The sequence below is a fragment of the Phocoena sinus genome, chromosome 6 (genome assembly GCF_008692025.1).
Source record: "Phocoena sinus isolate mPhoSin1 chromosome 6, mPhoSin1.pri, whole genome shotgun sequence".
Lineage (NCBI taxonomy): Eukaryota > Metazoa > Chordata > Mammalia > Artiodactyla > Phocoenidae > Phocoena > Phocoena sinus.
This window is the reverse complement of record NC_045768.1, coordinates 88978113-89122291: the sequence shown is the minus strand read 5'-3', so window position 1 is coordinate 89122291 and position 144179 is coordinate 88978113. Positions and strand designations below refer to the sequence as shown.

Sequence of the window (144179 nt, the reverse complement as noted above, 5' to 3'; positions counted from 1 at the left end):
GTCTGTGACCTTATTATGATTTTAGACAGCCTCTCTGCTAATGAGTGGGGTTGTGTTCCTGTGTTGCTAGTTGTTAGGCATAGGGTGTCGAGCACTGTAGCTTGCTGATTGTTAAGTGGAGTTGGGTCTTAGTGTTGAAGTGGAAATCTCTGCGAGAGCTTTTGTCATTTGATATTATGTGGAGCAGGAAGTCTCTGGTGGGCCAATGTCCTGAACTCAGCTCTTCCATCTCAGAGGCACAAGCCTGACACCTGGCTTGAGCACCAAGACCCTGTCAGCCACACAGCTCAGAACAAAAGGGAGAAAAAAGAAAGAAGGAAAGAAATGAAATGAAATAAAAAGAAGTAAAGTTATTAAAATAAAAAAATTTTTAAATAAAAACATTTAAAAGTAATAAAAAGAAAAAAAGAAGAGAAAAACCAATCCAAAAAATCAAATCCACCAATGATAACAAGCTCTAAAAAGTATACTAAAAAAAAAAAAAAGAAAGAAAACCCAAAAACGGACAAAACCCTAGGACAAAGGGTAAAAGCAAAGCTATACAGACAAAATCACACAGAAGCATAAACATACTCACTGAGAAAAAGGAAAAAATATATATATCTATATATAAAAAGAAAAGGAAGAGAGCAACCAAATCAATAAAGAAAGCTACTAATGATAATAAAGTCTAAATACTAAACTAAGATAAACATAAAACCAGAAACCAGTTTGTCTCATACAGGAAACCCCAAGTCTACAGTTGCTCCCAAAGTACACCACCTCAATTTTGGAATGATTTGTTGTCTCTTCAGGTATTCCACAGATGCAGGGTACATCAAGTTGATTGTGGAGATTTAATCCGCTGCTCCTGAGGCTACTGGGAGAAATTTCCCTTTGTCTTCTTTGTTCGCACAGCTCCTGGGGTTCAGCTTTGGATTTGGCCCTCCCTCTGTATGTAGGTCACTGAGGGCGTCTGTTCTTGCCCAGACAGGACAGGGTTAAAGGAGCAGCTGATTAGGGGGCTATGGCTCACTCAGGCTTGGGGGGATGAGGGTTCGGAATGCAGGGCGAACCTGCAGCGGCAGAGGCCGGTGTGATGTTGCAACAGTGTGAGGCGTGCCATGTGTTCTCCCAGGGAAGTTGTCCCTGGTTCATGGGACCCTGGCAGTGGTGGGCTGCACAGGCTCTCGGGAGGGGAGGTGTGGATAGTGATCTGTGCTTGCACATGTTTCTTGGTGGTTGCAGCAGCAGCCTTAGCATTTCATGCCCGTTTCTGGTGTCCACTTTGATAGCCATGGCTCACACACATCTCTGGAGCTCGTTTAGGTGGTGCTCTGAATCCCCTCTCCTTGTGCAACCCGAAACAATGGTCTCTTGCCTCTTAGGTAGGTCCAGACTTTTTCCCAGACTCCCTCCAGGCTAGCTGTGGTGCCCTAGCCCCCTTCAGGCTGTGTTCACACAGCCAGCCTCAGTCCTCTCCCTGGGATCTGACCTCCGAAGCCTGAGCCTCAGCTCCCAGCCCCCACCCGTCCTGGCAGGCGAGTAGAGAAGCCTTTCGGGCTGGTGAGTGCTGGTCGGCACTGATCATCTGTGTGGGAATCTCTCTGCTTTGCCCTCTGCAGCCCTGTTGCTGCACTCTCCTCCATGGCTCCAAAGCTTCCCCCCACTCACCTCTGTCTCTGCAAGTGAAGGGGCTTCCTGTGTGTGGAAACTTTTCCTCCTTCACAGCTCCCTCTCTAAGGTGCAGGTCCTGTCCCTATTGTTTGTCTCTGTTTTTTTTTTACCTTACCCAGTACGTGAGGAGTTTCTTGCATTTTGGGAGGTCTGAGTTCTTCTGCCAGTGTTCAGTAGGTGTTCTGTAGGGGTTGTTCCACATGTAGATGTATTTCTGATGTATTTGTGGAGAGGAAGGTGATCTCCACGTCTTAGTCCTCTGCCATCTTGAAGGTCTCTCCCCCAATCTCTGGCTTTTGATTGAAGAGTTTAATCCACTTACAATTTAAAGTAATTACTAGTACTGAGGAACTTATTTCTGTCATTGTGTTATTTGTTTTCTATATGTTCTATAGCTTTTTCCCCCTCATTTCCTGCATTGCTGTCTTCTTTTGTGTTTACTTGAGTTTTTTGTAGTGAGAGGTTTAAATTCCTTCTCAATTTCCTTTTGTGTATGTTCCATAGCTATATTTTTTGTGGTTACCAGGAGAGGTTACACTTAACATCCTGAAGTTACAGTCTTCTAACTTGAATTTATAGAAGCTTAACTTCAATAACACACAAAATTCTGCTTCTTCACAGCACCATCACCATCCCTTTCAGTTGTCACAAAATTACATCTTTATATATTTTGTGCCCCCAAACCTAAACTAATAATTATTTTTAGTGTATTAGTCTCCTAAACTATGCAAAAAACTAGATTTGGAGTTCCAAACCAAAGTTATGTAATACTATCTTTTACATTAATAACAGTTTTTTTCCTTTAAATGTAGTAGTCTCTTAAATCATAAAGAAAACTAAAAGTATAGTTACAAACCATTGTTACAATAATACTAGTTTTTATAACTGTATGTGTATTTACCTTTACTGATATCTTTTTTTCTCCCTATGGCTTTGAGTTACTGTCTAGTGTCCTTTTGTTTCACCTTGCTGGATTTCCTTGAGCGTTTCTTGCAGGGCAGGTTCAATGGTCACAAACTCTCTCAGTTTTTGTTATCTGGGAATGTCTTGATTTCTCCCTCACTTTTGAAGGACAGTTTTGGCAGATATAGGATTCTTTGTTGACAGTTTTTTTTTTTCTTTAAGCACTCTGAATATAATGACTCACTATCTTCTGACCTCCAAAACTTTTGATGAGAAATTTGCAGATAATATCATTGAATAGCCCTTGTATGTTGATGATTCACTTCTCTCTTGATCCTCTCAGGATTTGCTTTTTCTTTGGCTTTTGAAAGTTTGATTTAATGTGCCTCATGGTCGGTCTCTTTGAGTTCATCTTACATGGAGTTTGTTCATCTTACATGTAGTTACAAACTCCTTGGATGTTTATATTCATGTCTTCAGCCAAATTTGAGGAGTTTTCAGCCATTATTTCTTCAAATATTCTCTCTGTCTCTTTCTCTCTCTCTCTCTCTTTCTCCTGGGGTTCCCACAATATATATGTTGGTGCTTTTGGTGGATGGTGTCCATAAGTATCTTAGGCTCTGTACTCTTCTTCAATCTTTTTTCTTTTGCTCCTCAGCCTTGATAATTTCCCCTGTCATATCTTCAAGTTCACTGATTTTTCTTCTGCCTGCTCAAATATGCCTTTGAGTCCTTCTAGTGTATTTTTCATTTCAGTTATTGTAGTTTCCAGCTTCAGAAATTCTTTTCGGTTTCTCTTCAGGTTTTATATCCCTTTAGTGATATTTTCAGTTTGTTAATATGTCATTTTCTTTACTTTATTCACATCTTCCTTTAGTTTTTTGACTATTCTTAAGACTGTTATTTTAAATTATTTGTCTTATATATTCCATTAAATCTTTTTCAGGACATATTGGGTTTAATTACTTTTTTTTCCTTTGAATGGGCCAACTTTTCTGTTTCTGTCTATGCCTTAAGATTTTCTATTCAACACTGGACATTTGAATCTAATAATGTCGTAACTCTGGAAATCAGATTCTCTTCTCCAGGGTTTGCTCTTTTTTGTTATTATTTTTTAAATTGTTGTAGTCTCTCTTTACTGATCAACAGCCTAAGGCATCTTCTTATGTGTTTTCTGACACTTTCATTGTGCATGCACAGTCACTTTCTAATTTTCCTCATATATGCAGTTGTTTTTTGAATAGTCTTTAATGTCTGGCTCCCAAAGGAGAAAAGCAAAAAATGAAAGGGAAAAAATGGATTCTGGCCCTTTAACTCTCCTGGAAGTCACTTAACCCTTAAGGGGGAGGGGCTTGCAACAATGTGGGGGAGGTGCATCAACAACGGTTGCTTGCCTTTTTGTCTGCATCTCTGTGCTCTGTAGTGATCAGAGCACAGATCCCCAATATCTGGGGGTCAGAATCTTATTTGCCCATGCTTGCTTACTCCCATAGGCTGTGTGCAAACTGCCCCAGGACCATGTGCACAGCTGTATGCCATGTGGCCAGTGGTGGGGGGGTAGGTAGCTGCTACTGTGCTGAGAGCTGAAATTGATGAAGTTGACTGCAATCTACCATTCAGGCCTTCCACTGGACTTTGCAAGCCTTCAACAGACTCCAGAGTTCCAAAGTAGTTACACTAGTTAGATTTTGCCAGTGCAATTATTGTCTAGGTGGGGAGAGAGATTTTTGGTGCTTCCTACTCCACCATCTTCCCAGAATCCTCTAGGAATAGAATCTCAAGGATGAATTTTTGGAATTGGTTCTGAAGTTTCTAGAATTGACTCTCTAAACTGATAAGATTTAAAGACACTGATGACTCTTTCTGTTAGTAAAGAGAGCATTGATAGCCCTTAGTGTGTTCTGGAAATAGAAATACATAAAATATCATCATTGGATATTTCTAATCAAACACTTATAAGAACCTAGGATCTGAGTGACAATGTATATACTACTTTTAAAGACTTTTGTCAAACTAATGAGTATAATGAAATTTGCTGGTGTAACTGAACAAGTGGGCAAGTTGCTGGCTGCACAATGGGAAGACAAAAAACCGAGGCAACAGTATTTTGAAGAAAGAAAAATGCTTTATTGCAGGTTGGCCAAGCAAGGAGACAGGAGGCAATGCTCAGATCTGTCTCCCTGGTCAGCTTTTGGGCAGGATATTTATCTTTGATGTAGGAAGCTGAAGGGGGAGGGGGTTCAGAAATGATTAGTGGAAAGTAAGTGTAAGTTTCAATGTACATTTCAAGAGTCCTCTGTGCAGGTGCAACAATGACCCTCTTTCATGCCTCTTCATGGGTTGCATTTGCACATGTATGTAACATGTAGTGGATTTTCAGCCTTTGATGTCTAAAGTTCACTATCAGTCATCTTAATCCCTTAATGCATCTGCATGCACTCTGCAAGATGCTCAGTGGAAGGGGCTATCAGCAACTTGTTTCTGTATCTGTGGTTTCCCTGGTACTCTACAAAACAAGCTTGGTGTTCTCAGTGTATCATTTTGTTTCCACCTTGTTTCTTTCTTATGGGCCTTGAACATGTAAGATAAAGGATATGGTTTCACTGGTTGCTCCCAATGTCATGGACAAAGTAAGGAAAGAAAAGGATGAACTCAGGGATTTGAATTCCCAGCTCAAGTGCCACATAAGTGATCAGAAAACTTCTATGCCTGTCCTGAAAGAGAATCTTATGTCCTGTAGCCACCAGGCTAAGATTGCTGAAAATCAAACTGAGAATCTTATTTTGCAAGACCTACAGGGCAAATTGAATTTCCATCTTTGCAGGATGTCTGTTGTTAAAGTAAGGGCATTGATTGGGAAGGAATGGAATCCTGAAAGTTGGAAAGGGGATGCATGGAAAGACTTTGAGGAAACACCTAAATTCTGATGAATCTTCTTTGCCAGTGGAAGCAGTTTCTCTACCCCAGTCTGAGATTAGCCCTGCCTTCCTTCAGGAAACGTTAACAGCCTCCCCTGGGGCAGTTGCCTTGCAAGACAATGCCAGTTCTCCTCAGAATCCACCCCCACCACTCTTCTTTGCTTCTAGACCTATGGTATTGGCTAGTTGATTGCCAGTTTCCTAGAAATAGATAGAAAGCCTACTAAATTTTTACTTGACTTTATAAGCAGAAAAGTTCTAAGTCAAGTGAACAAATGTCAAACTTGATTCATAAAACAGAGTCATAGCCCCTGAATCAATTCCCAGACTTAAGCCAGTTTACAATCCAGAACTCCTTGAATGAAGGGGAGGCTTGAGGAAGAACCCTGGTCTATTGCCAAAACTTTAATATGTTAATCATTCTCCCAGCCTTTCCCAAAGGGACCTATAGCCTATACCAAGGTTTATGTGCACTGGGGAAAATTGAATAATCAAACCTTTTGGGTACTACTGGACATTGTCTCTGAACTAACTCAGGAGACTCAAAATGTCACTGTGGTCCACCAGAGTAAGGGCTTATGGAGGTCACATGATGAATGAAGATTTAGCTCAGGTCCAGTGGGTACCAAAACCCATCCTCTGGTTATTTCCCCTGTTCTAGAATGCAAAATTGGAATAGATTTACTCAATAACTGGAAGAATTCTCACATTGATTCCCTGACCTATGGAATAAGGTCTACCATCATGGGAAAGACCAAGTAGAAGCCAATTACAACTGCCTCAACCTAGAAAAATAGTAAAGTAAAAGTAGCACTGTAAGCAAATACGGTAGGGGTCCCCAGAGAAAGAGAACAGGCATGGCTTTCTTGACATAAGGGAAGCCATTTTTGGCCTAAGACATTTTGTGACCTAAGCTTGACCACAATGCTTGCCCTTGAACAGGTCTCAGTAATTAATACTCTTAAAGGAACAAAAGAATGAAGGAACATTATGTTATCAGGCAAGAGAATAGCAATAGCAAAGATAATATATCAGTTGTAAAGACTCCCAGTTGTGTTTCGATGGTAAACTTAGCCTGAAGCACTCAAACACCAGATCAAATGGAACCGAAGGGATGATGATGTTGATTTGTTCTGACCCTCATGACTTCAATCAACTAAAGTTTGGACTCTGCCTACTGCCTAAGCCCCTTCATGAATATACATATACCCTCAGCTTAAAACTTCCCCAGTTTTGCTGTTCAGGAACACACCACTTTGGGAAAGATCCCTGGTGTTCTCCTTACTTGCTGCAAGTAATAAATCCTTCCTTCTCCTGATCTTCAGTTTGGTGTGTCTTTTGGCTTAACATCCACCAAGAAGTGAACCCAGTTTTAGGGTAACAGTGCTACATTCCTGGAGGGATTGGAGAGGTTAGTGCAGCCATGAAGGACTGGAAAGATGCAGGGGTGGTGCTTCACACAAAATCCCCATTCAAGTGGCAAAACCTTATAGCAGTGAGACAAGGTTCTCCAGGAAGCTGTATATGCTCTGAATCAGTAACCAATATATGGTGCTGTTTCTTCCATAGTCAGGATTCATAGGTCCAGTGGCAGCACTCACTATTACCCCTAGCGACCCACTGTTCCCACAACCTTATTCTCTGCCGGCTTAGACGTCTTTGTTCCAAAGGAATAAATGATTCCACCAGGAGACAGTGAAATTAAGACAGCCATTTGGGCATTTTGGACTCCTCATGCCTCTGAATCAAGAGACAAAGAAGGGAGTTACTATGCTGGCTGGCGTGATTGATTCTGACTGTCAAAAGAAATTGAACTGCTACTCCACAATGTAGGTAAGTGAGTATGTCTGGAATATAGGAGATTCCTTAGGGTCTCTTAGTATTGCCATGCCCTGTGATTAATGTCAATGGAAAACTACAACAACATCATCTAGGCAGCAGTACTACTGGCCAAACCTTCCAGGAATGAAGTTTTGGGTCACTCTACCAGGTAAAGAACCATGACCAGCTGAGGTGCTTGTGGAGAGGAAAGGGAATATGGAGTGGGTAGTGGAAGAAGGTAGTTATAAATACCAGTTGCAACCATGTGACCAGTTACAGAAACATAATTGACATGGTTATTTCTTCCTTATTTGTTATGAATATGTTGGTGTGGGGTGTGTGCGAAACAACTGATGGAGGTAAAAGGAGTAGTCTAATGCACAATTATTGTTGGATGCTTCACACCTATCTCTCAGCAATTGACATACAGAAAATCATCAACCAACAAGGCCTAATCATCATTTACAGAACATTCTATCCAACAGCTGAAGAATACATAAGGTAAGTCCCCTACATATGAACCTCCATGTTGTGAACTTTCAAAGATACAAACATGCATGCCATTAACGTTGGGTGTGAGTGAAATTGAAGCTTGCCCTCCATCTCCTATTGCTGATGATCCTTCTGTTCTACCATCTCCCACCTCCTTTCCATCCTCCAATCATTAAATCTTCTTGCTTTTTCACTTGATGCCAGCCCCTTTATGCCAGCTGTTGTTACTACTGTACTTTTAATCTTACTATACTGTAAGATTTTAAATGTTTTATTTTTTGTGTTTGTTTTTTATGTATTATTTATGTGAAAAGTATTATAAACCTATTACAGTACAGTAATATGTAGCCAGTTGTGTTAGTTGGGTACCTAGGCTAACTTTGTTGGACTTATGAATAAATTGGACTTACGAACGCACTCTCGGAATGGAACTCATTTATATGAAGGGGACTTACTGTACTTAAAAAAAGTACTCACAGAAATATACCAAGGTAGATAATATTCTAGCAAATTCAAAATAATTGAAATACAGAGTAAGTTTTCTGACTACAACTCAATCAAACTCTAAATCAATAACATAAAATAGATAATGTGAACATAGTCAAATTCTTGGAAATTTCTTTAAATACTTTCTAGTCAGACTGTCTTTGGGAATTTTAATACATGAATATGAAAAAGTTCTTTTGTTTTCTTACAGTTTCCTGAGACTGTTCTTTGCTTTAGTCTATTTTCTTCCCATTGCTCACATTGGGTATATTCTGTTGATCTGCCCTCTATTTCACTGATTCTATCCTCTTTTACCTCTACCAGTTCTATCACTTATTTCATAACAGCTTTATGGGGATATAATCCATATACCATATTGTATTAGTCAGGGTTCTCCAGAGAAACAGAATCAATAGGAGAGGAATCTATGTATGTATGTATCTACCTATCTATCAAGAGAGGGGGAAAGGGAGAGGGAAATAGAGAGGGAGGAGAGGGAGAGGCAGAGGGAGGGAGGGAGGGAGAGCTATTGAGATTTATCATGAGAAATTGGCTCATGCAATTATGGAAGCTGGAAAGTCCAAAATCTGCAGTGGGAGCCAGCAGGATTAAGACCCAGGAGAGCTGATGGTGCAGATGGAGACTCTAGCAAGCTCATTCAGTCAAACATTTTCTTGTGTGTGCATGTATTGGTTATTATATTTTTGTTATATAATTTTCATTTGCTTTTTAAAAATAAATTATCTCATAAGTTAGATTTTCTATTCTTTCTTTTTTTTCAAAAGACTTTGTACTTGCTTGTTAAAGCATTTTTATAATCTCTGCTTTAAAATTTTTGTCATAAATTCCATTATCTGATTCATTCTGGGGTTTGGTTATCTTGCCATTTTGGGTAATTGATATTAGATTAGAGACTCTGGATACTACCTTCTTTTACTTTTAGAAGTTGGAGTTTAGAATGAGGACCAGCTGAGTGTAGCTGTTCAGCTTCCCACTGGACCCCAGAAACACTACCCTGGTGAAAATGGACCACTTACATTGTGCCATTTCAATGGATAGGTAAAAGTTCAGCTCCCCCTTTTCGCTGCTGACACCTTTCTAGCCAAAGGGGGTCACCAACTCATATCTAATTTCCTCTGAGTGAAAGTGTTAGCTCAGCTCTTGGCTGGCACCACTGACACCTGGAGAAAGGGGGGCAAGCAAAGTGCTAGTTAGTCCCACCACCTACCTCCTTACTTTACTTCATTAATCCCAGGGTAAGGGAAACTCACCTTCCCACTTGGCCCCCTGGTCCAGGAGAGGAGTGAAGCAGAGTGATGAGCACCCTCCCCAGCACCACCTTGTTCTGCCTTAATAATGCCACCTAGGGTGATGGCTTCAGTTCCCAAGGGGTCTTCTTCATGGGAGGTTAGGGTGAGTGAATTGCTTACTAGCTGTGCTTCATTCTGCTTGTTCAATCTCATTGCTGGCAGGTAGGGGTGGAGGTTTAGCTCCCTCTTGGGCTCTGCTGACACCAGGTGGGGGTGGAGTAGAGTGGAATGCTCACTGGGTCAGAATTGCATTGTGTTGTTCAGTCTGGATGCTGGATATGGGTGTGGGCCTTGCTGATTGGGTAGAGGGTTGTTGCTGGTGGTGGTATTAGTGTAGTGTGACTAGCCTCATATTGCATCTTCTCATTAAGTTTTGTTACTGCCAGGTGGGAAGGAGGTTCAAATTGCTGTAGGACTCCACTGACACTACTCTAGGGGTAAGCGTAAGAAAGTGGGGAGAATTGGAGCATTAAGTGTTTCCACCTAGTGGAGGTTGGAAGATCAACTCTCCATCAGCCTACTGACACCATTTGGACTTGGAGGGCTACTTGCAGAGTGGGAGATAATAAGGTGGAAGATCAGCTCTCTGCTTGGCTCTATGAAACTATGGAGCAGGATGAGGTTTTTTTCACTGGTGTTTGGGTAGAGTAGGGTGGGTATTGAGGAAAATGTTATCTGGTGGTAACTAAATCTTTTCCTGGTCCTTTGGCTAGGGAGAACAAAATTTTCTTGCTCTTGGAGGGTTTTTTTATCCATGCCTGTTGGGCTGTTCCTGGTTGGAGGCTTCTTCAGCACCCTGTCCAGTATATACAAGAGGCAGCAGAAACATAGAGAATCCACTACTGTATGGATCCTCAAATCCCATGGCCCATTGACAGTCTTCCTTCTTCCTTCCACATTCAGATTCTGCCTATGCTTTTCTGTTGTGTTATGTCCAGAGTTTTTTAGTGGTAAGAGGAAGAACCTGGGAGGAAGGGGGCTAATTCTATTTTGGCTGGAATTCAAGAGGAGTTTTTCACTTATTTTATTAAATCATAAATGTACAATAGCTTCCTAACTCTACATATGTACTTAAATTTTTGTTGTTGTTGTTGTTGTTTGTTTTTTGTGGTACGTGGGCCTCTCACTGCTGTGACCTCTCCCATTGTGGAGCACAGGCTCCGGACGCACAGGCTCAGCGGCCATGGCTTATGGGTCCAGCTACTCCGCGGCATGTGGGATCTTCCCGGACCGGGGCACGAACCTGTGTCTCCTGCATCAGCAGGCGGACTCTCAACCACTGTGCCACCAGGGAAGCCCTGTACTTAAATTTTTAAAAAGGAAAACGTGATCCTGGCTAGTAGCTTTTCAATATTTTCAGAAAATTGTTTTAAAAGGTTTCACATGAAACCTAAAATTTACACATTTAACGCTACCAACGAAGGAATGTTTCTATACTCTTACAAAGGCCACTAGAAAGAAACAACAATTAGGGACTTCCCGAGTGGTCCAGTGGTAAAGAATCCACCTTCCAATGCAGGGGAGGCAGGTTTGATCCCTGGTTGGAAAACTAAGATCCCACATCCTGCAACTAAGACCATGCACCACATCTACAGAGCCTGTGTGCCACAACTACAGAGCCCACATGCTCTGGAGCCTGCACATCACAACCAGAGAGAGAAAACCCGCATGCCACAACTAGAGAGAAGCCCACGTGCCACAACTAAGACCTGAGGCAGAAAAAAAAAGAATTAAAAAGGTAAGAAACTATCTTAGGAGTGCTGAGAGACCTTCAGGAAGGTGGAGGAATAAGATGTGGAATAAGATGTATTCCTCCCCACAAATACATCAAAAATACATCTACATGTGGAACAACTCCTACGGAACACCTACTGAACGCTGGAAGAAGACTTCAGACTTCCCAAAAGGCAAGAAAATCCCCACGTACCTGAGTAGGGAAAAAGAAAAAAGAATAAACAGAGACAAAAGAATACGGATAGGACCTGCACCTCTGGGATGGAGTTGTGAAGGAGAAAAAGTTTCCATACACTATGGAGCCCCTTCACTGGCGGGGATGGGGGTTGGATGAGGGGGCGATGATTCAGAGCCATGGAGGAGAGTGCAGCAACAGGGGTGCAGTGGACAAAGCAGAGAGATTCCGGCACAGAGGATCGATGCTGACCAGCACTAACCAACCTGAGACACTTGTCTGCTCACCCGCTGGGGTGGGTGGGGGCTGGGAACTGAGGCTTGCACCTTAGAGGTCAGACCCCAAGGAGAGGACTAGATTGGCTGTGTGAAAACAGCCTGAAGGGGGCTAGCCAGGAGGGAGTCCAGAAAAAAGTCTGGACCTGCCAGAGAGGCAAGAGACCATTGTTTCGGGGTGCGTGAGGAGAGGGGATTTCTGTTTGGTGTGCCCACAGAAGACACAGCACTGCCTAAGTGAACTCCAGAGATGGGCATGATCCAGGGACAACTTCCCTGGGAAAACATACAGAGCACCTCAGGCTGTTGCAATGTCATGCCAGCCTCTGCCACTGCAGGCTCACCCTGAATTCCAATTATGACTACCATACCCCTCCCTCTCCCCGGCCTGAGTGAGCAAGAGAGCCCTAATCAGCTGCTGCTTTAACCCCCTCCTGTCTGGGTGGGGAAAAGATTCCTGAGGGCAGCCTACACGCAGAGGCAGGGCTAAAACCAATGCTGAACCCCAGGAGCTGTGCAAACAAAGAAGAGGAAGGGAAATTTCTTCCAGCAGCCTCAGGAGCAGCAGATTAAATCCCCACAATCAACTTGATAAATGCTGCATCTACGCAATACTTGAATAGAAAACGAATGCTCCCAAAATTGAGGTGGTGGACTTTGGAGCAACTGTAGACTTGGGGTTTGCTTTCTGCATCTGATTTGTTTTTGGTTTTATGTTTATTTTAGTTTAGTTTTTAGTGCTTGTTATCACTGGTGGGTTTGTTTATTGGTTTGGTTGCTCTCTTCCTTATTTATTTTAAAAATTATTATTATTATGTTTTCCCCTTTTTCTCTTTTTGTGAGTATGTATGTGTACGTTTCTTTGTGTGACTTTGTCTGTTTAGGTTTGCTTTTACCATTTGTCCTAGGGTTCTGTCTGGGTTTTTGTTTGTTTGTTTGTTTGTTTCTCTTTTTATGAGTGTGTGTGTGTTTCTTTGTGTGATTTTTGTCTGCTTAGTTTTGCTTTTACCATTTTGTTTGGGATTATATCTGTTCGTTATTTTCTTTCTTTCCTTCATTTTTCTGAGCTGTGTGGCTGGCAGGGTCATCTTGGTCCTCTGGCCAGGTGTCAGGCCTGAGCCTCTGAGGTAGGAGAGCCGAGTCCAGGACACTGGACCACCAGAGATCTCCTAGACCCATGTAATATCAACCAGTGAGAGCTCTCACAGAGATCTCTATCTCAACACTAAGACCCAGCTCCACCCAACAGCCAGCAAGCTCTAGTGCTGTATAGCCCATGCCAAACAACTAGCAACACAGGAACACAACTTCACCTATTATCAGAGAGGCTGCTGGAAGTCATACTAAGTTCACAGACACCCCAAAACACACCACCAGATGCAGCCTTAACCACCAGAAGGACAAGATTCAGCCCAACACATCAAAGCACAGGCACCAGTCCCCTCCACCAGGAAGCCTACACAAGCCAATGAACAAACCTCACTCACTGGGGTAGACACCAAAAAAAAAAAAAAAAAAAAAAGGGAACTACAAACTTACAGCCTGTGAAAAGGGGAACCAAACACAGCAAGTCAAACAAAATGAGAAGACAGAGAAATATGCAGCAGAGGAAGGAGAAAGGTAAAAACCCACCAGACCAAACAAATGAAGAGGAAATAAGCAGTCTACCTGAAAAAGAATTCACAGTAATGATAGTAAACATGATCCAAAATCACGGAAGTAGAATGGAGAAAACTATAAGAAATGTTTAACAAGAAGAACTAAAGAGCAAACAAACAATGATGAAAAACAGAATAAATGAAATTAAAAATTCTCTAGAAGGAATCAATAGCAGAATAACTGAGGCAGAAGAATGGATAAGTGACCTGGAAGGTAAAATAGTGAAAATAACTGCCACAGAGCAGAATAAAGAAAAAAGAATAAAAAGAATTGAGGACAGCCTCAGAGACGTCGGGGACAATATTATATGCACCAACATTTGAATTATAGGGGTCTCAGAAGAAGAAGAGAAAAAGGAAGGGACTGAGGAATTATTTGAAGAGATTATAGTTGAAAACTTTCCTAATATGGGAAGCGAAAGTTAATCAAGTCCAGGAAGCACAGAGAGTCCCATACAGGATAAATAAAAGGAGAAACACGACAAGACACATATTAATCAAACTATCAAAACTTAAACACAAAGAAAAAATATTACAAGCAGCAAGGGAAAAGCAACAAGAAACATACAAGGGAATCCCCATAAGGTTAACAGCTGATCTTTCAGCAGAAACTGCAAGCCAGAGGGAGTGGCAGGCCGTATTCAAAGTCATGAAAGGGAAAAACCTACAACCCAAATTACTCTACCCAGCAAGGATCTCATTCAGATTCGATGGAGAAGTTAAAATATTTACAGACAAGCAAATGTTAAGAGAATTCAGCACCAACAAACCAGCTTTACAACAAATGCTAAAGGAACTTCTCTAAGCAAGAAACACAAGAGAAGGAAAAGACGTACAAAAACAAAGCCAAAACAATTAAGAAAATGGTAATAGAACATACATATTGATAATTATCTTAAATGTAAATGGATTAAATGCTCCAATCAAAAGACACAGACTGGCTGAATGGATACAAAAACAAGACTTGTATATATGCTGTCTACAAGAGACCCGCTTCAGACCTATGGACACATACAGACTGGAAGTGACAGGATGGAAAAACATATTCCATGCAAATGGAAATCAGAAGAAAGATGGAGTAGCAATATTCATAACAGACAAAATAGACTTTAAAATAAAGACTATAACAAGAGAGGAAGATGGCAGAAGAATGAGACGTGGAGATCACCTTCCTTCCCAAAGATACATCAGAAATACATCTACACGTGGAACTGCTCCTATAGAACACCCACTGAACTCTGGCAGAAGACCTCAGACCTCCCAAAAGGCAAGAAACTCCTCACGTACCTGGGTAGGGCAAAGGGAAAAAGAAAAAACAGAGACAAAAGAATAGGGATGGGACCTGCACCAGTGGGTGGGAGCTGTGAAGGAGGAAAGGTTTCCACACACTAGGAATCACTTTCGTGGGCGGAGAATGTGGGTGACAGAGGGGGGATGTTTCGGAGCCGCAGAGGACAGCACAGCAACAGGGGCGTAGAGGGCAAATGAAGGGATTACTGCACGGAGGATCGGTGCTGACCTGCACTTACCAGCCCGAGAGGTTGTCTGCTCACCCGCTGGGGTGGGCAGGGGCTGGAAGCTGAGGCTTGGGCTTCGGTCGGAGCACAGGGAGAGGACTGGGGTTGGTGGCATGAACACAGCCTGAAGGGGTTAGTGCACCACAGCTAGCCAGCAGCGAGTCCGGAGAAAAGGCTGGACCTGCCGAAGAGACAAGAGAATTTTTCTTCCCTCTTTGTTCTTTGGTGCGTGAGGAGAGGGGACTAAGAGCGCTGTTTAAAGTAGCTCCAGAAATGGGCGTGAGCCGCGGCTATCAGCGCGGACCCCAAAGATGGGCATGAGACGCTAAGTCAGCTGCTGCCGCTACCAAGAAGCCTCTGTGCAAGCACAGGTCACTATCCTCACCTCCCCTAATGGGAGCCTGTGCAGCTCGCCACTGCCAGGGTCCCATAATCCAGGGACAACTTCCTTGGGAGAATGCAAGGCGTGCCTCAGGGTGCTGCAACATCACACAGGCCTCTGCCACCACAGGCTCGCCCCACATCCGTACCCCTCCTTCCCCCAGGCCTGAGAGAGCCAGAGCCCCCGAATCAGCTGCTTCTTTACCCCTGTCCTGTCTGAGCGAAGAACAGACGCCCTCAGGTGACCTACACGCAGAGGTGGGGCCAAATCCAAAGGTGAACACCGGGAGCTGTGCAAACAAAGAAGGGAAAGGGAAATCCCTTCCAGCAGCCTCAGAAGCAGCGGATTAAATCTCCACAATCAACTTGATGTACCATGCATCTGCAGAATACCTGAATAGACAACGAATCATCCCAAATTGATAAGGTAGACATTGGGAGCAAGATAAATATATTTTTTCCTCTTTTTGTGAGTCTGTATGTGTATGCTTCTGTGTGAGATTTTGTCTGTATAGCTTTGCTTTCACCATTTCTCCGAGGATGGAGTCCATCCTTTTTTTTTGTTTTTTTACTTTTTAAAAAAATTTTTTCTTAAAAATTATTTTTATTTTAAAAACTTTATTTTATTTTACTTTATTTTATTTCATTTTATACTTTCACTCTTTCTATTTTTTCTCCCTTTTATTCTGAGCTGTGTGGATGAAAGGCTCTTGGTGCTACAGCCAGGAGTCAGTGCTGTGCCTCTGAGGTGGGAGAGCCAACTTCAGGTCACTGGTCCACAAGAGACCTCCGAGCTCCACGTAATATCAAATGGTGAAAATCCGCAAGAGATCTCCATCTCAACACCAACACCCAGATTCACTCAATGACCAGCATGCTACAGTGTTGGACACCCTATGCCAAACAACTAGCAAGATGGGAACACAGCTCCATCCATTAGTAGAGAGGTTGCCTAAAATCATAATAAGGCCACAGACACCCCAAAACACACCAGCAGACGGGGACCTACCCACCAGAAAGACAAGATCAAGCCTCATCCATGAGAACACAGGCACTAGTCCCCTCCGCCAGGAAGCCTACACAACCCACTGAACCAACCTTAGCCACTGGGGACAGACACCAAAAACAATGGGAACTATGAACTGCAGCCTGTTAAAAGGAGACCACAAACACAGTAAGATAAGCAAAATGAGAAGACAGAAAAGCACACAGCAGATGCAGGAGCAAGGTAAAAACCCAGCAGACCTAACAAATGAAGAGGAAATAGGCAGTCTACCTGAAAAAGAATTCAGAATACTGATAGTAAAGATAATCCAAAATCTTGGAAATAGAATAGACAAAATGCAAGAAACATTTAACAAGGACCTAGAAGAACTAAAGAGGAAACAAGCAACGATGAACAACACAATAAATGAAATTAAAAATACTCTAGAAGGGATCAGTAGCAGAATAACTGAGCCTGAAGAACAGATAAGTGACCTGGAAGATAAAATAGTGGAAATAACTACTACAGAGCAGAATAAAGAAAAATGAATGAAAAGAACTGAGGACAGGCTCAGAGACCACTGGGACAACATTAAAAAGACTGACATTCGAATTATAGGAGTCCTAGAAGAGGAAGAGAAAAAAAAAGGGACTGAGACAATATTTTAAGAGATTATAGTTGAAAACTTCCCTAATATGGGAAAGGAAAGTTAATCAAGTCCAGGAAGCACAGAGAGTCCCATACATGATAAATCGAAGGAGAAACACACCAAGACACATATTAATCAAACTGTCAAAAATTAAATACAAAGAAAACATATTAAAAGCAGCAAAGGAAAAACAACAAATAACACTCAAAGGAATCCCCATAAGGTTAATATCTGATCCTTCAGCAGAAACTGCAAGCCAGAAAGGAGTGGAAGGACATATTTAAAGTGATGAAGGAGAAAAACCTACAACTAAGATTACTCTACCCAGCAAGGATCTCATTCAGATTTGATGGTGAAATTAAAACCTTCACAGACAAGCAAAACCTGAGAAAGTTCAGCACCACCAAACCAGCTTTACAAAAAATGCTAAAGGAACTTCTCTAGGCAAGAAACACAAGAGAAGGAAAAGACCTACAATAACAAACCCCAAACAATTAGAAAATGGGAATAGGAACATACATATGGATAATTACCTTAAATGTAAATGGATTAAAGGCTCCCACAAAAAGACACAGGTTGGCTGAATGGATACAAAAACAAGACCCGTATATATGCGGTCTACAACAGACCCACTTCAGACCTAGGGACATACAGACTGAAAGTGAGGGGATGGAAAAAGATATTCCATGAAAATGGAAAACAAAAGAAACCAGGAGTAGCAATTCTCATATAAGACAAAATAGACTTTAAAATAAAGACAATTACAAAACAAAGAAGGACACTACATAATGATCAAGTGATCTATCCACGAAGAAGATATAACAATTGTAAATATTTGTGCACCCAACATATGAGCAACTCAGTACATAAGGCAAATACTAACAGCCATAAAAGTGGAAATCGAGAGTAACACAATCATAGTATGGGACATTAACAAGCCACTTTCACCTATGGACAGATCATCCAAAATAAAAGTAAATAAGGAAACACAAGCTTCAAATGATACATTAAACAAGATGGACTTAATTGAAATGTATAGGACATTCCATGCAAAAACAACAGAATACACATTTTTCTCAAGTGTTCATGGAACATTCTCCAGGATAGATCATATCTTGGGTCACAAATCAAGCCCTGGTAAATTTAAGAAAATTGAAATGGTATAAAGTATCTTTTCCAACCACAACACTATGAGACTAGATAACAGCTACAGGAAAAAATCTGTAAAAAATACAAACACATGGAAGCTAAATAATACACTACTTAATAACCAAGTGATCAGTGAAGAAATCAAAGAGGAAATAAAAAAATACCTAGAAACAAATGACAATGGAGACACAATGAGCCAAAACCTATGGGATGCAGCAAAAGCAGTTCTAAGAGGGAAGTTTATAGCAATACAATCCTACCTTAAGGAACAGGAAACATCGCAAATAAACAACCTAACCTTGCACCTAAAGCAATTACAGAAAGAAAAACAAAAAAGCCCCAAAGTTGGCAGAAGGAAAGAAATAATAAAGATCAGATCAGAAATAAACAAAAAAGAAATGAAGGAAACAATAGCACTGATCAATAAAACTAAAAGCTGGTTCTTTTTTTTCTTTTTTTTTTTTTTTTTTTTTTAAACATCTTTATTGGGGTATAATTGCTTTACAATGGTGTGTTAGTTTCTGCTTTATAACAAAGTGAATCAGCTATACATATACATATGTTCCCATATGTCTTCCCTCTTGCGTCTCCCTCCCTCCCACTCTCCCCATCCCACCCTTCCAGGCTGTCACAAAGCACCAAGCTAATATCCCTGTGCCTTGCAGCTGCTTCCCCCCAGCTATCTACCTTACTACGTTTGTTAGTGTGTATATGTCCATGACTCTCTCTCGCCCTGTCAAAACTCACCCCTCCCCCTCCCCATACCCTCAAGTCCGTTCTCCAGTAGGTCTGCGTCTTTATTCCTATCTTACCCCTAGGTTCTTCATGACATTTTTTTCCCTTAAATTCCATATATATGTGTTAGCATACGGTATTTGTCTTTTTCTTTCTGACTTACTTCACTCTGTATGACAGACTCTAGGTCTATCCATCTCATTACAAATAGCTCAATTTCATTTCTTTTTAAGGCTGAGTAATATTCCATTGTGTATATGTGCCACATCTTCTTTATCCATTCATCCGATGATGGGCGCTTAGGTTGTTTCCATGTCCTGGTTATTGTAAATAGAGCTGCAATGAACATTTTGGTACATGACTCTTTTTGAATTTTGGTTTTCTCAGGGTATATGCCAAGTAGTGGGATTGCTGGGTCATATGGTAATTCTATTTGTAGTTTTTTAAGGAACCTCCATACTGTTCTCCACAGTGGCTGAACCAATTCACATTCCCACCAGCAGTGCAAGAGTGTCCCCTTTTCTCCACACCCTCTCCAGCATTTATTGTTTCTAGATTTTTTGATGATGGCCATTCTGACTGGTGTGAGATGATATCTCATTGTAGTTTTGATTTGCATTTCTCTAATGATTAATGATGTAAAAGCTGGTTCTTTGAGAAGATAAACAAAATAGATAAACCATTAGCCAGACTCATCAAGAAAAAAAGGGAGAAGATTCAAATCAATAGAATTGGAAATGAAAAAGGAGAAGTAACAACTGACACTGCAGAAATACAAAAGATCATGAGAGATTACTACAAGCAACACTGTGCCAATAAAATGGACAACCTGGAAGAAATGGACAAATTCTTAGATATGCACAACCTGCCAAGACTGAATCAGCAAGAAATAGAAAATATGAAAAGACCAATTACAAGCACTGAAATTGAAACTGTGATTAAAAATCTTCCAACAAACAGAAGCCCAGGACCAGATGGCTTCACAGGCGAATTCTATCAAACATTTAGAGAAGACCTAACACCTATCCTTCTCAAACTCTTCCAATATATACCAGAGGGAGGAACACTCCCACACTCATTTTACGAGGCCACCATCACCCTGATACCAAAACCAGACAAGGATGTCACAAAGAAAGAAAACTGCAGGCCAATATCACTGATGAACATAGATGCAAAAATCCTCAACAAAATACTAGCAAACAGAATCCAACAGCAGAGTAAAAGGATCATACACCATGATCAAGTGGGGTTTATTCCAGGAATGCAAGGATTCTTCAATATACACAAATCAATCAACGTGATATACCCTATTAACTAACTGAAGGAGAAAAACCGTATGATCATCTCAATAGATGCAGAGAAAGATTTCAACAAAATTCAACACCTATTTATGATAAAAACCCTGCAGAAAGTAGGCATAGAGGGAATTTTCCTCAACATAATAAAGGCCATATACGACAAACCCACAGCCAACATCGTCCTCAATGGTGAAAAACTGAAACCATTTCCACTAAGATCAGGAACAAGACAAGGTTGCCCACTCTCACCACTCCTATTCAACATAGTTTTGAAAGTTTTAGCCACAGCAATCAGAGAAGAAAAGGAAATTAAAAGAATCCAAATCAGAGAAGAAGAAGTAAACCTGTCACTGTTTGCAGATGACATGATACTATACATAGAGAATCCTAAAGATGCTACCAGAAAACTACTAGAGCTAATCAGTGAATTTGGTAAAGTAGCAGGATACAAAATTAATGCACAGAAATCTCTGACATTCCTATATACTAGTGATGAAAAATCTGAAAGTGAAATCAAGAAAACACTCCCATTTACCACTGCAACAAAAAGAATAAAATATCTAGGAATAAACCTACCTAAGGAGACAAAAGACCTGTATGCAGAGAATTATAAGACACTGATGAAAAAAATTAAAGATGATACAAATAGATGGAGAAATATACCATGTTCTTGGATTGGAAGAATCAACATTGTGAAAACGACTCTACTACCCAAACCAATCTACAGATTCAATGCAATCCCTATCAAACTACTACTGGCATTTTTCACAGAACTTGAACAAAAAATTTCACAATTTTTATGGAAACACAAAAGACCCCAAATAACCAAAGCAATCTTGAGAATGAAAAACGGAGCTGGAGGAATCAGGCTCCCTGACTTCAGACTATACTACAGAGCTACAGTAATCAAGACAGTATGGTACTGGCACAGAAACAGAAAGGTAGATCAATGGAACAGTAGAGAAAGCACAGAGATAAACCCACGCACATATGGTCATCTTATTTTTGATAAAGGAGTCAGGAACGTACAGTGGAGAAAGGACAGCCTCTTCAATAAGTGGTGCTGGGAGAACTGGACAGGTACATGTTAAAGTATGAGATTAGATTACTCCCTAACACCATACCAAAAAATAAGTTCAAAATGGATTAAAGACCTAAATGTAAGGCCAGAAACTATCAAACTCTTAGAGGAAAACATAGGCAGAACACACTATGACATAAATCACAGCAAGATCTTTTTTGACCCACCTCCTAGAGAAATGGAAATAAAAACAAAAATAAACAAATGGGACCTAATGAAACTTAAAAGCTTTTGCACAGCAAAGAAAACCATAAAAAAGACCAAAAGACAACCCTCAGAATGGGAGAAAATATTTGCAAATGAAGCTACTGACAAAGGATTAATTTCCATATTTTATAAGCAGCTCATGCAGCTCAATAACATAAAAATAAAGAACCCAATCCTTAATTGTGCAGAAGACCTAAATAGACATTTCTCCAAAGAAGATATACAGACTGCCAACAAACACATGAAAGAATGCTCAACATCATTAATCATTAGAGAAATGCAAATCAAAAGTACAATGAGATATCATCTCCCACCAGTCAGAATGGCCATCATCAAAAAATCTAGTAACAATAAATGCTGGAGAGGGTTTGGCCAACAGGGAACACTCTTGCACTGCTGGTGGGAATGTGAATTGGTACAGCCACTATGGAGAACAATATGGAGGTTCCTTTAAAAACTTCAAATAGAACTACCATATGACCCAGCAATCCCACAACTGGGCATATACCCTGAGAAAACCATAATTCAAGTATAGTCATGTACCAAAATGTTCATTGCAGGTCTATTTACAATTGTCCGGAGATGGAAACAACCTAAGTGTCCATCATTGGATGAATGGATAAAGAAGATGTGGCTCATATATACAATGGAATATTACTCAGCCATAAAAAGAAACGAAATTGAGCTATTTGTAATGAGGTGGATGGACCTAGAGTGTGTCATACAGAATGAAGTATGTCAGAAAGAGAAAGACAAATACCGTATGCTAACACATATATATGGAATTTAGGGGACAAAATGTCATGAAGAACCTAGGGGTAAGACAGGAATAAAGACACAGACTTACTAGAGAATGGACTTGAGGATATGAGGAGGGGGAAGGGTAAGCTGTGACAAAGCGAGAGAGTGGCATGGACATATACACTATCAAACGTAAAATAGGTAGCTAGTGGGAAGCAGCCGCATAGCACAGGGAGATTAGCTCGGTGCTTTGTGACCACCTAGAGGAGTGGGATAGGGACGATGGCAGGGAGGGAGACGCAAGAGGTAAGAGATATGGGAACATATGTATATGTATAACTGATTCACTTTGTTATAAAGCAGAAACTAACACACCATTGTAAAGCAATTATACTCCAATAAAGATGTTAAAAAAAAAAAAAGCTAAAAACAGAACTACCCTATGACCCAGCAATCCCACTACCGGGCACATACCCTGAGAAAACTGTAATTCAAAAAGAGACATGTACCACAATGTTCATTGCAGCACTATTTAGAATAGCCAGGACATGGAAGCAGCCTAAGTGTCCATCGACAGATGAATGCATAAAGAAGATGTGGCGCATATACACAATGGAATATTACTCAGGTATAAAAAAGAAATGAAATTGAGTTATTTGTGAGAGGTGGATGGACCTAGAGTCTGTCATACAGAGTGAAGGATGCCAGAAAGAGAAAAACAAATATTGTATGCTAACACATATATATGGAGTCCAGAAAAAAAAATTGCTCGAATGAATTTACGGCCAGAACCAGAATAATAACACAGACATAGATAATGGACTTGAGGACACAGGGTGGGAAGGGTATGCTGGGACAAAATGAGAGAGTAGCACTGATATATATACACTACCAAATGTAAAACAGGTAGCTAGTGGGAAGCTGTTGCACAGCACAGGGAGTCCAGCTTAGTGCTTTGTTAGTAGAGGGGTGGGATAGGGAGGGTGGGAGGGAGGCGCAAGAGGGAGGGGATATGGGGATATATATATATATATACATACAGCTGATTCACTTTTTTATACACCAGAAACTAACCCAACATTGTAAAACAAGTATACTCCCATAAATATGTTTTAAAAAAACAAAAAGAAACTATCTCAAAGGCATTTTTTTACAGTCCTTCCTTTAGAGTAAGGTAATGCTATTAAATAATCCAGTCCATCCACAAACAGCTCCCCGTATCTGCTGTAGTGTCTTCTACCATATCATTCTATATTTATGCATGTGTGAGATAATAAGTGTTCTAAACATTCTTAGTTTGATAACCTGAACCTGTTGTTACTTCTGGGCTCTTGTCCTCTCCAAGTTACACAGTAAAGCCCAGGGCAAATGGGAAGAAGTTCAGTGTTGGTTCCTGCCTCATATCCCTTACTGTGCCACTGCCTCTTGGACCATAGTTTCCTCCACCGTAAGTTTCTCTTATGTTCCTACTGCCACCAAAATTTCCAGTCTTCATTGGACCATAGATATAAGGTTGCTAATTATAATTTCTAAAAACATTCTAATTTCTACTTCCATAAATTTTTCCTGCATAGTTGTCGTAATCACCTCTGTAGCCTCCCCACTACTCGCCTCCGGCTGCCAGATCCAGGTTCTCCACTATTATATCTTCATCTTCCTCCTTCATAACTTGTGCTACCTCTAAAATTGCCACCTCCAGATCTTCCTCCATACCCATTATAGCTATCCCCAAATCCATGTCCTCTTCCATATCCATCAGATCCTACTCTACACTTGCCTCATGATCCTGGTCCCAAAATTCACTGCCTCTGCACGAATCCCTCAAAGTCTCCTCTGACACTCCTAGAACTTTGGACTTCTTGTGTTTCTTGTCTAGATAAAGCCTTTCTTACATCTCACCACCGATGGTATGGTATTGCTGCAGTACAGTTTAATCCACATGATCATGGTTATCAAAAGTAGTAAACCCAGAACTTCCCTTGTGGTCAAGTGGTTAAGACTCTGCCCTTTCAAAGTGGGGGATGTGGGTTCAATCCCTGATGAGGGATCCCATGTGCTGCACAGCACAGCCAAAAAAAAAAGTAATAAACCCAATGCTTCTTTTCTTTCTAGACTGCCAATGCCTCCTTTCTTTCCACACTGCCTATCAGTAATTATCTCAAATGACATCAACTTTTCCATAGTCCTTGCAGTAATCTCTAAGCTGATGTTCTTTGGTATCTTCTTTAGTTCCACCAACAAACAGCTTTTCAGTTACATGAGTGCCAGGTTGTCCAGATTCCTCTCTGGCTATGGCACATTTTGGCTCAATCACTCTTCCATCAATTGAATGAGATTTTGCAGCCATGGCAGCATCAACCTTATCTATGGATGGAAAAGTTACAAAACCAAATACTCTTTTTAGTTTTGCTTTCAGGATCTCTCATTACCAGAGTCTGTAAGTTTTCCCCATGGCTCATAGTATCTCCTCAAGCTTTCTTCTGTGGTTTCAAAGCTTAAGCCACCAATAATGTTTATAGAAATGTCCCTTTTCTCTCTCAATAGCAGACTCAGTCACTTCAGCTGGATTTCAGCCCAGACAGATGAGAGAGATATCCACCAATGAGCATGAGCCTACTTGTCCTGACACTGTTCTCTTGAGGCATTCTTTTCTTGATGGTCTCTGCTTCAGTGTAATGCATGCAGAGACCTTCCGTACCACAAGATGGTTTTCAAAATCATTTATATTTCATGTTAGATCTCTGATTTCTCTTTTTATATTTGTTTTGTGAGCTAGCTTAATTTCCCCAAATAACTATTTTTTCTCAAACTTTCCAAACTGAAGCTTTCCATCTTTCTCAATTTTCCTCCCTCTCTCCCTTCCATTTTATTGACTTTCCCTTTAGTTCCTTTCAGCTGACTTGCATTACTGTCACACTGATTATTATAGTTTTATATTAAAATGCTAATAATAGAGCAAACTGAGTTTTATTATTTATCACCATTTTTTGATATCATCAATATAGTCATCCAGATATATATTAGAATTACTTTGTGGTGTTGAAATATACGCAAATGCTATTTTAAGTGAATTTTATTAAATTTACTGCTCATTTTATGGGAAATCTTGAATCTAGTTTGTTCAAAATTTTTTTATATAATATGTATATTTCTGCATACACGATTCATATAAAAATGGAAGTGACTTTTAAGATTTCTGAAACATATTTGACATACTTCTCCCCTAAATTTAACATAAAGATTCTCTCAATCAGGCATTTAGGTCTAATTTTGTCCCTGTCATTGAGGCAAAATTCTTGTGAGAATTCTTTACTCCACACCAAGTGAATTATGAAGATTTCCACTGTCTGGCAGGAGCAGGCACTATTCCTGGCCCTATGTGAGCTCACGGTATTTCTCTCTAATCTTTTTCAGTTTCTTTCTTGGGGGGTTGCACATGTGCACATTGGTTGGCACTCAACTGACACTTGAGGAAGAGGACCCTCCACTTGGATGTTCCTTCTCTGTCCTGTGGCCTGAAATTTCTCTCCATCCAGTGATGTTCAAAGTCTCATCTGGTTTCTTACCTCTTTCTCAGGGTTCATTGCTCTTCATTGTCTTATGTCCGATGTCTTCAAACCGGTCATTTCATATATTTTGTTTTTTTAAAGTTGATTTAGGCAAGAGGTTAAATCTGGTTCTCATTACTTCATTTTGAGTAAATAGGAAGTAATTTGAAAACACTTCCGTCAAATTCCTAGAAAAAGAGTATGTCTGCTTATTAATACGTTTTTAATATAATTTTTTTTTTATTTTGGCTGCGTTGAGTCTTCGTTGCTACATGCAGGCTTTCTCTAGTTGTGGCAAGCAGGAGATACTCTGCTGTGCATGGGCTTCTCATTGTGGTGGAGAATGGGCTCTAGGCACACGGGCTTCAGTAGCTGTGGCACGTGGGCTCAGTAGTTGTGGCACACGGGCCCTAGAGCACAGGTTCACTAGTTGTGGCACAGAGGTTTAGTTGCTCTGTGGCATGTGGTATCTTCCCAGACCAGCGTTTGAACCTGTGTCCCCTGCACTGGCAGACAGATTCTTAACCACTGCACCACCAGGGAAGCCCTGTTTATTAATACTTTGAAATGTTTCTAAGCTTCCTATTCTGTTACATCTAATCAGCGATTTTTGTATTAGTAAAATAATTTTAATTTTACTTATTGTAGCTTTAAATGTCTTCATGCTTAGTTTTTCATTTTTTCTTCTGATTATTGATATTATTTTTAATAAACTTCAGAATTTTTCCTCTTTGAAAAAGAAAAATAGGGCTTCCCTGGTGGCGCAGTGGTTGAGAGTCCGCCTGCCGATGCAGGGGACACGGGTTCGTGCCCCGGTCCGGGAAGATCCCACGTGCCGCGGAGCGGCTGGGTCCGTGAGCCATGGCCGCTGGGTCTGTGCGTCTGGAGCCTGTGCTCTGCAACGGGAGAGGCCACAACAGTGAGAGGCCCGCGTACCGCAAAAAAAAAAAAAAAAAAAAAAGAAAGAAAAATGCCAGGACCTTTGGCATATTTTAGAAGTTCATTCATTACGCGCTGTTATTTAAATATAAAATCACTAGGGTGAATCTGCAGTATGGAGGACAAGTACACACCCAGGTGACTAAAAACTAAGAGGACCCCACAAGTTAAATAAGAAAGATTTTAGTGCTCACCTGAACCACCTGAACCACCCTTCTAATGCACCTGAAAGTCACTTTACTAGACTTTACTTATCTAATTTTCCACAATTTCTCCCAGAGCCCAAGTGGCTGTAATTATGGATCTTGAGCGCGGGTTCCAACGGAGCAGAAGGGAGGCGTACTGGAGCTCAACAACTGGGTCCAGTGGGGAAATGTGCCCGCGCCCCCGGCGCATTGTGGGTAATGTAGTCCCGTGCCCACCGGTGATCTGGCGAGTACGGTCTTGAGCTTCGGAGCCCTCTGGGCATTTTGGGTATTGTAGTCCCGCCCAGAGGTATTGTGGGTATCGCACTTCCGCTTCGCGCTGTCGTATTTCTGGACATTGTGACCATCTTTTAAAGCTCGTGGTGAGCAAGGCCGCCCGTGGCCACTGACTCCCGGGGATAGAGGGTTGGGAAAACTTGGCGAGGGCAGGCGGGGTTGGTCTGCCCTGTCCGCGGGTTCCTTGAGGTTTGATTGTTTTCCGGACGGGGTCGGACGCAGTCCGCCTAGTAGGGGTTGTGGGCTGGGTCTCGGGTCTCGTGCTGTCCGGCGGTGCTGGGGAGCCAGCGTCCTGTCCCGGAGGGGTCTGGACTGGTGCAGGTGATTTGGAGGACATAAGTACCCCTCGCCCGGAGCGCGCGGCTCGGGCATTCTTCCTGGGTCTTAATTGGGGAGCGCGGCTCGGGCATCCTTCCTGGGTCTTAATTGGGGAGCGCGGCTGGGTGGTGCCAGCCATGGTGATGGAGGCGCCGCTTGGCCTCGATGTCCCGGATTTTGGGGGAAGGACTGGCCTGGGGCAAACACCCAGACTTGCCTTGATTGGGGTGGGGAGGACGACTTGGGTCAGCGGCATCGGGGCCCGCAGGCTCCTGGGGGAGTTGGAAGGCCCTGGTGGGAGTCAGACATCCCCGGGTTTGCGTGGGGCGTCCTTGTGCCCAGATCTACGACTCCAGAAGTTGTCTGGCTCCTGCGGCGCTGGGGCTGTTCCAGGAGCTTGGGGTGGAGCAAGTGGAGTGCAGCCCATGGGGCAGGGAACTTTCCTCAACCCCCAGGGGGCTGGTGGCTGACTCCCTGAATTACTGGGGATGGAAGAGAGGAGTGGGTGGTAAGACGTCCAGACTTAAGTTTTATTTTAAATTTTGCATTATGAAAACGTTGTAAGTATACAAAGAAGTAGCCGTGAGGTCTCCTGGATTCATCGCTCAGATTCACCACTTACGAATGAGAGCCCTATCTTTCTCTTCCAAATCTGCAACCTCAAGTGTGCATCTCTTTGGGCATTGCCTTTCCCTCGGGGCCTATCCCAGGCCTGCTGTGGGAGCCCCGCTCTCCATAGGGAGAGTTCAAATCCAGGTCTGCCTCTTTCTCATAGTCACGTTGAGCAAGGTACTGAACCTCCTGGGGCTGTTGGGAGTGTGGAAAGGGGAAAACGGGTGTCTGGTACATGCTAATATGACGTTCATTTCAATAACTTTCAATAACCCCCATAGGCACATAGAAGATTAATGTCATGCTGGACATCAGCATGACATGAGAGAAGGCTTATTCTAAAACCCATACCCTGATTCTGTCCCGCGTATTGTCCTTCCCTTCCATACCTGGTTCTGATACCTTACTTTAGTGAAGCCAGCTGCAGGCTTGGGGGTTTCTAGCCTGCTCTCTGTGCTGGGAGAGAATCCTGAGGCCAGAACCACTTCTGTTGTACCAGGTTTGCCCTGGAGCACTCTGCTCCCTCACATCCAGGGGGGACTGCCTGTTAGGGAGGAGGGAACTCCTAGGGGCCTGGCAGCCCTGCCTCAGATGGGTACCACTTCCTTGTTGTGTTCTTGTCTTTGGTCATAATGGAGGGTGTGTCCTTGATATCCTATGCCAAAGTCATAATCCCTTTGGGGTACAGCTGCAGGTGGTCTCCCAGGATGCCAGGCTTGTTCTTGAAGGGGCACATTCCTGTGCCCTCATTCAGGGCTTTCTATCTTCTCCGGAGTTGCTCCTGCCTTGTCCTGCATTGTTTCTCTCCATATACATTCACACTGTTGTATTCTCAGGGCCTTAGAGTGCTGCGAAAACAACGATGGTGAAAAGTACTGTTTTGTTAGCAGTAGTCCTGTGTTGGCAGTGTGCTTTCTATTCACTGCCATATTTTATTTTCTCAGTCACCTTGCACATTAGGTAGTTGAATTCTCATTTTCTAGAGAGGGAAATGGTGTAGTAGAGGATTAAGTAACTTTTACTTTGGAGCTATTAAAACTTTCAAAGTTTTAATGAAAATTTAAAAGGAGCTGCTCTATTTTTCACGTTTGTCTCATACATCTAATGCTGATAAAGATAAAATATATGTTCATTTTCTCCTGATCATTGGTCTCAGCCCCTAACAGTAATGGTGACATTAATGACACCAGCAGAAGGCTGGAATCAGACCAGTGTTTGAAGCCCACATACCACCCACCCCTACCCCCACCCCCATAAAGTTTTTTCTCCTTTCCTTTTTTGGGGGTATAGAAGGAGATGGAGTTATTACATTTAAAGTTTATTATGAAAATTTTACAAATGCAGCCAAAAGTAGTGAGAATACTGAAAGAGCATCTTTGTACCTCTCACTCAGCTTCAGCAGTTGTTAACATTCTGCTCTTCTCTTTCTTTTAGTTTTCTCTGTTGTAGTATTTTGCAGCAAATCCCAGGTATTTTACCTGTAAATACTTCAGTGTGCATCGTTTTTGAATAAGGACTTTAAAGAAAATAACCTTTATACCGAATGGCACACCCAACAAAATTAACTATAATTCCTTAATGTCATCTAATATTCAGCCTGTGTTCATTTACCCCATTTGTCTCAAAATGCCTTTCTACAGTTTAAATCCTACTCTCTTAACCCAGTTAAGAGGCATGAACAGGGAAATATCTGGAATTCTGTCTTCTGAATCCCCCCTTCCGCTTTCTTTATACCCACTCTTGCCTTGCTGATCTTTGTTAATAGCAGGAGTCCACCTCTGGGCACTTGCTCCTTGACCTCAGCGTTCTTCTTGCCTCCTTGTGTTTCACAGATTTTCTCACTAATCTGATGAGCTGTTAAATCCTGTCAATTCTTCCCTTTCTCCTCTCCCCTCACCTTTGTGTTAGCTCAGCATAATTTGTCTTTCCCCATGTTCTAGTTTGTCCGTTAAAAAAGGACCCGCCCTTTGGGCTCTGAAGCTGGACTCTTAGGCTCCACCACCTACTGACTCTGTGACCTTGGATATTGCCTCTGTTCTATGTGCCTCCTTTTCTCTTATCTGTAAAATGGGGTTGATAGCAATGTCAGGGTTGTTGTGAGGTGGAAATGCGCCTGGGCTTCTGAAGTGGTTAGGGTGCCTGGTGCACAGTGAGTGCTCAGGGAAAAGTGAGTTGTGGTGATGATTATTATCAATTCTGAATTGCCCCCCCCAGCCCACCTTTCCAGAATTATCCTTTACTCTTCACTCTGATTGGACTCTGTCTTACAGTCACATGGGAATATATTCTATTCCATGCAGTTGTATTCCTTCATGCCTTTATTTTTGAATTTTATTTATTTTTTTATATAACAGGTTCTTAGTAGTTATCAATTTTAAACATATTAGTGTATATATGTCAATCCCAATCTCCCAATTCATACCACTACCACCACCACCCCCACCACTTTCCCCCCTTGCTGTCCATACGTTTGTTCTCTACATCTGTGTCTCAATTTCTGCCCTGCAGACTGGTTCATCTGTACCATTTTTCTAGGTTCCACATATATGTATTAATATACGATATTTGTTTTTCTCTTTCGGACTTACTTCACTCTGTATGACAGTCTCTAGATCCATCCACGTCTCTACAAATGACCCAATTTCGTAACTTTTTATGGCTGAGTAATATTCCATTGTATATATGTACTGCATATTCTTTATCCATTCGTCTGTCAGTGGGCATTTAGGTTGCTTCCATGACCTGGCTGTCGTACATAGTGCTGCAATGAACATTGTGGTGCGTGTGTCTTTTTGAATTATGGTTTTCTCTGGGTATATGCCCAGTAGTGGGATTGCTGGGTCATATGGTAATTCTATTTTTAGTTTTTTAAGGAACCTCCATACTGTTCTCCATAGTGGCTGTATCAGTTTACATTCCCGCCAACAGTGCAGGAGGGCTCCCTTTTCTCCACACCCTCTCCAGCATTTGCTATTTGTAGATTTTCTGATGATGCCCATTCTGACTGGTGTGAGGTGATACCTCACTATAGTTTTGATTTGCATTTCTCTAATAAGAAGTGATGTTGAGCAGCTTTTCATGTGTTTCTTGGCCATCTGTATGTCTTCCTTGGAGAAATGTCTATTTAGGTCTTCTGCCCATTTTTGGATTGGGTTATTTGTTTTTTTAATATTGAGCTGCATGAGCTATTTATATGTTTTGGAGATTAATCCTTTGTCCGTTGATTCATTTGCAAATGTTTTCTCCCATTCTGAGGGTTGTCTTTTCGTCTTGTTTGTAGTTTCTTTTGATTTGAAAAAGCTTTTAAGTTTCATTAGGTCACATTTGTTTATTTTTGTTTTTATTTCTAGGAGGTGGATCAAAAAATATCTTGCTGTGATTTATGTCAAAGAGTATTCTTCCTATGTTTTCCTCTAAGAGTTTTATAGTGTCCGGTCTTACATTTAGGTCTTTAATCCATTTTGAGTTTATTTTTGTGTATGGTGTTAGGGAGTGTCCTAATTTCATTCTTTTACATGTAGCTGTCCAGTTTTCCCAGCACCACTTATTGAAGAGACTGTCTTTTCTCTATTGTATATCCTTGCCTCCTTTTTCATAGATCAGTTGGCCATAGGTGCATGAGTTTATCTCTGGGCTTTCTATCCTGTTCCATTGATCTGTATTTCTGTTTTTGTGCCAGTACCATGTTGTCTTCATGACTGTAGCTTTGTAGTATAGTCTGAAGTCAGGGAGTCTGATTCCTCCAGTTCTGTTATTTTTTCCTCAAGGCTGCTTTGGCTATTCGGGGTCTTTTGTGTCTCCATACAAATTTTAATATTTTTTGTTCTAGTTCTGTAAAAAATGCCATTGGTAATTTGATAGGGATTGCATTGATTCTGTAGATTGCTTTGGGTAGTAGAGTCATTTTCACAATATTGATTCTTCCAATCCAAGAACATGGTATATCTCTCCATCTGTTTGTATCATCTTTATTTTCTTTCATCAGTGTCTCATAGTTTTCTGCATACAGGTCTTTTGTCTCCCTAGGTAGGTTTATTCCTAGGTATTTTTTTTTTTTTTTTTTTTTGGTGTACGCGGGCCTCTCACTGTCGTGGCCTCTCCCGTTGCGGAGCACAGGCTCCGGACGCGCAGGCTCAGCGGCCATGGCTCACGGGCCCAGCCGCTCCGCGGCATGTGGGATCTTCCCGGACCGGGGCACGAACCCGTGTCCCCTGCATCGGCAGGCGGACTCTCAACCACTGCGCCACCAGGGAAGCCCTATTCCTAGGTATTTTATTCTTTTTGTTGCAGTGGCAAATGAGAGTGCTTCCTTGATTTCTTTTTCAGATTTTTCATCATTAGTGTATAGGAATGCCAGAGATTTCTGTGCATTAATTTTGTATCCTGCAACTTTACCAAATTCATTGATTAGCTCTATTAGTTTTCTGGTGGCATCTTTAGGATTCTCTATGTATAGTATCATGTCATCTGCAAACAGTGACAGTTTTACTTCTTCTTTTCCAATTTGTATTCCTTTTATTTCCTTTTCTTCTCTGATTGCCGTGGCTAGGACTTCCAAAACTATGTTGAATAATAGTGGTGAGAGTGGACATCCTTGTCTTGTTCCTGATATTAGAAGAAATGCTTTCAGTTTTTCACCATTGAGAATGGTGTTTGCTGTGGGTTTGTCATATATGGGCTTTACTATGTTGAGGTAGGTTCCCTCTGCCCACTTTCTGGAGAGTTTTTATCATAAATGGGTGTTGAATTTTGTCATAAGCTTTTTCTGAATCTATTGAGATAATCATATGGTTTTTCTTCTTCAATTTGTTAATATGGTGTATCACATTGATTGATTTACTTATATTGAAGAATCTTTGCATCCCTGGGATAAATCCCACTTGATCATGGTGTATGATCCTTTTAATGTGTTGTTGGATTCTGTTTGCTAGTATTTTGTTGAGGATTTTTGCATCTATATTCATCTGTGATATTGGTCTGCAATTTTCTTTTTTTGTAGTGTCTTTGTCTCTTTTTGGTGTCAGGGTGATGGTGGCCTCATAGGATAAGTTTGGGAATGTTCCTTCCTCTGCAATTTTTTTGGAAGAGTTTGAGAAGGATGGGTGTTAGCTCTTCTCTAAATGTTTGATAGAATTCACCTGTGAAGCCATCTGGTCCTATATTTTTTTTTTTTTTTTTTTTGCGGTATGTGGGCCTCTCACTGTTGTGGCCTCTCCCGTTTGCGGAGCACAGGCTCCGGACGCGCAGGCTCAGTGGCCATGGCTCACGGGCCCAGCCGCTCTGAGGCATGTGGGATCTTCCCAGACTGGGGCACGAACCCGTGTCCCCTGGATTGGCAGGCAGACTCTCAACCACTGCGCCACCAGGGAAGCCCCTGGTCCTATATTTTGTTTGTTGAAAGATTTTTAATGACAGTCTCAATTTCATTACTTGTGATTGGTCTGTTCATATTTTCTAATTCTTCCTGGTTCAGTCTTGGAAGGTTATACCTTTCTAAGAATTTGTCCATTTCTTCCAGGTTGTCTATTTCACTGGCAGAGAGTTGCTTGTAGTAGTCTCTTAGGATGCTTTATATTTCTGTGGTGTCTGTTGTAACTTCTCCTTTTTCTTTTCTAATTTTATTGCTTTGAGTCCTCTACCTCTTTTTCTTGAATAGTCTGGCCAATGGTTTATCAATTTTGTTTCTCTTCTCAAAGAACCAGCTTTTAGTTTTATTGATCTTTGCTATTGTTTTCTTTGTTTCTAGTTATTTCTGCTCTGACCTTTATGATTTCTTTCCTTCTACTAACTTTGGGTTTTGTTTGTTCTTTCTCGAGTTCCTTTAGGTGTAAGGTTAGAATGTTTATTGAGATTTTTCTTGTTTCTTGAGGTAGGCTTGTATTGCTAAAAACTTACCTCTTAGAACTGCTTTTGCTACATCCCATAGGTTTTGGATCATCGTGTTTTCATTGTCATTTGTCTATAGGTATTTTTTGATTTCTTCTTTGATTTCTTCAGTGATCTCTTGGTTATTTTGTAACGTATTGTTTAGCCTCCATGTATTGGTGTTTTTTTCCCTGTAATTGATTTCTAATCTCATAGTATTGTGGTCAGAAAAGATACTTGATATGATTTCCGTTTTCTTAAATTTACTGAGGTGTGATTTGTGACCCAAGATGTGATCTGTCCTGGAGAATGTTTCATGTGCACTTGAGAAGAAAGTGTAATCTGCAATTTTTGGGTGGAATGTCCTATAAATATCAATTAAACCTTCACTCTCATTATTCTGAATTCTTTTTCTGGATGGTTGCCTATCTCCACTTCATTCAGTTGTTTTTCTGGGGTTTTATCTTGTTCCTTCATCAGGTACATAGCCCTCTGCCTTTTCATCTTGTCTGTCTTTCTGTGAATATGGTTTTTGTTCCACAGGCTGCAGGATTGTAGTTCTTCTTGCTTCTGCTGTCTGCCCTCTGGTGGATGAGGCTATCTAAGAGGCTTGTGAAGGTTTCCTGATGGGAGGGACTGGTGGTGGGTAGAACTGGCTGTTGCTCTGGTGGGCAGAGCTCAGTAAAACTTTAATCCACTTGTCTGCTGATGGGTGGGGCTGGGTTCCCTCCCTGTTGGTTGTTTGGCCTGAGTCAACCCAACACTGGAGCCTACCTGGGCTCTTTGGTGTGGCTAATGGCGGACTCTGGGAGGGCTCATGCCAAGCAGTACTTCCAAGAACTTCTGCTGCCAGTGTCCTTGTCCTCATGGTGAGACACAGCCACTGCCTGCCTCTGCAGGAGGCCCTCTAACACTAGCAGGTAGGTCTAGTTCATTCTCCTGTGGGGGTCACTGCTCCTTCCCCTGGGTCCCAACTACTTTGTGTGTGCCCTGTAAGAGTGGAGTTCCTGTTTCCCCCAGCCCTGTCGAAGTCCTGCAATCAAATCCCGCTAGCCTTCAAAGTCTGATTCTCTAGGAATTCCTCCTCCCGTTGCTTGGACCCCCAGCTTGGGAAACCTGACTTGGGGTTCAGAACCTTCGCTCCAATGGGTGGACTTCTGTGGCATAAGTGTTCTCCAGTTTGTGAGTCACCCACCCAGCAGTTATGGGATTTGATTTTATTGTGATTGCGCCTCTCCTACCATCTCATTGTGGCTTCTCCTTGTCTTTGGATGTGGGGTATCTTTTTGGTGAGTCCCAGTGTCTTCCTGTCAATGATTGTTCAGCAGTTAGTTGTGATTCTAGTGCTCTCACAAGAGGGAGTGAGAGCATGTCCTTCTACTCTGCCATCTTGAACCAATCTCTTCCTTCATGCCTTTATGCTTCACAAATTCACTCTTGTTATCTAAGTAGCTCAGATGTTTCTCCAGTGCAAAGATTTCTGAATGTTCTCTGGCAGAATTACTCCTATTGTTCCCTTTAGTCCCAGAGCACCTTATATGTGAGGACTCCAGGGCTTGCATGGTACATCCTGTTTGTCCCACTGGTTTTGAGATGGTGCTTTGAGGGACGGGCACCTTGTCTGCTCCTCATGGGTCACTGATTGGCACCCAACTGTGAGGATATGAGGGGTTGTCCTTTCTGCCTGGAAAGGTTTGTAGGAGGACTGATAGAAACTCAAGTAGAAAAGGGGGTTAGGCTATTATTGGGGTAGACCGTGGGTGCCAAGATAATAGGTGTGGGCCTTTTTGTGTGGTCACTGGGACCCACTGCAGGGTTTGGAGCAGAGAAGGCTCATCATTTCCTCCTTCAGTTATTACTTCATCTCTGTGTTCTCCTTTAGAATGGAAATCATCAAGACAGTTTTCTATGTTTGATAGTCCAGTTTTTTTCTGCCCAATCTCTAATTAAGTTCCAGCTATTTGGGATTTTTTTAGATAATTTATTGTTACTGATTTCTTATTCAATTCCATTCAAGTCAAAGAACCTTCATAGTGTTTTCCACAGTGTCTATACAGTGCACTAGGGTTTCAGTTTCTCCACATCCTTGCCAAAACTTGTTATTTTGTCTGTGTGTGTGTGTTGTTTTTAGTTTTTTAAATAATGGCCATTTTAATGGGTAGAGGTGCTATCTCATTGTGGTATTGATTTGTATTTCCCTGATAATTTGTAATGCTTAGTGTCTTTTCATATGCTGTTGGCCATATGCTGTTTATTTAAGTTCTTAGTCCATTTTTTAGTCTGGATATATGTTTTTTGTTAGTGAGCTGGAGTTCTTTATATATTCGGGATATTAACCCTTTATCTGATACATGGTTTGCATCGATTTTCTCTCATTCCATAAATTGCCTTTTCATTTTGTTGTTTGTTCCCCTTGCTGCACAGAAATTTTTAAGTTTAATGTAGTCTCATTTGTCTATTTTTGCTTTTGTTGCTTGTGCTTTTTGTGTTATATCCAAGAAATTATTGCCTATTCCAATGTCATGAAGCTTCTCCCCTATGTTTCCTTCTAGGAGTTTTATAGTTTCAGGCCTGGGGTTTAGCAATTTTAATATTTGCAAATAATCAGCCTTTGGCTTTTTAATTTTCTTTGGAGTTTCATTTATATTTCATTGATATTTTTTCCTCTTTATTATTTTCTATTTTTTTTTTTCCTTTTCATTTCCTAGTGTCTTAAGGTGGGAGCTGGAGTTGTTTTTTTAAATTAAAACTTTTCTGGTGTATTCATTTAAAGCTATAAGTTTCCCTTTAAGAACTGCCTTTGCTGCTGTGTTTATTGCTAGAATTGCCATAATAATGCACCACAGACTGGGTGGCTTAAACGACAGAGATTGATTTTCTCTCAATTCTGGAGGCTAGAAGTTAAAGATCAAGGTGTTGGCAGTGTTGGTTTCTTCTGAGGCCCTTCTTTGGCTTGTAGCTGGTTGTCTTCTCCCTGTTTACATGGGCTTCCCTCTGGACCTGTCTGTGTTCAAATTTCCTCTTATAAGGACACCAGTTATATTGGATTAGGGCCCACCCTAATAATGCCATTTTAACCTAATTACCTCTTTGAAGACCTATCTAAAAATACAATCACATTCTAAGGCACTGGAGGTTATGAATTCACATATGAATTTCATAGGGGACACAATGCACCTGTAATAGATCTATATCACAAATTTGGTTAGTTGTCATATGTTTCGATATGTTGTGTTTATTAGAATCATTCAGTTAAAAGTCTTTCTAAATGTCCCATGGAATTTTTTCTTTCATCCATATCTCCTTTAGACCAGTGTTGCTTTACTGATTCCTACTTTAATTCCATCTTGGGCAAAGAACATACTCTTTTTAAGTTTCAGTCCTTTGAAATTGGTGACTTGTTTTATATGCCTTGGAATTTCATTTTCCTTGGTTAATATTCTTTGTGCCCCTTTTACACTTGTAGGGTTTAGCATTCTATAAATGTCAATTTGATCAATACTGCCTGATAGTATTTTTTAAACCTTCTGTTTTTCTTCTTTACTGTTAGTTTGCTTTTTCATTTACTGAGAGGTGTATCAAGTTTTTTTAACTGTGATTATGATTGTTTTTCTTTTCCACTCTGTCATTTTTTTCCTTCATGTATTTTTTCCAGTTATGACTTGACTTTTTATTTTCTTGCCAGTATCTTTTGTGGAACAGAAGTCTTTTAATCCTAACAGAATCTACCTTATCAATATTTTTCTTTCATTGGTTGTGTTTTTCGTGTTATATCTGAAGAGACACTGCCAAGTCCCTGGTCACCTAAATTTTCTCCCATGTTATTTTCTAGGAGTTTTATAGTTTCATATTTTACCTTTAGCTCTGCTATCCATTTTTTAAAAAATCAATTAATTAATTAATTAATGGCTGTGTTGGGTCTTCGTTGCAGTGTGCAGGCTTCTTATGGTGGTGGCTTCTCTTGTTCTGGAGCACAGGCTCTAGGCCCACAGGCTTCAGTAGTTGTGGCACGCAGGCTTAGTAGTTGTGGCTTGCGGGCTCTAGAGCGCAGACTCAGTAGTTGTGGCCCACGGGCTTAGTTGCTCCGCAGCATGTGGGATCTTCCTAGACCAGGGCTCAAACCTGTGTCTCCTGCATTGGCAGGAGGATTCTTAACCACTGCTCCACGAGGCAAGTCCCTGCTATCCATTTTGAGTTAATTTTTGTGGAAGGTATAAGGTCTGTGTATGTGGATGTTCAATTGTTCCAGTACTGCCATTTATTGAAAAGATAGTCCTTTCTCCATTAAATTTTCCTTGCTCAGTTGACTTTATTTATGTGAGTCTATTTCTATGCTCTCTATTCTGTTCCATTGATCCATTTGTCTATTTTTTAAATTTATTTTTTGCCAATACCACACTTTCTTAATTCCTGTAGCTTTATAGTAAGTTGCAAAATCTGGTCACATCAGTCTTCTGACTTTGTTGTTCTTCAGTATTGTGTTGGCTCTTCTGGGCCCTTGCCTTTCTGTATAAACTTTAGAACCAGCTTGTTGATATCTTCAAAGTAACTTTCTGGGATTTTAATGGATTGAATGTATAGATCAAGTTGGGAAGAACTGACATCTTAACAATATCAGGCCTCCCTATTCATAATATGGACTATCCATCTTATTAGATCTTTGATTTTTTTTCAGCAGAGTTTTGTAGTTTTCCTCATATAGATCTTATATGAAAAATTTGAAAAGATTTATACCTAAGTATTTCATTTTTCTGGTTGCTAATGTTGTTGATTTCAAAATCCATCTGTTCATGGCTGGTATAGGAAAGCAGCTGATTTTTACCCTGTATCCTGCAGCTTTTTTTTTTTTTTTTTTTTCAGTATGCGGGCCTCTCACTGTTGTGGCCTCTCCCGTTGCGGAGCACAGGCTCCGGACGCGCAGGCCCAGCGGCCATGGCTCACGGTCTTAGCCGCTCCGCGGCATGTGGGATCCTCCTGGAACGGGGCACGAACCCATGTCCCCTGCATCGGCAGGCGGACTCTCAACCACTGCGCCACCAGGGAAGCCCTATCCTGCAGCTTTGATATATCACTTGCTCTAGAAATTTCTTGTTGATTCTTTGGGATTTTCTGCATAGACAATCAGGTCATCTGCAGACAAAGACAGTTTTATTTCTTCCTTCCCAATCAGTATACCTTTTATTTCCCTTTCTTATCGTCTTACATTAGCTTGGAATTCCAGCATGGTGTTGAATAGGAGTGGTGAAAGGTGACATTCTTGCCTTGTTTTTGATCTTAGTGGATAGCATCTAGTTTCTCAGCATTAAATACGATGTTAGTTGTAGATTTTGCACTTTTTATTATATAGCCACAATTATTTGCAGAGAGTATCAGCACAGCCCATTTTTAGCCTAATCCTAACAAAATTAATACTGATTCTTTAATGTCATCTAATATCTTATCAGTGTTCATATAACAAGGTCCACACATTGTATTTGATTGCTGTGTCACTTAAGTCTTCCTTTTATTCCATAAGACCTCCCTCTTTTTATGCTATTAACTTGTTGAAACCTTCATATTTTTAAAAAATTGCAAATTATGTCATTCACCCTCAGTACTTCAGCATCATTTCTAATTGTGATTTGTTTTTCTCTATATCCAGAATATCATGATCCTACCTAACAATATTCACAATAATTATCTAACATCATCTAATACCCAGTTCATTTGAATTGGCCTTCATAGTCCCCAAAATGTTCTTCAGTTCATTTGTGCAGACTAGTCAGTCAAGGCTAATAGATGACATCTGAAGAATGGTTTATCTCTTAAGTGGATTTGCATTAAGGACAATCTTTCCTCTTAAAAATTTTGTCATGGGGGCTTCCCTGGTGGTGCAGTGGTTGAGAGTCCGCCTGCCGATGCAGGGGACACGGGTTCATGCCCCGGTCCGGGAAGATCCCACATGCCGCGGAGCGGTTGGGCCCGTGGGCCATGGCCACTGAGTCTGCGCGTCCGGAGCCTGTGCTCCGCAACAGGAGAGGCCACAACAGTGAGAGGCCCGCGTACCGCAAAAAAAAAAAAAAAAAAAAAAAAAAAAATTTGTCATGAAATTGACTTGTTGAAGACCTAAGGTATTTTATGACTGCCCATTCTTAAATTTCAAGTCACATTTCAAATCTTAGGTATATATGTGAAGGGGAAGGTGCAGCCAGGTTATGGCTTCTACCGTGCTTCAAGTCCCCCTGTCCCCCAAATCTACATTCTGTCCTGAGCTGTAGTGGTCTTTCTGTTTTGAATTTCCTAGGCCTTGTCCTTTGGCCTCAGGGCTGATGTGGATGGGGAGCTTCTATTTTCGCTATGATAGGTCACTTTATTTCTCAATGTGAATGCTCATCTGTGGGCACTATGAGGCCCTTTCCTCTTAATAGAGTCCACACAGTGACTTAATAGAGTCTCATCCAGCTGCTGGGGCTGTGGACTTCATTTCCCAACTGGAGATTGGGACTAAACCTGCTGCTGGCCCAGCTCTGGGAGCCTTACTTACAGGACACTGGTTAAGAATGGATGGCTCTGATGCCCTCTGCAACCTGCCTTCCTTACCTCCTTCTTGCCTATGCTGAACTTGGAGGCTGGATAGAAGGGTACTTCTCCCAAGCACCCCCTCACTTCTCTTCTCTTTCCCCAGCTCTGCCTCTGCAACTTGACTCTTGTCTAGGAAGAGCACTCAGCAGACCAAGAATATGGCCCCAGGGCTCCTGACAACCAGGGATGAGGTGAGTCCTGAAATTTCTTCCTAGCTCTTGCAGGATGGACCCATTGCCTTTTCTTGTCTTGGAGCTGCCTTGTTGGTACCTAGCCCTGATCTTGGAGGTGTGGTTCATCTTACCTGGAGCCTTTTCTCAGACTCCTCTGCTCCATTCATGACCTATGCATTCATCAAGTAGTAAAGTGTTATCAACACAGTTAAAACACAATCATGCTTATGTGCCCAGTGACTCCCAAGGCCTAAAAAAGTGAAGGAAGGCTTTCAAGGAAGAAGCTGCCTGAGCTGCCCCTGACAGATTTGGCAAGTTGAAGAGCTGAGGGAATGCATTCTTGTGGGAATGTGGCTGGAAGCCTAGCACGTCTCAGAGAGCAGGTGACTTGCAGACTGTCCCTCATCATATGGGAAGCTTGGAGCAGTCAGTGGCCTTTCGTCACATCATTTTTCTCTGTTTAGAGGTGAGGATGCTGATCTGCTGTCTGCTGGTGATTCGTGGGTAGATTTAGTTTGCTGACCCCATGCTTTATATTTGGGTTTTCCACACTTAAAAATTTGAAGATTACACCTAAGTCCTGAGTCCACACTCTTGGTGTGTATGACAAGTAGCTGGAGCCAAATGGCATCTCCATGGTGTGGTCACACTCCCTTGTGCCCCTTAACCCCATGGCTGAGGTGCCTGATTCATTCATTACTTGCCTTGCCCCTGAAGGCTTTGCTTTCACCCCCTCTGAGCCTGGATGGAAGTAGTTCAGCCAGAATCCTGAAAGCCAGGCTGAGGAGTGTGGACTTGAACCTGGAACAAGTTCGGTTCTGAAGGATTCTGAGAAGGAATTTGCCATAAATAGTAATCGAATGAATGTATGTCCTGAAGGGAAGATTTTCTAATCCCTGAGACTAGGCATATTGTGAACATGATGTAATCAAACAGAGTTAACATTTACTGACCACCTAAACAGATGCCAGGTGGGATGCTTATGCTGATTATATCAATTACCAAAAATAGTGTCAGTTGGGCTAATTAAGTTTTGCTTTGCCTGTCCTAAAAATATGACAAGTGTAGAATTTTTTTGTAAGATCTGAACTTGATCTTAGTACTGAGCTCATATAGTGGATATTTGTCTGTTACTGTATCAGTTAAAAATGATTGGTTTTGATGTTATCAGATATCATTGAGGGCTGTATGTCCCTCAGTTGTCAAATCTTTTATACCTTTGAGAGAAAATGTTTATGTAGTGCATGCAATTCAGAATGTTCCCGGGGTGGGGGTGGGGGCTTTTCTTTTGTATGTTTCACTTTACCATTTCTGATGTTAATAGAGAAGCATTCTTGGCCAAAATGGAACATTACTTTTCCTGTCCCTATTCTGCCACTTCCTGTGGGATCCTTAGCACACCCTGAACCTTATCCTATCTATGACCAACATTTCTCAGTATACATTTTTTCTTTTATTCATTCATGAAAAATTGATTCCAGGGCATGAGGATCTGAGTAGGTTTGTTTTTTAAGATGAAGTTTCCGTGCCTGCAAATGTAAGACACTTATAACATAGCTGTTTCATAAATGGACCCAATCTTAACTTACTTTGAAAGTACAAAAGAACAAAGGGGTTTGTTTGTTTTTATGTTTGTTATTTGAGGCATAGAAATTATATATTTTAGGGTTCTTTAAATTGCATTTTCAGGTACTTTGTTATATGTCAGTTCTGAATTATATAGAATTTTCTGACCTATATATACATCATGACATTTAGGCATTTTTTCCTAAGGGCTTTTACCTGAGAGGAGAAATTGGAATATGCATTAGAGTTGTGACATAGAAGGGGGTTGTACCTAGAGGCTATTAACTAGTAGGAAATTAGCACTCTTTTATTTAATCTCAAAAATTGTTTTTGAATGTCTGCTGTGTGCAGGAGCCTTTGATGGTTTACAGACAGTGTTATCTATAGCACAGCCTCCATTCTTATAAGACTTCCAACTTTTTTAGGGGTTTACCTATCACTGGAATTAAATATTTTGAAAAGTTTTCATTGACATATAATTCATTTCCAATAAGATTTGCCCTTTTAAAGAGTACAATTCAGTAGATTTTAATATATTCACAAAGTTGTGCAACATTCACCACTATCTAATTCCATAATGTTTTCAGACCCACCCCCACCCCAAAGAAACCCTGCACGCATTAGGAGTCACTCCCCATTCTCCCCTCCCCCACCCAGCTCTTTACAACCACTAATCTATTTTTATAGATGTGGTTGTTCTGGATGTTTCAAATAATGGGACTCATATAATATGTGGTCTTTTGTGTGTGTTTTCTTTCACTTAGCGTAATATTTTCAAGATACATCCGCATTGTAGCCCAAATCAGTAATATTTCATTCTGCTTTAAGTTTGAATAGTATTCCCTTGTATGGCTATGAGACATTTTGTTTATTCATTTATCTATTGATAGACATTTCAATTATCCCTATCACTTGCATTTAGTTAATATTTTTGGTGCATCTGACTGATTTTAATGATAAAATTGTAGTGTATTAAAACTAGTGACTACCCCACCGTCATGCCTTTAAAGTGAAGAAACCACAAACATTCATATTGAAATCAATGACACTACAGGTTAAAAATATTCACAGATTTTCACTATTCCATCCCACTGTTTCTCAGTCATTGGAAATTTAACCTGTTCTCAATGTTTGAGAACCTATTTCTGTAGGAAATTTTGTTCATGAAATGAATTTTGGACTTACCACAAAATATGGCCAAGTGAAGAGACCTGAGTGTTTTAAATCATATGAGCTACAACTCTATAGTAGAGTATCTGTGTTCTTTTGTCTGCTTTTAAAACCATCCACAATATGCTCTAACACCTCTGCTCTCTGTTCTACCACTAGCTTACCTTTCCCTCCTGCCAGATGTTTTACCCTACCCATATCATAGGCTTTCTCCCGCTCCTGCTCATGGCATCTGTGTTCCCTTCCTCCCTACATGCCTCATCTTGATTCTTAGCCCTCTGCTTTTTCCTCAACTATTCTGAATCTTACTCATCTTTTAAATTTTAATTTTTTTTGATATATAGTTTACATACCATAATTCACCCTGTGGATGAAATTATCAGACAAGGACTTTAAAGTCTCTACATTAACTATGCCCAATGAGGAAAGGAAAACATAGCACTCACTATCAGCTATCAGATAAAATCAACTTCAAGACAGAGGGAAAGAAGACCATTTTGGAATGATAAAGGAGTCACTTCATCAGGAGGACATAAGAGTTATGTGTGTATATAACTGTTCAAAATAACAAAGCTTCAAAATAATTGTCAGAATTAAAGGGAGAAAAAGGCCCCCTTTTGAGTAATTGATAGAACAACTAGGTAAAAAATTAGTAAAGACATAGATGATCTGAAGAAAACTAGCAACTGTGTTATCCTGGTTGATAATTATAGAACACTGCACCCTACAACTGTAGAATACACATTCTTTTCAAGTACATTTGGTATGCTCACCAAGACAGACTACATGGGGGGTCTATAAAGGAAGTCTTAATAAATTTAAAAAGATTTAAAGAATACAAAGTATATTCTATGACTCAAGAGAATTGTATTAGAAGTCAACAATAATATAAATTTAAAATTTTGGAAATTAAACAGCACACTGTTTACTAATCTTTACATCAAAGAAGAAATTGTAAGAGAAATTAGAACACAGTGATGATGGAAATACAACATATCAAAGCTTGTGGGAGGCTAAACTGGGTAGTTCTCCCTTGCCAGCCCTCTAGCAGTGCCCTCCACCACTTCTGGGGCTAGGGTCTCTGTGCTAGCCCCACCCCTGACATCAAACTTGGAGATCCATGCAGTGTCCCCAGAGGGACTGAGAGGAAGACAGAGTATTGTTGATTGGGCCCCCATATTCTCTCTCTCACTTGACTTTCTGTTCCTTGTTGGGGAAGCTCATGGTCTGTGATTTGATGATGAGGTTACAAGGATTAGCAGTTGGGAAGTGACAGGAATGAACACCCCAGAGCCATCACCTGCTTGCTTTCTTAGACTGGGATAGAGGCAGCTACATGTGGCCACAGTGCTAGCTTGCCAATCGGCTGATGAGCCACTCTGGACTTTATCTGAATTACTTTGTTATCAGGCACATTGCGCCCAAAAGCAAGATCTCCTTTGCCTAATCAGAAAGAACTTCAGGACAGAAACATCATAGGCTCTGCCTTCAGTGGACTAATGTTGAATAGGAGAATCATGTATACAACCTAAGTCAAAACAGGCAATTCTGCAATAAAGATGGAGACAAATCATCTTATTTTGTGAGAGAAGAAATCTCAGATAATGGTTCCTTCTTGGTACTGGGGATGGTCTTGAGGCATGGTCCTTGGGAGCCTGGTTTGGGGAAAGCTTGTAACATTGGCTCAGGTTAGATTCCTTCAAGACCCTCCCTGAGGAATTCTCTTGTATTTCTGGTAAGTGACCATGCCTCCTCAAATTCTGCAGGAACAAGAACCAAGGGATTTGATGAGTGTAGGAGCAACGTCAGTCTAAACTCAGACTTTCCTACACGGAGAGTGATACTTCAGGAAGAAGAACCCACAATTGTGTCATTTATGGCAGAGGCTTCAGATTTAATTATGAACTCAGGCAACATCAGAAAATTCATTTTGGTGAGAAACCCTATGTGTTTGATAATGGAAGTAAATGCTTCATTGAAAGCTCAAAACTTACTATCAGAGGATTCATCCTGGAGAGAAACATTACAAGTATACTGAATATTTGAAAAGCTTCAGTCAAAATTCTAATCTTCAGCATTAGAGATTTCACACTGGAAAGAAACCCTATGGATGTAACAGTGTAGGAAAAGAAAGGATTTAAATCCATCTCAAATCTCTTTCAGCACCAGAACATCCATTTGGGAGAGAAACTTAAAAATCTGTTAAGTGTGAGATAGATAGCCTTTAGTTAGAACTCATACCTTGTTCCACATAGGCAAACTTACAGACTCATAGGGAGAAGCCCTATGAGTGTAAGGTGTGTGGGAAATCCTTTATCTATAGCTTATATCTAACCCAACACCAAAGAATCTACTTCAGAGAGAAGCCCTACAGATGTGATAAATGTGGGAGGGGCTTCTGTTTGAACTCACAGCTTGGCCAGCACCAAAGAAGTTACAGCATGGGAAAAAAGCCGTACAAATGTAGTATCTATAGGGAGTGCTTCAGCCAGAGCTTCTACCATCATTACCACCACAGAATCCCCACTGGTGAGAAACCCTATGGATGTGATAAGTGTGGGAAAGCCTTTTGTCAAATTGCAAATCTTATTCAGCATCAGGAAGTTTATACTGGAGAGAAACCCTCTGTATTACACTGCTAGGGCTGCCATAAAAGAGTATCACACACTAGGTGACCTAAACAACAGAAATTTTATTTTATCACAGTTCTGGGGGCTGGAAAATGTAAGATCCAGGTGCAGCCAATTCAGTTCCTGGTGAGGATTATTCCTGGCTTGTAGATGGCTGGCTTCTTGCTGTGTGTTCATATGGCAGAGACAGAGTTCTGGTATCTCTTCCTCTTATGAGGCACCATTCCTATTGGATCAGGGCCCCACCCTTATGACCTCACTTAGCCTCAGTACTTCCTTAGAGGCCCCATCTCTAAATACAACCAAATTGGGGTTAAGGCTTCAACATAATTTTGTGGGACATCATTCACTCCATGGCATTCCACACCCGGCCCTTCAAAATTCATGTCCTTCTGACAGGAACATACAGTATTTCATCTTAACAGCCCCCCAGATCTTAACTCATACCAGTATCAACTTTAAAGCCCAAAGTCTCATCTAAATCAGATACAGGTGAGACATGAGTAAAGGTACCATTTCCCTAAGGTAAAATTCCTCTCCAGTTGTGAACCTGTGAAACCAGGCAAGTTATGTACTTGCAAAATAAAATGATGGACAGGAGTAGGATACACATTCCCCTTCTAAAAGGGAGAAATCAGAAGGAAGATAGGGTGAAGGATTCTAAATAAGTCCAAACCTAGCAAGGTAAATTGTATTAGATCCTAAGGCTGGAGAATAACCCTCTGGTTTGATGTTCTACTCTCCAGGCCCACTGGATTGGCAGTACCCCTTTGGCCCAGAGAGGTGACCCTGCCTCTGTGGCTTTCTGAGAGGGCCCTGCTGTAAGCAAGGAGTGGCAGCTTTGCCCCCTGGGCCTGTGATGGGATTAGCAGCCCTGACAACTTAAGAATAGCCTCTCTTTCCTTGAAGGATAATGCATATTCACACTCTTCCTGTTTCATCCCATTTTCTGTGCCTACTTTAGTGCCAGCTGCAGTGTTTTTGTGGGTATACGTCCATCTCTTCCTGGCTTCTGCTGAGATGGCTGATTAAATTCATGGTTCACACCCATACTAATTACCTTATCAAATTGTTCAGACATGCCCTCAGTGTTCTCCTCAGAACAAGTTTTCTCTCTCTTTTTTTACAATGTAGATAAGTTAAGAATTTTCCAATCTTCAGTATGGGTTCATTTTTACTTAACAATTCCTTCTTCACTTCATCTCTCTTGTTTTACATTTTACCATAAGTAGTCAGGAGGAACCAAGCCACTCCTTAACACTGCTTTGAAATCTCGGTTAAATATCCAGTTTCATTACTCACAAGTTCAACCTTCCACAGAACACTAGAACACAGTTCACTCGAGTTCTTTGCCACTTTATAGCAAGGATCACCTTTCCTCCAGTTTCCAGTAACCTGTTCCTCATTTCCATCTGAGACATCACCAAATGTCCTTTAACATCTATATTTCTGCCGTCATTTTTTTCATGATTATTTATGTATTCTCTAAGAAGGTGGAACTTTTCTTTTCAGCTCTTCTCTTTCTGAGCCCTCATAAAAATCACCTTTAATGTTTGTATTTCTACCAACAGTCCCTTCATGTCAATCTCAGATTTTTCTAGCATGCACCACAAAATTCTTCCAATCTCTACCCATCATACAGTTTCAAAGCCATGTCCACAGTTTTAGGAATTTGTTACGGCAGCACCCCACTGTCAGTACCAAAATCTGTATTAGTCTGCTAGGGCTGCCATAACAAAATACCATCGACTGGTGACTTAAACAACAGAAATTTATTTCTCACAGTTTTCAAAGCTGGGAAGTTAACATTAGGGTACTGGCTGATTTGGTTCCTGGTGAGGGCTCTCTTCCTGGCTTTCATACTGCTGCCTTCTTGCTGTGTGCTCACACAGCAGCATCAGAAAGAGAGTAAGCTCTGGTCTCTTCTTAGAAAGTACCAACCCTATCAGGGCCCTACCTTTCTGACCTCATTTAACCTTATCCCTTGCATGCCATATCTCCACATATAGACACATTGAGAATAAGGGGTCAACATGAATTTTGAGAGGACACAATTTAGTCCATAGCACCCCACAAATGTTATGAGTGTGGAAAAACCTTTAGTCAAAATTCACAAGCATCAGAGAGTACACAAGTAAAAATTCACAGGGGTGGAGAGAACTCTTAAATACAGTGAATGTGAAACTCTGGATTTGTTCAGTGTCAAGAAGACTGATAGAGGGAGAAAGGCCATAGATACAAGTGACATGTAGGAAGCTTCAATGTGCTAAGCCCATATGGAGCCTGACTCCACATCAGAGTGTTGACACCAGGAAGTGTAAGGAACATGAGGAAGATTCTGATGATATTCAGTGTATGTAAGATCATGAGAGCCCTGTGAATAATCTCTTTCCAATTTGTTGAAAGTATTAGTCTGGGCCATCTACTAGGATATGGAAAGTGCCCTTGGAAACACATCTCCTTAAAAGTGACTTTAAAATTTTTTGTTGATGTGAAATTCACATAACATAAAGTTAGCCATTTTTTTGTTTTGTTTTGTTTGTTTGTTTGTTTGTTTGTTTTTGCGTTATGCAGGCCTCTCACTGTTGTGGCCTCTCCCGTTGCGGAGCAGAGGCTCCGGACGTGCAGGCTCAGCGGCCATGGCTCACGGGCCCAGCCGCTCCACGGCATGTGGGATCTTCCTGGACCGGGGCATGAACCCGTGTCCCCTGCATCAGCAGGTGGACTCTCAACCACTACACCACCAGGGAAGCCCAGTTAGCCGTTTTAATATGTACAATTCAGTGGCATTTAGTACATTCACAGTGTTGTGCAACCATCACCTCTATCTAGTTCCAGCATTTTTATCATTAAGCAATCACTCCCTATTTGCTCCTCTTCCCAGATACTGACAACCACTAACCCTCTTGTGTCTCTGTGGTTTTAACTGTTGTGGATATTTCATATAAATGGAATCATACAATTAAAAAAAAAAACTTTGTGATATGAAAAATGACAGAGTAAGGGAAATCCCTGATCGTACCTGCTCAAAAGCAACTAACGGGCTGCCAGAAACTGTCAGAATTAACTTTTGTAAAACTTTGGAATCTAGTCAAAACTGGAAGATTTGGTGAAGAAAGAAGCTCCTTAGTTTGTGGCAGCAGAGTACTGTGGCATTTTAAACTGCCTGCCTACCAACTATCCATGAGGAAGCCCCGGCACAAAGACTTTAAATCAACTATCTTAAATATGCATAAAGAGCTAAAGAAAACCATGGACATGGAACGAAAGGAACTAGGTCAACAAATATGTCAACAATGTTTGAACCAATAGAGATTATCAATAAAGAGAATTTATAGAAGGGAACCATATAGGAATCTTGGAGCTGCAAAGTACAATAACTGAAGGGAAAAATTCATTAAAGGGGTTCAACAGCATATTTAAACAGGTAAAATTAAATCTGTACACTTGGAAATATTTCAACTGAGGTTACCCATTGTGAGGAACAGAAAGAAAAGATTAGCTTGAAAAACCTGTGTGACACCATCAGGTTTACTTACATAACATAATGGGAATTGCAGAAGGAAAGGGGAGAGAGAAAATTTCAAGAAATAATATCCAGAAACTTCCCAAATTTGATAAAAGAACAAATCTATATATCCCTGACACTCAACAGACTCCAAGTAGGATAAACTCAAAAAGATGCACACCAAATTGTAAAAACCCAAAGACAGAATTTTGAAAGCAGCAAGTGAGAAGTTGTTTGTTACCTACAAGGGACCCTCAGATATATTAAGAGCCAATTTCTCACCAGAAACCATGGAGGCCACTAGTCAGAGACATAACACACTTTACGTCTTGGAAGAAAAACTGTCAACTAAGAATTCTATATCTGGCAAATTATTCTTGAAGAATGAGGGAGAAATTAAGATGTTACCAGATAAAATCTGAGAGAGCTCATTAACAGTAGACCTGCTCTACAAAAACCCAAAAACCAAACCAAACCAAAACAAAACATTCAAGCTGATTTGAAAAGGACACTAGATAGTAACTCTAAACCATAAGAAAGAAAAGTGAACACTAGTACAGAGGCTTGTATAAAAGCCAGTATTATTGTGCTTTTTGTTTGGTTTATAACTTCTGCTTTTTCTGTATGATTTCAGGCAAACACAAAAAATATACATCTGTGTTAATGGGCATACACTGTATAAAGATGTAATCTTGGACAATTACAAAATAAGGGGAGAGGGATGGAAAAGTATAGGAGCAGAGTGTTTGTATACTATTAAAACTAAGTTAGTAGATTTTTACAAGCTTAACATGTTAACATGGTAACCACTAAGAAAATACTTTAAAATATACAGAAAATGAAAGAAATGATAAAAGTGAAAAAAATACAAGAAAAAAATCAATAAATATTTTAAAAGGCAGTAATGGAGGAACTGGGGAACAAAAGATATACACAGAAAACAAAAGGCTAAATGGCAAAAGTAAATCCTTCCTTTTCAGTAATCACATTAAATATAAATGGAATAAACTCCCCAATCAAAAGGCCTAGGTTAGCAGTTTGGATTAAAAAAAAAAACCCAAGATCTATACATATACTGCCTACAAGAGACTCATTTTAGATAATATGGACATAAAGAGGTTGAAAGTAAAAGGATGGAAAAATATATTTCATACAAATAGTAATCAAAAGAGAGTTGGGATGGCTGTATCATAATTTAAATAAAAATTAAAACAGATTTTAAATTAGGAAAAGATAATAAAATGAAGAAAGACATATTTATAAAAGGTTCACTACAGAAATAATATATAGCAATTATAAATATAAACATAACCTAGCAATATAGTCCCAAAATATATGGAGTAAAAATGGACAGAATTGAGAGAAAAATAGGTCTGCAATAATGGTTGGTGACTTCAATACTCAGCTTTCTATACTGCATAGGGCAGCCAGACAGGAGATCAACAAGGAAATATAGAACTTGAACTACACTGTAAATCAGTTTCACCTAACATATGTACAGAACACACCACCCAACAACAGCAAAATATATATTCCACTCAAGTGCACATGGAACGTTCTCCAGGATAGACCATATGTTAGGCCACAGGTAAGTCTTAAGTTTGAAATGATTGAAATCTTACAAAGTAACTTTTCTGTTCACAATGGAATGAAACTAGAAATGAATAACAGAACTTTGGAAAATTCACAAATATGTGGAAACTAAGTAGGACACTCTTAAACAACTAATGTGTCAAGAAGAAAAATCACAAAGTAGAAAATACTTTGGGAGACAAATGGAAATGAAAACATGACATACCAAAACTTATGGAATATGGTGAAAACAGTGCTTAGAGGGAAATTTATAGCTGTAAATGCATGTATTAAGGGAAAACTCAAATTAATAACCTAACTGTATAACCTATGTAACTAGAAAAAGAAGCACCAACTAAACTCAAGCTAGCAGAAGGCAGGAAATAATAAAAGAGCAAAGACAAAATAGAGAATAGAAAAATGATAGAGAAATCAATAAAACCTAAGGTTGGTTCCTTAAAAAGATTAACAAAATTGACAAACCTTTATCTAAATTGACTAACAAAAAAAAGACTCAAGTTACTAAAATCAGAAATGAAATTAGAAACTTTATTATCAATTTTTAAAAAATGTAGAGGATTATAAGGGAATACTATTAACAGCTGTATGCCAACAAATTTGCTACCCAAGGTGAAATGGACAAATTTTGAGACATGCACAGTTTATCTCAACTGACTCAGGAAAGAATAGAAATTATGGATAGATCTATAACTAGTGAGGATATTGGAGCAGTCATTAAAAAAACCTCCCAACAGAGAAAAGCTCACAATGAGATGGCTTCACTTGTTAATTCTACTAAATATATAAAGAAGAGAACACAGATCTTTCTCAAACTATTCCAAAATACTGGAGAGGACACTTTCTGTCTCATTCTGTGACACATTGCTCTGACTACAGAGGTCTCAGACAAAGACACTACAAGAAAAGAAAACTATAGGCTAATATCCCTTATGAATATAGGGGCAAAAATCCTCACCAAAATGCTGTAACTCATGACCAAGTGAGATTTACAATGATGTTTCAAAATATTAAAATCCTATAATATACTTCATTCAGAGAATGAAGGATAAAAACTGCATGATCATTTCAATTGATGACGAAAAAGCACTTGACAAAATTCAGTACCCTTTCATGGTAAAAACATTCAGTAAACTAGGAATAGATGAAAACTTCTTCAACGTGATAAAGGCCTTATATGAAAAATCCACACTAATGTTGTTCTTTATGGTGAAAGACTGAAAGCTTTTCCCTGAAAAACAGTACAAGATAAGGATGTCAGCTTTTGCCACTTCTGTTCAACATAGTACTGGCAGTTCTAGCCAGAATAATTAGGCAGAAAAAGAAACGGCATCCACATTCAAACAGAAGTAAAATTATTTCTTTCCTCCAGACATTATCTCAAATCTATACAACCCTAGAATCCACAAAAAAATTGTTAGAGCTAAAAATGAATTCAGCAAAGTTTCAGGACACAAAATCAACACACAAAAGTCAGTTGTATTTATGTACGTTTTCAAAGAACTATTCAAACAGGAAATATTTTTTAAAATCCCACTTACAATAGCATCAAAAATAGTAAAATATTCAGTAATAAACCAAGCAGGCAAAAGTCTTGTTCACTGAAAAGTGCAAAACATTGCTGAAGTTAAAGGAGACCTAAATAAATGGAAAGACTTCCCATGCTATGGATTGGAAGACAATATTGCTAAGATGACAGTAATATCCAAAGTGATCTATGGATTCAATACAGTCCCTATCAAAGTACCATTCATGTTTTACATAAATAGAAAAACCTATCCTAAAATTCATTTGGAATCTCATAGGACCCTGAATAGTCAAAACAATCTTGAAAAAGGAAAAGAAAGTTGGAGGACTCACTCTGCTTGATTTCAGTACTTAGCTCCAAGCTACAAACAGTGGCAAAACAGTGTTATACTGCCATAAGTATAAACATAGATCAGTGGAATAGAACTGAGAGCCCAGAAAAATATTCCTCTTACATATGATCAATTGATTTTTGACAAGGATGCCAAAACTATTCAATTGAAAAAGAACAGTCTATACAAGTGGTGCTTGGACAACTGGATATCCAGAACTAAAAGAACACACTTGAGAAAAATGAAAAATGAGAAAGCCTCTGCAAAGAAATAGAAGATGTAATGAATAAGCATATGGAAATTTCAGAACTGAGAAATATGTACCTGAAAGAAAAAGTTTAGAAGATGGGCTTAAGAGCAGATTGGAGGTAACAGAGAAATTATTGGACTATAAGATGGAATAATAGAAATTACCCAATCTGTGCAACAGGAAGAAAATATACTGGGAAAAAGACGAACAGAGTCTCAAGAATTGTGAGAGTATAACAAAATATCTAACATTTGTGTTACTGCAGTTCTGGAAGAAGAAGCAAAGAAGGGCAGGGTTGAAAAAGTATTAGAATAATTAATTGCTGAAAAGTTCCTAAATTTGGCAAGAGATGTAAACCTACAGATTCAAAAAGCTGAGTGTATCCCAAACATGATAAGCCCACTGAAATCCACACCAGGATACATTATAATGAAACTCCTGAACACTAAAAATGAAGAAAACATCTTGAAATCAGCTAAAAAAAATAACACATTTCTTACAGAGGAAGAAAACTATTAGAATGGTAGTGAATTTCTCATCAGAAATGAGAGGCTAGATGGAAAGTTGTGTGATGTTTTTCAGGCACTGAAGTAAAAGAATTGTAAACGCCAAATCCTGTATGAAATGAAAATATTTTTCACAAATGAAGAGGAATCATAAAAAAGAGATACATCATGCAGACATTTATCAAAGGAAAGCAAGAGTGGCTATATTAATATCAGGTAAGATAGACTTCAAAGAAAATTACCAGATACAGAGGGTGATAAATTGGTCAATTCATCAGCAAGACAGGATCCTTAATGTGTATGCATCAAATAACTGAGCTTCAAAAGATGTGAAGAGAAAACTGAAAGGAGAAATAGACAAATCAACAATTAGAGACTTCAACACCCTCTCTCAATGTTATATAGAATAATTAGACCCCAAATCAGTAGGAGCTCAACAACGCCATCAACCAACAGAATCTAATCAGCATTTACAGAACGTTCCACCTAACGATAGCAAAATGCATATTCTTACAGTCAGCCCTCCATATCCATGGGTTCCACATCTGCAGATTCAACCAACTGCAGATCAAAAATTTAAAAAAAAATTTTTTCTGAAAGTTCCAAAAAGCAAAATTTGAATTTGCTGTGTGCCAGCAACTATTTACATAGCATTTACATTATATTTACAACTATTTACATGGCATTACATTGTATTAGGCATTATAAGTAATCTAGAGATGACTTAAAGTATACAGGAGGATGTATGAGGTTATATACAAATACCATGCTATTTAATATACAGGACTTGAGCATCTGTGGATTTTGGTATCTGAAGGGGGGTTCTGGAACCAGTCCTCTGCGGATACTGAGGGATGACTGTATGAAGATAGATATATTCTGGGCCACAAAACAACACATGAAACAAAAAAATTTGTTTACCTTAATGAATTAAAAAAATTTCATGCAAAGTATGTTGTCTGACCACAATGGAATCAAACTTGACATCAATAAGAGAAAGTTAGAAAAATCTCTAAGCACTAAGAAAATAACACACTGCTAAATAATCTGGGCATCAAAAATGACATCTCAAGGGAAATAAGAAAACCTGCATGAAAGTGAATGAAAAGGAAACTATGAGATATCAAAGTATGTGGGATGCAGTTAAAGCAGTCTTGAGAGAAAAACCTGTAGCACTAAATGTATATGTTAGAAAACAGGAAGTCTCAAGTCAATAATCTAGGCTTCTGCCTCAAGAACCTAGAAAAATAAGAGCAAAGTAAACTCAGAAGAACGAAATGGAAGGAAATAATAGTGATAAAGGCAAAAATCAATGAAATTGAAAATAAAAAGAATAGAGAAAATCAGTGAAATAAAGAGCTGATTCTTTGAAAACAATAAAATTGACTAAACTTTAGCAAGACTAAGAAAAAAAGGGTAGACACAAATTACCAGTATCAGGAATGAAACAAGGGGTATTACTACATACTCTGTAGCCATCAACAGAATATCCACCCATAAATTTGACAACTTAGATGAAACGGGACTGGTTTCCTTGAAAAACAAACTGTTGTACTTTAACTTGACCAATATGGAGTAGATAATTTGAACAGGGCTATAACTATTAGGAAAATCCAATTTATAATTTAAAAACTCCACAAAAGAAATTTATAGGCCCAGGTGATTTTACTGTGGAATTCTGCCAAATTTTTAAAGGAGACTTAAACACCAATGCTACATGATTTTTGTTTCAGAAAATAGGAGGGAACACTTTCTAATTCACTTTATGGATATTATGCTGGTAATAAAACCAGACAAGGATAATAGGAAAAATGAAAACTACAGTTCAACCTCTCTCATGAATATAGACATGAAAATCCTTAAATTATTAGCAGATTGAGTTCAACAATATATAAAAATAACTGTATACCATTATCAAGTGTGATTTATTCCAGGGACACAAGACTGGTTTCATATTTGAAACTCAATCAGTGTAATCCCCCATATTAACAGGCTAAAGAAGAAAGACCACATGATTATATTAATATCAGTTTATTCAGTACAAGTATTTGGCAGAATTCAATAACCATTTGTGGGGGAAAAAAACACCTTAGAACAATAGAAGCAGGGGAACTCCTCTACTTGATTAGGGACATCTACAAAAACATCTATAAGTAGCATAATTCTTTTTTTTTTAAATATAAAATATACATAACAAAATTTTCACCATTTTAAAATGTCCAGTTCATTGGCATTAAATTCATTCACACCATTGTGCAGTCATCACCTTTCTTCATTTCCAAAACGTTTTCATCTTCCTAGACTGAAACTCTATCCATTATATAATAACTCCCCATTCTCCACTCCCCCCCAGCTCCTGGTAACCTCTATTTTACTTTGTCTCTATGAATTTGCCTATTCCAGGTACCTGCTATAAGTGGAATCAAACAATATTTGTCCTTTGTTAACTGGCTTATTTCACTTAGCATAATGTTTTCAAGGCTAATCTCTGATGTAGCATGTATCAGAATTTCCTTCCTTTTTAAGGCTGAATAATGTACAGTTTTTTGTATATATGTACTAATTTTCTTATCTACTTATCTGTTGATGGACATTTGGGTTGTTGCCACCGTTGAGCTATTGTGCATAATGCTGTTATGGGCATTGGTGTATGAGTATCTGAGTCCTTGCTTTTGATCCTTTGGGGTATATATACTGAGGATTAAAATTGCTGGATCATATGGTAAATTGTATGTTTAACTTTTTTTTTTGTATGTTTAACTTTTTGAGGAACTGCTGAACTCTTTTCCACAGAAACCATACCATTTTACTTTTTCCACAACAGTGCACAAAGGTTCCAGTTTCTCCACTCCCTCCCAAAACCTTTTTTTTTCTGTTTCTTTGGTAATAGCTATCCTAATGGGTGTGATGTGGTATCTTTGTGGAACAGTATTCTTAATGCTTTGAGACATTATGTTTTCCTCCTCATGAAGAACAAGGAAAGGATGTCTGCTCCCACCACTCTTTTTTTTTCTGTGGTACGCGGGCCTCTCACTGTTGTGGCCTCTCCCGTTGAGGAGCACAGGCTCCGGACGCACAGGCTCAGAGGCCATGGCTCACGGGCCCAGCCACTCCGCGGCATGTGGGATCTTCCCGGACCGGGGCACGAACCCGTGCCCCCTGCATCGGCAGGCGGACTCTCAACCACTGCACCACCAGGGAAGCCCCCACCACTCTTATTCACTTTTGTGTTAGAAGTTCTATAGTAAGGCAAGACAGGAAATAAAATACATATAGATTATAAGGAAAGAAATAAATCTGTCCCTATATGCAAATACCATGATTGTCTATATAGGAAATCTTAAGGAATCTAGGAGAAGAAAAACTCCTAGAGCTAATAAGTGAGTTCAGCCATGTTGCAGGATTCAAGATAAGCATACAATTTATTTCTATATCATAGCAATGAACAAAATCTATATCATTTTCAACTGAACTAAAAATACAATACCATTAAAATCACTAAAAAAAAGAAAAATTAAGGAATTTTTCGGGATCAGTTTTTAAACAAAACCTACTTAGGATTTGTATGCTGAAAACCACAACATGCTGATGAAAGACATCAAAGAACATCTCAGTAGATGGAGAGACATCTCATGTTCATAGATTTGAAGAGTCAACATGGTAAAGATGTCATTTCTTCCTAAATTGATATACAGGTTTAATGCAAATCTTGTCAAAATTCCAGCAGGGTTTTTTGGTAGATATAGATGAGATTATTCTAAAATTTATATGGAAAGGCACATGCCCTAGAATAGGTAAAATATCTTTAAAATGAAGAATAAAGGGGGAGGAATCACTCTACCTGATTTCAAGACCTACAGTAATCAAAACTGTGATTTTCACAGCATCGTAGACATAAAGATCAATAGAATAGAGAACCCCTGAATAGAGCCACCAGCAATGTGGGAGAAGGATTAGTAGTCTTGAACACATGGCAAAAGGGTTCAGGTTGAAAGCAGGATCTATCTATCTATCTCACCCGCGTGCCCCACGCTAGCCTTATTGCTGCCATGGCTCTGGTTAGTGGCTTAGGTTAAGTTGACTAGTGGGCATGGGTGGCTTCTGGGTGAGCAGGGATGTGTTTGTGTTACAGGCATTAATGGCCTTCAAGGATGTGGCTGTGGCCTTCACCCAGAAGGAGTGGAAGCTACTGAGTCCTGCTCAGAGGACCCTGTATCGGGATGTAATGCTGGAGAACTACAGCCATATGGTGTCGCTGGGTAAGGTTAGCCTGTCTCATGTCTCAGACTGCCTGTGGGCATCTTAAGATTTTATGGAGCAGCCACCATTCTTTGGGCTTAGAAAGAAACATATTTTCCCTACACCCAGAGAATATCTGGATTCTATAGAGTTGGAAATAGTGAAGTTATGTGTGTGTGTGTTGCTGGGGGGTTATGATGTTGCATTTCCAGGCCTCTTCCAAGGCTGGGCCCTCCTCCAAAGTGATCTTGCTTCAAATGGGTGAATATTTGTATTTACTCAAGCACAGGGGAGAATCATATACTGCCTTTAGATCCAGGATTCCTCCCTCCCCTTACTCATCTTTTCTCAGCATTCAGAGAAACTTTGTCCCCCTCCACCCGCCCTGCCATGCTTCCCTACCCTCTTAGTCATTGCATTCCCCAGCTGAGTCCAAGTTCTATGATAGCCTCTTAAGTCACTAACCCAAGATCACCTTGTTTTTTTCCCCCTGTGAGTAGGAATCGCCTTTCCTAAACCAAAACTCATCATACAGCTGGAGCAAGGGGACGAGCCCTGGAGAGAGGAGAGTGGCAGTCTTCTGGACCTTTGTCCAGGTAAGTAGGAAACACCAGGCGTACAAGGAGACAAGGCAGTGAGGCGCTTAGCAGGTGAGGAAAGAGGAGCATCTGTGAGCTTCTGGGGAGAAAGCTCTTCTGCAGGCCTCCCTTCTATGCTATCCCACTCAGCCCAGAGAGGGCTTCCCTGGCAACCCCCTCTTTCCTCCCCCATAGAGCCACACTCCGCTCATTTGGTGTCCCTTGTCCAGCACTTCTAGGATCTCCCCATTCTTGAACTTTTGTTGTTTGGCCTGACCTTTAACATAGCACTTATCCTCTGAGACTAAGTCATCTACCCTGCTAGATTTCTGTCCAGTAACCTGGTAATGTTTTTGTGCATTGGTTCTACCCCATTACTTTGTTTCTTCAGTGATGGGTTATTTAAGATTACAACAGGGTATGAAGAATTATACGAGTGCCAATCTGCCTTCCCTGCAGCCTAAGAAATAGACCATTATAAGACCAGGTGACAACCCCCTGGTTATGTCCCACTCCTCCCGCCCCTGAGAATCCGACTTCTGCATTAGCATGCCCATGATTGCCTTTAGCCTTTTAACCATTCAGCAGGTCTTTCAACCACATAGAGAGTTGTTTTGCATGTCTGTAAACTTCTCTGCACATAGTATCATATTGTATACCTCCTTCTGGAACATGCCTTTTTTCACCAGTTTTATGTGAGATTCATATTAAAACGTGTAGGTTTAGTTTATACTTTTTAAAATGGTTATATATGATTCCATTATATGAATATTTTAATGCAGATGAATTATCTTGTCCCTTCTTTTGGACATTTGAGTTACCTCCAGTTTTTGGCTATGAAATAATGTTGCTGTATATTCTTACTACCTCCTTGGAAACACATGCTAGAGTTTCTCTCAAGATGCATACCTAGGAGCACAGTGGCTGGTTCATGGGCACGGGTAGCCTCAACTTGATTAGATTGCCACATTGTGTTCTGAAGCTGTTCAACACCATTTTGTACTCCCAGCAGCAGTGATGAGTTCTTGTTCCACATCCTCACATTTTTCACCCATCTGTTAGGTTTGTGGTGAAATCTCATATGGGTTTTGCTTTCCAGCGAGCACGAGCATCTCTTCCTGTGTTGATTGGCCATTGGTGTTTCCTTTTCTGTGCTTTGACTGTTCAGGGTATTTCCCTAGTTTTGATTTGGGCCATTTCTGTCATTGACTTGTAGAAATTCCATACACATTCTGGGAACATTTAGGTCTTTAATCCAAGTGGAATTAGTTTTATGTGAATGTTGGGAGGTAAGGATAAATTTCTGCCTTTTTTTTTTTTCATTCTTTTATTTTCAACATTCCTGGCGTTTTATTTTTGTTTTGTTATTTATTTGCTTCTAAATACAACCATATATCTGTACTTGTACTTTACAGCAAACTCAGTGCTTTTTTCTTTTTTAAAAAAGAACTATTATATAAACTATAATTATAGTATAATAGAAAAACGTTGTTATGGTATAATAGTTAAGGGATAATTATAAGGTATATTATCAAAGTGTAATAAACTACATATATTTAAAGTGTAGAATTTGGTAAGTTTTGACATCTACACAGCCATGAAACCATTGTCATGATCCATATCCTGAGCATACCTTTCACCCCAAAGTTTCCTTGTGCCTCACTGTAATCTCCATCTCCTGCTTCTCCCAGTCCTCCCCTTCCTCCCATACCCAGGCAACCACTGATCTGCTTTCCATCATGGATTTGTTTGCATTTTTAGAGTTCATATAAATTGAATCATATAGAATACATACTGGATTCTTTCACTTAACATAATTATTTTGAATTTTATCCATAATGTTGCATGTATCAATAGTTCATTTCTTTTTATTGCTGAGTAGTAATATAGATATCACAATTATTTAGCCACTCACCTGTTAAAAGAAATTTGAGTAGTCTCCAGTTTTGATGAATACAAATAAAGCCTGTATGAACACTCATGAAAAGTCTTTGTGTGAACCTACACTTTTATTTCTTTTGGATAAATACCTGGGACTGGAGTGGCTGGGTTGGAGGATACAGGGTATATTTAACTTTTTATGAAACTCACAAAGTGGCTGCACTATTTCACATTTCCACCAGCAGTATATGAGAATTCTGGATGTTCCACATATTTGTCAATGCTTAGGTATTATGATTTCAATTTTAAGCATTTTCGTAGCCATGTAGTGGCATCTTATGTGGTTTTACTTGACATTTTTCTAATGACTAGTGATATTGAGAACCTTTTCAAGTGCTTATTTGCTATCTGTATATCTTTGGTGAAATGTCTTCTCAAATCTTTGGCCCATTTGAAAAGTTGGTTTTTTATGTTTTTATTATAGAATTTTGCAAGTTTTTCATATATTCTGTATAGAACTCCAGTATCAGATATTTGATTTACAAGTATTTTCTCTGTGGCTTGCTTTTTATTCTCTTAATAGTGTCTTTCAATGAGAATTTCTTAATTTTGGTGAAGTCCAAAGTTTCAATTTTTTCTTTCATGAATTTCACTTTTGGTGACATATTTCAGAAATCTTTCCCAAAATGAAGGCCAAAAAGAGTTTCATATATTTTTTATTCTAAAAGTTTTATAATTTTTACTTTACATTTAGGTCTATATCTTGAATAACTTTTTATACTTGGTACCAGGTCTGGATTTAATTACAATTTTTCTTTCTTTCTTCTCTTTTGTATACAAGTATCCAATCTTCCAGCACCATTTATTGAAAAGACAACCCTTTCTTTACTGAATTTCCTGTGCACCTTTGTGGTAAATCAGTTGTGTATGGGTCTATGTCCAGACTCTTTTTCACTCCTTTCTTTATCTATCTTGATGTCAATACCACATAGTCTTTTTTATTAATTAATTAATTAATTTGTTTTAATTAATTAATTTTATTTTATTAGTTATTTTTTGGCCACATTGGGTCTTCATTGCTGTGTGTGGGCTTTCTCTAGTTGCAGTGCGCGGGCTTTCTCTAGTTGCAGTGAGTGGGGGCTATTCTTCATTGTGGTGTGCAGGCTTCTCATTACAGTGGCTTCTCTCGTTGCAGAGCATGGGCTCTAGGGCACATGGGCTTCAGTAGTTGTGGCTCACGGGCTCTAGAGCACAGGCTCAGTAGTTGTGGTGCACGGGCTTAGTGGCTTCACAGCATGTGCGATCTTCCCAGACCAGGGCTTGAACCCATGTACCCTGCACTGGCAGGCAGATTCTTAACCACTGTGCCACCAGGGAAGCCCTATTTATTTATTTTATTTATTTTTTGGCTGTATTGGGTCTCTGTTGCTGCGTGCGGGCTTTCTCTAGTTGCGGCGAGTAGGGGCAGTGTGTGAGCTTCTCATTGCAGTGGCTTCTTTTATGGCAGAGCACAGGCTCTAGGCACGCAGTAGTTGCAGCATGTGGGTTCAGTAGTTGTGGCTTGCGGTCTCTAGAGAAATGGCTCAGTAGTTGTGGTGCACGGGCTTAGTTGCTCTGTGGCATGTGGGATCTTCCTGGACCAGGGCTCACACTCATCTCCCCTGCATTGGCAGGCAGATTCTTAACCACTGTGCCACCAGGGAAGTCCCAGTACTATGTAGTCTTGATTACTGAAGCTTTATAATAAGTCTGGAACTTAGTATAAATCCTTTAACATTTTTTCTTTTTTCAAGTTGTGCTAGATTCTTTGCATTTCCACATGAATTTTAGACTCAGCTTGGCAATTTTCACAAAAAAAAGGCCTGCTGGGATTTTGATTGGGACTGAGTTGAATGTACATCAATTTGAGGAGAATTTATATGTAAATAATACTCTGTCATCTAGTATATGAACACAGTCGATCTCTATTTTTATGGGACTTCTTAATTTTTGTCAGCATTGTTTTGTAGTTTTTCATACACAGGTCTTATGCATCTCGTCAGATTTATCCCTCTGTGTTTCATATTTTTGGTGCTATTTAAGGTACTTTAAAATTTCAGTTTTCAATTGTTTGTTGATAGTATATAGAAATACAATTAATTTATGTATAATGATCTTGTATCTGGTAAATTTTCAAAACTTACTTCTCAGTCCTAGCAGGTTTTGTAGATTGTATAGGATTTTCTAAATAGATGATTAAGTTATTTGTAAGTAAGTATAGTTTACTTCTTTCCATTCTTTACGTCTTTAATTTCTTTTTCTTGCCTCATTGCATGGTGAGAAAATCAGTGCAATGATGAATTTAAATGGTGAGAGTAGACATCCTTTCCTTCTTCCTGATCTTATGGGGAATACTTTCCTCCTAAGTGGAAGTTTTATAGCTGCCCTTCAGCAGCTTGACAAACTTCCCTTCTATTCCTTGTTTGATGAGTTTTTATTGGGAATGAATGCTGGATTTTGTCCAATTTTTTTTGGCATATTTAGAGATGATCATGTGTGTTTTTCTTTTCTAGTCTTTTAATTTGGTAAATTACAGTTTTTTTTTTCTTCTTAAACCAACCTTGTATTTCTGTAATGCAATGCACTGACCTTATTCAGATTTTACGTTTGACCTTCACTTTTGTGTATGTTTATTTAGTTCTATGAAATTTTATACATGTACATTCATGTAACTACCACTATATTCAAAGATACAGGACAGTTCCATCACGAGGATCCATTCTGCTACCCTTTTATAGTCACAGCCAACTCCCTCACTCCTCCCCTTCTCTTCTGGCAACCACTAATCTGTTCTTTGTCTCTATAACTTTGTCACTTCAAGAATGTTATATGAAAGAAGTCATATCATATGTTACCTTTGGGGATTGATTTTTTTCACTCAGCATAATTTTCTTTTGAGATCCATCCAAATTGTTGCATGTATCAGTATTCCATTCCTTTTATTGCTGAGTAGTAGTCCAATGTATGAATGTACCACAGTTTGTTAAACCATTCATCCATTGAAGGACATCTGGGTTCTGTATAGTTTTTGGCTATTATGAATAAAGCTGCTATGGACATTTGTTTATAGGTTTTTGTGTGAACGTAAGGTTTTCATTTCTGGCATAAATGCCCAAAAGTGCAAGTTTCTGGCTTATATAAATATATCAATATGTTTAGTTTTGTAATAAAGTGCCATACTCATTTCCAGAATGGCTAAACCATTTTACATTCCCACCAGCAGTGTTTGAGTGATCCAGTTTGTCTGCATTCTTGCCAGGATTTGGTGTTAGCACTATTTTTTTAAAAAAACATTTATTTATTTATTTGGTTGCACCGGGTCTTAATTGCAGCAGGTGGGCTCCTTAGTTGCGGCTCATGGGCTCCTTAGTTGCAGCATGTGAACTCTTAATTGTGGCATGCATGTGAGATCTGGTTCCCTGAGCAGGGGTCGAACCTGGGCCCCTTGCATTGGGAGTGCGGAGCCTTAACCACTGTGCCACCAGGGAAGTCCCAGCACTATTTTTTATTTTAGCCATTCTAATAGATTTCTAGCAGTATCTCCTTAGTTGGTAAGAGTAAGTAGTTTAGTGCAAGCAGTTCCTCTCTGGAGAGAGCTGAGTAGCTGAGCATATCTGAGTTAAGTGCACTGTATCAAGGCTTTACTCTTCTTAGAAAGAGATTTGTGTTCTCCCATGGGTAGGTAAAAAGTGTATGAGTCCCTGTTTATGGATGGCTATTGCTGTCATTTTGTGAGGTCTTCGTGGCATGTCCCTAGCATCTACTCATTCTGCTCAGACGATCTTTATCCCCAGGTGGATGGCAGATATAAGTGTGTCTTAAGATCTGATCTGACCAGCAAATGGTTCTGGCAAAGACGATCTAACAAGTGCTGAGAGGAAAGACAGACTCTACTCCTGGGTTAGCTCATGTGAGTGGTTGGCAGGAAGGGACCCATGGGCTGAGTTCCACGGTGTCCACTTGAGCATCTCCAGACACTGCAGTTTTAAAAGGGCCAACCTCTGGCAGCTCATCTCAGCTTAGTGGGCCCCATGAAAGGTGGTTGGCCCCAGGAGTAATGGGTAGCATGCATATCATTACCTAGAGTTGTTTATTTGTTTAAAGTGGAATTAACTTAAAAGGAAATGCGAAATCTTTTTTTTTTCTTTTTTTACATCTTTATTGGAGTATAATTGCTTTACACTGGTGTGTTAGTTTCGGCTTTATAACAAATTGAATCAGTTATACATATGTTCCCATATCTCTTCCCTCTTGTGTCTTCCTCCCTCCCGCCCTCCCTATCCCACCCCTCTAGGTGGTCACAAAGCACCAAGTTGATCTCCCTGTGCTATGCGGCTGCTTCCCACTAGCTATTTTACATTTGGTAGTGTGTATATGTCCATGCCACTCTCTCACTTTGTGACAGCTTACCCTTCCCCCTCCACATATCCTCAAGTCCATTATCTAGTAGATCTGTGTCTTTATTCCGGTTTTACCCCTAGGTTCTTCATGACATTTATTTTTTTCTTAGATTCTGTATATATGTGTTAGCATACGGTATTTGTCTTTCTCTTTCTGACTTATTTCACTCTGTATGACAGACTCTAGGTCCATCCACCTCACTACAAATAACTCAATTTCGTTTCTTTTTATGGCTGAGTAATATTCCATTCTATATATGTGCCACATCTTCTTTATCCATTCATCCGATGATGGACACTTAGGTTGTTTCCATCTCCTGGCTATTGTAAATAGAGCTACCATGAACATTATGGTACATGACTCTTTTTGAATTATGGTTTTCTCAGGGTATATGCCCAGTAGTGGGATTGCTGGGTCATATGGTAGTTCTATTTGTAGTTTTTTAAGGAACCTCCATACTGTTCTCCATAGTGGCGGTACGAATTCACATTCCCACCAGCAGTGCAAGAGTGTTCCCTTTCCTCCAGACCCTCTCCAGCATTATTGTTTCTAGATTTTTTGATGATGGCCATTCTGACTGGTGTGAGATGATATCTCATTGTACTTTGGATTTGCATTTCTCTAATGATTAATGATGTTGAGCATTCTTTCATGTGTTTGTTGGCAGTCCATATATCCTCTTTGGAGAAATGTCTGTTTATGTCTTCTGCCCATTCTTGGATTGCGTTGTTTGTTTTTTTGTTATTGAGCTGCATGAGCTGCTTGTAAATTTTGGAGATTAATCCTTTGTCAGTTGCTTCATTTGGAAACATTTTCTCCCATTCTGAGAATTGTCTTTTGGTATTGTTTATGCTGTCCTTTGCTGTGCAAAAGCTTTTAAGTTTCAATAGGTCCCATTTGTTTATTGTTGTTTTTATTTCCATTTCTCTAGCAGGTGGGTCAAAAAGGATCTTGCTGTGATTTATGTCATAGAGTGTTGTGCCTATGTTTTCCTCTAAGACTTTGATAGTTTCTGGCCTTACATTTAGGTCTTTAATCCATTTTGAGCTTATTTTTGTGTATGGTGTTAGAGAGTGTTCTAATCTCATACTTTTACATGTACCTGTCCAGTTTTCCCAGCACCACTTATTGAAGAGGCTGTCCTTTCTCCACTGCACATTCCTGCCTACTTTATCAAAGATAAGGTGACCATATGTGCGTGGGTTTATCTCTGGGCTTTCTATCCTGTTCCATTGATCTATATTTCTGTTTTTGTGCCAGTACCATACTGTCTTGATTACTGTAGCTTTGTAGTATAGTCTGAAGTCAGGGAGCCTGATTCCTCCAGCTCCATTTTTCGTTCTCAAGATTGCTTTGCCTATTCGGAATCTTTTGTGTCTCCATTACAAATTGTGAAATTTTTGTTCTAATTCTGTGAAAAATGCCAGTGGTAGTTTGATAGGGATTGCATTGAATCTGTAGATTGCTTTGGGTAGTAGAGTCATTTTCACAATGTTGATTCTACCAATCCAAGAACATGGAATATCTCTCCATCTATTTCTGTCATCTTTAATTTCTTTCATCAGTGTCTTATAATTTCCTGCATACAGGTCTTTTGTCTCCTTAGGTAGGTTTATTCCTATATATTTTATTCTTTTTGTTGCAATGGTAAATGGGAGTGTTTTCTTGATTTCACTTTCAGATTTTTCATCATTAGTATATAGGAATGCCAGAGATTTCTGTGCATTAATTTTGTATCCTGCTACTTTACCAAATTCATTGGTTAGCTCTAGTAGTTTTCTGGTAGCATCTTTAGGATTCTCTATGTATAGTATCATTTCATTTGCAAACAGTGACAGCTTTATTCTTTTCCGATTTGGATTCCTTTTATTTCCTTTTCTTCTCTGATTCCTGTGGCTAAAACTTCCAAAACTATGTTAAATAATAGTGGTGAGAGTGGGCAACCTTGTCTTGTTACTAATCTTAGTGGAAATGGTTTCAGTTTTTCACCATTGAGGACGATGTTGGCTGTGGGTTTGTCATATATGTCTTTTATTATGTTGAGGAAAGTTCCCTCTATACCTACTTTCTGCAGGGTTTTTATCATAAATGGGTGTTGAATTTTGTCGAAAGCTTTCTCTGCATCCATTGAGATGACCGTATGATTTTTCTCCTTCAGTTTGTTAATATGGTGTATCACATTGATTGATTTGCGTATATTGAAGAATCCTTGCATTCCTGGAATAAACCCCACTTGATCATGGTGTATGATCCTCTTAATGTGCTGTAGGATTATGTTTGCTAGTTTTTATTGAAGATTTTTGTATCTATATTCATCAGTGATATTGGCCTGTAGTTTTCTTTCTTTGTGATATCCTTGTCTGATTTTGGTATCAAGGTGATGGTGGCCTCGTAAAATGAGTTTGGGAGTGTTCCTCCCTCTGGTATATATTGGAAGAGTTTGAGAAGGATATGTGTTAGCTCTTCTCTAAATGTTTGATAGAATTTGCCTGGGAAGCCATCCGGTCCTGGGCTTTTGTTTGTTGAAAGATTTTTAATCACAGTTTCAATTTCAGTGCTTGTGATTGGTCTGTTCATATTTTCTACTTCTTCCTGATTCAGTTTTGGCAGGTTGTGCATTTCTTAGAAGTTGTACAGTTCTTCCTGGTTGTCCATTCTATAGAGTTGCATAGAGTTGCTTGTAGTAACCTCCCGTGATCTTTTGTATTTCTGCAGTGTCAGTTATTACTTCTTCTTTTTTGTTTCTAATTCAATTGATTTGAGTCTTCTCCCTTTTTTTCTTGATGAGTCTGGCTAATGGTTTTATCAATTTTTTTTTATCTTCTCAAAGAACCAGCTTTTAGTTTTATTGATCTTTACTATCATTTCCTTCATTTCTTTTTCATTTATTTCTGATCTGATTTTTATGAATTCTTTCCTTCTGCTAACTTTGGGTTTTTTTGTTCTTCTTTCTCTAATTGCTTTAGGTGCAAGTTTAGGTTGTTTATTCAAGATGTTTCCTGTTTCTTTAGGTAGGATTATATTGCTATAAACTTCACTCTTAGAACTGCTTTTGCTGCATCCCATTGGTTTTGGGTCGTCGTGTCTCCATTGTCATTTGTCTAGGTATTTTTTGATTTCCTCTTTGATTTCTTCAGTGATCACCTTGATATTAAGTAGTGTATTGTTTAGCCTCCATGTGTTTGTATTTTTTACAGATCTTTTCCTGTAATTGATATCTAGTCTCATAGCAGTGTGGTTGGAAAAGATACTTGATACAATTTCAGTTTTCTTAAATTTACCAAGGCTTGATTTGTGACCCAAGATATGATCTATCCTGGATAATGTTCCATAAGGACTTGAGAAAAATGTGTATTCTGTTTTTTTTGGATGAAATGTCCTATAAATATCAATTAAGTCCATGTTGTTTAATGTATCACTTAAAGCTTGTGTTTCCTTATTTATTTTCATTTTGGATGATCTGTCTGTTGGTGAAAGTGGGGTGTTAAAAGTCCCTTACTATGAATGTGTTACTGTTGATTTCCCCTTTTATGGCTGTTAGTATTTGACTTATGTATTGAGGTGCTCCTATGTTGGGTGCATGAATATTTACAATTGTTATATCTTCTTCTTGGATCGATCCCTTGATCATTATGTAGTGTCCTTCTTTGTCTCTTCTAATAGTCTTTATTTTAAAGTCTATTTTGTCTGATATGAGTATTGCTACTCCAGCTTTGTTTTGATTTCCATTTGCATGGAATATCTTTTTCCATCCACTCACTTTCAGTATGTATGTGTCTCTAGGTCTGAAGTGGGTCTCTTGTAGACAGCATATATATGGGTCTAGTTTTTGTATTCATTCAGCCAGTCTGTGTCTTTTGGTGGGAGCCTTTAATCCATTTACATTTAAGGTAATTATTGATATGTATGTTCCTATTCCCATTTTCTTAATCGCTTTTGGTTTGTTATTGTAGGTCTTTTCCTTCTCTTGTGTTTCTTGCCTAGAGAAGTTCCTTTAGCATTTGTTGTAAAGTTGGTTTTGTGGTGCTGAACTCTCTCAGTTTTTGCTTGTCTGTAAAGGTTTTAATTTCTCCATCAAATCTGAATGAGATCCTTGCTGGGTAGAGTAATCTTGGTTGTAGGTTTTTCTCCTTCATCACTTTAAATATGTCCTGCCAGTCCCTTCTGGCTTGCAGAGTTTCTGCTGAAAGATCCACTGTTAACCTTATGGGGATTTCCTTGTGTGTTATTTGTTGTTTTTCCCTTGCTGCTTTTATTATGTTTTATTTGTATTTAATTTTTGACAGTTTGAATAATTTGTGTCTTGGTGTCTTTCTCTTTGGATTTATCCTGTATGGGACTCTCTGTGCTTCCTGGACTTGTTTAACTATTTCCTATCCCATATTAGGGAAGTTTTCAACTATTATCTCTTCAAATATTTTCTCAGTCACTTTCTTTTTCTCTTCTTCTTCTGGAACCACTATGATTCGAATGTTGGTGCGTTTAATGTTGTCCAAGAGGTCTGTGAAACTGTCCTCAGTTTTTTTCATTCTTTTTTCTTTATTCTGCTCTGAAGTAGTTATTTCCACTCTTTTATCTTCTAGGTCAATTATCCGTTTTTCTGCCTCAGTTATTCTGCTATTGGTCCCTTCTAGAGTATTTTTAATTGCATTTATTGTGTTGTTCATCATTGCTTGTTTGCTCTTTAGTTCTTCTAGGTCCTTGTTAAATGTTTTTTGCATTTTGTCTATTCTATTTCCAAGATTTTGGATCATCTTTACTATCATTATTCTGAATTCTTTTTCAGGTAGACTGCCTATTTCCTCTTCATTTGTTAGGTCTGGTGGGGTTTTGTCTTGCTCCTTCATCTGCTCTGTATTTTTCTGTCTTCTCATTTTGCTCATCTTACTGTGTTTGGGGTCTCCTTATTGCAGGCTGCAGGTTCGTAGTTCCCGTTGTTTTTGGTGTCTGTCCCCAGTGGCTAATGTTGTTTATGTGGGTTGTGTAGGCTTCCTGGTGGAGGGGACTAGTGCCTGTGTTCTGGTGGATGAGGCTAGATCTTGTCTTTCTGGTGGGCAGGTCCACGTCTGGTGGTGTGTTTTTGGGTTTCTGTGGACTTACTATGATTTTAGGCAGCCTCTCTGCTAATGGGTGGGGTTGTGTTCCTGTCTTGCTAGTTGTTTGGCATATGGTGTCCAGCACTGTAGCTTGCTTGTCGTTGAGTGAAGCTGGGTGTTGGTATTGAGATGGAGATCCCTGGGAGATTTTTGCCGTTTGATATTACATGCAGCTGGGTGGTCTCTTGTGGACCAGTGTCCTGAAGTTGGCTCTCCCACCTCAGAGGCACAGCACTGACTCCTGGCTGTAGCACCAAGAGCCTTTCATCCACACCGCTCCGAATAAAAGGGAGAAAATGTTGAAAGAAAGAGGATGAAAGAAAATAAAGTAAGATAAAATAAAGTTATTAAAATAAAAAATAATTATTAAGAAAATAGTGTTTTTAGAAAGTAAAAAAAAACAAAAAATGGACAGATAGAACCCTAAGACAAATGGTGAAAGCAAAGCTATACAGACTAAAGCTCACACAGAAGCATACACATACACACTCAGAAAAAGAGCAAAAGGGGAAAAAATAATTAATGTTGCTCTCAACGTCCACCTCCTCAATTTGGGATGATTCATTGTCTATTCAGGTATTCCAGAGATGCTGGGTGTATCTAGTTGACTGTGGAGATTTAGTCCACTGCTCCTGAGTCGGCTGGGAGAGATTTCCCTTTGTCTTCTTTGTTTGCAGAGCTCCCGGGGTTCACCTTTGGTTTTGGCCCCGCCTCTGCATGTAGGTCGCCGGAGGGCGTCTGTTCGTCGCTTAGACAGGACAGGTTAAAGGAGCCGCTGATTTGGGGGCTCTGGCTCACTCAGGCTGGGGAGAGGGAGGGGCACAATGCGGGTTGAGCCTGCGGCGGCAGAGGCTGGCGTGACGTTGCACTAGCCTGAGGCCCGCCGTGCGTTCTCCTGGGGAAGTTGTCCCTGGATCCCGGGACCCTGGCTGTGGCAGGCTGCACAGGCTTCCCAGAAGTGAGGTGTGGATAGTGACCTGTGCTCGCACACAGGCTTCTTGGTGGTGGCAGCAGCAGCCTTAGCGTCTCATACCCATCTCTGGGGTCCGCGCTGTTAGCCGCAGCTCGTGCCCATCTCTGGAGCTCCTTTAAGCAGTGCTCTTAATCCCCTCTCCTCGCGCACCATGAAACAAAAAGGGAAGAAAAAGTCTCTTGCCTCTTCAGCAGGTCCAGACTTTTCCCCGGACTCCCTCCTGGCTAGCCGTCATGCACTCACCCCTTCAGGGTGTGTTCACGCCGCCACTCCTCTCCCTGTGCTCCAACCGAAGCCTGAGCCTCAGCTCCCAGCCCTGCCCGCCCCGGTAGGTGAGTAGAGAAGCCTCTCAGGCTAGTGAGTGCCGGTTCGCACCGATCCTCTGTGCAGGAATCTCTCTGCTTTGCCCTCCGCACCCCTGTTGCTATGCTCTCCTCTGCAGCCCTGAATCTTACCCCCTCAGCCAACTGCAATCTCCACCCGGGAAGGGGCTTCCTAGTGTGTGGAAACCTTTCCTCCTTCATAGCTCCCTCCCACTGGTGCAGGTCCCGTCCCTATTCTTTTGTCTCTGTTTATTCTTGTTTCTTTTGCCCTACCCAGTTACGTGGGGAGTTTCTGGCCTTTTGGAAGGTCTGAGGTCTTCTGCCAGCGTTCAGTAGGTGTTCTGTAGGACTTGTTCCATGTGTAGATGTATTTCTGATGTATCTGTGGGGAGGAAGGTGATCTCTGCGTCTTACTCTTACGCCATCTTCCCGAAAATACCCACGAAATCTTAAGTATACTAGTCTGTGAGTTCAAACAATGCATATACCTCCAAAACCCAAACTTTATCAAAATACAGATAATTAGTTTTATCCACATAGTTCCCTTGCGGCCCATCCCAGTAAACCCCTGCTCCTACCCCTCAGAGGTACCACTGTTCTGATTTTATTTCACCATTGATTAGTTTGGCCCACCGTACAATTTTGCATAAATGGAATCATTTAATATGTTCTTGTTTGTTTAAGGCTTCTTTCACTCAGTAGTTTGTTTTTTTGCGGTATGTGGGCCTCTCACTGCTGTGGCCTCTCCCGTTGTGGAGCACAGGCTCTGGACGCACAGGCTCAGTGGCCATGGCTCATGGGCCCAACCGATCCGTGGCATGTGGGATATTCCCGGACCGGGGCACAAACCCATGTCCCCTGCATTGGCAGGCAGACTCTCAACTACTGCACCACCAGGGAAGCCCGACTCAGTATAGTTTTTAAACTTCATCCATGTTGTTGCATACATCAGTAGTCTGTTCTTTTTTTAATCATCAAATAGCATTCAATGCCCTTTCTACATTTGTGGACCAAGTCTTAAAATTCTTTAAATTGTTTAAAAGCAGTGAATGCACAGCATTCTTTCCTCTGCTGTAATCCAGTGTCTATGGTCATTTGTTTAACTCACTGCTATACTTTCCTTTCTCACAACCGCAGCTGCAGAAGGCAAAATTTCTTTAAGGAGCCATTAGACATGGATTTTTTTTTCCTTTGGAAAATTTAAGTTCATGTACAATTATTGAAGTAGTTACTGGTCTGAAAAATCAATTGGCATGAGAGCAGCTGTAGATTATAAAAGAATTTATAAACTGATTAACTTTTTTCTACATCATGGAAATTTTTGTGACTAAGTGAAAAGCATTACCTTGGTAACATTTTGTTTTTTATTTATCCTTCTATTGAGGAACTTCTGGATGTTTAAAACCAAAGTGAACTTTGTAATTCTTAATCACTTTTAGCTAAAATTTGCCACATTACTAGATAGGCACAAAAATGATAAATGAGTAGTCATATTAGAGGCTATAGTTCCCATAAGGGCAGCGTTAACTATTTAAATCAGTCACCATATTTTATACAGAAGACACTGAACGGCACACCTGTAATGATGTGCCGTTTACCACTGGCCTTAGACTTTATGCCTAGGCGGGAGAATAAACAGGCCAAGGAGAAGGCAGGGGCTGCTTTTCTCTCCCCATCACAGACAAGGAGACAGTAGTGCAATACTGAAAGCTCAGCTGTCAGAACTTTAGAATTACAACAAAGTATTTCTTGGAAACTGCAAGCCAGAAATGTACATACATGCCACGAATTGTGAAAATGTGGACAGCCTAGCTTAACAAAATAAACTTACTGATAGTTCAATGAGCTGAACTAGAGACCAACCATCGTGGGACCCCTGACTGAAAGGATGTTCACTTTCACAGTGGAAGTCCAGCAGGGTCAGCGCTTGTGATTATCAAGGCCATTTCACAGGAGCTTCTAGGTCTAGCAACACACACACACACACACACACACACACACACACACACACACAGAACTAAATTTACTGAATAGTTTGCTGAGGGGCTTTTAAGTGTTAGGAAGGGGTTTCATGGTAGCTCTTCTTGTTAGTATTGAAAACTAGTCTCTTAGACCAGATGGAATGAATAGTTTTCTGTAAAAGGGTCAGGTCGTAAATATTTTAGTCTTTGTAGCCTTTATATTCTGTGTTGCAACTACTCACCTTTGTTGTTGTATGTGAAAGCTTCCATAGACACAAGATGAAGACAGAGTGTGGCTGTGGTCTAATAGACCTTTATTTACAAAACACCTAGTTGGCTGTAGTTTGCTGCCCAGTGTTATAGACGGTTCATAAAATACATCTCACTTTTGATTGATGAAGAAAGAATCAGGTAGGTCTGCAAAGGCTTCTGGCAGATAGAAGCAGAGTAATGGAGCAAGGCATACAAATTTGATATCTGTTAGAGCTATTTTAGGTGGAAATTTTTCCATTTACAACAGTTAAAAAAAAAGCACTGCGAAAAGCAGGTCTTGGTGGAGTCAAAATCCTTTAATGGGTTGCAGGCCTAGACTATGTTTTTGTGTTTTACTGCTGAATTCACACTCCCAGATAGAGAACCCACTGCATAATGCTCTAGGAAATACTTGTTTAGGATGGGGGAAACACCTTCCAGTTCATTTCCCACATGGGTCTCTGACCTTTCCTCTCTATTGCCTCCACCATGGGGCCTCTAGGTGGAGTGACTCCCTTTTTTGACTCCATCCTTTCTTGTAGGAGATGTCCCTAAAGAAATTTGTAATAAGTTATGTAGTTTAACTCTCAGTAAAAGCATATATTTGTAGATATTGTTTACATCAGTGTTAATGACTGTGGCTTGTAAGATAATTGTATTGGGGGCAGATGTACAACTCTAATGGCAGCAATTTTTAGGGCTAGAGCTGCCTGTGATGCTTCCTTAAAACTGTTTAAGCTGGGCTGATATTTAGAGCTGGCTCATTGTGTGGGTTTTATGTGTTGTAAAAGGATATACATTAATGTGTCACCCTGGGATGAAAGGTAGGTCTGTGAAGGAAATCTTTCCTATGGGAACATCTGAGGAATGACTGCTGGACAAGTGTTACCATCCACAAGGTACCTGTGGTGATTCTGACCGACACTTTCTCTCCAGCAGAACCAAGAACAGAATTCCAGCCCCATCTCTCCTGCCCAGTGAGTTTTTCCAGTCCACAGTTCCTCCATCAATATGTGTTCTGCGGTCACTTCCCTCAGATCTTCCCAGGTTCATCTGCAGGAAGCCACTTCCTACTAGAAGCTCCGAGCTGCTCGAGTAACAAAGCAGAAGATGGAGAGAGAGAAGGCTCTTGCGCTGTGTTTGGGAGGCTGCGGCTGAGTGGGACTTCAAGGGCATTCTTCAGCCCATCTCAAGGTCAGCCAGTAGACCAGGAAGGCAACAGTGGTGGAGGAATAGATCAGGGGGTGATCCCTGAGGAGACAGATGCAATGTTGACAGGGGCAGACATCTCAGAATCTGGAGCAGTCATATGTGAAAAATACAGACTAGGACTTAGCACAAAGTCAAGCCTCTTTAGCCTCCGGAAGCTTCATGTGTGTCCTGAATGTGGCAGAAGCTTCTACCAGAAGTCAGACCTCATCAAGCACCAGAGGACACACACAGGGGAGAAGCCCTATAGTTGTAGGGAGTGTGGGCGAGGCTTTGGCCGGAAGTCCTCACTCACCATACACCAGAGGAAACACTCAGGGGAGAAGCCCTACATGTGTAGGGAGTGTGGGCAACACTTCAGGTATACATCCTCCCTAACTAACCATAAGAGGATACACTCTGGGGAGAGACCCTTTGTATGTCAGGAGTGTGGGCGAGGCTTTCGCCAGAAGATTGCCCTCATCCTGCACCAGAGGACACACTTGGAGGAGAAGCCTTTTGTGTGTCCAGAGTGTGGAAGAGGCTTTTGCCAGAAGGCGTCACTCCTCCAACACCGTAGCTCACATTCGGCTGAGAGGCCCTTCTTGTGCCTTGAGTGTGGGCGTGGCTTCAGGCAGCAGTCGCTGCTCCTCAGTCATCAGGTCACACACTCAGGGGAGAAGCCTTATGTTTGTGCTGAGTGTGGGCACAGCTTTCGCCAAAAGGTCACTCTCATCAGACACCAGAGGACACACACAGGGGAGAAGCCTTACATGTGCTCTGAGTGTGGGCGTGGCTTTAGCCAGAAAGTCTCCCTCATGGGCCACCAGAGGACACACACGGGTGAGAAGCCTTATGTGTGCCCTGAGTGTGGGCGTGGTTTTGGTCAGAAGGTCACCCTCATCAGACACCAGAGGACGCATACTGGGGAGAAGCCTTATCTGTGCTCTGAGTGTGGACGTACCTTTGGCTTCAAGTCACTCCTCACCAGACACCAGAGGACACATTCAGGGGAGGAGGCTGATGTGTACGGAGTATGTGAGCAAAGACTTGGTCAGAAGACCCACCTCACCTCTGACCAGAGGACATACTCAGGAGAAAAGCCGTGTGTGTGTGATGAGTGTGGACGTGGCTTTGGCTTCAAGTCAGCCCTCATCAGACATCAGCGGACCCATTCAGGAGAGAAGCCATATGTGTGCAGGGAGTGCGGTCGTGGCTTTAGCCAGAAGTCTCACCTCCACAGACATAAGAGGACCAAGTCTGGCCATCACCTCCTGCCACAAGAGCTGTTCTCTTGACGTTTCCTTTCTTTTCCCCATGAGTGTGTAGATGGCAGAAATCACTAGGAAATGTTCCACTTTCCTTAAATTCAGTCGAGGAAAAAAATGTTGCATTCTTTCAGTGATCTTAAGATAGTTGATTTTTGGTTTACTTCTTGCACTAGCAATGTGTTTTAATTTGCTAGGGCTGCCATAACAAAATACCACAGACGTGGTGGCTTAAAGAACAGAAGTTTGTTTTTTCAAAGTTCTTGAGACTGGAAGTCTAAGATCAATGTGTAGGCAGTTTGGTTTTTACTGAAATCTCGCCCCTTGGCTTGCAGATGATTGCATTCTTGCTGAGTCCTAAATGGCCTTTTTTCTGTGTGTGTGCTTCCCTGGTATCTCTCTTCTTCTGAGTATACCAGCCATACTGGGTTAGGGCTCCACCCTATAACCTCATAATATTTACCTTTAAAAGTCACATTGTAGGTTATGGCTTCAATGTATGAATTTGGGGGAACAATTCAGTCTTAACAACTCAGCCCTCTGGACCCCCCAGATTCATATTCTTCACATACAAAATACATTCACCCCATCTTAAAAGCTGCAAACATCTTAACCCATTCCAGTATCAACTCTAAATTCAAAGTCTCACCTAAATCTCTTCTAAATTGAGTGTGGATGAGAGTAGAGGTACGTTTCATCCTTTGGCACAATTCCTTTCCAGCTGTGAACCTGTGAACCAGACAAGTTATTCGCTTCCAAAATACAGTGATAGGATAGTCAGAGAATTCACATTTCCACTCTAAAAGTGGAAAGAAGGATTGCTGGGTCCCAAGCAAGTTTAAAACCTTGCAAGGCAAATTATGTTAGTTTTTAAGGCTTGAGAATAATCTTTAGCTATGTATTCTGCCCTCTGGTCCCACTGGGGTGGCAGCCCCACCTTCTGGTCTCACTGGGATGGCAGCGGTGATACCTGGCCCACTGAAACCATGGAAGAACCATACGGCTCCTCAGACATTTATTCTCTGGGCCTGTTTTGGAAATGGCAGACCTGCTGGTCTCTCTTTCACCTTTGGGGTCATTCTTTCCTTTTCTTGATGGATAATGTGTTTGTAGTCAGATAGATAGCTTTACTTTCCCTTCTTGTAGAATCTCAGAAATCTGACAGCCTGCCTTCATTCTGTCCCATCTAGGTCACCTTTAGTTCTACTGAGATGGTTGATTGGTTCCAAACTTACCTCTCTGTCTTTTTTATTTATTTTATTTATTTATTTTTGGCTGTGTTGGGTCTTCTTTGTTGCGTACGCACTTTCTCAACTTGCGGCGAGTGGGGTCTACTCTTTGTTGTGTTGCACGTGCTTCTCATTGAGGTGGCTTCTCTTGTTGTGGTGCATGGGCTCTAGGCACGTGGGCTTCAGTAGTTGTGGCATGTGGGCTTCAGTAGTTGTGGCACAAGGGCTCAGTAGTTGTGGCTTATAGGCTCTAGAGTGCAAGCTCAGTACTTGTGGCACACAGGCTTAGTTGCTCCACGGCATGTGGGATCTTTCTGGACCAGGGCTCGAACCCGTGTTCCCTGCACTGGCAGGCAGATTCTTTTTTTTAAAATCCTTATTGGAGTATAATTGCTTTACAGTGGTGTGTTAGTTTCTGCTTTATAACAAAGTGAGTCAGTTATACATATACATATGTTCCCATATCTCTTCCCTCTGGCATCTCCCTCCCTCCCGCCCTCCCTATCCCACCCCTCTAGGTGGTCACAAAGCACCGAGTTGATCTCCCTGTGCTATGTGGCTGCTTCCCACTAGCTATTTTACATTTGGTAGTGTATATATGTCCATGCCACTCTCTCACTTTGTCACAGCTTATTTTCTCCCATTCTGAGAATTGTCTTTTGGTCTTGTTTATGCTTTCCTTTGCTGTGCAAAAGCTTTTAAGTTTCAATAGGTCACATTTGGTTATTTTTGTTTTTATTTCCATTTCTTTAGCAGGTGGGTCAAAAAGGATCTTGCTGTGATTTATGTCAGAGTGTTCTGCCTATGTTTTCCTCTAAGAGTTTGATAGTTTCTGGCCTTACATTTAGGTCTTTAATCCATTTTGAGCTTATTTTTGTGTATGGTGTTAGGGAGTGTTCTAATCTCATACTTTTACATGTACCTGTCCAGTTTTCCCAGCACCACTTATTGAAGAGGCTGTCCTTTCTCCACTGTACATTCCTGCCTCCTTTATCAAAGATAAGGTGACCATATGTGCATGGGTTTATCTCTGGGCTTTCTGTCCTGTTCCATTGATCTATATTTCTCTTTGTATGCCAGTACCATACTGTCTTGATTACTGTAGCTTTGTAATATAGTCTGAAGTCAGGGAGCCTGATTCCTCCAGCTCCATTTTTCGTTCTCAAGATTGCTTTGGCTATTCGGGGTCTTTTGTGTTTTCATACAAATTGTGAAATTTTCTGTTCTACTTCTGTGAAAAATGCCAGTAGTAGTTTAATAGGGATTGCATTGAATCTGTAGATTGCTTTGAGCGGTAGAGTCATTTTCACAATGTTGATTCTTCCAATCCAAGAACATGGTATATCTCTCCATCTATTTGTATCATCTTTAATTTCTTTTATCAGTGTCTTATAATTTTCTGCATACAGGTCTTTTGCCTCCTTAGGTAGGTTTTTTCCTAGATATTTTATTCTTTTTGTTGCAGTGGTAAACGGGAGTGTTTTCTTGATTTCACTTTCAGAGTTTTCATCATTAGTGTATAGGAATGCGAGAGATTTCTGTGCGTTAATTTTATATACTGCTACTTTTCCAAATTCACTGATTAGCTTTAGTAGTTTTCTGGTAGCATCTTTAGGATTCTCTATGTATAGTAACAGTGACAGCTTTACTTCTTCTTTTCCGATTTGGATTCCTTTCATTTCCTTTTCTTCTCTGATTGCTGTGGCTAAAACTTCCAAAACTATGTTGAATAAGAGTGGTGAGAGTGGGCAACCTTGTCTTGTTCCTGATCTTAGTGGAAATGGTTTCCATTTTTCATCATTGAGGACGATCTTGGCTGTGGGTTTGTCGTAAATGGCCTTTATTATGTTCAGGAAAGTTCCCTCTGTGCCTACTTTCTGCAGGGTTATTATCATAAATGGGTGTTGAATTTTGTCAAAAGCTTTCTCTGCATCTATTGAGATGATCATATGGTTTTTCTCCTTCAGTTTGTTAATATGGTGTATCACATTGATTGATTTGTGTATATTGAAGAATCCTTGCATTCCTGGAATAAACCCCACTTGATCATGGTGTATGATCCTTTTACTCTGTTGTTGGATTCTGTTTGCTAGTATTTTGTTGAGGATTTTTGTATCTATGTTCATCAGTGATACTGGCCTGTAGTTTTCTTTCTTTCTGACATCCTTGTCTGGTTTTGGAATCAGGATGATGGTGGCCTCATAGAATGAGTTTGGGAGTGTTCCTCCCCCTGCTATATTTTGGAAATTTGAGAAGGATAGGTGTTAGCTCTTCTCTAAATGTTTCATAGAATTCGCCTGTGAAGCCATCTGGTCCTGGGCTTTTGTTTGTTAGAAGATTTTTTTGTTTTGTTTTCTTTTTGGTTTTTTTTTGTTTCTTTTTTTTTTTTTTTTTTTTTTTTGCCGTATGTGGGCCTCTCACTGTTGTGGCCTCTCCCACCGCGGAGTAACAGGTTCCGGACGTGCAGGCTCAGCATACGTGGCATACGGGCCCAGCCGTTCCATGGCACGCGGGATCCTCCCAGACCAGGACATGAATCCACGCCCCGTGCATCGGCAGGCGTATTCCCAACCACTGTGCCACCAGGGAAGCCCTGTTGGAAGATTTTTAATCACAGTTTCAATTTCAGTGCTTGTGATTGGTCTGTTCATATTTTCTATTTCTTCCTGATTCAGTCTTGGGAGGTTGTGCATTTCTAAGAATTTGTCCATTTCTTCCAGGTTGTCCATTTTATTGGCATAGAGTTGCTTGTAGTAATCTCTCATGATCTTTTGTATTTCTGCAGTGTCAGTTGTTACTTCTCCTTTTTCATTTCTAATTCTGTTGATTTGAGTCTTCTTCCTTTTTTTCCTTAGGAGCCTGGCTAATGGTTTATCAATTTTGTTTATCTTCTCAAAGAACCAGCTTTTAGTTTTATTGATCTTTGCTATCGTTTCCTTCATTTCTTTTTCATTTATTTCTGATCTGATCTTTATGATTTCTTTCCTTCTGCTAAGTTTGGGGTTTTTATTTTGTTCTCTTTCTCTAATTGCTTTAGCTGCAAGTTTAGGTTGTTTATTTGAGATGTTTCCTGTTTCTTAAGGTAGGATTGTATTGCTATAAACTTCCCTCTTAGAACTGCTTTTGCTGCATCCCATAGGTTTTGGGTCGTCGTGTCTCCATTGTCATTTGTTTCTAGGTATTTTTTTATTTCCTCTTTGATTTCTTCATTGAACACTTCGTTATTAAGTAGTGTATTGTTTAGCCTCCATTTGTTTGTATTTTTTACAGATCTTTTCCTGTAATTGATATCTTGTCTTATAGCGTTGTGGTTGGAAGAGATACTTGATACGATATCAATTTTGATTTGTGAGCCAAGATATGATCTATCCTGCACAGTGTTCCATGAGCACATGAGAAAAATGTGTATTCTGTTGTTTTTGGATGGAATGTCCTATAAATATCAATTAAGTCCATCTTGTTTAATGTATCATTAAAAGCTTGTGTTTCCTTATTTATTTTCATTTTGGATGATCTGTCCATTGGTGAAAGTGGGGTGTTAAAGTCCCCTACTATGAATGTGTTACTGTTGATTTCCCCTTTTATGGCTGTTAGTATTTGCCTTATGTATTGAGGTGCTCCTATGTTGGGTGCATAAATATTTACAATTGTTATATCTTCTTCTTGGATCGATCCCTTGATCCTTGTGTATTGTCCTTCTTTGTCTCTTGTAATAGTCTTTATTTTAAAATCTATTTTGTCTGATATGAGAATTGCTACTCCAGCTTTGTTTTGATTTCCATTTGCATGGAATATCTTTTTCCATCCACTCACTTTCAGTCTGTATGTGTCCCTAGGTTTGAAGTGGGTCTCTTGTAGACAGCATATATATGGGTCTTGTTTTTGTATCCATTCAGCCAGTCTGTGTCTTTTGGTGGGAGCCTTTAATCCATTTACATTTAAGGTAATTATTGATATGTATGTTCCTATTCCCATTTTCTTAATCGCTTTTGGTTTGTTATTGTAGGTCTTTTCCTTCTCTTGTGTTTCTTGCCTAGAGAAGTTCCTTTAGCATTTGTTGTAAAGTTGGTTTTGTGGTGCTGAACTCTCTCAGCTTTTGCTTGTCTGTAAAGGTTTTAATTTCTCCATCAAATCTGAATGAGATCCTTGCTGGGTAGAGTAATCTTGGTTGCAGGTTTTTCTCCTTCATCACTTGAAGTATGTCCTGCCAGTCTTCAGGCTTGCAGAGTTTCTGCTGAAAGATCAGCTGTTAACGTTATGGGGATTCCCTTGTGTGTTATTTGTTGTTTTTCCCTTGCTGCTTTTAATATGTTTTCTTTGTATTTAATTTTTGACAGTTTGATTAATATGTGTCTTGGTGTGTTTCTCCTTCGATTTATCATGTATGGGACTCTCTGTGCTTCCTGGACTTGATTAACTATATCCTTTCCCATATTAGGGAAGTTTTCAACCATAATCTCTTCAAATATTTTCTCAGTCCCTTTCGTTTTTTCTTCTTCTTATGGGACCCCTATAATTTGAATGTTGGTGCCTTTAATGTTGTCCAAGAGGTCTCTGAGACTGTCCTCAGTTCTTTTCATTCTTTTTTCTTTATTCTGCTCTGCAGTAGTTATTTTCACTATTTTATCTTCCAGGTCACTTATCTGTTCTTCTGCCTCAGTTATTCTGCTATTGGTCCCTTCCAGAGTATTTTTAATTTCATTTATTGTGTTGTTCATCATTCCTTGTTCCCTCTTTAGTTCTTCTAGGTCCTTGTTAAATGTTTCTTGCATTTTCTCTATTCTATTTCCAAGATTTTGGATCATCTTTACTATCATTATTCTGAATTCTTTTCATTTCCTATTTCCTCTTCATTTGTTAGGTCTGGTGGGTGTTTATCTTGTTCCTTCATCTGCTCTGTGTTTTTCTGTCTTCTCATTTTGCTTATCTTACTGTGTTTGGGGTCTCCTTTTTGCAGGCTGTAGGTTCATAGTTCCCATTGTTTTTGGTGTCTGTCCCCAGTGGTTAAAGTTGGTTCAGTGGGTTGTGTAGGCTTCCTGGTGGAGGGGACTAGTGCCTGTGTTCTGGTGGATGAGGCTGGATCTTGTCTTTCTGGTGGGCAGGTCCACGTCTGGTGGTGTGTTTTGGGGTGTCTGTGGACTTATTATGATTTCAGTCAGCCTCTCTGCTAATGCGTGGGTGTGAGTTTCTGTCTTGCTAGTTGTTTGGCATAGGGTGTCCAGCACTGTAGCTTCCTTGTTGTTGCCTGAAGCTCGGTGTTGGGTTGAGATGGAGATCTCTGGGAGATTTTCACTGTTTGATATTATGGGGAGCTGGGAGGTCTCTTGTGGATCAGTGTCTTGAAGTTGTATCTCCCACCTCAGAGGCACAGCACTGACTCCTGGCTGCAGCACCAAGATCCTTTTATCCACACTGCTCAGAATAAAAGGGAGAAAAGGAAGAAAGAAAGAGAGAGAGAGAGAGAGAGAGAGAGAGAGAAACACAGAAAGAAAGAAAGGATAAAAGTAAATAAATTAAGATAAAATAAAATAAAGTTATTAAAATAAGAAATAATTATCAACGAAAACAATTTTTTTTAAAGAAAAAAACAAAACAAAAAACCCCAAAAGAAAATGGACGGACAGAACCCTAGGACAAATGGTGAAAGCAAAACTATAGAGACAAAATCTCCCACGGAAGCATACATATACACAGTCACAAAAATAGGAAAAGGGTTAAAAATAATATACCGTTGTTCCCGAAGTCCACCTCAATTTGGGATGATTCTTTGTCTATTCAGGTATTCCGTAGATGCAGGGTGTATCTAGTTGACTGTGGAGATTTAATCCGCTGCTCCTGAGGCTCCTGGGAGAGATTTCCCTTTCTGTTCTTTGTCCGCACAGCTTCCGCGGTTCGGCTTTGGATTTGGCCCTGCCTCTGTATGTAGGTCGCCGGAGGGCATCTGTTCTTCGCTCAGACAGGACAGGGTTAAAGGAGCAGCTGATTTGGGGGATCTGGCTCACTCAGGCCTGGGCAACGGTGGGGTACGGAGTGCGGGGCGAGCCTGCGGTGGCAGAGGCCGGCATGACGTTGCATCAGCCTGAGGCACGCCATGTGTTCTTCCAGGGAAGTTGTCCCTGGATCATGGGACCCTGGCAGTGGCGGGCTGCACAGGCTCCCGGGACGGGAGGTGTGGATAGTGACCTGTTCTTGCACACAGGCTTTTTGGTGGCGGCAGCAGCAGCCTTTGCGTCTCAGGCCCGTCTCTGGGGTCCGCGCTGATCCCGTGGCTCACGCCCGTTTCTGGAGCTCCTTTAAGCAGCGCTCTTAATCCCCTCTCCTGGTGCACCAGGAAACAAAGAGGGAAGAAAAAGTCTCTTGCCTCTTTGGCAGGTGCAGACTTTTCCCCGGACTCCCTTCCGGCTAGCCATGGTGCACTAACCCCATGCAGGCTGTGTTCACGCTGCCAACCCCAGTCCTCTGCCTGTGCTCCAACCGAAGCCTGAGCCTCAGCTCCCAGCCTCGCCCACCCCAGCGGGTGAGCAGAGAAGCCTCTCGGGCTGGTGAGTGCTGGTCGGCACCAATCCTCTGTGTGGGAATCTCTCCACTTTGCCCTCCACACCCCTGTTGCCATGCTCTCCTCCGCGGCTCCGAAGCTTTCCCTTCTGCCACCCACAGTCTCCGCCCGCGAAGGGGCTTCCTAGTGTGTGGAAACCTTTCCTCCTTCACAGCTCCATCCCACTGCTGCAGGTCCCATCCCTATCCTTTTGTCTCTGTTTATTCTTTCTTCTTTTGCCCTACCCAGGTACGTGGGGACTTTCTTGCCTTTTGGGAGGTCTGAGGTCTTCTGCCAACATTCAGTAGGTGTTCTGTAGGAGTTGTTCCATGTGTAGATGTATTTCTCGTGTATCTGTGGGGAGGAAGGTGATCTCCACGTCTTACTCATCCGCCATCTTCCTACACTCTTCCCTGGCAGGCAGATTCTTAACCACTGTGCCGCCAAGGAAGTCCCTAAACATTGTCTAGCCACACCATAGAATTCTTTCCAGAACATGCTTTCTCATTTTTTACAACATGGATAGGCTGAGAAATTTCCAAATCTCTAAATTCTGGTTCTCAAAATTCTGCTTGACATTTCCTTCAAGTTATCTCTGTACTCCCACATTTTACTACAAGGTGGAAGGCAAAACCAGGTTTCACCTTCAATGCCTTGCTTAGAAATCTCCTCAGGTAAATATTTGTCACTCATGTCACAATTTCTACTTTCCACAAAATACTGGAACACAAGCCAGGTTCTTTACCACGTTATAACAAGGACTGTCTTTCCTCCAGTTTCCAGTATCATGTTCCTCATTTCTATCTGAGACTGCACCATAATCACCTGTAATGTCTGTATTCCTACCAACAGTCTGTTTGAGGCAATCCAGGCTTTTTATAACAAGTGCCTCAGACCTCTTCCAGCCTCTATCTATCACCCATTTCCAAAGCCATTCCGTATTTTTAGATATAACTCTCAGTACCAAAACTATTCTTTGGCTAACACTGACATAACAAAACCAGAAGCTGGATGGCTTAAGCAACAGAAATTTATTCTTTCAGTTTTGGAAGCTGAAGTCCAACAGCAAGGTGTCAGCAGGGTTATTTTCTATTGAAGTCTCTCTTCTTGGCCTTCTTGCATCCTCACATAGGTTTTCTTCTGTACATGTGCTGGAGAGAGGGAGTGAGCTCTGGTGGCTCTTACTCTTACAAGGACAGCAGCCATATTGGATTAGGGCCCCAGCTCTATTGGATTAGGGCCCCAGCTTTATGCTACCATTTAATCCTTTTTTGTTGTTATTGATTACACCATTTAATCTTAACTATCTCCTTATAAGCCCTACATCCAAATACTGGGGGATTAGGGCTTCAACCTGTGACTTATGGGGGGAAGAATTCAGTTTATAACACTGCCTTCTGGATACCCCAAATTTATATCTGGCCAACAACTATGCCATAAAGGTGTGTTCTGACCTTTGTTTTTCTTTCCCCGTGAGTGTGAACATGGCAGAAATCACTAAGAAATGTTCTGCTTTCCTGAAATGGAATGGAGGGGAAAAGTGTTGCTTTCTTTCAGTGTTCATTAGTTGGTCTATCACTTGCTTTCTAAGCAGCAGTGCTTCTCTATATTTTATGGCTTCTTGTTTTAATAAACTACTCCTTTATAAAGTTGCACACCTGGTTATGTACCTTATTTACTCACCTCTCAAGAGCCTCCAGGTATTCAGCCTCTTGGGAGACATGAGAAAGTCACTGTCTATTTTGTTCTGGACTCTGGTTCTGTAGAGGGAGAGCAATATTATAATAGCCTTCATCTTTACCCTTCTTAAGTCCTCCAAAGCCATATGAGATCTCCAAGCCATACACTCAGCACCACCCCCAACAGCTGATTGAAAGGAATCCATTAATACCCATCCCTGCAGTCCTAGGCCCATTGGCTGTGCATACATGCCACTGATTAAGCCGAAGGACTCATGGTCTTCAGTCATGGCCCTCCCTAGTCCTCCCATCAGGGGCTAAGGAACGGGAGCGCCCAGCTTTATATCCAGGCATTGACCATTGTTTCTCAATTTCTCTAATATCCAGAGCCTGAAAAATACCCAGTCTGTGACTGGCTGTGTGCCCTTGCCTTGGGCACTGAATGGTCACTACAACGTCATTTTTCCCAGGCCCAGATGGCTTTGTTGGCTTAAAGTCCAGAGGCAATAAAAGATTACTAAAGTATAGTATACAAAAAAACAAACAAAAAAAATACCAAAAACCTTTCACATGGCAAAAAAATACTGTAAGTAACATCAAAAGACAAATGATTGGAAGAAAAGTATATCAACATATAAATCAACATCCTTCACAGTTCAAGGGTGAATATCCCCACTTTATAAGAACTTTTAAAAATCAAGAAGAAAATACCAGATGTCCTATAGAAAAATGGACACAAGACATGATCAGACAGTTTACCAAAAGAGGTATAAAGAAATGAAAAGATGTTCAACTTCACTCATGTTAAGAGAAATGCAGATTATAACTACACTGAGATACCATTTCTCATCAGCTTGACGAAAATTCAAAAGCTTGACAGTACTCTGTTATATGTGAGGCTGTTAGGAAATAGACATTTTACTACATTGTTGGTGGGAATGCAGAATGGTAGAAGCCTTTTAGAGGGGAACTGCCAATATTTAAGCTGTATATACATACATACCTATTGACACAGCAAGCACACTTCTAAGAATCTAAAGAGTCACTTGCAATTTTATGAATATACTCATGGACATGGTTCTTTTTCACAGCATTATTTACAGTTGCAAAATATTGAAAATGGCTTGAATGTTTAAGCATAGGAAGCTCTATCAACTGCAGCATATACACAATGGTGTAAAACGCATGTGAGAAAAAGTCTGAGAAGATATTAATGAAATATTATGGAGGAAATGTTATTAAGTGAAAAGAGCAAAGGGAAAAAAGCATATATAGTTTGTTACCTCTTGTGTCAGAAAGAAGGAAAAATAATGAACATAGTATTTGACTATATATCCTCAGTCTTGGGCAGTTTATCTTTATATGTGTGTTAGAATTACAAAGAAATGTTAAACTCTTTAGTAGGTTTGGTTCTTATAGGTGTATGGTGAAGCAGTTTTGAAACTGTTTTGGATGCATTATAGGATTCAGCAAATGAGTGCCTATGTCTGTGTTGTTGCGAGCCAGGGTTTTCACTCTGGAAGAGAAGTCATACAAATATGGAATGGGACAAAGCAGGGAAGAATCCCATGAGGATGAGTGGGAATTGGAAGTACTGGTGTGAACTTAAGATTTGGTAAGATCTGTATACGTGTGTCTGTACATGCTTATGTGCCCATGCATATTTGTATGCATATATATATGTGTGTATACACCCATGTATTTTCTATGTCCACTGACAAGTGCAAGAAGAATGCTCCAGTAGCAGTGAGCACATCTAGCACCCAGACCTTAGTCTCTAACACCATTTTCCATTAGTGGAAACCCTGACTTCTTGGCTTACTGGCTGCTTCCAGGGTTAGGATAGGGTAAGTACCAGATGATTCTGGATCCAGAAAGTAAAAAAGTGATTTAAAAAATCATGTTGGAGGATGACACTAGGACTGGGGAGCCAGTTTGAAGGGATTCCCACCCGCTGGCCAAATCTGGGATGATCTGAGGACCAAACTACTTGAGTACACTTATAAACCACTGGGAAGAAAAAGAGAAACTTACAAGTCTATAACAATAAATATATAAGTCAATGAAGTCTATTGCTTACAGTAGAATGCCAGTGGCAACTGGTAACTTCACTTTTTCCTCCTCATATCAACAGCTTATATAATCATAGTACATTTATTAAAGCTAAGGAAGTAACATTGGGACATCACTATTAGGAGCTGCACACTGTATTCAGATTTTCCACTATTGTCCTTTTTATGATCTAGGATCCAGTCTAGGATCTGACACTGCATTTAGTCATCATGTCTCTTTAGTCTCCTCAAATCTCTGACAGTTTCACTGTTTCTGTCTTTCATGACCTTGACACTTGAAAAGAGGTAGTCAGCTATTTTATTGAATGCCCCTCAGTTTGGGATTTTCTGAAGTTATCTCCTTAGACTTGCATCATGGACTTTTTGCAAGAATACCACAGAAGTGAAGTGTACCATATCAAGGGGTACATGATGCCAACATGATTTAATCCTGGTGATGTTAACCTTGATCACTTGATAAAGGTAGTGTTGGACAGGTTTCTCCACTACAAAATCAACCATTTTTCTCTTTGCATATCCTGTTATTTAAAAGTAATTACTAAGTGCAACTCATACTCCTAGGGAGGGGAAATAAGCTCTACTTCCTGGAGAATGGACCTTGTGACTAGAATAACAACATAGTGACAGTGCTTCTTACACTCCCCCACCCTATAGAAGAAAGTGGCCCAGTATTTCCTGGATCCCAAACTAGCAAAAGACAGCCCAAATAAGCTCATTTCTCCCTGGATGGAACAGAAGTCCTGCTGACAACACCAGGTGAGCCCAGCAGCACCTGCAGGTGGTATCAATTAGGACCCCTGATAACAGTAAACAAAGAAGAGAGGTGCTCTCTTTTCTCACAGGACTGACACTCCCCTCCCCTCACCTAGAGACACTAGGTAGTTGGCTGGTAGCAGCCAGGGCAATTCTGCCAATGAAATACATTCCCACAAAGTGTTCTTTATCCCCACATACCTGAGACTCCCCATCTACATGCAAGACACCTGGCAGCTAGGCAGCACCAGCAAGGACATGTCCCCTCTCCCCCACCTTAAATTGCCCAGCAGAGGAAGAGATTCTCCTCCCCTACTGACAGATACCAGGTGGCCAGGAGACATTGGGAAGGGGGACCCTGATACATCGGTGGCTCAGCCAGTGAAACTTTTCCTATTTTGGGCCACAGCATCCCCTACCTAGAGACACAAAGAAGCCTGTTTTGGGAAGCTCTATCCACACTCTCCAAAAATACCAGCAGGGAAAAGTGGGAGCAACACTGTTACCAAATAAACCAAACACATTCATAGTATCACAAGAGTTTTGAAAACTGTCATTGGAATAAACACAGCCCATAGTGCTAGGCCAGGACCTGGGGGTCAAACCTAAAGACAGAGTGGCTTTCTGTTAAAATGAAACATTTAAATAAGATTCAGAGTCCCTTAACATCATAGCTAAATGTTCAGGATACAATAGAAAATTACCCATCATACCAAGAACCAGGAATCACAAATTAGAAATGATAATCACCTGACACCAATACTGAGATGGGACAGTAAAGCAGACATCATAAAAATGCTTCAAGCAATTGTAAGTTCTCTTGAAACAAAGGAAAAAGTACAAAATTCCAACAAAAAGAAGGTATACAAAAAGTGCGGTGGAAATGATACAACTAAAAATTAGAAAATTTAAAACTCATTGGAGTGGGTCGATGGTAGAGTTGATATGACAGAAAATGGAGTCAGAGAATTTGAGGACAGGTCAATAGAACTTAGCAAATCTGAAAAACAGAGTAAATAGACTGGGATAAAAAAAGAATCTCTGGGACAAGAATAAAAAAGTTAGCATTTATGTTATCAGAGTCTCAGAAAGAGAGAATGGGACTGAAAAACTGTTTAAATAAATAATGGCTGAAAACTTCCCATATTTGGCAAAAGACCTAAGAGTGCAGATTCAAGAAGCCAAGTGACTATTAAGTAAATCCTAATATATCTACACTAAGACATCATATTTAAAATTATGAAAACTAAAGCCAAAAAAAGTATTGAAAGCAGCCAGAAAGAAATGACTCATTACCCATAGGGGAGAGGGGAACACACCAATTCAGATGACAGCAGATACCATTTGAAACGTTGGAGCTCACAAGGCGATGGCACAATCTTTTTCTGCAAGTGCTGAAAGAAAAGACTGTCAGCTGATGAATGTGCATCTGGCAAAACTATTCTTTAGTAATGAAGTGCAATGAACATGTTTTTAGATGAAGGAAAACTAAAAGAATTTGCTGCTAGCAGAGCTACCCTTAAACAATGTCTAAAGGAAGTTCTTCAAATGGAAGTAAATGACAAAAAGAAATACTGGAGTATTAGGAAGAAAAAATGAAAACACAAATGTGAGTATATATAATAGATCTTCCTTCTACCCACAAGATTTTAAAATCACATGTGATGACTGAAGCAAAAATTATAATACTCATACTCTAGAAAATGATATTTAAAAATGGAAAAGATAAAGGGACCTAAATGAAAGTAATGTTTTCACACTTAACTACAAGTGGTAATATACCGTGAAAAGGCATGTATGTATACTGTCTAATACTCAGAGCAACCACTAAGAAAACTACAAAGGGATGCACTAAAAAACATTAAGAATGAATCCAAATGGAATCTTAAATAATAATCAAATAACCCACAGAAAAACAAGTAACAGAAAAATGAGAACCAGAGGAAACAAATGTAAAATAAATAATAAAAGGGCTAAACATAAGCCCAAACATATCAGCAAGTAACAGTTCTCATTACACCATTCGAAACAGAGATTGTGAGGGTGGATTAAAAATCATAATGTATGCTGTTTATCAAAGTCAATGACATAGGTAGATTGAAAGCAAAAGGGCGGAAAAAGACATATCATGCAGTCAATTTTAAAAATCAGTAGGATACTAAAGTAGATTTCAGAGCAAAGAAATTTATTAGAGACAGAGGGACATTGCTTAATAATCATGAATCAATCCACCAGGAAGATGTAACATTCCTATATGTATATGAACCAAATGAGAGAATGCATGAAGCAAAAACTGATAGAGCAGAAAGAGAAATTGAGAAAATTCATTACTATTAACAATTGTTGGTATTCTATCAACTACAGAACTACTGGAACAAAAATCAACGAGGATGGGCTTCCCTGGTGACGGAGTGGTTGAGAGTTCGCCTGCCGATGCAAGGGACATGGGTTCGTGCCCCAGTCTGGGAAGATCCTACATGCCACACAGCAGCTGGGCCCGTGAGCCATGGCTGCTGAGCCTGCGCGTCCGGAGCCTGTGCTCCACGACAGGAGAGGCCATAACAGTGAGAGGCCCTTGTACCGCAAAAAGAACAAAAAAACTACTGAAATCATACAATGAGTCTTTTGCTATCACAATGGAATAAAACTAGAACTCAGTAACAGAAGGGAAACGAAAATTCACAAATATGTGGAAATTAAACAGCACGCTTTTAAACAACCAATGGGTCGAGGAAGAAATTACAAGAGAAACTACAAAATACCTTGAGACCAGAAAAGAAATCTGGGATGCAGCACAAGAAGTAATGAGAGGGAAATTTATAGCTGTAAAGGCTTACATTAAAAAAGAATAAAGATCTCATATCAACAATCTAACTTTTTGCCTTAAGGAAGTAGAAAAACCTTAACCCAAGGCCAGCAGATGGGAAAAATAATAAATATTACACCATATATAAACAAAACAGAAAAACAAATGGAAAGTTGATGGAACCAAGAGTCAGTTATTAGAAAAGATCAACAGGTACCTCAAGATGGTCACACAAGAGACTCCTGAATTTCCCTCCTTCCATGGATGCACTGAATATACAGCTACACACAGATCAATTCCCTCTGAAATATATCAAGAAACTAGTGACTCCTACACATTGGGAAACATAAAATACCCACTCAGAAATGTATAGGAAAGGATGAGACACACTCTTACTATAAACCCCACCCAAGAACACTGCCTTATAATCTTTTTGAAACCACCAACTCCAGCCTCTTCCCAATTAGTGCAGTGTTTGGACCATATTTCTAATGCCCCAACTTTTAAGGCTGCCGCCTGAGGGACAGCCCCCCAAATCATCTAGCTCTGAGAGCCAAAAGGGCTTCCCTTCACAAGTCCCATAGTATTATAGCAAAAAAATAAGCAGTTTTTACAAGGTGCTTGAGCACTCCCTCTGCCTATCTCCACAAGCTCAGAGCAGAGGGAACACACACAAACACTTATCTCCCAATTTCTTCCTGGAGGGTGTTGGACTACATACTTTCCCAGCTACTGTCTGAGGGTCCAGCTTCTAATCAGCTTGCATTTCAGCTGACTGGAATCCTGCCCAGAGCCCAAAAGAGCCAGTGGGTACTTACTCTGCACTCTCCCTCCAAACTGCTTCAACAATAAAGCCATGTCTCCTGCATGGCCCTGGAGGGAGCTTGTCTACACATTTAGAACCTTGACTTTAAAAACTGCCACCTGAGGGATGGACCACAAAATAACCTACCTCTGAAAGTCAATTGGGCTTGCATTCATGAGTCCCACAGTACTACAGCAAACAAAGAAAGAGTTTTTAAATGGATGAGGACTACCCATATCTATACACCCAGACCCAGCATGGAGGGAGACGACAAAAAAATGCCCATCTCCCGATATCTGCCTGGAAGGAAGCTGTATATTTTCCTAGCTGCTGCCTGTGGTTCTGGCTTCCAGTTGGTCTGCATGTGGAAGCTCACTGGGATCCTTTTGTGAGCCTGGTAAAGCTGGTGGGCATGTCCCCTGCTATCTCCCCCAGCTCCAAGTAAGACCAACTTTTTATCTTCTCTCCTGGAAAGAGCTTGTCCACACATATAGCACCCTAGTTTTCAACTGCCACCTAAGGGACTAATCCCCAAATCACCTAACTCTGGGAGCTGAAAGGGCTTGGCATTCATGAGTCCCTGGGACCACTAAAAACAAAGGCTGTTTTACTTGGACACAGAAGCATTCAGAGCAATTATTTCCCTTGGCTCAGCACAGAGTGAGGAAGAAGAAACATCCAGCTCCTGGATTCTTCTTGATAGGGGCTAGACTACATATGTCATATTCTGACTTTTCCAGCTCCTGCCTGATAATTGGGCTTCCAATTAACCTGCATCAGGGAGTTAAAGCGGCAGGCAACTAGCAGTTATCCAGGAGCCTAAACAGGCACATGAGCATTAACCACATCTTTGAGGACACTGATGGGTCTTAGAACACCTTCAACTATGGAAGCCACTAAGAACAAAGACAATGATTTCAACAACCAGCCCAGCCTGATTAAGGAGGTTCATATCCTACACAAGGCCAATTGGTCAAAACTGGGAAAAGTGGCTGCTTTATACAAAAACCAACACAGAGTGTCAAGGAAAGTAAAGAAACAGGGATGTTTCAAACAAATAAGAAGATCTATAGGAGCTGACCTTAACGAAGTGGAAATAGGTGAATTACCAAACAGAAAGTTCAAAATAATGGTAATAAAGATGCTTACTGAGGTCAGAAGAATAAAGCCTGAACAAAGTGGAGTTTCAACAAAGAGACATAATATTAAAAAGTACCAAACAGAAATCATAGATTTGAAGAATAAATGAACTGAAAAATTCAATACAGGGCTTCACAAGCAGACTAGACCAAATGGAAAAAAGAATCAGACAAGGCAGTGGAAGTCATCCAATCAAAAGAGCAAAAAGAAAGAAGAATAGAAAAAAGTGAAGATCACTTAAGGGACACCATTAAGTGGACCAATATATGCATTACAGTTCTTCAAGAAAGAGAAGGAAAGAAAGGGCAGAAAGCATATTCAAAGAAATAATGCCTAAAAACATCTGTAATGTGGGGAAAGAAAGAGATAAGCAGATTGAGGAAGCCCAAAAGCCTCCAAAGAAGCTTAATCTAAAGAGATCTACACAGAGACACACTATAATGAAATTATCAGAAGTTAAAGACAGAATCGTAAGAGCAACAAGAGAAAAGCAACTTGTTTATACATGGGAATCCCCATAAGATTAACAGATTTTTCAGCAAAAATGTTGCAGGCCATAAGGGATTGGGAAGATATATTCAAACTGTGGGGAAAAAAAAAACTGCCAAGAATACTCTATCCAGCAAACTTGTCCTTTAGAATTGGAGAGACAGAGTTTTCATAGACAAATGAAAGCTGAAGGAGTTTATACAAAAGTTGTTCAAAGGAGTTCTTCCATCTGAAATGAAAGCATGTTAATTAATTAGGAACATGAAAACACATGAAAGTATAAAATTCATGGGCCAAAATACAGTTAAGTTCAGAATACTCTAATATTGTGATGGTGATGGGTAAATCTCTTATAGCTTTAGTATAAAAGTTAAAAGATAAAAATAACTAAACTGCAATAATTTTTTAATGGATTCACAATATAAAAAGATATGAATTGTGATTTCAAAGCATAAAATGACACGGTAAAATTGTAGTGCTTTTGTTATGTATTCCAAGTTAAGTTATCATCTTAAAATAGTCTGTCATAACTCTAAGATGTTGTATGAAAGCCTCATGATAACAAAGAATCAAAAACCTTTAGTAGATACCCAAAAGACAGAGATAAGAATCAAAGCATACCACAACAAAATTATCAATTCACAAAGAAAGACAGCAAGAAAAGAAGAAAGGAATAAAAGAATGACAAAAAAGCCAGGAAATAATTAATATGATAGAATTAGTAAGTCCTTACCTGTCAGTGATTCCTCTATATGCAAATGAATTAAATTCTCCCATTAAAAGACAGAGTGGTTTTATGAATTTAAAAAAAGACCCAACTGTCTGCTGATAACAAGAGTCTCATTTCACCTTTAATGACACACTTAGACTGAAAGTAAAGGGATGGAAAAAGATATTCTATTCAAATGGAAACCAAAAGAGAGCAGTGGTAGCTATACTTATATAAATTTGAAATCAAATACTGTAACAAGAGACAAAGAAGGTCATTATGTAAAGAGTAAATTTGTTTATAAAGAAGACATACAGGGCTTCCCTGGTGGCGCAGTGGTTGAGAGTCCGCCTGCCGATGCAGGGGACACGGGTTCGTGCCCCGGTCCGGGAGGATCCCACATGCCGCGGAGCAACTAAGCCCGTGAGCCGTGGCCGCTGAGCCTGCGCGTCCGGAGCCTGTGCTCCGCAACGGGAGAGGCCACAACAGTGAGAGGCCCGCGTACTGCAAAAAAAAAAAAAAAAGAAGAAGACATACAATTATAAATTTTTATTCCTCCAACGTCAGAGCACCCTAATATACAAAGCAAACAGTAACTGACCTGAAGGCAGGAAGAGGCACCAAATCAGTATTTCAGAACTTCAATACCCCATTTTCAACAATGGATAGATAATCATCCAAAAAGAAAATCAATAAGGAAACATTGGACTTAAACCACACATAATACCAGATGGACCAAACAGACATATGCAGAAGAGACGAATACACCTTCTTCCCAAGCATACATGGAATACTCTCCATGATAGAACATGTCTTAGGTCATAATATACCTGAAATCACTGTATCTTTTCCGACTACAATGGTATGACACTAAAATCCATTATAGAAGGAAAACCAGAAATATCACAAATATGTGGAGGTTAAACAACAGGCTCCTGAAAAAAAGGGTTGAAGAAGAAATCAAAGGGCAATTGACAAGATATTTTGAGACAACTGAAAATGAAACACAACATACTAAAACTTATGAGGTGCAGCAAAAACAGTTCTAAGATGGAAGTTTATAATGATAAAAGTCTACATTAATAAAAAAGAAAGGTTTCAAATAAACAACCTAACAAAAACAACAACTAAAAAACCTCAAAGAACTAAACAACATACTAATCCTAATGTTATCTGAAGGAAGGAAATAAAAATTAGGGCAGACATAAATGAAACAGGGACTAGAAATACAAGAGATGATCACTGAAACTAAGAGCTGTTTTTAAAGATTAGAAAAAAAAAAAAGATGTGCAAGCCTTTAGCTAGACTAACTAGGCAAAAAAGAGAAGACTCAATATTATCAGAAGTGAAAGGGGATACATTACCACTGATAACACAAAGATAAAGAATCATAAGCAATTACTATGAGCAATTTTATGCCAACAAATTAGATAACCTAGAAGAAATGGATAAATTCCTACAAACATACAACCTACCAAGACTGAATCATAAACAAATAAAAAATATGAACAAATTACTAGCAAGGAGATTGAATCAGTAAATAAAAAACCTCTCAACCAAAAATAGTTCCAAGACCAGATGGCTTCACTGGTAAATTCTACCAACACTTTAAAGAAATTAACCATTCTATCTCAAACTCTTCCAAAGAACTGAACAGGAGGGAAAACTTCCAAACTCATTTTACAAGGCCAGTATTACCCTGTTACCAAAGCCAGGCAAGCACACTACAAGAAGACAAAATTAACGCTCAACATGCTTGATGAACACAGATGCCAAAATCCTCAACAAAATATTAGCAAAGAAACTTCAACAGCACTTTGAAAGAATCATACACCATGAGGAAGCAGGTTTATTCCTGGGATGCAAAGATAGTTCATCACATGAAAATCAATAAATGTGATATAGCACATTAATAAAATGAGGGATAAAATCATATGATCATCTCAATGGATGCAGAAAAAGCTTTTGATAAAATTCAACATTATTTCATGATAAAAATTCAGCAAATTATGTATAGCTATAATGTAATTTATTATAATAAGGGCCATATATGACAAGACTACAGCTAACAACAAATGCAACACTGAGAAGCTGAAACAAGGAACAGGATCCTCTAAGATCAGGAACAAGAAAGGATGCAACTCTCACCACTTTCATTCAACATATGACTTTAAGTCCTAGCCAGGGCAATTAGGCAAGAAAAATGAATAAAAGGCATCCAAATTGTAAAGTTATAAGTAAAATAATTCTGTTTGCAGATGACATGATATTATATGTGGAAAACCCTAAAGACACCGCAAAAAGAAAAAACAAACCTGTTAGAACTAATAACTGAATTCTGTAAAGTTTCAGGATCAATATACAAATATCAGCTGCATTTGTATAACAACGAATATCAAGTAACAATGAGTTATCAGAAAGAAAAATTAAGAAAATAATCTCACAATAGCATCAAAAAGTAAAATACTTAGGAATAAATTTATCTAATGGGATGAAACATCTATACACTGAAAACGATAAAACACTGATGTAAGAAATTGAAGAACACACAAACAAATGGAAAGATATTCTGTGTTCATGGATTGGAAGGATTAATATTGTGAAAATGCCCATACAATCCAAAATGATCTACAGATTCAATGCAATCTCTATCAAAATTCCAATGCATTTTCTAGAGTACTAGAAAAAAAAATCCTAAAACTCATATGAAAGCACAGAAGACTCCAAATAGCCAAAGCAATCTTGAGAAAGAAGAACAAAATGAGATATCACACTTCCTGATTTCAAACTGAAATACAAAGCTATAGTAATCAATTAAGTACTGTATTGTCATAAAACAGAGATCAACAAAAATGAATAGAGAGTTTAAAAATAAACCCATGCATATATAGTCAATTCGTTTTCAGCAAGAAAGTCAAGAATAAACACTGGGAACAGGAGAGTCTCTTCAATAAACGGTTTTTGGGGAAACTGCATAGCCTCATGCAAAAGCCACATTATGCCAGACATAAAAATAAACTCAAAATTAATTAAAGACATGAACATAGGACCTGAATCCTTAAAATTCTTAATAGAAAATATAGGGGGTAAGCTCCTTGACATTAATCTCATCAATGTTCTTTTGGATTTGATACCGAAAGCAAAGGCAGCAAAAGCAAAAATGTACAAGTGGGACTACATCACACTAAAAAGGTCCTAAACAGAAAAGGTAACCATTAACAACAATAAAAAAGCAACCTATGGAATGTGAGAAAGTATCTGCAAATCATGTATCTAAAAAGAAGTTAATATCCAAAGTATACAAGGAGCTCATAAAACTCAGTAGCGAAAACACCAGATAACCCAATTTAAAAATTGGTAAAGGACCTAAAAAGACATTTTTCCAAAGATGACAAACATTTAGGCAACAGGTATATGAAAAGGTGATTGACATCACCAATCATCAGGGAAATGCAAATCAAAACCACAATGAGATATCACCTCACACCTGTTAGTATGTGTATTATGAAAAAGACAAGAGATAAATGCTGGCGAGGATGTGGAGAAAAGGAAATCTGTGTGCACTGTTGTTGGGAATGTAAATTGGTACAACCAGTACTGAAAACAGTATGGAGATTCCTCAAGAAAATAAAATTAGAATACCATGTGATCCAGCAATTCCACTTCTGGTCATATAGCAAAAAGAAACAATATTTTATAGGAATTCCCTGGCTGTCCAGTGGTTAGGACTTCATGCTCTCACTGCTAAGCGGAGGGCCCGGGTTCAATCCGTGGTTGGGGAACTAAGATCCCACAAGCCACGTGGTACGGGAAAAAAACTCTGAAATGTTATTCACACTAATGGTATGGAAAGAACCTGCCTGTCTCTCATAGATGAATGGATAAACAAAATCTGATACACACACACACACACACACAAATATACACACATAACATACACAGTGGGATATTATTCAGCCTTAAAGTAAATCTTGACACTTGCAAGAACATGAATGAGCCTGGAGAACATTATGCTAAGTGAAATAAGCCTGATGGAGAACAGACAAATACTGCATGGTATCACTTATGTGTGGAATCTAAAAAAAAAAAGGTGGAATCATAGAAACAGAGAGTAGAAATTGTTGCCTGCAGTTGGGCATGGGGGGAAATGGGAACATATTGGTAAATGGTTACAAATTTTCAGTTATAAGATGAGGGATAAAATGAAGGAATAAGGTCTGAGGAGCTAATGTATAACATGGTGACTAACTGATGATGCTGTATTCTGTAACTGAAAATTTCTGAGAGAGTAGAATTTGTGTCCTCACACACAAAAAGTAAATATATGACAGGTGATGGGTATGTTAATTAACTTGATTGTGAGAATCCTTTTACAATATATACGTATATCAAATAATCACGTTATATGTTTTAGATATATTACAGTTTTGTCAGTTATGCCTCAAAATAGCTGTAAAAAGAGGAAAACGATAAACAAAATTGACAAAACTAGTTAGATTGACTATTAAAAAAAGAGATAAGAGCAAAATGTAAAATCAGAAGTGAAGAAAGGGGCATTACTACCAATTTTATAGAGGTAGAAAGGCTTAAAATAGAGTACTATTAACAGTTGTATACCAAGTAATTTGATAACTTAGATGAAATGAACACATTCCTAGAAACACACATCCTACCAAGAAATACAAAATCTGAACAGATTTAGAAGTTAAGATGTTGAATCAGTTATCAAAAATCTCCCAACAGCTGAACGCCCAGCACCAGGTATCTTCATGGTGAATTCTACCAACTATTTAAAGAAGAATTAACACCAATCCTTCTCAAGTTTTTCCAAACAATGTAAGAGGAGAGAATGTACCCTTACTCATTCTATGAGGTTAACATTACATCAATTACAAAGCCAAAGACACTACAAGAAACATACACTACAGACCAATATCCCTTATGAATACTGATGCAAAAATCCTTTAAAAAATAATAAGAGACAAAACAGCCCATTAAAAGGATTATACATCATGACCAAATGGGATTTATTCTTGCAATGTAAGGTTGGTTCAACATATGAAAATCAATAAATGTAATATAGCACGTAAACAGATTGAAGGGACTAAACTCCATGTGATCATATTAATTGATGCAGAAAAAACATTTGACAAAATTCAATGCCATTTTATGATTAAAAAAAAAATTCAACAAACCAAGAATAAAAGTTGATGACTTCAACATAATAAAGGTCACAGATGGAAAACCCACAGCTATTATATTCAGTGGGGAAATCTTTCTCCCTAAGATCAAGAAGAAAGAAAGGATGCCTGATTTCACCACTTCTATTCAGCACAGTACTGGAATTCCTAGCCAAATAAATAAGGCAAGATAAAAAATAAAAGCCATCTAAATTGGAAAAGAAGATATAAAACTATATTTGTTCACAGACTACACACATGCACCAAAAAAATCCTGTTACAATTAATAAATGAATTTAGAGAAGTTGCCAGATACAAAATCAACACTCAAAAATCAGTTGTGTCTCTATACACTAACAATGAAAAGTTTGAAAAGGAAAGTAAAAAAAAAAAAACCATTTGAAGTATAATGAAATATAGTAAAATACTAGGAATAAGTTAACCAGGGGGACAAAAGACATGTACATTGAAACTAGAAAACGTTGTTGAAAGAAATTAATGAAGACACCAATAAATGTAAAGGCATCTTGTGTTCACAGATTGAAAGACTTAATGTTGTTAATATGTCAATACAACTTAAAGTGATGTACAGATTAAATGCAATCTCTTTAAACATCAGAGTGGGGTTTTTTAAGACATAGAAAAATTCATCCTAAAGTTCATATGGAATTTAAAAGGCCTGAATGGTCAAAATAATGTGTAAAAAGAACAAAATTTGAAGTTTCAGTTTTTGATTTCAAAACTTACTACAAAACCACAGTAATCAAAATAGTACCAGCATAAACACACATATAGGAAGGAGAATAGGCCAGTGGAATAAAATAGAAACTCAGAAGTAAACCTGTATATACATCACCAAATGATTTTCAACAAGAGTGCCAAGACCACTCAATGGGGGAAGAATAGCGATTTCAATAAATGGTACTGGAAAAGCAATATCCACATTCAAAAGAATGAAGGTAGACTCTTACCTTACACCACATACAGAAATTAACTCAGTGAATCAAAGACCTAAATGTGAGGCCTCAAACTATAAAACTCTTAGAAGAAAGTGTTGGGAAGAAAACCATGACATGAAATTTGGTAAAGAGTTCCTGAATATGGCACCAAAAGTGGAAGTAATAAAAGAAATAGATAAACTTGCCTATTCAAAATTTTAAAATACTTCTTTCATCAAAGGATAAAACCAACCTGCTGAATGGGAGAAAATATTTGTAAATCCTACAGCTGATAAGGTTAATATCCAGTATATATAAATAACTGCTTCATCTCAACAATATTTTTAAAAAGTATATTTAAAACTTTGGCTAAGGAGTTCAACAGATGTTTCTCTAAAGAAGGTATATTAAATGGTGAATAAGCACATGGAAAGATTCTCAACATTAGTAATTATTAGGAAAATGTAACTCAAAACCACAAATAGAAACCACCTCACACCCACTGGCTACTATTAAAAAGCAAACAAACAAATAAAAACAGAAAATACTAAGCATTGGCAAAAACACTTGTACACTGCTGGTGGGTATGTAAAATGGTGCACACAGAAAGAAAAACAGTATGGTGGTTCCTCAAAACATTAAAAATAGAATTACCATATGATCCTATAATTCAAGTTCCTATTAAATACCCAAAAAGAATTGAAATTATGAACTCGAAGAGTTATGTGTTCACCCATGTTCATAGCAGAATTATTCACTATAGGCAAAAGGTGAAAAAATTCAAGGGTCCATTGAGGGATGAATGGATATACAAAATGTGGTATATACAAAGAATAAATTAATATTCAGTCTTAAAAAGGAAGGGAATTCTGACACATGCTACAACATGGATCAACCTTCAGGCATTATGCTACGTAAAATAAGCCAGTCACAAAAGGACAAATACTGTATGATTCCACTTATATGAAGTACATAGAGTAATCAAATTCACAGAGACAGAAAGTACAATGGTGGTTTCCAGGGGTGTGGGGGCAAGGGAAATGGAGAGTTGTTGTTTAATGAGTACAGACAATTATAGTTTTGCAAGATGAAAAGTTCTGTGGATGGATGATGGTAATGATAGCACAGCAGTGTAAATATATTTCATGCTTCTGGCCTGCACTCTTAAATTGTTAAGATGATAAATTTTGTGTTATATATATTTTACCAGAATTTTTTTAAATAAAGGAAAATTAAGACATTCATATAAAGAAACACTGAAGAAGTTCATTACTAGTAGATCTGCTCAATAAGAACTGTTAAAGGAATCCTTCAGGCTGAAATGAAATGTAACTTGAAGCCATGTGAAGAATTAAAGAACAATGGTAAAGGTAACTACACTAAGTTTAAAAGGCCAACACATTTGCATTTAGGGTTTCTAACGCCTCATTTCAAAAGGTGATTTAAAAGACAAATATATAAAATAGTAATTATAAGGATATTAATGGGCACGCAATACATGAGGATGTAATTTGTGACAAGTGCAGTGTAAACGAGGATGCAGGATGTAAATAAGCAGAATTTTTGTTATTATTAAATGAAAATGTTATTAATTCAAATCTGTTTTTTCATAAAATTAAGATGTTTACTTCAACCCCTAGAATAAGCACTAAGAAAAATACCTCAAAAATATACAGAAAAGAAATAAGAAGAGAATCAGAATGGTAAACTAGGAAAAATGTCAATCAGAAAAGAATGTAATAATGAAGGAACTGAAGAACAAAAAGGATATAAGATATCTAGAAAATAAATAGTGTAGCAGCAGAAGTAAGTTCAAAGGACTCAACATAGAATCAACACATAAAAGACTACACCCAATCACGTTATAATCAAATTGTTAAATGTGAGGTACAAAGAGAGAATATTGAAAGGAACAAGAGAAAAGTGACTTGGCATATATGAGGGAACTCCCAGAAAACAATTTTTGAATTTCTCAGCAGAATCCTTACAAGCCAGGAGAGAGTTGGATGATATATTCAAAGTACTGAAAAAACAAAAAAAGCTGTGAGCAAAAATGACCATACCTAGCAACATTATGGTTTAAAAATAAAGGAGAAATACAGTCAACAAAATCTAAGAGAGTTCATCACTACCAGACCTGCCTTATAAGAATGCTTAAGGGAGATCACTTTGAAATGAAAACATGTTAACAGAAATGCAAAAGCAAACAAAAACATAAATTTCACTGGTAAACTCATACACACACACACACAAATATAGCATAATTACACTGTAATGGTGGTGTATAAAGTAGTTTAACCCTGATATAAAAGTTAAAATTTTTAACAATATAAAAAGAAGGGAACTGACTATAAGGACACAAAATTTGGGTGAGAGTAAAAGAATAGATGTTTAGAACTACAAGATTTCTATGTAGCCTTGAGCTAACCACAAAGAAAAGGCCTATTATAAATAAACAAAAGATAAAGAGAAAAGGATCAAAGTAAATCACTCCAAAAAGTGATCAAACAACAATGAAATAAAGCTAGAGAGAAAGAGGACAAAACAGCTGCAAAACAGACATAAGATGATTAACAAAATAGCAATAGTAAGTCCTAACTGATGGATAATTAGTTTAATATAAATGGATTAATCTTCCCAATCAAAAGGCATAGAGTGGCTGAATGGATAAAATAATATCCAACCCTATGCTGTCTACAAGAGACTCATTTTAGATTTAAAGATACATATAGGCTCAAAGTGAAGGGATGGAAAAAGATACTCCATGCAAATGGCAACCAAAACAAAGTGAGAGTTCCTATATGCATAACAGACAAAATAGACATTAAGTCAAAAATTGTCTGTATAGACAAAGAAGGTTTCCATATGATAATAAAAGAGTCAACTCAACAGGAGGATATAACAATAATATATGCATCCACCATCAGAGCACCTAAAGGTCTAAAGCAAATATCGAAATTAAATGGAGAGATTGATTGCAGCACAAGAATAGTAAGGGGCTTCAATAACCCACTCACAATAATGGATAGAACACCCTGAGAGAAAATTAGTAAACAAACATGACTTAAACAACACTATGGACCATATGGTCCTTACAGACATATACAAAACATTTCTTCCAACAGCAGCACATACACATTCATTTCAAGTACTCACACAATATTCTCCAGGATAGATAATATATTAGTCCAAAATCAAGTCTTAACAAATTTTAAAAGTCTGAAATAATTTCAAGTATCTTATCTGACCAAAATGGTATGAAACTTGAAATGCCATAATAGTAACAAAACAGGAAAATGTGGACTTCCATGGTGGCACAGTGGTTAAGAATCTGCCTTCCAATGCAGGGGATATGGGTTCAATCCCTGGTCTGTGAAGATCTCACATGATGCAGAGCAACTAAGCCCATGCACCACAACTACTGAGCCTGCACTCTAGGGCCCACATGCTGCAACTACTGAACCCGAGTGCTGCAACTACTGAAGCTTGCGAACCTAAAGCCTGTGCACCACAACAAGAGAAGCCACAGCAATGAGAAGCCCATGTACCACAGACAAGAGTAGCCCCTGCTCATGACAACTAGAGAAAGCCCACAGGCAGCAACGAAAACGCAATGCAGCCAAAAAATAAAATTTTTTAAAAAATTTTTTAAAAGAAAAAGAGAAAATTTACTAATATGTGGAAACTAAACAATATACTCTTTTCCCCCCTTCCAGTTTTGAGATATAACTGCATAGAGCCCTGCATAAGTTTAAGGTGTACAGCATAAAGATTTGACTTATGTACATCAAGAAATGATTACCACAGTAAGTTTAGTGAACATCATCTCATATGGGCAGAAAATAAAACAAAAAGAAAAAATGTTTTCCTTGTGATGAGAACTCTTAGGATTTACTCTCTTAACTTTCATATACAACAAACAACAATGTTAATTATATTTATCATGTTGAATAATACCGTCTTGAGCAACCATTGTGTCAAAGAGAAAATCAAAGGAGAATTTAAAAAGAATCTTGAGACAAACTAAAATGAAACACAACACACCAAGACTTGCGGGATGCAGCAAAAGCAGTACGATGAGAAATTTATAGTGATAAATGCATACATTAAAGGAGAAGTAAAACCTGAAATAATCTAACTTTATGCCTCAAGCAACTAGAAAAAGAAGAAAAAAGTAATCTCAAATTTAGCAGAAGGAAGGAAATTGTAAAGATTAGAGCAGAAATAAATCAAATAGAGAATAGAAAAACAATAGAAAATAGAAACAAAACTAAGTGGTGTTTTCTGAAAAGATTAATTTGAAAGACTCTTGGCTAGACGAATTAAGAAAAAAATACAGAAGATAACTCAATAAAATCAGAAATTAAAGAGGAGACAATACAAGTGATGCCTCAGAAATAAAGGAATCATAAGGGACCATTATCAATTATGCCATCAAATAGGATAATCTAGAAGAAATGGATAAATTCCTAGAAACATACAACCTACCAACATTGAATCAAGATAACATAGAAAGTCTGAATAGTCCAATAATAAATAAGGAGATTGAATCAATAATTTAAAAAAAAACAAAATAGAAAATCCAGGACCAGATGGCTTCCCTGGCGAATTTTGCCAAATATTTGAAGAAGAATTAATACCAATCCTTTTCAAACTCATCCAAAAAATTGGATAGGATGGAACACTTTCAAAGTAATTTTAAAAAGCTAGCATTACCCTGATACCAAAGCCAGACATGGATACTACAAGAAAAGAAAATTACAGACAATAACTTTGATAAACATAGATGCAAAAATCCTCAACAAAATATTAGCAAAGCAATTTCAACAATAAATAAAATTATCATACCCCATACTCAAGTCAGATTTATTCCTGGGATGCAAGGATTGTTCAACATACACAAATCAACCTGTATGATACACCACATTAACAAAATGAAGGAAAAATCATATGGTCATCTCAATAGAGGCAGAAAAGGATTTGACAAAATTCAGCATCCTTTCATGATAAAAACTCTAAACAAATTAGGTGTAGAAGGAATGTACCTCAACACAATAAAGGCATATGAAAAAGAAAAGACCACAGCAAACATCTTACTCAACAGTGAAAAACTGAAAGCTGTCCCTCTAATATCAGGAAGAACGCAAGAATGTCCACACTTACCACTTCTATTCAACATACCACTGGAAGACTGAGGAATTAGGCAAGAAAAAGAAATAAAATGCATCTAAAGCAGAAAGGAAGAAGTAAAATTACCTCTGTTTGCAGATGACATGATCATACATGTAGAAAATCCTAAAGATTCAACAACAGCAATAAAAACTGTGAGAACTCATAAATGAGTTTAGTAAAGTTGCAGGATATAAAATCAGCACATAAAAGTCATTATACAAGAGAAGTGACCTACCCAAAAAAGGAAATTAAGAAAACAACCCCATTCTTATTTTCAGTACAAAGAATAAAATACTTAAGAATAAATTTAGCCAAAGAGGTGAAAGATCTATACATTGAAAAGTATAAAAAATTGATGAGGAATCTTAAAGAAGACGCTGATAATATGGAAAGACATCCCATGTTCATGAACTGGAGGATTTACTATCATTAAAATATCCACACTACACAAAGTGATCCACAGATTCAACACAATCCCTATTAAAAATCCCAATGGGGGACTTCCCTGGTGGTGCTGTGGCTAAGATTCTGCCTGCCAATGCAGGGAACACAGGTTTGAGCCCTGGTTTGGGAAGATCCCACATGCTGTGGAGCAACTAAGCCCACACGCCACAACTACTGAGCCTGCGCTCTAGAGCCTGGGAGCCATAATACCTTAAGCCCATGCACCTAGAGACTGTGCTCTGCAATGAGAGAAGCCACTACGATGAGAAGCCCATGCACCACAACAGAGTAGCCCCCACTCGCCTCAACTAGAGAAAGCCCACGCTCAGCAAGAAAGACCAATGCAGCCAAAAATAAATAAATAAATTTATTTTAAAAAATGGGCAGGGCTTCCCTGGTGGCGCAGTGGTTGAGAGTCCGCCTGCCGATGCAGGGGACACGGGTTCATGCCCCGGTACGGGAAGATCCCACGTGCCGCGGAGTGGCTGGGCCCATGAGCCATGGCCGCTGAGCCTGCGCGTCCGGAGCCTGTGCTCCGCATCGGGCGAAGCCACAGCGGTGAGAGGCCTGTGTACCGCAAAAAAAAAAAAAAAAAAAAAAATGGGCAAAGGACTTGAATAGACATTTCTCCAAAGGAGGCATATAAATGCCCAACAGATGTATGGAAAGGTTCTCAACATCACTAACTGTCAGAGAAATGCAAGTCAAACCACAATGAGATATCACCTCACACTTGTTTGAATGGTGATTACCAAAATGACAAAAGATAACAAGTGTTGATGAGGATGTAGAGAAAAAGGAACCCTTGGCACTTTTGTTGGGTATGTAAATTGATACAGCCACTAAGGAAAACAGTATTGAAGTTCCTCAAAAAATTAAAAATACAACTACCTTATAATTCAGCAATCCCACTTCTGGGTATACAGCAAAAGGAAATGAAATCGGTATCGTGAATAGACATATGCACTTCCATGCTTACTTTTCACAGTAGACAAGATATTGGATCAACCTAAGTGTCTGTAGATCCATGAATGGATAAATAGAATGTGGTACATAAACAGGCATATCTCGTTTTATTGTGCTTTGCAGATACTACATTGTCTACAGATTGAAGGTTTGTGGCAATCCTGCATTGAGTAAGTCCACTGGTGCAATTTTCCCAATTAGCATTACTTTAAAATTAAGGTATGTACATTGGTTTTTTAGACATAATGCTATCGTACATTAACAGACTGTAATATAGCATACACATAACTTTTATATGCACTAGTAAACCAGAAAATTCATGTGGCTTGTTTTGTTCTAATATTTGCTTTATTTTGGTGGTCTGGAACCAAACCAAACCAAATATCTTCAAGGCATGCCTGTATACAATGGAATATTATGCAGCCTTTAAAATGAAGGAAATGCTGCTATTTGTGACAACATGGATGAACCTGAAAGAGATTATGCTAAATGAAATAAGCCAGATACAGAAAGACAGCTACAGACACTTCATGATACTACTTTTATGTAGAATCTAAAATAGTCATAGAAGTGGGGTGCAGAACAGTGCAGAACAGTGGTTGACAGGAGATGAGGGGATGGGAAAATTGGCAGGTATTGATCAAGAAGTACAAAGTTTCAGTTATGCAACGTGAATAATTTCTGGAAATCTAGTGTACAACAATGTGCATATAGTTAACAATGCTGTACTGTGTACTTGTAATTTGCTAAGAGGGTAAATCTGAAGTGTTCTCACCATAAAGAAAGAAAAAAGAAAATGTTAAGTATATGAGGTGATGAATATGTTAATTGGCTTGATCGTGGCAATTATTTCAAACATGTATATGTATATGAAAACATCAAGTTGTATGTCTTAAATATATTTTTATTTCTCTACTATACCTCATTAAAGATGGGAAGAAAAAAGAAATGACGTAATGATACATAGTACAATATGGGTGAACCTTGAAAATTATGCTATGTGAAAGAAGCCAGACATAAATGGTCACATACTGTATAATTTACACTTATATGAAATATCCAAATAGATATATCTATAGAGACAGAAAGCAGACTGGTGACTGCCCAGGAGTTAGGTAGAAGAAGGTATAGGTAGGGTTTCCCTTTAAAGCAATAAAAATATTTTTGAACCACATAGAAGTAAGGGTTGCACAACATTGTGAATGTACTAAATGCTATTGAATTTTACGAGTTAAAACGGTTAATTTTATCTCAGTAAAAAATAAAACTTCTCCCCAAGTTACTTTTAGTTAATTTACTGTGTCCTGACAAGTTTTAATATGAATCATATCTTAAAGAATAAACAGCCTCAATTCACACCAAATAAACATTCAGTTTAGCAAAGTATCTGTCTTCTAATGGTTTTTTTAATAGCCTAATTTTAGCATACCACCCCATCCTATTGTTGTAGTAGAGCAAATGGCATGAACCAGAGGTGGAAAGGCTGGATGTAGCAGAACCTAAATCAGACCTTAGAACTCTAACTGAATTTTTCAGACAATGCAACTGGGGAGTTTATGTGTTTTTGTTTCAACATGCTTGTACACACAGTTTCTTATCTTGTTCTACCTGACTTTTTAAAATCTTTAATTCATTTATCTTAAAATATGTAAATTGTTTATAAAAAGCAAGTAAATATCTATGTATTGCTAGAAAAGAGAGAATTTAATGATGAGCTTTCTTTGTTAGTCTTATTCTATACTGTTAGAAGAATGAGGCTATCAACTGAATTCTGTCCCCCCAAAACTCAAGTTCTAACAAAGTGATGGTATTTGGAGATGGGGCCTTTGGCAGGTAATTAGATTAAATGATGTTATGAGGATTAAGGCCTATTAGTGCCCCATAAGAAGAAACCAGAGAAGTTTTTCTGTCTCTCTCTACCATGTGAGGACACAGTGAAAAGACAGTTGTCTGCAAGCCAGGAAGAGAGACCTCACCAGGCACTGAATTGGCCAGCACTGTTATCTCAGACTTCCAAGCCTCTAGAACTGTGACTTGTTAAAGTCTCCAAGCCTATAGTATTATGTTATGGCAGCTTGAGCTATAAGAGTACTAAATGGAAGAGACATGGAGGAACCCTAAACGCATATTGCTAAATGAAAGATGCCAAACTGAAATGGATACATACTGTATGATTTCAGCTATATGACATCCTGGAAAAGGTAGGGCACTTAAATGATTCTGTATGATACTGTAATGGTCAATGCTTGTCATACATTCCTCAAAACCCATAGGATAGACAACAGAGTAAACTGTAATGTAAACTATGGATATTAGTTAATAATAATGTATGAACATTGGCTCATCAATTGTAAAAAATGCCCCACACTAATGCAAGACGTTAATAATAGGGGAAACTTTGGTTTGGGGAATAGATGTGAGGGGGTGTATGGGAACTCTATACTCTGCTCAAATTCTCTTTAAACTTAAAACTACTCTAAATATAGTCTACCAATTTATTTAAACAAAATACAGCTAAGTTGCCTCATCATATTGTGAGGTTATTAACCATCTTACAGTTTTTCTATTTGACCTACTTCTTTAATGTTCATTTCTATCTTCTTTTATCCTTGTAAAAAATATATCAAATGTTTTGTATTATTTCACCTCCCAGCCTATTATCTTTTTAGCTATATGTCTTTCACAAACCTTCATTGGAAACTACATTAGATATCCTTGACTTATTACACTCTATGCCCATTACTATTTTCACCACCTCCCTCGTAATGCTTGAACCTTGGCTATGACCCATTGTCACCTCTGGACAAGTAGTTTCTGCTCTGCTTTCTGTCTTCTGTCCTTCTGGGCCACTTCTATCTACCATCATTACCCAAAGAACTGACTTTACAGACTCTATATGCCAGTGTGTAAGACTTGCAGTGTTTTAAGTAGTATCCCAACCTCATGATGATGATTTGGGGTCATTACTAAAGCACTCGGGATCATACGTATTATTTTAAGGTAGTTTTACAGGACAACGCACATTGGCATTTTTCTCCTATTAACAGAGTAGGAAATTGTGGGTTGATGTGCAGTTATTTCGATTAAGAAAGCAGGATATGAACACTGCTTCTTTGCTGGGGTACTTGGCACTGCTCCTTCTCGTGCTGGGACGTGTTTTGCGCCTTACAGCCTGGCATGTAGGCGTACTGATCAGACTAATGTTTGGCTTTTTTGGATACGCTGACCAGTCTGATCGATATTCTGGTACATACAGGGTACTTGGTCATGGTTGCTCACCTCTGAACCTCAGCTTCATCACCTGCAAAGTGCAACTAATGGCATATCCGCTTTGTGGGGTTCTTATGGATTTGGCAAGCGTCATAGTGCCTGGCACATGCTAGAGGCTCAGGTGATGCAGTAATTACTCAATTTTGCATTTGCAGTGGATCCTTCCCACCTGGACAGGGTGACTCACAGCCTTCGGGGAGGAAGAGCGGGACAAACAGTAAGGGCAGCATGGGCCAAGGGAAGGAGGTGAGAACTGACATGCAGGGGTTCCCTTGCTGGTATCACCAGAGGGTCCATAGTGAGCCGGGATGTGGGGAGAGACTGGCCGCGCAGTAAGACCAGGCCAAAAAAGGCCGTGTGAGGGGGCTTAGCTTTTACCTTGTGGTAGAGGCCATCCAAAGGAGAAAGTGGAAGATGGTTAGGTATACACTTCTCCCTTAGGAATTGTCCTCGGGATCTGTTTATCTCCTGGCAGGGTGTGTTCAACGAGTTGGCCCCTCCAGCACATTCTACAGAGGACTGGCGATGTGTGACCTTCTGGAGATACAGCCCTGACCTCCTGGCCACCTCACTGAGGAGAGGGCTCATGGCGGAATCAGCCTCACTCTGCATCTGTCCACTAGTCCTGCACCCTGGACCCAGGACCACTCACTTGCAAGAGGCACATCCAGCTGCCAGAGAAAGTGACATATCCTGACTCATCTGACTAAGAAAGAGCAGAGTATCGCTGACCATTCCAGGGGAGTAGCTGCCACAGAAGATCAGGATGCGAACGAGACATAGACGATCAGAAAGAATAAAGGTCAGTCCACGTGGGAGTTCACATGGGCGCCTCACAGTCCCCAACATGCCCTTGAGTTTCCCTTCCAGCCCAACACACATTCCACCTGCCCACAGTCACCTGTGCCACCATCACACAGCCCCACAGAGCTCCAAACATCCTCAAACACACAAACTCCCTACCTATAAGCAGATGTCTGACTGTGTGCCCAGAACCCTCCTGCTCCAATATACATGCACTACAAACCCCAATAAAATCACAGCCACAGTCTTGAATACAAAAACACACCCACAACGGCCCCTGATAATCAAACACCTAAATCCTCATATCCCACAAAAATCCACCCAACCCCATATAACCCCTCAATGCAAACACACAAACCCTTCAACAATAGCCAAATACATTCAGACCAAACTCACATACTTCTTCATATAAGACACAACCTCCCACATCCAAATATAACACATATAGTCCCCCCAGAGCTGTCAACATCCACGTATGTGCAATGCCTCAGAAGGTGAGACAAACACAAAATACCATCAGAGAGACACAATGTTTCCAACCTTTTCCTAAATACTCCCCGTAGAACACATGATGACCTCACACCCACAATAGAAACATACACCCATCTTCCTCTTGAGATACTATAAACAGCCTCTGTCACATCCCCTGGTTATACACACACAGCTAGCAACCCCACTTTACACTGACAACCCCAATCTCTACAAATTCCTCCACACCAAAAATACACTCCCTGAACTCTTACCCTACAGGATGAGCATGTGTATAACCCCTGCACTCTGAATACACACAGATCCAACACACAAAGCATTAAAATGCATACCCCTACCTCTTCTCAAATGCCTGCACACATAGCCTCAAAACACCCAGGAGCAGCCCACCACCCAGCCACACCATGCTACACCAACCGTACACCCACAAAGGCACTCATGCCCCTCGTCTCTTCCCAGATCACACATACACAGTCTCTACACAGCTTTACTATTACCCCAAACCATCCTATACCCTAAACATACATCCAAGAGTTCCCCACACAGCCCTAAGCCATGATAGAGGCAGCTCTACCAGGGGCATCATGGCACCCCGAACGGGCAAATGACGCTGAGGTAAGTGCCTCCTGTGTTGCTGCATTTCTTGCTGCTGTTGCAAATCATCCCTTGACCCCACCGAGGCTGACTGGGACATCCTAAACAGGAAGTGGCAGCATATGAGTCAGGGAAGAGGAAAACTCCATTCCAGGTGTTCCCTGTCACCATCCATTGCACCGAAACATCGGATGACCAGCATGAACAAGAAACAGAGACATGTAACTATACCATGATCGAAAGGCAAATTTTTCTAGAAAAATGTGTGCAAGGGAAGGGGGAGAAGGATGTTCCCCCTAATTATAAAGCCATGCTGTTACAGTTCAAAGAAACATCAGATACAGTACAACAGGCATGGGACTGCATCCATGTTGTAGCTAGATATGAAAAAGGTAATTTTTCTGAAGCCCCAAATCTCGCTTGCCAGTAAAGGCACACGGGCCCCGCTGCCCCATCGGCCAGGAACCCAAGAGAGGACAGTTAAGGGATATAGAGACTTCTGGGACCCTTACTGGTCTCCACCAAGGGGTGGTGCCATCACACAGCTCCATCCTTCATGAGATGACTAGCAGACCTCCCTGTACTGGCAGCTCTGGATATCGGGGGTCCCTAATGACGTAACCTTGGGAAAGCCCAAGCACAAGTTAGAAATTTTTGCCCAGGTGCTACAGACTCTTCAGGAGACCGGAGTGATGGGTAGCTGTCACCTCTCCGAATCCTGTACCCTGACCTCTGCCAAGGCCTCTGCCTTAGGGACCTGGCAGATCCCTGGAGCGTGGCCCTCCTCTGGGACACTTGCCCATGTACTTCTCTAATTATCCTTGGGACACACATAAACAACTTTTCTTATGGCTCTCATTGACAACTGGAGCTCCAGTTACAGTGCCTCCTGGGAACCCCTCCAGTTATAAGCAAGGGCTACACTTTAGATTACAAGGCATAGTAGTCAGGGGAGTAGAAGGCGTTCAACTACCATTGAATGTTACTATTGAAACAATCTTTGCTAAAAACCTTTTAGTGGTGGTAGCCCCTTTGGCCCTACCCTTTCCCGTTACAGCTATGGATGCCTTGATGTACTGCAACGCCATTTGGAACAAACCCAAATTCCTGGCCTTCCTGGTGGAAGCTGAATTTTGGGAGCCCATAAGACTGCCACCTAAGATAGTAAGTATCCCCCAATAACATGTATGACAGGGGGCTGTGGGATTGCAGCCCATAATTCAAAATTTATAAAAAGAAGAAGTCATTAAACACACCATTTCTCCTTTTCAATTCCCCCATTTGGCTGCTATTAAAGCCTGCTATTAATGAGTGGTGCCTTCTAAGCAACTACTGAAATATAAATGCTGATCCCCACTTTTTAGGTCAGCTCCCATTTCCAACATTGTCCAGTTCATTAAGGATATCCAAAGGGCTCCAGGGAATTACTTTGCTGTGACAATCTAGCTATTATGTTCTATTCAGTACCAGTTATTAAGGAGTCCCAGCTGCGGTCTACTTTTACTTCAGAAGGCGCCCAGTATGTTTTAACCTGTCTGCCTACTGGCTATCTTAACAGCCCAGCTATTGCCCACTGTCTTTGCTGGCAAGATCTGGTGTCCCCTTGCAACGTCTGGCACTATACTGATGTTCTAATCCAGAGCCCCTCACGAGATTGGTGCACGAGGCCCTAACCTAATTTGAATCCAACCTCTTTTTGTAAACTGATGGGTTTTACATGGCAGTACCTGACTCAGTGCTGAAATTCTGAAATGACAACTATGACGTCACTGTTTGTGTCCTTGTATGTGTCTTTGTCTTTGGATTACATTGCTGAGGTTGATTTGTGGATGAACTCTATTTAATTGGCTTAAAGAAAAGTTAAGTGCTTACAAACCAAACTATTCTAAATACAAGAGAAACTGAGCTAAATGAGTTTCAGGTTCATGTGAACTGGGAAATATTCAGTATTAATTAAGACCTGGTTTTAACGTTTGTTTGTTGATCTAATTAATATAGACATGATGTTAGAGTCATCAACATTAAGTATAATACTTTCATTGTGCCTAGGTTTAATATAAGATAAATAAAATCTTGTTATATCTGTTGCAAAATCTCAGCAAGGAAATAACTTGATGTGAAGTAACTTTTAAGGAAAGAAAATGCAAATGAGATAAGAGCTTTAGGTGAGCTTTTTAAAATACTTATCTTTTAGGAAGGCCTATTTAAAATTAATCTCTCCAGATATTTGAACACTTGAAAGTCAGAATTGTGCTAAAATATGTGACAGAAGGTTTATGCAAAGTGGACCCTGAAAAAAAGGAGCTCTGTACGTGGTCAGGACTAAGTTTAAAATAAGTTTAACTGAGTAAATAAATTTTAAAAGTAAGCTGGTGCACAACTTGAATTTCGCTTTTCTCTCTGTTAAGAAGACAAGGTTTCTTAAGATTCTGGACTGCCTTTGATACCAGATTTTAAGTTTTTCTACCTTTTAAGAGATCTGTTCTGTACTTGCCTTTGAAATCTTTTATTGTTACTTTGGCTAAGTGAATAACTATTGTTTCACAGTGACATGTGATCCTATCTGACTGTTTTAAACCCTTTTCTTACTTTTCTGACAAAACTTCCCAAATCAAATTATAATGAAGTTCCTTTGACGTCTAGCTAACTCTGGGGTGCTTCAAAGGGCCCCTGAAACACCCCAAAGAGAGATATTAACTAATTAGGTTGACTTGGTATGTTGAATTACACGGCAAGTGTTGTCAAATAAGCAATAAATCTTCTTAGGTTATATTGTATGCCGAATGATACAGGTATTCTACAGATTAGATGGAGTTCCTACAATCTGGTATGGCCTGGTGAAATGTTACCAGTCAGAATTCCCTTTATTATCTGAAAGTGTCGCATGTCACTGCAGCAGCCACGTTGCTTTGTCAATTGCACTGTAATCAGATTTGAACGTGCCTTCTTAAGGCTTCCGCCATTGTGCACAGCTATGGCTTCACTCTGATGCCTTTGCAACAATGCTTCCTCTTCAAGAAGAGTTATAGAAGGGACCTATTCATGAATACAAGTTGCTGGTTTTCAAACCATAAAGGTGAACTGGGTAACAACTTGAAGAATTCTAATGGGAAACCTGATGGCTTCATAAAGCTGTTAACAAAAACAATTAGTTGCACATGACTGGGTAAACTGGTGACTATGCTTATAATTTTTATGGTTTCTACCTGAAAAATGACTGCTTTAAATCTGTGTTTTCCAGGTGTAAGGAAAACCCTCCCCTTAAACTAATTATGACTTACAGTAATTTCTTAAATTATATCCTTGTAAGCAGAATTGAAACATTTATCTTTTTCTCTCTACCTGGTTGATCCTGCCAGTAGCATAGGCTTGTCTCAAAGATTAAGCCCTGCATGTCTAAGTACGCACTGCTGGTACACCGAAACAGCGGATGGCTCACTAAATCAGTTATGGTACCTCTGGTCGCTCGCTATTGCAATTGGATTACAAGTAGTTATACTGATCATTGTTCTTTGTTTCCAGATTGTTTGCTCTTTGTGTCTCCCTGCTGCACTGTGTCTTTGTTAACGTTACTAGCTGCATTACTTGTATCCTGTCTATTTTATAAGATTGGTGTCTTTTACAGTACCCAGTATGTAACCAGGCCTCCAACAGTACTTCAGCTGCTTTTGTTCACTAAAAGGATACTGTCTGTACATAATGGCCTGCCTCGGGGAACCCTGTCCCTCTGTCTGAATGTTAAACCAAAGTGCCTTTGTTCAGGGAAACATATGGACTCTGTCCACTTGTCGACGGCTGCAAAAGAGAAGAAATTAACACATCTCCTCCCTGAGGCTGGCCATTCCAGAGGCTATTCGCAAAACTTATGGGCTTCTTACTTTACCTTACTTTACCTTCTTAATTTACTCATCTCCTCCCCACCTCTGTGCTATAAAAGAAACTGGCATCCAAACCCCGATAAGATGGTTATTTTGAGACTTTAGTCTGCCATCTTTTTGGTATGCCAGCTTTCCGAATAAAGTCAGATTCCTTGCCTCAACACCTCATCTCCGATTTACGGCCTATCATGCGGCAAGCCCAGCAAGCTTGGAGTTGGTAACATCTTTACTCAGGACACGTTGTCAGAAATGGGACATTGTTTTCTGTTTGTTTGTTTTATTTTTGTTTTTTGTATTTGTTTTTGTTTTGGGCCGCGCCACGTGGCTTGTGGTATCTTAGTTCCTCAACCAGAGATCGAACCCGCGCTCCCTGCAGTGGAAGCTCAGAGTCCTAACCAATGCACTACCAGGGAATTCCCATGAGAAACTGTTACCTTGCAGTCATGGCCCTCACCTTTGTGAGACAGAGGTAGTAGTGTAGCAGGATTGAGTACGTTGTAAAGTTTAAGATAAAGATTAGGTGGTGAAAGCAGGATTTCACAGGAAGTTAATCTAGTGATACTTGCAGTGAAATGTTGTCAATTCAGCCTTAAGAAGACTGTGGACAATGTGTGGAGTTTGCAAATAAACTTCATTTTCTAGAGTCAAATCTGACAAGGCTTCCACTAAATTTGCAGTTGTGGCTATAACCTGAAGACAACTGAGATAGGCAAAAGCAACTGAATCAAGTTGCATGCTATAACAGGCAATAGGCTTATGTTTACTACCATGCTCACACAGTTCTGCGCGGCCTGATTATGCCTTTTATGCACAAATAAAGTAAAACGTTTTCAATAACCTGAAGTTAATCTATTAGGTAGAGATCTCTTTTCTAACTTAAAAGGGCTAATATATTTTGCCTCCAGTGGAGATCTCACCTTAAAGTTTCCAGATCAACCTGAACCTGATCATTTGGGTAACCCTAAGGCAGGCAGCTCTTGCAGTGCTTGTTTTAGCCTTATAAAAGCCTGCTTATGTTTATCTTCCCAAGCAAAGGATTCAGGAACTACATCTTTAATAAGTTCATAGAGTGGAAGAGGTAACAGAAAAATTTGGAACCCAGAGCTTGCAATAACCAGCTAAACCTAGAAATCCACAATGCTAGCACTTAGTTGTGAGTCTAGGAAGTTCCTGAATCAGCCTAATTCTCTCTGGACATAGCTGAATTCCTTCAGTGCTTAGATTACGTCCTAGGTAATGAACAGCGTCTAGAGATAATTGTAATTTTTCCTTTGTGTTCGTTCTCAGCTAACTGTTGCAGCAAATAAATGGAATCTTTTATGAATGCCTTATGGAATCTTTACAGTAGCTGAGTACAGCAGGAGGTTATCTCCATATGGTAAAATGGTTGATTTCTCAGGGAACTAGAGGTTACTTAAATCTTGGTGAAGTACTTGGGAGAAAAAAGAAGGGGTCCCAGTGAACCCTTGAGGCATAAAAGTGCAGGTATACTGTTGACTGTTCCAAGTAAAGGCATATAGATATTGGCTGTTGAGTCTCCGGGATGCTGAAGAAAGGTGAACAAAGGTCTCCAACACTAAACCATTTCAAGTCAGTTGAAGCTTGTGACAGAAGGGTGGCTAGGTTTGGAACAACAGGAAAACAGGGAAAAACTATTTTGATTAACAGCTCCCAAGCCCTGGACAAATCGCCATCCTGCCAGGTTTCCAACCAGGCAAGATTGGCATGCTGCAGGGACGAGTACAGGAATGATTACCTCCTGGGCAATTAAGTCTTCTACAATAGGTATGAGACCTTGTATGACCGCAGGCTTTAATAGTTGCTGAGGAAACCTAGGGAGAGGTTTAGCTACATCTATCTGAATCTTTACAGGTTTGCATTTTTTTATTCTTCTGATGTTAACACTGTCAGGAGTTGTTGCCTGTCATGCCAACAACACAACTGTGAAGGTTCTGCTCTGCATGGCCATCTGTCCACCAGGCCGACCCTTTGCAGGCATCTCCATCCAATTAGGGAACTTTTGTTGAACCTCCTCTTTTATGTCCAGGACAGATTTTAAGGAACATAAATGATCAGGTTCAGGTTGATCAGGAAATTTTAAGGTGAGATCTCCACTGGAGGCAAAATGTACTGGCCCTTTTAAGTTAGAAAAGAGATCTCTACCTAATAGATTAACTGGGGCTATACTGCATAGCGAAGAGGAATCTTGGTGGAGATAAAAATTCTCTCTGAACTGTATTAGGTACTCCCACTATGGAAACATCCTCTTTATTCAGAGGGACCTGTTGTTCTTTGAGGGTGCGATTTAGAGTAGAAAGCACAGCTCTGGTTAGGGCTAGGGGTAGGGTGTTACAGGGTTAGGTAATTCTGTTTACAGTTAGGGTTAGGGTTTAATGTAGATTTCAAAGTGAAGTATGAGAGTGGGGTTTAAAGTAGAAGGCATAGCTCCAGTATCAACTAAAATTTGGCAGTTTTTCATTACATTTTCCTCTGGGCTGTTTAAGGTAATTGCTGGTAATAGTTTACCAGAGAACTTCTGGGAGAGGGTCATGGGGGGCCCTCCCTTTGACACAGATATGAGAGCATTTGTGAAGAGTTTGCATAGGACCTTTGAGGACACCTTTTCTTCCAGTGTCCTCACTGATTACAAATGAAACATCAACTTTGGGTCATCGAATTGATCATGGACGCCTAGGAGGTTGTAATGGGGGAGGCCCAGGTGTTATTTTGTGTCTCTTGCCTTAGAGCTGTTGTAACTGTAAGGCTATGAGCTTGGTGGATTTCTGTTTCTGATCTGGCTCCAGGGTCCTTTCAAAATGCTCAGCTATAGTCACGAGTTCAGTCAGGCCTACAGCCTCCCACCCTCTTTTCTGTCCTTTTATCAATCCACTAATCTCAGAAGATAATCCATTTACAAAAAGGGCAGTTAAAGCAGGCTGAGTGGCCTTTTCATTCCTTGGAACACCAACTGCTCTAAAAAGAGAGCTTCCAAACTGGCTCTAAAGTCTTCCACAGATTCACCCCTCTTTTGTTTGTATGAGTGAATAATAGACCAATCATTATTAGGCCAATTACTAATAGACCAAGTGTGAGCAGGGAAGATTTTAGGAATAGCTTATAAAAGGTCACTTGTTATTCTGCAAGCCTTTTCAGGTTGAGGATCTTGAAGATCATCCTAGGGATTATGTCATTTTGCTTCCCGCATCCATTCTGGGGCTTCCCCCAGTCCTACCAACACGTGTACAAGTGGATAAAGATCTAGCAGTCTGGGGACATACAACCTGACAGTGACTCTAAATTCTTCAATAACTGTTGGGGGTTCCTCCCTAGGTTGAGAGAATTCTTTGACTATAGCTCTCAGCTCAGTCTTTAACCAAGCGGTAAACGACACCTGAGGGGGCTCACCTGTAACCTCAGGTAGTTTTACTTTAAATGGCAATTGTTAAATATTCTCTTTGGAATAGAAAAATATTTAAGACACAAAATTAGTACAACAAGAGTACTCAGGTGAAAAAGGAAAGGGGGGGACAGTAGGAGATAAGTCTGCAGTCACATCTGTCCTATGGTCTTTTCTTTCAGGTACCTTTTGTCTCTTTAATTTTTCATTAGCTTTTTGTTCTAAGTCTCTAAACGAAGCTATTTTGGAATCTTGAAACCTTCTGTAAACTTTTACATACCAATTAAAGCAGGCATCTCATTCTCCCTGTCCAATTTGTGAACCCTTGCTCTCTAGTGTTTTCCTTAAATGAACAATCTTGTCTAACTGGAACATGCCCCACAATGACCACTGTAATTCTAGATCAATATTAGTATAATTTTGCCATCTTTCTAAATATCTACAACCTCCAGGACAATACTTCTTAAATATAAAATAAGCAGGTGTGCCAGAAGCTGGCATTCTCAACCCTTGGCGATAAAGGATATCACTTCCTTAGCTAGCCTTTGTCAACCCAAAAGAACACACACAAAAAACTGCACCTTAATATATCAGCAGTAACAAAGAGATGTTACTATGTCCTGGACAAAAGAAGGCCTGGTATGCACCACCATCAATTACCAGGGATCCTTGGACTGAGGAAAAAGATCCAACCAGCAAATCCCAAGGAATGGGGACTGCAAACTGATTCCAAACAAATTGGAGAACTATAGCTGCCACCAACAGTTCCAAGCATGGAAACTGGGGGCTGATTCCAAACAGATGGGCAAGTGCAGACTACACTGTCAGCAGTGCCCAATGTGGAATCCAGGGAACAAAATTAGGGGCTAGGGTTTACCGCTCAAAAATATACTGGCAATAACCAAGAGATGTTACTGTGTCCTGGGAATTTCCATCTGAAAGGCTAGGGGTTTGGCCTCAGGGAGAATCCTTTACCAGCCAAACTGACCTGCCCTGTAAATGAAAGCCAATTAGATTGGGAGCACAAACGCAAAGAGAATGGAGCTCAATCCAAGAGGAGCTTACCAACAACCTTCAGGAATAGCAAGAAAGATAGGGAACTCAAAGAAGATGTGGGCATCACACCTGTTTCTCCTTGTTCCAGATGTTATCAAAAATTTGCTTCAGATCCCATCACTGCCACCAATATATTTATCTTTTTCTTTTTAAAAAGATAAGCACTTAATCATAAAATCATCCTGTTAGCAGTACCAATCATGAGAGTGGATTTTAGAAAAGTGCACATACATATTTTTATACAGAACATTTCTGGAGGGATACATATTAAACTGTTAGTGGCCACCTCTGCATGCCACCAATGTATTAAAAAACAAAATTTAACTGAGTAAATTTACTTTGAATTTTTTTTTTTTTTTTACTTTGAATTTTGAATAAATTGGCTTTATTAAATGATTCATGAATCAGGTAGCATCTCATCTGATAGAAAGGGAGATACTCCAATGGGTTACACAACATGGAAGGGTTTTTTTTTTTGGCCATGCCACATGGCATGTGGAAATCTTAGTTCCCCAACCAGGGATCGAACCCATGCCCCATGCATTGGAAGCGCGGAGTCTTAGCTGCTGGACCACCAGGGAAGTCCCAGAAGGCTTTTTAGTAAGGAGGGTGTGACAACGAAAGAAAGTCATCATCAAGGGAAAAAAATGAAAGTTCACTGGAGGAAAGTGAAACTTCAGGTGACAGTTGCTTCTCATTGGCTAAACTGCGGAATTTTCTATTAGCTATTTCTATTTTCTATTTCTTGTTGCTGGCCAGGAAGGAAGTCTTCCCTCCTCCAGCTGGGGTAGTAAGGTGGTTGCACTTCCTCTTTGGGGTCAGTAAATGACCTCTTCCTCTTGGGGTAATTGATGATGAGTGACACAGCATGAGAGCTCCCTCTAATTTCACAGCATGTTTTATTGGCAGGAGGATTCAGAATGAGGAAGAAAAGGCCACAAGACTCACCAGAAAGAAGGCTCAGAAATTCTTGGGTGGGTCCAAATGAGGCACAAGGTGGCTGTAGGGTCAGCTGGTGGCTACAATGATCACATGGTTCCCTCTGATGGGTTTGCAGCTCGATGTGGAATAGTGAATAAAGTCAGTTCATCCTATCAGAGAAACATGAAACTGAGATAAGCTCCCCACTGCTAAAAGCATCTTGAGCCTTCAGAAAAGAACAGAGAACATGTCTAATGGGTTTGGGAACATCAGAGCCATATCTCCTCAGAGTGGGACTCCCAAGGCTCTCCAGGTCTCAGCCCCAACTCTCCCTCAGGGACAAAGCCTCCCCATCTCTGTCCTTGTCAGCTCACTGATCCCTAGAGGGATCAGTGGTGGGGAGGAGTATAGAGGTGGGGAGCCCCTGCCTATCCCTCAGGACTTAGGTTTCCATGGAGACAGGTTGGTTGACACCTAGTGATACAATTGACCAGCCTGATACGCAACAGTTCCCACCACCCTGGGACAGCTGGGCTGAGGGACACATGGCTCTGGACCCCATGTAGATGCTGCCCTGTCATATCACCTGTGCCACAGAAGAGCCAATAACACATGTAGCTGTCCACCTGATTCTCAGAGGCTTTTCCTGGGAGAGCCCTTGGTCATCTGACCTCCTATCCAGGAAGCCCCATGACTTTCTGACTGCTGCCTGTCACGCTAACAACACAGCTGTGGAGGTTTTGCTCTGCAGGGCCATCTGCCCACCAGGCCCACCCTTCTAGGGACCCAGATGCTAGGACCACACAAATGCTGAAGTAGTGTCCACCTGCCTAAGGTACAGACACCTCTGTAGCCATCTGCCTGATTTCCACTGGGAATTAACAACATTTATGGGGATTCTCTGGCCCTAAAGAACAGGATAGGAGCAATGCAATGATTCACAATTACCAGGGTCAATGCACATATACAAGGGCCCATAGCCCCAGATGCCCCACTCACAATTCACATGAGTGTCCCATACTTACCCACCGATGCCCAAATATTCTTGCTTCATACACACATACATCCAAACACACACACCAGTGGTACGCTGGTAAGTGCTTGATAAAAAGCTCTCTGAGAAAGGTGGGAAAGACTTCATTTATACTATCTACATGGTATAAACATTCCCAGCATGACCAGTTTAAAGCTACCCACCTGACATCACTGAACACAGACCTGGGAAGAGATATGCACCATTGACTATCCCAAGATAGTATGAACCAGTTCCAGCACATGCCATACCTTTTCCTATGAATATGTGCACAGAATCCACTTACACCCCAAGTAGAACCCTCAACCCCCACAACAGATATATAACCAAAAGGTTACCACATATACATATGTGTTTGTACATATACATATATATATATATCCTGAACACACACGTACATTTCTACCCTCACCCTGAATAAATACACAAACAGACCACCTCTTACTACCTAAACTTTTACAGAAAAAACCTTACTCACACTGAATATTCACATTCCACCCTCACAACTATATATACACACACAACATGGGCCTGAAAACAAACATGTGCAACCAATACACCATCCAGATGTACACACTTAGTACCTAATCACACAGGCTCACCAAGTACACAACTGTCTCATGTACAACGCCAAAACAGACCCGTATGAGATTCCACGGCCCTAAAATATATATACTGCAGGATTCCTGCACACACACATAACCTACACAGTCTACTGGTTCCCAAACACTCAAACTAAACTCTCACATCCCCCAGAATACATACCCCAGAAGCCCCAGGAACTCAAATACACACACAGACACAAATAACCTATACTTAGCAAATACAGCTGATGCTTGAACAACTTGGGGGTTAGGGCACCAACCCTCCATGCAGTGGCTCTGTGTCCATGGATCCTGTAGTAGTCCTGTAGTATTTACTGAAAAAGAAATCCACTATAAGTAGACCCGTGTGGTTCAAACCCGTGTTGTTTAAGGGTCAACTGTACATACAAGTCCACCTCACTAATACTGACAACACACATACAAGCAACACCACTAAATTCTTCAGGCATTACATTTCAAAATAGACACATAGAGGACTCTAAGCCTCCGGATATACGCACAAATCACAAATACACACACCCACAAACTCCTCATGAGTATACACCCCAAATGCTCAGACACACTCAAAACAGAAAAACACCGACAACTTCTGCAGTCTTACTAATACACATACACAATTCTCACACACCTATGGACACACACATGCAAATATTCCTAACCCCTGAACATATGGATCCCCTCCCAAACACTATACATTATGCTACCTCTCCAGAATACAAGCTCCCCACCACTACCCCAACATATAAACTGTATATGTGTGTGTGTGTGTGTGTGTGTATATATATATATATTTCTACCCTCACCCTGAATATATAGACAGACCACCTCTTACTCCTACCAAACACATGTATAAACACCCTAGCATTCTCCAAAGAAATACACTTTGAATACTGCTAACAACTCCATACCTTATGAACAAACTTTGATAATGCATGCACCTGATGATGGACACACACACGGATTAGAATACACAAGTAAGATACATGGAAATATCTCCAGCAAACCATTTATGAAACAACTTCCATATATCAACTTATCCCTAGCTATCAGGAGCCAGCTCACACATACGCAAGTACTAACAAATACCGGTATCACATATTTCTAATACATATAAATGCAATTGTCCATCTTCCCTGTGGAAACATAGAACCCCACCTCTCTATCAGATACACATATACTCACTTCCCAAAATACATAAGCCTAAGAGGCTCCTACTGAAAATTACAAATGCACAGCCTCAGCAAATATTCCTCCAAGTGGCCATGCCCCTTGAATACACAAACTCATTTAACACACAACTCTCCACAATCCCAAAGAGCACCACAATTACCCAGTACACGACAAATATGCAATAATATCACCCTATACGCCCTTTCTTCCAAATACACATACAGTACCATACTACTGGCGTATACATAACCCCACATTCCCAACCTCTCACACAGAATTAACTCTGCCATCTTGCAGAATACAGAATCATACAAACACAACATACCTACATATACAACATCCACTAGTCCCATAAAATAGTCACAGACTTGCCCTCTACACATCCAAATATACATAGACAGCTCCTGAAAATGCACACACACAAACACCCCATAACCATACAACATGCCCTGAATACACAAATGATCAGCCTACATTCCCCAAATATACAAAATAAACAGACTGGACATCAAAGTAATATACACCACTACTTTTCCTGACATTGCCCTTATGCATAGGCAGATAATCCTTCCAAATCCACCATTAGACACACACAAATCCCCAAATTCGTAGGAGAAAAGAACACATGTAAACATATTCCCCAAACACCAAGTTACAAACACCTAACCACCAACTCCTTGAGTATGCCTGCGTCACATCTCAACACTCTCCAAATACAGCACTCACTCTTACACACTCTCACAAAAACGCAGGCATGACCTCCCTTCAAAGTCAAATATGCACAGACAAAACCAACCCGCACATTTGACTACATATCAGATTCCCACCAACCAATTAAATATGTACAGACCCCATCTATGCTTGCAAATCAATCATGATTTGACATCAGACTACAAATACATGTTTATTACCACATTCAGCAAAGCTGCTCCCATCACTGACAAAAGAATGCAGTTTGAACATAAGTGTTGATTGATGTTTTTATGATAAGAAGGAAGACACTAGTGAAACTATGAGAGTATTCCTTCGATCTTCACTCATTTTCCAATCACCTGAGCTACACCTTTGGAACCAGATGAGGGTTTTCAACTCGCAAGAACTTCCCTCTAGCTTTTGTACTCTTCACAAGGCGCGGACTAGAACGGCACCTGTTTAATAGCTCGCACACACTATTTACCTCCCACTGTAGGCCCCGCAGTCGCTGAACCCTTTATGCAGCCGGCTCCCCAGTGGTGCCAATAACCCTGGGGTAAACACCTCAAGGGAATCGAGCTCTATGGGGGCGTGAATCCACATTGTGGCGAGTCTCCTTACACGGACAAGGGCACAAATAACCCACAGGGTGAACAACAGCGCAGAGCGGTGACAGCTGAGGGGTGAAAAGTCCCCGTACCCCTTACCTCAGGATTTCTATAATTGATACTAGAGGCTGCCACGAGAGGCACCGCCCCCGCCGGACGGCCGCTCGGGCCCCACCGTCCGCGCTTGCGCATGCGTTCCTGTCTTCCGGAGCAGACTGTCCCAACAGATGCCTGGAGCCGTTAGTGGACTGCGTTCGGCGTCCCCGAGAGTCCCGCGCCCAGTGGGCGTGCGCAGGCGTGCAGGCGCGGGGCGCGCGGGCATCTGTTCCAAGAGGTCTCTGCAGGAGAGGAGAGAAATGGAGCGTCGGGCACGCTGCGGAGCTTGTCTGGCGACGCTCCCCGCCGGGAACTTTCGTGTTCTTCAAACCAGCTCTTGTGAGATGTGCACTCGTGATTTTTATATTGCACACGTGAAACCCATGCACTTAGCTACAAAGAGTTCTGGAGAGCTCCGCTGTAAGCACAGTAGCCTCAAATTGGGGCAAGTGCTTTCATGCCCTTTGGACTGCAGTTCCTTGGTTCTTGTTTATGCCTTTCAAAAAACAGTAGGTCCTTTTTCCTAGCAAGCCTGAAGTTTCTTTTAAAGAACAATTCTAGCAAAGAATTTCAGACCTGGGAAACACTCTTAAGATACTGTCTCCTGACTCCGTTCCTAGAGTTTCTCCAACGCATTTACTCTTCTAGAATATTTTTCCTCAGTGTATTTAATACATGGAGGTTGTTCAATAAATGTTGATTCACAGGTGTTTCCTTTGTAGGGTTTTGGGTTTTTTTTTAAAATAATTTTGAGAAAGAGTTGACCATCTGGGCCAATTTCAACACAGCAGGTAGTATGGGAACAATTTTAATTTCCCTTCCACCTTTTTTATAATATCTTGCAGAATTTCAGTTGACAATAAAAACAACAAGAACAAAAATAGTAGCAGGATCAACTTACTGACCTGCCTTTGTAATACTTCCCAAAGAAACTTCAATCATCAGATCCTATTTTTTGTCAGTTGCAAGATTAGAGCATTTCTCACTCAACAGGATGCCTCTGAAGACCCCTCACATCTAACAGCACTAAGCGCCTCCAAGTGCAGAGACTTGAAAACTCCATAAGACACAAACATGGTATCTCTTTGTTTCTTTAATGTTTCGTGATTGAGTGGAAGATGAACTGTCTTCTGAGGCTTGTGATGCATGTCCAGAGATGTTTTTTCTCAGTAGTCAATGCCTGCCCCCAGCCTCTGTGCAGGAATAGAGATCATGATCCAAAGGACTTTTAGATACTCCCTTCTGTGACTGGTCTTCCCAAATTACATTTGGGCTAATTTGATTGACTCTGGGGTTTAGGATTTTGAAGTATTACAGAAGTGATTGCAGAATTGGGAATGGCTAATTTTGCACAGTGCAATTTTTGTATCAGTGCCCTTGAGAAGAGTCCTTCAAATACTGTATCAGAATTATGAGTGAGAATATTGTAAATAATTGGTTGAATGACTGAACAAAGGGAGGAAGCAACAAGGAAGCCTGACTTTCTTGAGTGCCTGGGTACAATATTTTGCCTCACCATCCCTCTAGTATGAAGTTATTGGTTGAAAATCATTTAAGTTTTCCTTCATTATAAAAGCTCCAGTACTGAGCGATATTCACAAATTGTTTATTTTTTTCAGTCCCCAACAGGAGTTTCTTTAGATATAAAGTTCACCATGATGTTGCTTGAAATATTCTCACCTTATCTTCTCATCTTCTTCTGAGTCAGTTTTCCTGACAAGGGGCAAGGAACTTCTTAAGCACCAACAGGAGTCTTTTTCACACTGCGGAACAGTCCTTCTAAACCTGTTTCCTTCCCCAACACCCCACAATCAGTAGGAGTTCTACTGCTGCTACAGCAGTCAGTGAATCTCGTCTCCCAAGAGATTTGGTTGCCATCCTCTGAGGTTTTCACCCTTCATCTCCCTTGACAAGTTTCCTAACAGTCCTCTCTTCTCACAACACATAACATGAATACTCTTTCATATCATTTTGATAGTGGTAAACTGACTGACATGGATTCTCAATATGAAAATAATAATCAAACAAGTTTTTTAAAAGGAATGCTACCATGGTTACCATGCAGATGGGACCATATGCAATGATGAGCCTAGATTCTAAAGAGCAAGTGTATGTAATGCAGACAGGAAATTAACAAACTTGTAAGCAGGGCTTGCAGGCTAGGATTTAGATGGAAGTGGGTTTGTATGAATGGGGATTAGACACTGGTGGATAAACTCTTGGCATTGTGTCAAGGTGCACATCCATCTCATGGGTAGTGGAATTTTAACACCTAGAAAAACCAGGGCTCTAGGATGTTTAGTCCCTTTAACATAAGGAAAGAGAAGAAGATTTTCTGCCTTCTTGTTCCTTACTTCTGTCCTTACCCCTACTACGCCAAGACGTTCAGTGCTATATGATGGCTCTTCCGAATCCATTTCATCCAAAGAGCCTACAGATTTTGTGTATGTTTACAATTGTGTTTTGTGTTGGAGCCAAGATGCACACTTGAGTCTCTTCACTCCAAGTTCTCTTTCTCATAAGGATGAGTAACTAATAATAGCTTAGTATGTTCTAATTTTTTGGTAGTGTTGCCAGATAAAATACAGATTTCAAGTTAAATGTTAATTTCAGATAAACAGGGAAAGAATTTGCAGTAAAACTATGTCCAAAATACTGCATGGGACACAGTTGTACTAAAAACGAATTCATTTTTTATGTGAAATTCAAAAACCAAATTCAGTTAGGCATTTGTTACTTTTCTTTACTAGATCGAGCCACCCTATTCTTTCAGGTGCTTTGAAATTTAAGAGACTGTAGAAATTCTTGTTCTAGGAATCTAGTGCAGAAACAGAGGAGCCACGATACCCATACAAAGACAATCATTGGAAATATCCTGAGATATATTGGAACATATATGAATTTTCAACTAGAAAAAAAATGAAGGCATTTTAAAAAATGAAAATAGATTGCATTCGTTTTTAGTTTCGTGACGTATCTCTGGGAAGATTTTAATGAAAAGGGTAAAACACTGGTTTCCTCCGGGAAAGAAGATTGGGTTGACAGGGGAAAGAGGTGGGAGGAGGACTCGCCACTGCATAGTCCATTTTGCACAATTTAAATTTGAATCATGAGAAGGTGTTACTCGCTTAAAATATTATACTAAAATCATTTAAAAGGTAAAAAACTAAATCTTTAACAACCATGGAATACTATGAGAAAGACATTTAGTGAATTCTGGTCTTGGACATGGGGACTGCATGACAGTTTTTTGATGGCCAGGGGCTTTCCAGCACAAAGGATCATTAGTAAGGCTGGTCCTGCTGGATGTTGGTTGGAGCACAAGGACCACTTCCTTAGGAGTGATGTACATACAGCAGTCAAAGACACTGCATCTGCTGAGACAATCCTAATTTCAAATACTCAGTTCCATGTGGCCATTATTTATGTTTATCAGACTAACACTTGGGTATTTTGTTTAGAAAGTCTAGTCTCTGTTGAAGTAAGTCAAGAGCCAGGTAGGAAGCAGAGTGTGTTGAGGGACACAAAACTAGGTTGATGGATAAAGAAGTAAAAGTAAGGGACCGTCATGTCCAAACTCTGTGCCGAGAATCAAAGAAACAGTTTATAAACTGCCTAAAGAGGCACATGCCAATTGTGTTGTCACTGTGGGAGGTGGAAGGAACTTCCAGTTCTTGCCTACCTGGCACAGCCCTCATGGAGTGTCTCCCCACCCCACCCTACCCAGAACCCCCTGGCCTCTGCCCCTCCTCCACTGCAGAATGTTTTAGCCCACATTCTACTGTTTAGATTCTAACTTGTCCCTCTTTACTTGTATCCTGACCATCTGATGAAGCAAGTCACTCTCTGGGTCCTGGTCTTGATTCTTCTCATTGATGCTACCAGGCAGCAGTAGTCCGTGCCCAAGCCTGCAGGGTGGCTTCAGAAGGAGGTAAGCCTATAGGCAGGGGATGTGTTCTCAGAGACCCTGCCATCCCTCACATCCTTTGGGTTCACACGTGACACTTCACTGTGAGCACATAGTTGGACTGAAGTAGAGGGAGAAGAGAGCACTGGACACACAAGGACATTTCACCTGGGGAGACTGGGGAGCCTGAAGAAACCTGAGACTGCACTGGGGAGGAGGGGTCATTGGAGGTAGATCAAGAGGAATTGCCCTGGCTATGGCGAAAGGATGGCAGCAGACAGGTTGATTCTTTCTAGAAAGGAGACAAGCAACTCTGAAATGTGTGTGTAAGGATTTGTGTGATGTCCTGGTGGTGACACAGGGAGGGTCATGAGGAAAGCCTAGACCTGTACTATGTTCCTGAGATACCTGAAGCTTGCCTCACCATATCTTTCAAAGGGATTTGAACAGGAGCCTACTGTATCTCAGGGGGCCCTGGGGAGAGATGGTCTTGGTGAGAAAACTCTTCAATGGGGCTGTGTGTGGCCACACCTGTAGTGAAGTGTCCTCTCCGAGAGCTAGTCAGGAGGTTACTGAAATGGCCGCAGCCCACACCTCGTTCACTCCTCCCAGCCCAGAGGTCACTTCTCAGTTCAGGTAACTGTTGCCTTGGATTCAACAGGGGATGGGCAACCGTGTAACTTCAGCCAAGAGAGGGCTCAGGTTCCTGAGTTGCTCTGAATTGTTCTTCCTTTTGTGAAATCACAGTACTTCAGACCTACTTCATCTTGTCCAGTATCTCATGGTGGACCTTCAGGCTGCCTTGAGAGGAAGAGTTTGTTCATATTTCATGTCACTCCTTCATGGGCAGGGAACAGATGTGGAGTGGGGTTGTTTCGGGTGGAATGTCTATGAAGACTGCTTCCTCTTTTAAAGGGGGAAGGAGTGTAGCCCAGGGTCAGAAAGACGTTCTGTGTTATTACTAAACATCCTATGACACCTGTTCTGGTTAATTAGGTGCACCGTGGTGTGTACCTTGTTCTCCTGAACAGGGATGTGTTCCAGAGAACTTGATCACCATGGCAACTGGCTTATGCCTGCTTCTCAGATTGTCTTTCCATTATTGGGAGCTGGAAGGGGAGGACCACAGGCAGTCTGTACTCTCACGACCAATGTAACATAACAATTCCCTGGCCCTTGTTTACTCCTCTGCAGCCATCACTGGCTATGAAATGACAGAATCTAAGGGACACGTGCCTACTTCTCAGACCACCCCCACCTCCTAGGAACAGAACTCCTGAGTGATGACAGTGACTTTGGGCCCTGGGAAGGGGGTGGCAGGACCTGGCCCATGTTACGTACCTGCTGTGTGTTGTTCTGAGATGCAGGTGCATTCTGGGCCAGTGTTATGGGTTTGTATCACGATTCCATTAGAGAGATATTTTCCAGCATTTTGTTTTGTTTTGTGAGGCTAGGAAAGAAAGAGGGGATTTATACTGAGCGTCAGGAAAGGGATGACTGAGGAGGAGGTGGGGCCCTAATGTTTTACACAGTGCCTTTGGGTGCCTAGAACTTACCTTGCAGGAGGTCCCTACCTGCTAGTACGCCGGCTGAGGGGCATTTCTCACAGAGCGGAGGTGCACACAGTTCCAGGTCTTGGGAGACAGCCTGTGAAGCGTAGCTTCCAGGGGCTGCCTTAGGGAGGCTCTCCAAGTGAGTGCTTGCTGAGGCAATTTCTTCTCGGCAGGCAGGGGTCAGGGGCCTTGGTGGATGGGCGCGGGGTCACCAGTGGAATAATTCTCAACTGGAGGTCAGGGCATGAAAAGCAGTTGATGACACTTGCACGCTGCAGTTTCCCTTGTCCAGGTGTCTCTCACCTGTGGAGATTACATTCTGAGGCCGCAGAAAGCCTCTGTCCCACTGGCCCATTCTCCTCCCCCATTCACTCCTTTCCTTTGCCTCAACAGCATCTCCAGTGCTGGGAACGGATGTCATCATGAACCCTGGTGCCTCCTTGTCTATATTCACGGCAGTGCCCTTTCTTCCACCCATTCCTGGCCCCCAGCACCGGCCACCCTGGGGGCAGCACCTGCCACCTCCCATCACCCCAGCATTCCCTCCTGGCAGCAGCCTGCTGCCAGCTTTCCCCACGACACCTTTGGTGGCTAATGGTGGCCGTGGACCCGGTGCCCCTGGGGCCTGCAACCTCACTGTCCAAGTCACGTCACAAGGGAGGCCAGTGGAGGCGCCCCAGACTCAGACCTTTATCATAACTCAGGGCCCCCTCACCTGGAGCGCTCCAGGAGCCCTCAGTGGGAGTGCTGCATGTCCTGCACCCGTATTCGTAACAAACCCTGCGATGGAGACCATTGTGACTGCTCCAGCTGTTGGAGTTACTCAGGCTGGCAAGGGAGGCTGGACCCCAGGCTTTCCTCCTCAAGCTCCACCACTAGTTGCCCAGCTGGTCCCTATTATTCGCCCAGTGAACTCTGGCCCATGGCCACATGGCACTTCCAGGGAGGGCAGCCTGGCCACCAACCAGCCCTACACCTCGCAGGGTGACTGCTCTATCCCCCAGAGCGTGTACAGTAACTTCCGACGTTGGCAGTGCCTCAAGCCACTGGCGCGGAGATACCTTCCCCAGAGTCCTGATGCAGAAGCTCTTTCCTGCTTTCTCATGTGAGTGAACGCTCAGGGGGTCATGAGCTTATCGGAGCTTTTAGATAAAGAGGAGCTGGGGATGCACTCGCAGGTTAGGTCTCTAGGGATACTGGAAGCAAGGTCTGAGAGCAATGTCCATGCTATGAGAAGGCACATTGTCGGTCATATGGGTGAGTCTGCCAGTCCATGACATCATGACTGAAATGTGCCTTATCTCAACTGACCCCACCACCCTGAGAGTCTAGCCAACTTGCTCTTCCATGATTCTCATGGTAATATGGACTGAAGACTTGCAGTCAGAGAGGGTCGTGCTGTAAGGTGAGGAGCCAAGGAGTGGATGCCGCAGTCTCCTGTGGTGCCGTCTCCTTTCATACAGGACTTGAGTGTATGTGGCCGGGGGAAGTCACTTCGGAGGAGGGGGAGGAGCGCGGGGCCCAGGAGAGCGCTTAATGCACGCCTCGACTTCGTTGTTGTGGAGAATTCCACTAGGAACAGGGTGACAGGAGAGCTCTCCTAAGGGCGTGGGCTCTGTCCCACTAGAGCTGTGAGCCTGGCAGGCATTTCCATCCTAAACCTCCGGTCCCTCGTAAAAAGGGGACAGTTACACTTCACTCAGAGGACCGGGCAGAAGACTCCTTGGGCTAATCTATGAAGTGTTAGCAGATGGCCTGGCATATGCCACGCCTCATTGATGATAGTGATTTTTCTTACGAAAAGGCAGCCTTGAAGAGGAAAAGAGCTCCCCAAGGCACAGTGTCTCAGCTGTAGCCTGGGAGTGGATGGTCATCCTCGAGTGAGTGTGAGGCGGTGACAGCAGTGGCCGGGAAGCCTTGTCTTTGCCCTCCCTGACACCTGCCTCCCACCCTCTTGTTGCTCAGTCATGCTGTGTTGAGTGATGTGTGGTCCACATTGGCAGGTGGGGTCGGGAGGGTGGGGCCTGGGCTGGGCACGGAGACTGACCCCAAGGTCTTACAGCCCAGTGCTTCGATCCATGGCCCGCCTGAAGCCCACCATGACCCTGGAGCGGGGACTGTGCAGGGCCGTGCAGGAATGGCAGCGCGTTAGCAACTTTGACCGGATGATCTACTATGAGATAGCGGAAAAGTGAGTCAGCGTCCTGGGCCCAGGGGCTGCGTGGAGGGTGAGGGGACTGGGTGAGGGCAGTGTCTGGCCATGGGGATGCTCATCAGAGAGGACAAAGGAGAAGGGCTGTCACCAGGAACAGGGGCACTGCAGCCCAGAGGACCTACTGTCCTCCAGAAACCCCTCCCTCACCTTGAGAATTTGGGTATTATGTCCTTCCTCCACCAGGAGCTCTGCCGTCCCCTGATTTTGACCTACCCTTGCCTTGACATAAAGGTCTCAGGATGGGGCAGGGTGACGCTGTGAGTCCAGTTGGGGTCCAACTCCGGCCATATGGGCTGAGCCGGGGAAAGGGCTCCACCCGCCAGCCTGCTGCTTCTTTAGTGGTGGGTGGCTGGCGGCTTCTGACATAGATTTGGGACCCCCTCTCCTCATGAAAAGTGGCCTGAGTGTGTAACCTGGCATCCCTGAAGAGGCTGGGGAAGCCAGCTGTCGTCAGCCCGACGGTCTCTGGCCCTTCCGTTGTTGGCTGCATGGTAATCCCCTTGGTTTAACAAAGAAAAGCAAACAAACGAGCACCTCTCAGAGGAAAGGAAGGCCTCTCCTGTAAGCTCAGCATCCACGTCATCCAGCCTCTCCTGGGCCCTGTCTCCAGGTCCATGTTCCAGGACTCTCAGTCCTAGCCCAGGGTCCTGGATTCGGGCAAGGACCCCCGTGGGGAACACATGCCTGTTCCAGCCTCTAGGTGTCAGCCCTTCATGTGGTTCTGGATGGGGACGGGGGGCATGAGGAGGGTGCCCCCTGGGTCAGCCACGTGTCCCGTTGACCTGGTTCAATTCAGCAACCTGGGTCGATGCTGTTGAATGGCCTCCAGTGCTGGTGAGGCAGGAAGGGTCGCAGATCTTGTATCAGTTCCAGGAGCAGCTCTCTGCTGTGGACAGCACCTCACAGGGCCTTGACAGCCTCAGGGCACATCCTCTCCCAATCCCTCATTATTGGCTGCCTTTGTTGGGCTCCAGAACCCAGGCCTTTTTCTCAGGGTGGCCTATGCCTCCGTCACCCCCCAGGTTCATGGAATTTGAAGTCGAGGAGGAGATGCAGATTCAGAAGTGGCAGTGGATGCAGTGCGCGCAGGACCTGCCTCCTCCAGCCCCACCGAAGCTGGATCCTCGGGGGCCCCCAGCCCCGAAAGTGGGCCTTCAGCCAGGCACCCAGGTTCCCACTGGAGTTGAAGGCACAGGTAACAGTAGCCTAGGGTTGGCTACTGTCCCCACGTGGATCCTTTTCCATGAAGACAGGGGCACTGGTCTTTCAACCAAAACAGCCACCGAGACGGGGGGTGGGGGATGGGGTCACTGATGCCCTTTGTCACTACGGGGTTTTAACTTGGTCAGTTTTGTAACTACTCTCACATCTCCCTGTCAAAGGACCCCACACAAAGTCTGCCTAAGAAGTGGGCTTGATGGGGAGACCCCTCGAAAATTGGAGGTTCCCCACTTCCTTACTTGTGACTCTCTTAGATGCCCCCCTTGCCTCCCCTCTCCAGCAGTGCATGAGGCTTCAGGTGGTCCTGACCCCCCTACACCCACAGCAATGTCCCCCAAACAATGCCCTCTCCAACGTGCGCTCGGTGGTCAGGAGGTGGACTGGGAGTCCCTCACCTTCCTTCCCTTCCTCCCTCTCTGCCTCAGCCTGTGCTCCCAGGATGTCCGGGCCCAGGGCCCAGCCCTGCCGCCCAAAGTCCCAGCAGCCCCCGGAGGCCGAGGCACCCGAGGAGATTCCCCCCGAGGCTGTGAGGGAGTATATGGACATCATGGATGCGCTGGTGGGGCCCGTCCACTCAGCCACAGGCGAGTCAGATGCAGAAGGTGGAGAGGATGGAAATGAGCTGAAGCAGGAAGAGGACGGCATCTACTCGGACCCGGACCTCTTGAGCTACATTGACAAGCTGTGTTCCCAGGAGGACTTTGTCACCACGGTAGGCTAGGCCTGGAGCCTGGGGTCTACAAGATGCCAGGGCATGGAACACTCAGCACCCAAGATCTGGGTTCTGCTCAGGCCGTTGGGACTTAAGCTCAGCTCCTTGTTCCTGAGCCTGGTGTTAGGGGAGGTTTTCGCAGATGTATGTGTGTATGTGTTTGTGTCTGTCTGTGTGTATGCCTTTGTGTGTCTGTATGTGCCTCTGTGTATGTGCTCTTTTGTGTGTGACTGTGTATGTGCACGCGCGCGCGTGTGTGTGTGTGTGTGTGTGTGTGTGTGTGTGTGTGTGTGCTGAGCATCCCCGCCTTGTGGAGGAGAGTGGGGTGGGTCTCTGCTTTTCACTTTCCCTCCGGGTCTTCTTGTCTCACAGGCCACTCCTGGCCAAGGATGCTCACAGCCTCTTCTTTCTGTCCGAGGTGGAGGCAGTCATTCACCCTCGATTCCTGGCAGAATTGCTTTCCCCAGACCCACAGCTGGATCTCTTGGCCCTAGTGGAGGAGCTGGAGCAGGAGGAAGGGCTCACCCCCGAAGAAGTGAGCCAAGGGAGGTAGAGGGACACTCAGGGAGCCAGGGGACCCTAAGGGAAGGAGACTCCAGGGGACAGGGGAACCCAGATGACCCAGGGGAGCCAGAGGATGGAGGGATCCCCGGTAGAACAGGGGAGACAAGGGACACCCAGGAAGACCAGGGCACGGAGGGACCCCAGTGAACAGGGGAGAGGTAGGGCCCCAGAATCGGAGGGCCACATGGCGCTATCCATCCCTCCCCTGCCTGAGAGGCCTGGCATGGGGAAGGGCCCGTTCTGGGATGGGTGCAGTGCAGGGTGAAAGGAAGGAGAGGATGGGGAGCTGGGAGGGGAGGGAAGGGCACAAAGCCTGGAATAAGGTGCAGGAGGATGGCAAGAATGCCACAGTGTCTGTATTTGGATTCAAGTCCTGGGGTCCCCCGTCCCCTCCTCTCCCCACAGGGCCATTGTCCCACTGCCCAGGGCTCCTCCTCGCACACGTGTGTGTGGAGCCAACACTGTCCTCCTCCCTCCTACCAGCTGGTGCAGAAACGACTCCTGGCCTTGAAAGAGGATGAGGGTGTGCGGGCAGCCCCGAGTCACAGTGCACCCGGAATGCGCTCAAGTCCCTCTGAGTCCGACGCCGGCCAAGGTGCCCAGAGGCATGACCAAGACCCCCATCTAGGGGTCAGTGATGAAGCCTGCCCACCAGAGATTGATTCTGAGGCTCCTCATAGGCTCATCCAAACAGACACTGGCCTGTGCAGGCCCAAAGTCTTTGTTCCCTCTCGAGGACGTCAGGAGGTCTCTCCATTCCGGGCCGGACGGCCCTCCCCTCCCCAGGGTCAAAGGCGCGCTGCCCCTCTACGGGAACCCAGGGATGCGTCTGTTCTCAGAGAGGCCTATCCTGTTCGGGACGCCCGAAGGCCCAAGGACGGGTCCGGTGAAGACAAGGTGAAGCTCCCTGGGATGATCTTCGTTGTGGGCACTCAGCACAGAATGCGGCCTTTCAGTCTGTCCCAGACTCCTGCCCATGCCTCAGGCCTGGCCTCCCCTGGAGGTTGGGGGGCCTGGAGTGCTCCCCACGCCCCCTCCCCTCAGAGAAGAGGTCTCAGCCCAGCTCCACCAGCCGCTCCCAAGTCGAGGAAGCGGGCTCTGTGTGGACGCCCAGCCGCTGCTGAGAAGCTGCCCATCCCCTTGGCTCGCCTCGGGGTGTCTGGGAGGCCAGGTTTGGCTCTGGGGCTGGCTCAACCCTCACAGCTGAGAAAGAGAAATCGTGACCCATTTGTCACAGAGAGGAGAAGGAAGAGGAAGAAGAAGCACTGCATCCAGTAGGGGACAGCTGGGCCGGCCCTCCATGGCGGACTCCAGGGGAGCCTAGGGGCTCCTCGTCATCTCACTGCTGACCCTGGATTATGTGGGGGGAAGGGAAAGAGGGCAGGACCACCAGAGAGGGGAGAGGGTGCAGGATTGTGGGGGGTTAGGGAGGTGGGTGTGGCCAGCTGTGGGTGGGAGCAGGACCTTTGGAGTTAGGCATATTAATTGTGAATAAAGATAGTCTTGGTGGGAAATGCTCTCAGGCCACTGTCATCTTGTTCGTGTTGCGCTGCTCCACAGAGAGCAATCCAGAGAGGAAGGAAGGATGAGGGAGGTCACAGGAGCTCTGGATCTACAGGTGACCAAACCTTTCCTCCACATAGACAAGGAACCCTCAGGCTGCCCCTGGGAACGCACAGCTCTCACTTTCCCCAGGGACCCCCTCATCATCCCCTTCTCTAAAGCCTGCTTGGCTAGGGGCCTTCTGGGGCCTCTGTACCATCTTCTGCATCCCTGATCCTTCTGGGGAGGCAGAGCTGCTTTTGTGCCTTTCAGCCCTCTGGACACTCACCAGTTTCTAGGATGGAGCCTGGACACAGCCCTTGTCATTATGGAGCTTCTCTCTGCTTCCCTGAAGTGGCCAGGCGACGGCGCTCGGATGACCCTCCGCGCATCCAGGGTTTCCTGTGTGGGTGGAGTGACCAGAGAGGAAAAGTCTTGGCTATGCGGACAGGACTGTCTGTCTCGTCGTAGCGGGAGTATTCTCTACTCCCACTGGGATTATTGCAATGTGGAGAGTGGTGGAGGCAGCTACCTCTTAATCCCAATGAGGATGCAACAAGGGGAATGGGTGCGGGGAAATTCATGGGGCACCCGTGAAAGGTGTGTATAAGGGTAGTGACAGTTGGGCCCCTTTGTGGAACTTGTGGGATTTCTGTGCAGCAGCATCTCGTTCAACTGAGGGAGGAGGACCCATCTGGCTGTGGCTGTGGGGACTGGCCTTAGGGGCCTATGGGTGTGCAAAGACACCCCAGAACTACTGTCCCTTCCCTTTCCACCCATGGCTGGACATGTGTGTGTATTGGTATCCACACTGATTTGTATTCCCATATAAAACGGTTCCTCCTAACAAACTCTGACCGCGTTTCACAAGAACAGCTTGCTCACAGGGGCAGCAGGGTTGGGGGAGAGGTGTCTGTGGCCCCAGGTCTGGGTGGGAGCTGGGATCCATGCTGAGGAGTGTGGAGGCCTCAGTCACCGTCCTGTGGGTGCCAGCAGAGACTTCGAATCATCAGAGCAGGGCAAATGACCCGCTCATAAGGGAGAGACGAACAAACAATGAGGGCCAGGGCGCAGACCCCTGCTGTCTCCCCGAACTGCCCCCGCTTGCAGCCTGCTTAGCCCCCGTCATGGCAAGTGCTGGCCCACCTCTGAAGGCCCTTCCTCCTAACGCCCTCAGATGCTCTGATCCTTTGTGAACCCGCCCTGGGCCTCACCCCCCCTTCCCTGCTGGCCAAAGCCTCTTCTGCTTCTGAGTTCTGATTCCTTCCCCAGGACCCAGGAGGGGGTTGGGACAGCAGAGACTCCCTAATTCTCCCTCCTCCTCCCTGAGATCTTGACAATCACCTTTATATGTTTCTATGATTTTAACTACTCTAGATACTTCATGTGAGTGTCTATGACATGTCCTTTTATGAGTGGCTCATTTCACTTAGCATAATGTCTTAGAGGTTTATCCATGTTGTAGCATGAGACATGCTTTCCTTTTATTTCAAGGAAGGAAATATTTCATTGTATTTATAGGCCCCATTATCCGTTCATCTGTTGATGGACATTTGGGTTTCTTCACATCTTGGGTATTTTGGATAATGTTACGATGAATGTGGGTGTGCAAATATCTGTTTGAGATCCTGCTTTGAATTCTTTTGCATACAAACCCAGAAGTGGGTCTGCTGGATCACATGGTGGTTATGTTTTTAATTTTTTGAGGAAACTTCATATTGTTTTCCACAAAGGTTGTCCCATTTTACACTCTCACCAACAATGAGAAAGATAGCCACCATCAAGAACTTGGTAAATATCCATCTTATAAAAATGTTTATGCTTTTAGCACAGCTGTAGATAATCACAATTACGTATAATAATTATATTTGGGTTATATATGGTGTCAGGCAAATCATATTGCCTTTGCCTTCTTCTTTCAACATTCTTACTTTAAGAAAAATGGATATATTAGATGTTCTTTAATCTTTTAATTATTTATAATTTTGCATTGTATGCATACATTAAAAATAATTTATCAGTTCCCTTGTTGGTGAACTTTTATAAATTATAATGTGACAGGGTAATCAGTTCCAGAGGAAAAGTTTTTCCTTTCAGAACTTTGAATATTTATTCCATCGAATATGGCTTTTGTTACTGTTTCTTCAAATTATGCCATCAGTACACCCTTGCATGGTGGGTGATCAGTTTCCTTGCTAATTGTTTTTTTTTAAGATTGTATTTTGTCTTTTGTGTTCTCCAGTTTCTTGACGTGTGATTAGTTTCAGGTTAAAAAAGTTTATCCTCCATGTGATCTATTTTGCTTCATTAAGTGATAACACATTCTTTATCTCATCTAGAACATAATATTATCTTTTTCAAATGTTACTTCTACTCATTCTCTCCTGTCTCTACTTCTAGAACCCTGGATATATGTATATTAGACCATCTTATATATATTCTCTATGTCTTCATCAGCTTGGACGACTATAACAAAATGCCATAGATCTGGTGGCTTGAAAAACAGACGGTAATTTCTTAACTGTTCTGAAGGTTGGAAGGCCAAGATCAAGTTGCCATATTCAGTTCCTGGTGAGAGCTCTCTTCCTACTTTTCAGATGGTTGTCTTACTGTGTCCTCACGTGGCAGAGAGAAAGACGGATCTCTCTTGTGTCTTTTCTTCTAAGGGCACTAAACCCATTATGAAAGCTCCATTCCCATGACCTAATTACCTCCCAAAAGCCCTATCCCCAAATACATTGAAGGTTAGGGCTTCAACATAAGAATTGGTAGAGGGGATACACGTCCATAGCATTCTGCCCCTGGTACCCAAAATTCGTGTGTTTATTGTATGCAAAATACATTCATTCTATCCCAACAGCCTCAAAAGCCTTAAGTCATTCCAACATCAACTGTAAAATTTAAAGTCCAGAGTCTGAGCTAAACACCATCAAGATCATATATGGGTGAGACTGGAGGTACTATTCATCCTGAGGCAAAATTCCTCTGTAGTTGTAAATTTGTGACCCAAACAAGTTAAGTGTTTCCAAATACGATGATGGGACTGGCATATAATAGACATCCCTACTCCGAAAGGAAGAAATAGGAAAGAAGGAAGTGATGACAGTTTTCAAGCAAGTCCAAAGCCTAGCAAGGCCAATCCCATTAGATCTTAAGGTATGAGAATAATCCTCTTTGGTTTGAGGCTTTGCCCTCCAGGCCCACTGGGGTGGCAACATCATCCCCACAGCTCGGTGGGGCAGCCCCACTCCTTCAGCTTGGTGGGGTGCCACCCACACTGCAGCTCTCTGTAGGGCCTCCACCTACACCATGACTCTCTGTGAGGGCGACAATCTCACACTTTGAAACTGAGGCCCCCTGGGCCTGTGGTAGGATTGACAGACCCGATGACCTCGGAATCACCTTTGGGGCCTTGCTTCCCTTTTCTTCAAGAGGAGTACACATTCACAGCCGAATTGCTCTAGTCTTCCATTCTGTAGAATCCAAGAATTCTGACAGCCTTCCCTCATTCTGCCTGGCTGTCTCTGTCCCCTTTAGTTCAAACTGGCAGTGTCCCTGCTGGTTTAATCCTTCTCTATTCCTGGCCTCTGCTGAGAGGACTAATTAAATTAATAGCACACCTGCTACACCCTTCGAGTTTTCTTCAGAACAGGCTTTCTCACTTTCAAATATGGATAGGCTGAGAAGTTTCCAAATTTCTAAGTTCTGATTACTTTTTACTTAACAATTTGGTCTTCAATTACTCTCTCTCCTGATGTGTTTTACTGTGAGCGGTGATGAGGAATCAAGCTACTTCTTCCAAACTTTGTTCAGAGATCTCCTCAGATGAATATTCAGTTTCATCACTCACAAGGTCTACCTTCCAAAAAACACTAGAACACAGTTCAGTCGAGTTCTTTGCCACTTTATAATAAGAATAGCCTCTCCTCCAATTTCTAATAACGTGTTCCTCATTTCTGTTTGAGACCTCACCAGAATAGCCTTTAACGTCCATATTTCTATCTGTTCATGATTATTTCTGTATTCTCTACAAAGATGGAGATTTTCTCTCCAGTGTGCCTCTTTTCTTTCTGAGCCATCGCCAGAATCACTTTTAATAGGTAAGGGCTGGAAGGCATTTATGGTGATCTCAGCTTTTTTTTAGCATGCACTTTAAATCTCTTTCAGCCTTTACCTACTCTCCAATTCCAAGGCCACTTCCACATATTTAGGTATTTGCTACTTCTTGGTACCAAACTATGTCTTAGCTCAAGGGACTATAACAAACTACCACAGACTGGGTGACTTAAACAACAGACGTTTATTTCTCACAGTTCTGGAGGGTGCAAAGTCCAAAATCAAGCCACCAGCAGACTCTAGGTCCATAAACTTCTCATTCATAATTTCTGACCGTTTCTTTTCTGTGCTACATTTTAGCTAATTTTTCACATCTATCATCCATGTCATCCACTTCCTCTTTATCAGTATCTGAGCTAAATTTTTCCCATTCACTTTGATATACAGATGTGTGATGTTTGTTTGTTGAATTTCATCATACACTATAAAATGTTCAGTTTCAATGGTCAAGATTTACTAACATAACTCATTTTTACTGTTGAAGACAGAACATTCTTAACTGGAACTGGCACTGGTAATACAAGTGTATGATAGTGAATACAAGCCCAACTAGTACAGTTTGGTGCCACTCCTTGATTTGGGTTAAGGTGCCAGCACTTCTGCCACCTTTGCTTTTGCACCATCAGTACCTATGTCAACACAATTGTTCCAGAGTAAATCATGAGATTAAAAAAGTTTCACCAACAGTTTGAACATTACAGCATCATGTTGTTTGTGATCAAGCATAAAGAGCATCAATATTATCTAGTGCTAGTACTTGACAAATTCAAGGAAAACAGCAAACCCAGTCATTTTTTGTTTCCTTTCCCATTTGAAAAGCTGCAAGCAACATTTTTTTGCCCTTTAAAGGGTTCATATGTCTCTGTTTAAAATATCCCATTCTTCTCTCTCTTTTTTTAAATTCATTAATTTATTTATTTGTTTTTAGCTGCATTGGGTCTTCGTTGCTGTGGGCAGGCTTTCTCTAGTTGCGGTAAGCAGGCTTCTCATTGCGGTGGCTTCTCTTGTTGCGGACCACGGGCTCTAGGCGCACAGGCGTCAGTAGTCATGGCACACGGCCTCAGTAGTCATAGATCGTGGGCTCTAGAGCGCAGGCTCAGTAATTGTGGAGCACAGGCTTAGTTGCTCGCCGGCATGTGGGATCTTCCCAGACCAGGGCTCAAACCCGTTTCCCCTGCATTGGCAGGCGGATTCCCAACCACTGCGCCACCACGGAAGTTCCAATTCCTCTCTCTTTAAACGTAAAGTGATTGGCCTTAAAGCAGTGCTTAAAGTTTACTGGTACTACAATCCTTGTTCAAAATTGCTCCGTGGCATAAGCCACAGTGCAGTGAATTGTTGACACCTCCAAATCCCAGGGAGGCCCCTGAGTGCTCTCTCAGGAGGAAATTGAGGTCAGGTGTATCTGATGGCCTGTGTGCTCTCTGTGCTCCTTGTGATGTGTGGGGGCTCTCAGGTGAGTGCAGTGGGTAGACTCATGGACTCTTAGTCTTGGCTGGGGGAGACAGCACTGTTGGGTTTATTTTTCCACATTTGCCTCCTTTTGTGTTGCCTTTCTCCCAGTTGCATTTAGCCTGATTAGAGGGAAGGAGGAGATGTCAGTAGCTGGGCAGGTGGTTCTCCAGGAGCAAATGTCAGGGACAGTTGTGTGGGCAAGATCCCTAGGCCCTGTCCTGGCAATCTTGCTGTGCACTGAGCAGTCCAGATGAATCGGGTCCTTGACCAGAAGCCCATGAAACTTTTGGCAATCTGTGCAAAATTTGGGATCTGAGGATGGGCTTAGAAATTTTAGCAAGGATTTGGAGGTATCTTACCCTCGGGCTATTTAAGAGCCCCTGGTTTTGAATGGCATGAAGTACCAGAGAGCCTTTGATCACATTCTATACAGCTGTCCTGTGTATGGCCCTCCAGCAGCAAACCTTCTCTGCTGTGACCTCAGGGCAGGCCCCATCCCCCCCCCCCCCCCCCACCGTGAGGCTCCTGCCCTGTGAAACATGAGGGTGTAACGCAGGCTGTTTGTCAGTGCTTGGCTCCTGGCTTGCCTGACTCAAAGTATGGAGCATCTGTTCACCTTGTACTGGTACCCTTCCCAGAATCAATGGGCTCACAGCCCAGACATTTATGCTGAGTCTGGGGGCAGCTGTGCCCTGAGAAGCCATGTCTTGTCACTTGGCCCAAGGAGCACCTCCTCAACGGACCACACTTTTCATATGGGCCTCCTGTTCTCATGCCCTCTTGTTTAGTTCTGAGGCAGGTGGTTGTGATGGCCAGTACTGTGGGGTTTTGTGACCTCAGAGCAGACACTGGAGGCTGACTGACCCCACAGAGGTGGACAAGGATGTGGCCTCAGGCGATGGGTCCCTTCTTGGGTTTCTGCCTCTCCTCCCTGACACCTGATCCTTGCTCTCAAAAGCTCACCTTGCTGTTGTAGTTGCCTCACCAGGGGGCAGTGATGGGCTTTGCCCTGCTGACCTAGGCCCTCGGGGTAGGTGGCCACAGCCTGGCTTGTCACACACTGGGGAAATCCTACACTGGGGAAGTCAGGATGGTGCCTTGCTGGGCTTGGAACCCAGGTAGAAAGGTAGATGGTGTGGGTCTGAGGGACTGATGCCCCAGCCCCAGGACAGGTGATTTCTCCTGGGAGAGGTTGCCCATGGCCCCCTTTGGCCCCTCACCCCTGCAGAGGTGCTGATAGATGCCCCTGCAGGTCACAGCTTCTGTGCATAGGATCCGCCCAGTATCACATGAGAAGCCGGGCCCAGGAGCCTCGCTCTCTCTGAGAGCAGCTGGTCATCCCACACTGAGGGGCGTCTTCTCGGACAGAGGGCACATAGCTGACCTGCAACTGACCTATGGACTCTTCCCTGGGCT

General features: G+C 41.2%; 2 protein-coding genes across 3 annotated transcripts; both read left to right on the top strand.

Moving 5' to 3' along the window:
- Positions 1 to 27160: 27160 nt before the first annotated feature.
- ZNF169 (zinc finger protein 169) lies at positions 27161 to 77365 on the top strand. 2 transcript variants are annotated; one of them, XM_032636064.1, is made up of 5 exons: positions 27161 to 27226; positions 40600 to 40687; positions 57881 to 58007; positions 58488 to 58583; positions 74431 to 77365. In XM_032636064.1, the coding sequence occupies exons 2-5, from the start codon at positions 40655 to 40657 to the stop codon at positions 75975 to 75977; spliced, it is 1803 nt and encodes a 600-aa protein (XP_032491955.1). In that variant the 5' UTR covers positions 27161 to 27226; positions 40600 to 40654; the 3' UTR covers positions 75978 to 77365. The 2 variants fall into 2 exon arrangements, with proteins under 2 accessions (XP_032491955.1, XP_032491954.1); XM_032636063.1 differs by having other exon boundaries at positions 74428 to 77365.
- A 48244-nt stretch (positions 77366 to 125609) lies between these two features.
- Positions 125610 to 136928, top strand: LOC116755035 (NUT family member 2G-like). The gene is made up of 7 exons (XM_032633896.1): positions 125610 to 125898; positions 131332 to 132043; positions 133001 to 133129; positions 134176 to 134348; positions 134629 to 135086; positions 135505 to 135621; positions 136134 to 136928. Exons 1-7 carry the CDS (start codon positions 125610 to 125612, stop codon positions 136926 to 136928), a joined length of 2673 nt encoding a protein of 890 aa, XP_032489787.1.
- The last annotated feature ends 7251 nt before the right edge of the window (positions 136929 to 144179 follow it).

Coding starts and splice junctions, on each gene's coding strand:
- ZNF169 (XM_032636063.1), top strand. CDS start 40,655: ATGGCCCCAGGGCTCCTGACAACCAGGGATGAG. Junction 58,008..58,487: donor CAGCCATATGGTGTCGCTGG/GTAAGGTTAGCC, acceptor CCCTGTGAGTAG/GAATCGCCTTTCCTAAACCA. Junction 58,584..74,427: donor TCTTCTGGACCTTTGTCCAG/GTAAGTAGGAAA, acceptor CTTTCTCTCCAG/CAGAACCAAGAACAGAATTC.
- LOC116755035 (XM_032633896.1), top strand. CDS start 125,610: ATGCCTGGAGCCGTTAGTGGACTGCGTTCGGCGTCCCCGAGAGTCCCG. Junction 133,130..134,175: donor TACTATGAGATAGCGGAAAA/GTGAGTCAGCGT, acceptor GTCACCCCCCAG/GTTCATGGAATTTGAAGTCG. Junction 134,349..134,628: donor CACTGGAGTTGAAGGCACAG/GTAACAGTAGCC, acceptor TGACTCTCTTAG/ATGCCCCCCTTGCCTCCCCT.